The sequence below is a fragment of the Erpetoichthys calabaricus genome, chromosome 8, assembly GCF_900747795.2.
Source record: "Erpetoichthys calabaricus chromosome 8, fErpCal1.3, whole genome shotgun sequence".
Taxonomy (NCBI): domain Eukaryota; kingdom Metazoa; phylum Chordata; class Cladistia; order Polypteriformes; family Polypteridae; genus Erpetoichthys; species Erpetoichthys calabaricus.
In genome coordinates, this window is record NC_041401.2 from 10,917,841 (window position 1) to 11,062,019 (window position 144,179).

A 144,179-nucleotide genomic window follows, 5' to 3' on the forward strand; every position below is an offset into this window, starting at 1 on the left:
CTTGTTACCATTTCCACCTGTGTGTATTTATCAGGCACTATTGGGTTTAATTAAATACTTGGAAGGAAAGTGAAGAGAAAAAAAGTGAAAGACTGAGAATTACTTCTCCATATTAGCCTTCAAATCATTTGGATGATATCCTTAGAAAGGGGAGGACAATTCTAGGCTATGAGAATGACCATCCATCCATCCATAGGCAGATAGATAGATACTTTATTAATCCCAAGGAGAAATTCACATACTCCAGCAGCAGCATACTGATACAAAAAAACAATACTAAATTAAAGAGTAATAAAAATGCAGGTAAAAATAGACAATAACTTTGAATAATGTTAACGTTTATCCCCCTGGGTGGAATTGAAGAGTCGCACAGTTTGGAGGAGGAACGATCTCCTCAGTCTGTCAGTGGAGCAGGACGGTGACAGCAGTCTGTCGCTGAAGCTGCTCCTCTGTCTGGAGATGATCCTGTTCAGTGGATGCAGTGGATTCTCCATAATTGATAGGAGCCTGCTGAGCGCCCGTTGCTCTGCCACGGATGTCAAACTGTCCAGCTCCATGCCAACAATAGATCCTGCCTTCCTAACCAGTTTGTCCAGGCACGAGGCGTCTTTCTTCTTTATGCTGCCTCCCCAGCACACCACCGCGTAGAAGAGGGCGCTCGCCGCAACCGTCTGATAGAACATCTGCAGCATCTTATTGCAGATGTTGAAGGACGCCAGCCTTCTAAGGAAGTATAGTCGACTCTGTCCTCTCTTGCACAGAGAATCAGTATTGGCAGTCCAGTCCAATTTATCATCCAGCTGCACTCCCAGGTATTTATATGTCTGCGCCATCTCCACACATTCACCTCTGATGATCACGGGGTCCAGGAGGGGCCTGGGCCTCTTAAAATCCACCACCAGCTTCTTGGTTTTGCTGGTGTTCAAGTGTAGGTGGTTTGAGTCGCACCATTTAACAAAGTCATTGATTAGATCCCTATACTCCTCCTCCTGCCCACTCCTGATGCAGCCCACGATAGCAGTGTACATTGCTCTGTGATGATGCGGGTTCGCTCCATGCTCCCATCTTCCTTCTGGGAACCCTTGAACGCGACACCGTCGGTAATGTCATCGAATGCGGATTTTATATGTAAGCATATTTAAATATATACAGTATTTGGACAGAGACAACTTTTTTCTCATTTTGGTTCTGTACATTACCACAATGCATTTTAAATGAAACAACTCCGATGCAGTTGAAGTGCAGACTTTCAGCTTTAATTCAGTGGGGTGAACAAAACGATTGCATAAAAATGTGAGACAACTAAAGCATTTTTTTAACACAATCCCTTCATTTCAGGGGCTCAAAAGTAATTGGACAAATTAAATAACTGGAAATAAAATGTTAATTTCTAATACTTGGTCGAAAACCCTTTGCTGGTAATGACAGCCTGAAGTCTTGAACTCCTGGACATCACCAGATGTTGGGTTTCCTCCTTTTTAATGCTCTGCCAGGCCTTTACTGCAGCGGCTTTCAGTTGCTGTTTGTTTGTGGGCCTTTCTGTCTGAAGTTTAGTCTTCAACAAGTGAAATGCCTGCTCAGTTGGGTGGCCATTCAAGAATTTTCCACTTCTTTGCTTTAAGAAACTCCTGGGTTGCTTTGGCTGTATGTTTTGGGTCATTGTCCATCTGTATCATGAATCAATGTGACTGCTGTATTTAGCTGGATTTGAGCAGACAGTATGTCTCTGAACACCTCAGAATTCATTCGGCAGCTTCTGTCCTGTGTCACACCATCAATAAACACTAGTGTCCCAGTGCCACTGGCAGCCATGCACGCCCAAGCCATCACACTGCCTCCCTCCACCGTGTTTTAAAGATGATGTGCTATACTTTGGATAATGAGCTGTTCCACGCCTTCTCCATACTTTTTTCTTGCCATCATTCTGGTAGAGGTTGATCTTGGTTTCATCTGTCCAAAGAATGTTTTTCCAGAACTGTGCTGGCTTTTTTAGATGTTCTTTAGCAAAGTCCAATCTCGCCTTTCTATTCTTGAGGCTTATGAGTGGCTTGCATCTTGCAGTGCACCCTCTGTATTTACTTTTATGCAGTTTTCTCTTTATGGTAGACTTGGATATCGATACGCCGACCCCCTGGAGAGTGTTGTTCACTTGGTTGGCTGTTGTGAAGGGGTTTCTCTTCACCATGGAAATGATTCTGCGATCATCCACCACTGGTGTCTTCCGTGGACGTCCAGGGGCCTCATGTATAAACGGTGCGTACGCACAGAAATGTTGCATACGAACCTTTCCACGCTCAAATCGCGATGTATAAAACCTAAACTTGGCGTAAAGCCACGCACATTTCCACGGTAACTCATTCCTTGGCGTACGCAATTTATCCGCCCGGTTTTGCAGACTGGCGGCACCCAGTGTCAAAGCAGTGCTACTGTTCCTGTGTGGTTACCCTTTCTTAGATCCACATCCACGGCGGCGGCTTTATCAAATACACTGAAATTAACCGCATATCGTTCATAAATTTAATGCATCTGATTGTAATTAACCTGTAGATAGATAGATAGATAGATAGATAGATAGATAGATAGATAGAAGTAACAATATAATGGTCCACAGAATGGTCAAACTACTGTTCCTGTGTGCTCATCCTTTCTTTCTTAGCTCCACATTCCTGACGCGGCTTTAAAAATACACTGAAATTAACTGCATATTGTTTATTAGTGTAATGCATCTGATTGTAATTAACCTGCTGCAATATAATGGGCCAGGGAATAGCCATAGTATTCCAAATACCAGAACTGCTTTAGCGTTGTTACGCTCACTGCATCTTGTTCTTCTTTTTCCATATTACTCTCACTGCACCACTCGGAGTATTTATATCACTGTATCGGAGTGTGAATCACAGCAGCAGATGATCAGAAAGAGAATTATCGGTATACAGTTTCAAGTACACACTACCTCAACCACGGCAAAAAGCGTCAAAGCCTTTCCTGTACGGACCTCGCGTTTCAGAAACAGTTTCATCCCAAGAACTATAAACACACTCAATCACCTCACTGTAAACTTGCACTACAGTTATAATATTGCACAACCTGCGCTACTTTATAAAGCGCGTATGATGACAATATCATTTTTAAGATGAAATGCAGCAAAATATGTTGCTTATAGTATACAGATAAAACTTTAACTTCATTTAAATAATCTGTATTGCTAATAATTAAACATGTGAGGACACGGTGCCGCAGCGTATAGCTGGTTCAAGGATAGCTCCTGCCTTGCGCTGTATTCTTGCTGGTGCTGACGCGACACTGGAAGGATAGACGAATAGAATAAAGTAATTAAACATGTACCACGAAGATATTTCAATGTTCCTTAAAAGTTTTGGAGAATCGGCGTTCTAAGCTTACAAATGGCTTAACGTCTATTACAGAGCTGATTGTGTGGTGATTGGTGAAAGAAAAGTATGGACAGGAATTGGAGGTTAGTACGTTTGAAAGAGACAGTACTTCTGTAATAAATTATTTCATCGAAGGTCACACATGGTGCAGCAAGCCTCTTGCGTGAGATATGAACAATCACTGCGCCACCGTGTTCCCATGTTTAATAACATGCTTTCATTCCTATCATCATGAAAATGATATCACGTATACATCTCAGTATTTTAATTATTCAGAGAGCTGTAATATCTCGAATGTAATGCATTCTGTATCCTGTCGGAGAAAGAGAAAGAACGGAAGCACGTAGTGATTCACACACATAGAGCACATAGAAGATCAAATACAGAAAAAAGCATTTAACATGCTACTTGAGAAACTAGTAAAATAAACGATTTTAAGATGAAGTTTATGATGTTCTACTTTAATGGCAAAATAAACTACGTGATTAAAGTGGAAATTTCGAGATTAAAGTTGACATTTCATGCTTTTTTCCCCACTGTGTGCCTATGTTTTTTGTTTGTACCCTAATACGCTTTCATATGACACTCAGACGGTGGGCTACAACTCGCCTTTTCACAGCGACCTTGCTATGTGATTTCTTTTTTATTTCGGGCACTGTGCGACTTTGTGAATTTAATCTTTCGAGTTTTTCCGACACTCTGTCACTCGATCAACTTTCTTTTGTTGATTATACTACTGTTTAAACCAACAAATAGTACGTTTTTCCTTTGCCTCCACTTGGTATTCGCTGAAATTCTTATATTTTCCCCTGTGCTTTTCCCAGAAGGCTATTTATATTGATTTGCATATTCAAAGAGGCGTAATTCTGGGAGGAGTTGGGGCGGGACAGAAGGCGCGTGCACGTGCGTTACTTTTCACGCAAATCGGGATTTATGTAGTGGAAGAACGTGAAAGTATGCGTGCGCACAGATTCCTGCATCTGGATTTTTCTGTGCGTACGCACAATCCCGCTTTTGTGCTTATGCCATGTTATAGTGTGAGCTCTACGCACGGCGTTATACATGAGGCCCCAGGTCTTTTTGCGTTGCTGACTTCACCAGTGCTTGCTTTCTTTCTCAGGATGTACCAAACTGTAAATTTTGCCACTCGTAATATTGTAGCAATTTCTCAGATGGGTTTTTTCTGTTTTCGCAGCTTAAGGATGGCTTCTTTCACCTGCATGGAGAGCTCCTTTGACCGCATGTTGTCTGTTCCACATGCAAGCACCACACCTCAAATCAACTCCAGGCCTTTAATCTACTTAATTGATAATGACATAATGACGGACTTGCCCACAACTGCCCATGAAATAGCCTTTGAGTCAATTGTCGAATTACTTTTGAGCCCCTGAAATGAAGGGATTGTGTTCAAAAAATGCTTTTGTTGCCTCACATTTTTATGAAATCATTTTGTTCACCACACTGAATTAAAGCTGAAAGTCTGCACTTCAACTGCATCTGAGTTGTTTCATTTAAAATGCATTGTGGTAATGTACAGAACCAAAATTAGAAAAAAGTTGTCTCTGTCCAAATATTTATGGACCTAACTGTATATGTCTTGTTCAGGGTCGTCGGGTTTCAGCCCTCCTTACCTTGGCCGTGTCTCTCAGCACTGAACACCTTGTACTTCTGGGCACTCTAAGATGCAGTTCTGGAATATGACAGCACTGGAGGTTAATGGTTTCCTGGTAGCTTCACGTTTGATCCTTCTTAAATCTTTGGCAGTTAATTTGTGTCTTTTTTATCTCAACACGTTTCTTGTGACTCTTTTAGACTATTTGTAACAAAACGTTTGATGGTTCTGTGATCACACCACAATATCTTAGCAATTTCAAAAGTGCTGCATCCCTCTGAAAGACTTTTTACAATTTTTGACTTTTCAGAGTCAGGTAAATCTTGTTTTGGCCCATTTTGCCCAAGGAAAACAAGCTGCCTAATAATCATGCAAACCTTGATATAGGGCAGCGATTCTCAACCTTTTTCTTCTTGTGAACCCCTTCAAAAAACCGGAATAAATTGGCGAACCCCCCGTGTAGTCATTACGATATACTACAGGTTTATCCTTGTACGTTAGATGTTTTGTTTCAATGCGTCTATGAAGAAGTGATGGTTTTAAACTGCTGTTGGCCAGGACTTCATTACAAATTACACAAAGCGGTTTAGGTTCCGACTCATCCCTGGTAAAATAAAAACCCATTCGTAAATAGTCGCCGTTATATTTTCGTTTCTTCTCTTTTGTCTTACTATATTCACCAATTATTTCCTTACTCTCAGTCTGGAGAGGCGGAAGCTCACTACAACTTTCAGTATCGTCACCATGTGTTGGTACCAAATCAGGGACTGAAGTAGAAGAAGAAGCAATTGATTGCTCGTCCAGCTTTTTGTCAGACTTGATAAAACTACCCATTTTTAACCATCGATCCATAATAAAATTCCGGAGTAATAATTATTCACATTCATGTTTGACGTGCGTACGTTTAAGTAAAAAGTCTATCGTAATTTATTTACACACACTATGCACTACCAATTTATCTTACTAAAATCACTTGTGGTTCTTAAGCGCATCGTACAATTCAATTCGACTCTATACTCCCTTGTCTGATCGCGGCGTTTTTATATCAGCAGACGTTATTCTCGTTCTTTCAAGCGCATTCGGAGTTCTCGGTTCGCTGAATTGGAAGTTTCCGTATCATACGAGAATGTACATGCATCGCCAGCGGCACAGCGTCTCATCGCATTACAGATTGTTACCCTTTGCAACTCGACAATTTTACGGAAACTTCCGTCGCAGTTCGTAAGTGACTGAGGTAATATTCATGAATCTGACATTTAATTGATTTGTTGACCCATTATTAATAGTACTGTGAATATATTTGCCTACATTTAATATTTTGTTAAATATTTTACGTTTGGGATTTAAAATTCCGCCATTACAATATTTTTTTTCGCGAACACCTTTTATAAAGCATGAACCACCAGGTTGGGATTCACTGATATAGGATGTTGATCTCCTTAGGCCACATCCTCCCTCATTACACAAATACACATCACCTGATATGCTTAAAATCCAATAAGTATTCAAGTTTATACAGCTTGGAGTTGGAATATATGCATAAAATGATAATATGGTAAAAATAATCACTTGCCTAATAATTTTGCACACAGTGTAAAGCAGTGATGAGGAATGAAGAACATGGCTGCTCTGGAACTCACAAACGGAAGAGAAGCTCATCTGTCTGATGTCTTATGTACCACAACAGAATGGGATGGTTGGGTGGAGAGGGAGAGCAGAAATAGCTGGACTTGCTATACCCATTAACTTATCGTAAAGCACGGGCTTCGTCAGGCAGGATGCTATTGGCTGTCACAAAATAGGGGCGGGTCTGACTGTGCTTGAAGGTCAACAGACAGTCGTTAAATGTGACATACTCAAGGATTTACGGTCGATAACCTGACATAGTCCAGCAACGTCCGTCAGCTAATCTGACATACCCGATGAGAAGAAGTTGCCCAATGTGACACTGGCTTCTTTAACCAGCTGAATATTTATTTTTGTAGGTTTACTCTGAAAATATTTTGTCATAAACACTCAGAATGACCACTGATCAGTAGTTTTTAAACAGAATACAGAGAAGTAAAAGCAAGAACACTTATTTTTATTAAAAACAAACCACAACTTGAAACAATCTGAAACAGTATATATATTTTTTTATTACTCTGACATAACCAAATGTGACACGAAAAAAGAATACAATCTTCAACTGTCATCCAACACTAGGGATTTCAAATAAACGGGGTAAAAATGTTTTATAAAGAGCTAACCTTGTCTTTTATGGAAAGTCTGTCTTTCCCCTACTTGTTGACTCCAACAAATGTAAAGGAAAAAACAAATAATAAACTAAATGCAGCTAGTAGCAATGTCACAGAAAAGAAGTCACTGTCGGTAGTTATGCAGTCCAGTCATCACGTCCGCCAGTCATGCTGAGGGTCATGTCACATTACATTTCTGTAGAAACAAAAACATCACAACTGTCAAGAGGAAGTAGCAAATGCATGCACGCACTTGAACATCTTTCATACTGTTGAGAATACAGTTTTAAAGGCTACCTGCATGCCTGACAAGCAGAGCACCAGCAACATGACAGCAAGTCCTATACAGTAAGGTGGAAAAAAAAAAGGTAAACCTTTTGTCTTCCTGCACGGTGCTGTTTTTGTAAAACCGAACATACGTGTGTGTTGCTAAAACAAGCCACCATCCATCCCAGGTTACACATTTTGCACTGTGGTGACTGCTAGTGCTATGACGTCTCAATCACAAAGACTCAAGAAGAAGCTTCTTTTTTTCTAACAGTCATGGAAAAATGTGCTGGAACCCCTCCAGGAAAAAAGGAGAACCCACAACCGTCTCTGAAATAGCTTGAAACTGATAAAAGCCATTGTTAGTTCCGTATTTAACAAAAATCAGATTTGGCTTGTGGCGGACCTTGGCCGGGACTCCGAGAAGGACCAGGAGAGGGACTATACCTCCCCTGGACCATGAGAGGGCAGCCACAGGAACCAAGCATGGAAGCTCAATCCTATTGGGGCCTGTGGCCACCACAGGGGGGCGCCCGGAGGATTGTGGAGCCCTGGATGTCAGCACTTCCGCCACAACCGGAAGTGCTGCCAGAAGGAATTCCAAGGGCACCAGCCCACACACCAAGCACACACTAGGGATAATTTAGGATCGCCAATGCACCTAACCTGCATGTCTTTGGACTTTGGGAGGAAAGCGGAGCACTCGGAGGAAACCCACGCAGACACAGGGAGAACATGCAAACTCCACGCAGGGAGGACCCGGGAAGCAAAAGCTCTGGAATTGTATAAGGTAACTAATAAAGCGTTATTTGGAATATATACAGTTCATGTGTGTTCTGTGTCTACAACTATCTGCGTAAATGTACGATGACAGGAAATGTGAGGCAAGAAATGTTGACCACATAACTAAAACAGGAACTTTTATGTTATACTACTAATATCAAAATGTTGATGTGAAGGGTATAATGTAAGAGCCAATTTTAGAATGTTAAAACTTTGAGCTAAACTCATATGAGAATTTGCTTAATTTGAATAGAATATAATTTTCTTTCATACACATAGATAGATAAATCCCAAGGGGAAATTCACAAATCTTCTCCCCCTGTAAGTTAGTAAGATATCGAACTTTCTTGCTATAACTGAGATTCAGCGTGTTAATTGTGCCAGTTGTTGTTTAGAACAGGTCCCAGTAATCAGGGACTTAAAAGACCCATTTTCAGCTTAGAAATGGGATAAGCATACAGTTTTCTGACCATTTTGAAACGGTTCAGAAACGTTTGGAAGTGATTTAACTGAATAAACAGACTTAAAGAAATGTAACAAGATTTAAGCTTTGAACAGAACTTTTCTTAACAAGAACTTTTTTTTTTTTTGCTATTTTAATTATTTCTTTTCTGTGTGAACTGTTTTACTTTGAATTTTAACAAAAATTTTTAAAAATGAAGATATTTTGTCTGAGCAATCCTTTCAGCGCGTTTTGCTTTTGTTGAATCACATTTTTATGCTAGAGTTGCTTGCTGAACTTTGGTAATTTTAGAATCATCTTATGTGATTTGAAGATGGCGCCGCCTGGTGTGGCTGGCCGTCTGCTCGTCTCTCTAGTCTATGTTTTAACTTTGTTTTTATCCCAATGGCCACCGTCCTATGATCGTGAGTCTTTACTAAACATTTTCTGGCTTGCTTTCCTCTCAATTTTCATCTTCTGGTTGGATTTTTTGTGAACCTCCACCTTTGTTTTATTCATCTCCTGACTTCTTCACCTGGACGCCGGTGTTCACCTGTATCAGTGAGTTGAATGCCCCTCGGAGACGCAAACGCACCTGCCGCCGTCGTGGGAAAAGAGCCGGAATTGCTGTTAAACAATGCCAACTCAAGTCCCGGAGCTTTGATTCCCGATTCTTGCAAGTCGTCTATGACCCATTTTCTCCTGCTCAGGACTCCATCACTGGTTCATGGGCGCTGGACACCGGATTTAATTTCTCCATTTCAAGACAGCATTACTTTTCCTCAGCCTGCAATCGAGTAGCAAACACTGCTAATCTTCGCACGCTCACCCGTGCTCATCCTGCAACGAGCTCTTCTACCTCTATCAAGGCTGCTCTCTTGAATGTGAGATCAATGTCTAATAAAACTTTTATTCTGCAAGACTTTATTACCTCAAATAATCTGGATTTCTTCTTCATCACTGAGACTTGGATTTTAAATGGTGACTCTTCTTGTTTTACTGACATGACTCCACCTGGTTATTCATTTTTAAACTTTCCTCGCCTGACTCGTCGTTTGGGGAAATGGGGGGCATTGTTCTTGTGTCGGAGCCTTACAAGGGGTCCGTTTAGCAGCTTTGAACTTCAACTTTTCAAAGTGTGCAGCTCCCCTTCTCTGCTGTTTGCCGTGGTTTATAGACCTCCTGTAATTAATGAAACTTTCATCTCTGAATTCTCTGATCTCTTGGCTGATATCACCCTCTCTCATGATAAAGTTTTTATTGTTGGTGATTTCAACATTCACGTTTGTTGTCAATCGAAACCTTTGGTCAGTTACTTTTTATCACTATTGGACTCATTTGATTTTATCCAGCATATTAATATGCCACTCACTCTCTCGGTCACACCCTTGATCTCGTTCTTACTCGTGATATTTCAGTTAATAATATTGATTTATGTGATGTTTCTTTTACTGATCATTTTTCTATAATGATGGATCTGAATATTACTGTTGATGTCCCGACTAATAGCTGTCCCCCACGCTGCTCGCGCTTTTTAAATTCTTCTATTATATCTGACTTTAAAACCATTTTCTCTAGTCTTTATGTGCATGACCAAAATAATGGTATCGATGATTCTGTCGTAAAATTTAATTCTTCCTGTAAAACGATTTTAGACTCAATTGCTCCGCTCAAGATACGCAGTACAGTAATCCCTCCTCCATCGCGGGGGTTGCGTTCCAGAGCCACCCGCGAAATAGGAAAATCCGCGAAGTAGAAACCATATGTTTATATGGTTATTTTTAGAATGTCATGCTTGGGTCACAGATTTACACAGAAACACAGGAGGTTGTAGAGAGACAGGAACGTTATTCAAACACTGCAAACAAACATTTGTCTCTTTTTCAAAAGTTTAAACTGTGCTCCATGACAAGACAGAGATGACAGTTCTGTCTCACAATTAAAAGAATGCAAACATATCTTCCTTTTCAAAGGAGTGCAAAGCAAGCAGTCAAAAAAAAAATCAATAGGGCTTTTTGGCTTTTAAGTATGCGAAGCACCGCCGGTACAAAGCTGTCGAAGGCGGCAGCTCACACCCCCTCCGTCAGGATCAGAGAGAGAGAGAGAGAGAGAGCCACAGAAAAACAAACAGTCAAAAATCAATACGTGCCCTTTGAGCTTTTAAGTATGCGAAGCTCCGTGCAGCATATCCTTCAGGAAGCAGCTGCACACAGCCCCCCTGCTCACACCCCCCTACGTCAGCGCAAGAGAGAGAGAGAGAGAGAGAAAGTAAGTTGGGTAGCTTCTCAGCCATCTGCCAATAGCGTTCCTTGTATGAAATCAACTGGGCAAACCAACTGAGGAAGCATGTACCAGAAATTAAAAGACCCATTGTCCGCAGAAACCCGCGAAGCAGCGAAAAATCCGCGATATACATTTAAATATGCTTACATATAAAATCCACGATGGAGTGAAGCCGCGAAAGGCGAAGCGCGATATAGCGAGGGATCACTGTAATAAGGGTAGACCTGCTCCCTGGCTAAATGAAAATACACGATCACTGCGCCGTGCCTGTCGAACAGCTGAACGGCGTTGGAAAAAAGATGGCGTGATTGTCTCTAAACAGATTTTTAGGACTTCTCTTTTCAATTTCCAAGCTGAAGTTAAGATAACGAAACAAAAATTCTTTGCCGATTTAGTATCCCATCACTCAAAGAATCCTAGGGTCTTATTTAATTCAATTAATGTGGCCATTCACCCCCACTCTGCGATGGGATCAAATAGCATTGTTCATTCATGTGACCAGTTTCTAGCATTCTTTGTCAGCAAAATCGATACTACCCGCCATGGCATTGTTCAAACAGGCTATGAACTTCCTACTGTTAATCATGACATTGTCTTAGAATCCTTTGATCTAGTCTCACTTTCACAGCTAAAAAGCACTATTGACTCCCTTAAACCAGCCCCCAGTCCTCTGGATATTGTACCACCACGTCTCTTAGTGGAAGCCTTTGATGTGTTGGGCCCACCCTTACTAGCCATCATCAATGATTCTATTAGTTCGGGAGTTGTGCCCTTATTTTTTAAACATGCTGCAGTCTGTCCCAGTCTAAAAAAGGCAGAATTAGATCCTGGAGTTTTAGCCAATTTTCGTCCAATTTCCCAACTGCCATTTCTGGCTAAAATTCTAGAAAGAATTATTTATAATCAATTGGTTGATCACCTTACCTCCAATAATTTATGTGAGATCTACCAATCTGGCTTTAGGCGTTATCATAGTGTTGAAAAGGCACTCCTGAAAGTGTTCAACGACATCTCTCTTATTACTGACTCGGCAGTGATACGGCAGTCCTTGTCCTCCTTGACCTGTCCACTGCCTTTAACACTATTGACCATGAGATATTGCTGTTGCGGCTTGAACATCTTGTTGGACTTAAAGGAGCTGCTCTTAACTGGTTCAGGTCATATCTAACTGGTAGACACTTCTCAGTGACTTTTAATTCCTCTTCTTCATCTACTGCTCCTCTTAAATATCGTATTTTATTCTCCATATACCTTCAACCTATTGGGATGATTTTTAGGAAATTTAATATTTCTTTTCACTGCTATGCTGATGATACTCAGGTTTATATTCTTGTCTGCAACTCTACAACAAATCAACTCCACAACTGTCTGTCTGAACTAAGATCCTGGATGGCTAATAATTTTCTTGATCTGAATCAAAATAAAGCAGAGGTGCTTATAGTGGGTCCATCAGTTAAAGCCCAAATTGGTCTTGGACTTCTCGGCTCTTTCTCTGTCTTTTCCAAACCTCAAGTCCGAAATCTTGGTGTTACCTTTGATAGTAACCTCTCTTTTGAGAAACAAGTAAATTCTGTAGTCAAGAGTTGCTTTTTCCAACTTCGTCTATTAGGTAAGATAAAGCCTTTTTTATCTTCTAGGGATCTTGAGATAGCTACTCATGCGTTTATTTTTTCTCACCTCGATTACTGCAACTCGCTGTATTCTGGGATTAACAAATCCCTGATACACAGGTTACAGTTGGTCCAAAATGCTGCTGCTTGCTTTCTGGTGGAGGCAAGAAACTATGACTCTGTTTCTCCAATATTAGCTTCTTTACACTGGCTGCCTGTCAGTTTTCGAATTGATTTTAAAATTTTGCTGCTAGTTTTTAAATCTTTACATGGGCTTAACTCCTGCCTATTTATCTGAACTGTGTGTTTTTCATTAGCCATCTAGAGTGCTTATATCTTCTGGTCAGCTGTCTCTGGTTGTCCCTCGTACCAAGTGTAAAACCAAGGGGGACAGACAGGGCTTGTGCAGCTGCTGCGCCTCTCCTGTGGAACTCTTTACCTTATCATATAAAGGAGTCGTCTACAATTGAATTGTTCAAAACAAAATTAAAGACTCATTATTATTCACTTGCATTCCGTGATCTTCAGTAATACTGATGGTTTCCTCTTTGTGATTATATAACATTACTTCTATTTTTTATGTATATAACATTACTTCTATTTTTTATTTATTCTATTATTGTAAAGCACTTTGGCCACAGCATTACGATGTTATTTTAAATGTGCTATATAAATAAATTGACACTGACAAAAACGCAGCTACTTTTAATGTGTGAAGACTGAAGTCCAAATATCAAACAAATACTTTCACAAAGGGTACAAGTATAACAAAACAAGTGTGCTTTTATTCAGTGGGGGACAGGACACATTTGCAAAAATAAGACGCTGATGAGGACGTGCGAGGTAGTTTAAGGTGGCTCGAGATTACAACTTTTTTCGTAGGCTTCAGGGATTCTAGCATTAAAGGAATAGTCTATCAAAAAAATTTATTTTTTTTCTTCTGAAATCTGTTACTTAAGCTGTATTGTTTACAGTGACTGCAGAGAAAAAATTTTTAATCTCATGTTTTATCAGAGAAATGAGTTAAAGTTCTGGACATAATTACCTTTTTAATGGGGATCAACAAATGCAGAAAAATCAACAAAGAATCTGAAAACATCCATAAAAAAATTCTCAAGTAAAATTTTCTCAGGTTGCATTATCCATACATCAGGTATCCTGCCATCTGATCACAATGTCCTAAACATGATTATTTCCCTAAAATATTGTTCATCCACTTCTGGAAAATTCCTCCCATGAACAGCAGTGGAGAACGCTCAAACGAGAATGAGCATTTGAATTGAAGACTCGCCTCCCCCACTTTGCATATTGGATCGTTTCTTTACAGTGAGGACACCGCTTGACAGAAACACATTGGGGTGTTGTAAGCATATGACTGGTTGGCTGCCATAGGTGTACAGAGTCTTGTGAAATTCTGCCTTGTATCAGCCAATCAACTTGAATACAGCAGCACTATTTTGCTGTAAACCTGCTCAGTTCCCTGAAAATTGTTTGTGCGGCTGGCTTAGATAAACACTTTTTTTTTATCCCCCTAGCACCCATGATGCTTTGCAAAGCCAGCATGACATCACAGACCTGTAGCGGGCATGCTGGATGGGGATGTCACTACCTGATCCGTGCCACCTGCCCGATTTGCATAACGCGTGCACAGAACTTTCAAGCACGCACACTATTAAGTGTACTCCACGTCACACTTTATCCCACTGCCTGATCTGGTTCGCACATGTGTGATGTTGCTACCTGGATTGGTATTAGCATGATTTGTACCATGCACAAATTTACATTTACTTATTGCCTTTATCCAAAGTGACTTACAACATGTATGATACAATTGGTTACGTTCTCCAAATGGTGCACAGGCAGGTCAAGTGACTATCTCATGATCAGACAGTGTGAGTAGCGAGATTTGATTCCACAGACTCAGGGTTTGAAGTCCTAACCACTATGCCATACTGCCTAATTTGAAAGGTATATTGGCTGACCATAATGAGAACAGTACAAAAAGTACTTGGTTGTTCTTCACAGATTCATTATATGTTGTATCTTCGTAGACGGATTAAGCATGCTATTCTCCACGCTATGTAATGCAGATTAAGCAGGGACCAGGGCAACTACCCAAGTATATAACGCTCATCCCTTGCATCACAGTCTATGTGAGTGTTAGTTAGTCTCAGTGATAGGTGTGTTGGAGACGCAGAGAGAGATGAAGGACTTGCAGTATAATTTTATCTCAGGGAGACATGGTGGTGCAGTCACATTTTTGTTCACAATTATCGGTACAACATAGTTGCCAGATGCTTCCCTTGATCTCAGGGACCACTGAACCATTAGGATCCACTCAAAACTAGCTCCGTTAATCCTTCCACAATGACTTCAATGGTTGTTTCCAAGATTCCAGAACACTTCCTTCTTTTTTTGCCAAATTCAAGACAGGGATTTGCTGATCACTAGTCGCCACACTTCATTACCATGGCCAGTGACTACAACTAGCTGATCTCGAAACTTCTGTCTACTTTTTACTTCAGACGTGTGAATTATGTGACACGAGTAGTTTCACAAACGTTTGTTGATTAGTTATGTCAACCTGTTAGGTCAGGAATTTTGCGCTCTCCATTCTCCCTGAATACTTGAAGATTTAACTCGATGTCCGATAAAAGCATGACTGAGGATGGGCACATGGAAAGAGCATGTTAAATATCCGCATCAAAAACAAGTTGAAAAGGGGAAAATATGCAACTGTCCAGACACCTGATAGCACTTGGTCCAATCATCCTTAAATTTATGTGAGGACATGCACTGGTTGGTGCCTTGTTTAACTGTGTAAAAACTGTCAGTGACAGTTACGACAAAACAAAAATGTTAATAATGCAAAAGTAAGTAAAAATGAAAGGTGAAATTACCTTGGAATGCACAGATGCTATGGAAGCTGGGCTGGGCGATAATAAGATAATGATAACTATTGAAAGCTTTTAAATCTTCAACAACGATCATTTTTTTATTATTTTGAGTCTAGGGGTCTACATGGGACTTGACACCATGTTTGGAGATGTACCTTGAGCATGTGTTAGGTGAAAAATTACCTATGTTTAATAAATCCTGTACAAAATGAGTGTCAGTGCAATGCAGTCTCACAGCCTTATTATTTATGGATAATAATCTGCAATCTCCCCAAAAGGAAGATTTCATATATTGGAAGTCCAGTGACCCACTCTGAACCCACTCCTACAGTATAATACTTAATGCTATAATACTCGGAGGCTAGGGATCTGCACTGGCAATCGGAAGGTTGCCGGTTCGAATCCCGTAAATGCCAAAAGGGACTCTGCTCTGTTGGGCCCTTAACTCTTTTAGGGCGGATGTCGACTTCTGTCGACAGGAGGGGTTGAAGGCGAATGTCGACAAAAGTCGACATCCAAGGATAGAGGGCGACAATCAGCTGTTAATGGCGACAAATCTCACTGTCACGTCACAGGCATTCCCTCTGTGCTTGGAGGAATGCTAGACTCGTTGACTTGGCAACTAAACCTTGCGTGTGCATGAGTTGTGAAATGTAAACAATGGCAAGATGGCATCGACATGTGAAAAGGGAGCGAAGCGAGTGCAGAAAAGAAAACACTCGGCAGACGATGTTTTGTGCATTATCGCGGAGTCTGACTCTTGATTTTTCAGAATCGGATTTTATTGGCAGTGATCAGGAGATCGAGCAAGAGAGTGAGAAGCCGGCATCAGCTGATCAGACACCAGCCGATGCCGCGCCAGCGGATCAGCTGCCAGTTGAGTGCCTTCGCGCAGCCGATGCATCTACGGCAAGGTTAGCATGGGATAAATACACAGACATTGATCCGTTGAGAGCCGATCTGGCTACCGGACTTCACAAGATGGCATGGCTTGCTGTTGGACACGACAGATCACCAGCTGCTGTACTTCAGGCTGCTCTCTCCTGATGCTGATTTTTAGCTACTGTCAGACGAGACAAACAGGTAGGCAGAGAATTTTTTTGAATCGCGGGCTGCGTTTGCATCGCATTCTCGTTTTTCAAAGTGGAAACCCACAATGAAAGACGAGATGAAGCGCGCTGTGGCATTACAAATAGAGATGGGACAGAACTGGTGATATAACTTCAGGGAGCACTGGTCCAAACATGTTTTGTCCCCTGGTGGCTTTGGACAGGTTATGCAGCGTGGTGATAGGTACGTGCTGCTGCAAAGTTTTATTCACTTCTGTAATAAACAGAAGCAAATCCCATGGGGTGAGCCAGGCTATAATGCCACACACAAAGTTCATAAAGTTTCAGAAGATGAAAAGAGGTGACAATACGGTTTTCATGCAGGCAGAAAACTTGGTGGCAGTGGCATGGCACGATGGCAAATGGGTGACTTGTCTCTCTACAGTACACACTAACAATATATGTGAGAAAGTGCAGCAACAGACAATTGAAAAATAGGCACCAAAGCAACACGTATGGTAAGGAGTGCAATGTGGCAATGACTGAAATTGGCTGCTTTTTAGCGAGATCAGACTTTGCTGTGTAAAATGTATGTGATATGTATGTGAAATCATAGAGTATGCAGGCTCATACAACATGCAAGACAGTAACATTTGTCAAAAGTAAATATTTTTTGTTGATTTGATATGTTGAACAATTGCTTTGTGTTCTTTTTTAAAAAATGTTAGTTTTTGGAAAAATATTCAGCCCTGGGAGAAAAGAAACAAAAAAAAAAATTAGCCCTAAAAGAGTTAAGCAAGGCCCTTAACCTGCAATTGCTGAGCACTTTGAGTAGTGAGAAAAGCGCTATATAAACGCAAAGACTTATTATTATTATTATTAATGCTGTACAAGACAAAAACCTGCATGAGTACAGAAAATGCAAAAGCCCTGAAGCAATGCTAGCTTCCATGGTTGAGCAAGATCTTCTTCCCGAGGGAACGAAGAATGGAGGGTCATCCTGATCAAGGGTACAACATGCTGCAGTATTCTAACAGAGAAGCAGGCTTTAGTATCTGCCGAGTGGTTCAGGGTTATTTTTACAGTGCGGACTGAGCAGACCTGTGAAATCGTTTGTGCTTTTATTTGGTGATGAGTCATTGCAGCTGCTATTCTTTTATAGATGACTGATCCAAGACGTTATCTCCCTCACCATGTAGAAACAGGCAAACATCTTGATCTTTTGTTAACTAAGTTAAAGAAAAAATAAATAAATAAAGCAACTCTAGGATGAATTTTAAAAATAATAAAAATCCTATGGAAGGGTATTTGTGCCAAAATGAAATGTAATCCAAAGTGCCAACTACGTTGAAATGCAAAGCATATTCATTTTGGCACGGTTTTATCGTTTGGTTTTACCCAACCACATGTATGTTAGTTTTTCGTGATGACATGTAATGTGCGTGTCAGTTTATGGCCTTTTAATTCCATAAATTGTGTGTCATCATAACTAAAGGTAAACCAAACACATTACATTTCATTTAGCGGCTGCTCCGAGCGTATCGCATTACAATTCATGACCTGCATTTATCAGGTCAAAACTAGGGTGTTGTACCGTGTTAGCCATTATGAATGTAGAGAAAAGCCAAGCAAAATGACACCTTTTATTGGCTAATTAAAAAGACTACAATATGCAAGAAGAAGGGGCCTGAGCTGCCTCAAACGCTTGCATATTGTAATCTTCTTAGTTAGCCAATAAAAGGTGTCACTTTGCTTGGCTTTTCTCTCAGGTCAAAACCAAATGCAACCAAATGACCAATCAAGTGTCAAAAGGTGGGGTAAGAGGAGTGTTTACACTGAGCCCTAAATATGCCGAACGGGGAGTTGATAAAGCAGTGCCGTACTTGCCCTTTGGCACAAATAAAGTTCAATCTATCTATCTCTTCCTGGTCTCATTGAACAGGTGGAAGTTTGCAAAGTCAATAACGATTTTATTATCTGTAAAAGAAGCAGCAACTGGAGAAGAAATTCCTGCTGCAACAGTAATAGCCTTAGAAAGCATTCAAGATCTGCAGCATACAATTATGTAGATCGTCAATTGAGTGTTCACACTCCAATATTCTCTTAAATAAGGTGGGTAAATACCTGCAGATGGGGAGGACAGTACTGGCTATTGCTAAATTTCAGAGGACCGTCACAAGAACAATAGCACAATATGTGATACAAAGCAAATGTAGCACATTATTCCTGTCTCTGCATGAGTTTCCTCCAGGTGGTCCGGTTTCCTCCCACGGTAAAAAGACATGCAGGTTAAGTGAACTGGTAATGCTATTCGATGCTTCCACCTGATGTACTCATTAAGTTTTTTTATTTATCAATTGAATAATAATAATTCTTTACATTTATATAGCGCTTTTCTCACTACTCAAAGCGCTCTCCACACAGGGAGGACCCGGGGAGCGAACCCACAGTCTCCTTACTGCAAAGCAGCAGCACTACCACTGAGCCATGGCTGTGTTATTTGTCCTATGAGCCCGTATTCTTGTTTTTTATGTTTCTGCTGCTGTATGCATCCGAATTTCCCCGTGGGACTAATCAAGTGTATCTAATGTAATCTAAATTGGCCCTAGTGTGTGATCACCTTGTGATGGACTGGCTCCCTGTTCGGTAATTGTTCCCACCTTGTGCCCTATGCTCATTGAGGTGGGCTCCAGCAATCAACCCGTGACTCTGGTCTGGATTAAGCAGGTTAGAAAATGACATGACTACACACATTCTATAGACAAATTAAGAGCAAGACATAAAACATACTTTTCAAGGTTTCAGTTAATCAATCCACACTGACAAAGCTATGCTTGCAGCCAGAACACACAAAATGTTTAGAATGGAACGCCTCTTACCTCAACTGTTGATGCGCCTTTCCCACCTTTTGATGTCGATTGGTCATTTGATTACATTTAGTTTTGCTATGAGAAATGAGTGGTCTTGTGTTGAAGTGCAATACACTCCGAGCAGCTGCTAAGCAAATTGCAATACATTTACTTTGCATTTAGTTATGACATGCGATCAGTGGACATGAATTAAAATGCAATACATATTTGTATTAATTTTTAAAATAAGTAAATTGTATGCCATAGTGAACAGCAGTCGATCATTTAGCTGGTATGTTTTTTAATTATGACACGACATAAATGAACTACGTGTATTTGCATTGCATTGCAAGTTAGTGGGCTCTGGATTGCATTTAATTTTGGCACAAAAAATCTTCCATTAAAGCCAGCCAAGCAGTCAATCTGCAAAACAATAATTTATGGAAAAGAGTCAATCAAAAAATGAGGACATGTCTAACACAACAAGGGCAAATCTTTGCCTCAAAACTAATCCACAGATTAGTATAAAAGCTGGGTGTGAAAAATGTGCACTTTGTATTTGGTATTCTGAAAGTTTGCTATGCACGGAGCCAAGATTACTGCTTATGGAAGTTGAATGATTTTATGATTTCTTTAGTCCAGAACCTGTCCTCTAAAGAAATGCTGGGTGCTCTCTTGCTGTGCTTCATGATCACTGATCACATTTGGTCTCACAGGATTAATGGCATGGGTGGGCAAAGTCAGTCCTGGAGGGCTGCAGGTTTTTGCTCCAACCCAGTTGCTTAATTAGAAAACAATTCTTACCAATAATTTAATTTCATGGCTTGTTAGTGCTTTAACTCTGCCATATCAGGCCATTCTCATATCCTAGATGTTTTTCCCCAAATGATGTGAAGGCTAAAATGGATGAGTAATACTTAAATCTTTCACTTTTTTCTCTTCACTTTCCTTCCAGGTATTTAATTAAACCCAATAGTACATGATAAATACACAGGGGTGGAAATGGTAACAAGCTAAATACAGAAAAGCTGCTTTCTTTTGTCATTTGAATCTTATCTTATATATAATTTGCCAGTCTCCTCACTCACTCACTCACTCACGTCCGTCCGAAGCCGAATGCGCAGTCGTCTTCTGCGCACGTTGCCTTCTGCGCATGTCCGAAGCTGAATGCGCAATCGCCTTCTGCGCAGCTGCCCGAAAAACCTTACGAGACCGACATCGTGGCAGGCGGCGGATTTACGGCTGTGAAAATTCAAAGAGAAAGGCGACTTCGACCAACATCACGGCAGGGTCCGTCTGAAGCCGAATGCGCAGTCGCCTTCTGCGCATGTCCGAAGCCAAATGCGCAGTCGCCTTCTGCGCAGCTGCCCAAAAAACCTTACGAGACCGACATTGTGGCAGGCAGCGGATTTACGGCCACGAAAATTCAAAGAGTAAGGCGACTTCGACCATCATCGCGGCAAGCGGCGGATTTACGGCTGCAAAAATGCAAAGAGAAAGGCGACTTCGATTAAAGCTCTAGAGGCCTGAAAGGCGATTTCGACTACAGCTCCAGGCCTAATTACGCATTCACTCAATACACCCATATCAGGTGTGTGGTGCTTATACTTATTACTTACTATTCCACTCGTGCCTGTTTCATCTTACATTGTTGAAACAGGCTCTTTGTCTAGTTGTTAATAAAAAGCCATTAAAAACCAAGAGAACAGCTGTTTAAAACTAAAACAAGCAATTAGGGTCCAGAATCGTAACGAGTGAGACAACTAAAGTGAAGCACAAGTGTTACTTGAGCAATAAGTGTTTCTTATTAAGCAACTGAGTTGGAACAAAAACCTGCTGCCACTGCGGCCCTCCAGGAACAACTTTGCCCACCCCTGTCATATGGCAAAGCAGGCCTATACCTTCACATGCTTTAATAACGGAAAACAAATCCAGTGTTTATTCTTAAATAAATGTAACCTAAGAAAGCATACTTGTATTACAGAATTCAGCATTAATAAGCATGGTGCCTATTTTGTATCTTTTTTTTCCTGTTTGTTACTAACCCTCATCTGTTCTGTTTCTCTTCTCAGTACTCAAATGTGGCACTTGGTGCCACTGCCCACCTGTCAAGTTGTTTTGCCTGCTTAAAGAAAAGTCACCCCTGATGGAGGTTTGCAGGAATCATTGGGTAAAGGGGTCCTTTCATTGGATTGGCTGGCCCAGTGCTGACTCATCTGTGGAATGGCCAATAGGGGGAGGCAGCTTGATGGCCGAGGTCTCCAGGACTCTGAACAAATCCAAATCCTATTATGTCCTATCATCTACTGTTGAATTCTGCTCTGTACTTGTAATATTTCTATTGCACTATTGTATTTAGGATTACTTGTGTTCTGTTCTGTGTATTGTATTGACACCATTCCCAATGTTTCTACCATTTTTTTTCCCTATAAGGGTTTTTTTTGGGAGTTTTTTTCTTGTCTTCTTAGAGAGTTGAGGCTGGGGGGCTATCAAAAGGCAGGGCCTGTTAAAGCCCATTGCGGCATCCCTTGTGTGATTTTTGGGCTATACAAAAATAATTGAATTGTACCGTATTTTAAGCAGGGATTTTCAGATTTCCTCAAAATTGTTTAAATCCTGTAGCATTATTTTAACCTACATATGGGAATATCAAAAGATCAAATATTCCACAAGGGCTACCTGTACTGGGGACAGACCTCTAGTATAAATTATAGACAATGCTGAATAACTGCTTCATACCCTGGCCTCTCTTCCTTCCAACAGTTGAATTCTCCCTAATAATTCACTTTCTAACTTTATGCTCAACAGCTCTATGTTCGACAGGGGCTGATAAACACAGGTCCACAACAACTTACCTCTCCCATGGTTTTAGAAGTTGTGCAGAAACCCTGAACCCCATAAATGGAAGCACATGAAACCAAGAACTGCTGTTTACCCAAAAGCACAACTAAGCCCAAACATGCTTCCCTCACAGATTCCTACTACCCAGTTCAAGGTCCTGAAAGTCATTGACGTACTTCATCTGGTAGCCCCTCAGGCACCTGTAGACAGGGTTTCTACCTGCATCCCCCCCTACAGAATACATTCCTTTAATCTCAAATCAGCTTTTAGTATTCAGCAAAAACATACAGGATCTAGAGGCAAGACAACTGTCAATCAAATTCGACTTCTGCTGTGCTTGCGGAGCTCTGGAGGTCCACCCCAGCAAGCACACAGACCAGATTGTGGATTCTTTTTCGGCTCACCCTTCGGCAAAAGTGCCGAGTTACCCTCGTGTTTATGCTACTCAATGCAGTAATAGGTTTGAGGTGTGCAACTGTAATCTGGGAAGTTTATTTCAAAGTTATTACTAAGATGACAGGGTGAAACTGGCCAGGAAGACGTGAAAAACAACCCAGGCAGGCTATTTTAAAATGCTGACGTTTGCTTAATCAACATATGGCCAGAATGACCAAGGGTCACTGTCTGCACAAGCCATGAGTGACTAGAACAGGGGAAGGTGTTAGTTGGGCACAATCCAGCAATAACAGACAGCCCAGATGGCAGTTGTTTATACCTGGCAAGGTTCATAGTATGTAAATATGTAAGTGTTTAATATACTCGTTGAGATTTTACCCTGCGAACACCTGCACACCATAATTTTTATTAAAAAATAAACACTGTTGTATTTGAATGCATCTTTCAATTTTGTGCTCACCAATTTATGCATACATACATATTTTTGAATGTGACCTTCATTTTCTTGAACTTTTTATCATTATCTTAAGTAAAATTTTTACAGGTTTAAAAAAGGGTGACTCACAAAAGAACAACTGACAGTCAAAGACAGACAAGTCAATCTATTAAGCGACGTCAACCAAGGCCATTTATTAATATCAAGGGGTGGCATTTATGTGACTCAAGCGGACTGCACTCCTGACCACTGCACGCCCATCCTCATCCAAAAAGCCAAGGGGCAATGATGAGCGTGCCTGGGTTTGGCGGATGCCAGGATAATGTTACCTGCATGACTGCATTGTGCCAACCATGAAATTCGGTGAAGGAGAGATAATGGTGTTGGGTCTGTTTTTCAGGGTTTGGGCTTGGCTAGTGAAGGGCAATCTTAATGCTTCAGCATACCAAAACTTTTTGGACAACACTATAATTCCAACTTTACGGAAACAGTGTGGGAAAGACCCTTTTCTATTCCAACATGACTGTGCCAAGTGCACAATACAAGGTGTTTAAAGACATGGTTGGATGAGTTTGGTGTGGAACAACCTGACTGGCCTGCACAGAGCCCCGACCTCAACCCCACTGAACACCTTTGGGATGAACTGGAATGGAGATTGCGAGCCTGGAATTCTTGTCTAACAGCAGTGCGCTACAGAATGAATGTACACGAATTCCCACAGAAACACTCAGACATCCTGTGGAAAGCCTTCCAAGAACAGCGGAAGGTATTATTGCTGCAAAGGGGAGGACCAACTCCATATTAAAGTCTACGCATTGGAATGCAATGTCATGAAAGTCCCTGTTGGTGTAAAGGTCAGGCATCCCAATACTTTTGACCACATAGTGTATATTAGCATGTATAACTATATACACATAAACTGTATACAGTTTCTGTGCATGTATATCAGAACTCCTTTAAAATTAACACTATAATGGCTCATCTCAGGCCAATCAGTCCAACAATCTTTGTCAATCCTATTCATGTAGGTTTTCTAAGATAACTTCAAGTTGATATCTGAAGGTCCCTAAAGTCAAACTCTTTACCACACTACCTAGCAATTCCTTCCATGTACAGGGGGTCCTCGGGCTATGACACAGTTCCGCTCCTACAACAGTGGCGTAACCCGAATTTTGATGCAAGTCGAAAAACACCCTAGCCTAAGTCACTTACCTATCCTAACACATTCGCAAAATCATAATCTAGAACATAAAAACACAACTAAGCCACAAAAAAAGGAAAAGGACATAAATATACTGTACTGTACACTGTAGTAACAGAAAAAAATTACAAAAAATGTGTAAAAAAAAATTCCCTATGCCTTCTGATCTCTTTAAAATATCTAATTTCACTTCCATTGTGATGGCTTTCCTCTTCTTCGAAGCACTACCATTTGAAGACTCTGACTTTCGTTTAAGAGCCATGATAAGGGCCAAAAAGTCGCCAAACAAAGCAACACAAACAGAACACTTGTGCCGCGCGCAACCAAACTATTTCGCCAACTCCCTCACTCATACGCTGCGTTACTGCGGATTCTTCCGCTGCGCACAACCAAACTAGTTCGTCCACGTAGTCTATAAGTACGACGCTAACGCCATAAGCCGAAACACTCACGTCTCAATTTTTTTAAAAGTTTTTATGGGAGTGAGTGTTGTAATAGATAGATCTTTATTGTCATTGTCACTTTTACAAAGGAACAACAAAATTGTCGTATGTTGAGACGTTGTAACTCGAGAACCCTCTTTATAAGGTAGGAATTTATAAATAATCTATACATCACATTTATGAATGAACAAACCCCTTTCTTTTTGAAGCTAAAAAGAAATGTGTGCTTTTGGCCTCTTTTATATGTGTATTTATACAAGTTGTGCTATGTTAATATTTTTCAGATACAACTAAATTCCTCAAGTGTGGTAGTAAACAAAAAGGCAAGGCAAGCCAAAACCTCTACTTTTTAAATATTTATTTATGAAATTTAAAAATGTCTCTATATAATTCTATATGATTTTATTGAATCTTAGAGGTCATCATATGTACAAATTAACAACTTCCACAGCACAACTGAATCATTCCTTACATTTGTAGAATTTTCCTTTCCTGAAGATGATTGTTATCAATGAATTTCTTCCTTCTGCGAAATTTTTGTTTGAATACAAAAATAAAAAAAAATTGTGGTAATATGCTATAAATGTAAGAAATGTTGATGTAAAATAAAGTCCTTTAGAAAGTGAATGATAATGATTACAAAGTAAATAAAAAGGTTAAACACCAGCACTTGAATTGTGTACGACTTGGTGCGAGTTTTGTTTTTTTACTTTTCCACTCGATGTTTTGCCTACTTTTCCAAATGCACAAAATACTGTGAAAACCAAAGAGCTGGTCAAGTCACGTCACGTCACGTCCTTGTGGTACCTTAACGTTCTTCTCCAACTGAACAAGTGCTGTTCACTTACCGTGTCCCGGTTTCTGTAAATGTCCTAATATGTCCTCTGCCGTTTGTGGGACTCTTCTTTCTGGGGATCAGCCGGCATCACTTTTAGTCTTACTCCATTTACAACTTTACCATGTAAGGCTGCAATAGCATCGCTGGCACTCTTTCGATCTGAGTATTTAATGTAGCCCACATTTCGTCCAGGTACAACATATGCTTCAATAAGATTTCCAAATCGACTGGAAAAGGGAGCACAAACCAAGGTTTAATGTGTACAACATCAGAATGATACAATTAAAAAAAAAATGAAAGCACAGAAATTTGTAAGGTTAACAACCACACAATTCAATTGCTAATGATTTCTCTATCCGCAGATGAAAAAATCTAAAACAAAGTTATTAAAAGCTTGACACACCTGCGCTGCTAGAATTTTTTTTTTATTAATTTTTATTGTAATCATTCCATACAAATAGATCAATTTATAACCAAACAAATTAAAGACAAATCAGACCCCACCCCAGAGAAGGAGAGCTTAGCTAAAGGAGAATTGCTTAGGGCTTTTTAATAAGACAACAATAAGCAAAGGAAAGGGAGAAATAAATATATATGTAATTAAGAGATGGAGAAGGGAATTAAATGCGGTAATAGTTATTTCTCTTATTCTAAAATAATATTGATCAGATCCTGCCAGGTTTTGAAAAAATTTTGTACAGATCCTCTAACTGAGAATTTGATTTTTTCCAATTTCAAATAATATAAAACATCGGTTTCCCACTGACTTATCAGAGGAGAGTTAGGATTCTTCCAATTTAACAGAATAAGTCTGCGTGCCAAAAGTGTAGTAAATGCAATCACCATTTGCTTGTCCTTTTCCACTTCAAGTCCGTCTGGAAGAACCCCGAACACAGCTGTTAATGGGTTAGGAGGGATTGTGACCCCAAGGCTGTCTGAAAGGCACTTAAAAATTTTTGTCCAAAATGATGTTAATTTGGTGCAGACCCAGAACATGTGACCCAGTGAGGCAGGAGCTTGGTTGCAGCGTTCACAGGTTGGATCTTGCCCTGGAAACATTTTGGACAATCTAAAACAAAGTTATTAAAAGCTTGACACACCTGTGCTGCTAGAATTTCAGGATGGCAGTATAAAGAAGAGGTGTAGTCCTTGTTTTCATTAAACTTATGGTTTTATGTATTGAATTGTATTTCTTTCTAACCAATTCTGATCTCCTTGCTGTGCTGTCATATCTAGTTAGTAAAGAAGTAATAATGTTATATTAATGAAAATCTTGGTTACATTTGACAACGCAGAATGCACGGGGGTCTAGGTGTTCATCCATGCCTGCTGGGGTTTTTGATTTCCTCTCCTCCCTGACCATTTCACCATGGTGTGAAAAAAGTATTTTCAAATCAGACATTGATTCTGCCATTATAAATATTTGAGAATTGTTGATTCTATTGTAATTTGTCTATTTTTTTTGAGCTGTATTACAAATTACTATAGAAATAAACATTGATATGAAATAATGAACAGGTTGCATGTTCATATCATCTTTACACAAATTCTCCACCCAAAAGTATTTTTTTCTATTTTGTTGTTAATGACCAAGAAAAGTTTTTTTAAAAAAGTGTCCACTTAGAGCTCTTACATACAGTTGACGACATGGATAAATGAATAAGACTTGAGTTTATAGTAAAACAAAATCCCTAATTCAATATCCTGGTTTCTTCACATTTTCAATCACCCTTATTCAGGGTTAAAAATAATCTTTACCTGAAAATATCCTCCAGAATATCTATTGACAGAGGAACTGGATTGAAGACTACAAAAAGACGCTCCTTGACTCGGCTATCAGATGTCATTACTTTTCTAGGTGGCAAAACAGCATCCGTCTGAACGCGGGGAACATGAGAGCTGTTTCCGGATGAAAACCCCTTTTAAAAAAAAAAAAAAAAAATCAAAATTTCCAACAGCTGAACATTGAAAACGCAGCCCGGAAATGATTGTCAAAAGAATGACATTCAAACTTGGCTCCACTGGAGTGACGTGTATTAATGATCACAAAACAGACTTGTCAATCACACACACTAATTCAAGACTTACAAAACTGAACATAAACCAAAAATAATCTGGAAGTCTATTGAAAAGGATTTCAACAATATGTGGCTTACCATAAAGATAATAGTGAAAAATACAGATCAGTTTTTATACAAAGAACAGATGACTGACCTGTTAAATGAAAATGGCCTATAGAACTCAGGGTACGTACTGAATTGTTTTTGATTAATTGCTGACCAGATGGGCTGCTCCACACCATGGACATCATCTGAGCTGCTACAAGCTGTAATGCCATCATGCCAACTGGGCTGCAATGAAACATCATTTTATATTAGCCATTGTAATGGACATGGTTGATAATTCAAAAGCAAAAAAGATAACAAATCTCACCATTTAATCCATTACACATCTTTATATATAATACGCTACCATGGCTGTTCGTTTGTCTGCCCAGGATTTTAAATCACCTTTAGCTCGCAAACCGTTTGAACTATTGATCTGAAATTTGATACACATATACTATGTGACATCTACTATTCGCTTTCATGGTGATGAATGACCTCCAAGGTTATTCCTCTTTTTATTTTTATTTTATTTTATTGTACAATCAACTTTCGGCAGCGGGTAGCAGAGCGGCTGTATGACGCATGTGTACGGGCGCCGTTCTCATTCCCTTCAATCCTCGCCATCACTTCCCCTACCTCTTCATATCTTAAATCATTCTTGAAGCAGATTGAAGACTTTTTTAAGTGCCAGCTTAAGTGAAAAATTAAAGAAAACATACTATGTAATTGCAACACAAACACTGACTGAATCAGTTTTAACGCGAAAAGATGCCGACAAGAGATCTGGGGACCTGGGTTTGCTTCCCGGGTCCTCCCTGCGTGGAGTTTGCATGTTCTCCCTGTGTCTGCGTGGGTTTCCTCCGGGCACTCCGGTTTCCTCCCACAGTCCAAAGACATGCAGGTTAGGTGGATTGGTGATTCTAAATTGGCCCTAGTGTGTGCTTGGTGTGTGGGTGTATTTGTGTGTGTCCTGTGGTGGGTTGGCACCCTGCCCGGTATTGGTTCCTGCCTTGTGCCCTGTGTTGGCTGGGATTGGCTCCTGCAGACCCCCGTGACCCTGTGTTCGGATTCAGCGGGTTGGAAAATGGGTGGATGGAAGATGCCGACAAAAGAAGAGAAGAAGCGGGCCGCTAGTGTTGAGAAAAGAAGAGCTGTTCAGGAAGGAGCAAGCGCATCAACCTCTGAGCATAACGAATGCCAAACGTACAGAGAAAGAGTAAGAAAACTATAAGTCAACTGTATTCACTGCACGTTATTGTGCAGTGGGCCATTACTGGTTTATTTTATATTGCAATCCAAGCAGATATTCTATTCATAGCTTTGTACACTACAATAATATTGCCATTATCTCTATAAATAGAAAATTCTAAGGGTTGTTTATTTGTCACACAAAAACAAACCACTGGGCTGTGAGCTTTGATCTTGCTCTCAACCAGATACATGTAATGTGACCCATGATTTGGAAATGCAGGCTACCTTGGCCACAAAATGGGGCTTCAGGTCCTTCTCATAGCAATAAGCAGGATGGCCATGTGACAGGGCTAACAAGATAACAATGGCTGACCCATGATTTGGACATGTGGGCTACCCCGTCCACAAAATTGGGCTTAGGGTCCTCCTCATAAGCGCATAGCACGAGTGTCAGAAAAAGAGCTGCTTCAACATTGGATGGCAATGAAGACCACTGCAGCAACCTTGGTACCGTGTTTCATTCGAGGTACATGAACCATCGATCCTCAAGAGCTGAAGTGCTGAGAGTTACTAGTAAATAAACAAATCCTCACCACTAATTTGGTATGTTATCCTGACTTGCCTGTGCTAAGAATCGTAAAATGGTATTTAAACTATTCCAGTACAATCTCTGTGCTGTTAAAACGGATTACAACACTACTGTATATATTCGCGTGTTAGCCGGGTCTTAAAACCCGAAAAATCAATCATAAAAATCAGACCCCGACTTATACGCCCATTCAAAAATACGACACTTAATTTTATTTACTTTTTTTGTTACATCTTCTTGCCTCCTCCAATCTCGCACCAGTTTCTCAGACACAACGAATTTTGTTGCAGCAGCACAGTTACCAATTTCTTTAGCCACTTCAACGATGTTTAATTTAAAACCAGCTTCATATTTTCTTCTGATCGAACGCTCCACCGTAAATAAGGGATGCTCTTACGATAAAGGTGTATGAGGGTGTGAGATACAAAAAACACAAAACAGTACAAACGTCGCTTTGGAATAGTTTGGGTATTACCGTGTGGTCACGTAGGCACAATATATAGAAAACAAAAGGCCGTGTGCTCCGTGGTTTCTCTCTCAGGTGGGCGTTAGCATAACATAATCTCTTGGACCAACAGAGTGAGTTTTCTACATACGACCGACACTATAAAATACCGGAAATTATATGGTAAAATCAAGACGTGAGTATATGCGGTACTTAAAATACAGGATCCTAGGCAGGTGGTGCAGATGACAGCGCTGTAACTTCATGGATTCAACAGTATGGGTTTATACTCCATTAGCTGGTCAATGTTTGTATAACATTTACATATTTTTCTATTGATACACTGGCCTTTCTTATACATCCTAAACTTGTAAAGTTTAGAGTATTTGATAAATTGCATTCACAAGATTTACTTCTGAACGCTTTGAAATCACTTCAGCTATTTTTTGTTAGGCAAGTCCTGACTCACTGGTACGAGAAAAACCCTCCCCCTATATGACATAGTGTTCGACTTGTCCTGATGTCTAGTTAGGCGAGCATTGAGCTTTTTGGGGTTCTTCCCTATTTTTGACCCTCAACACCTGAAAAATCTTCATGTTTGGGACATTTTTTATGATAAAGAGTAAACCAATAGGTGTCTTCAGCAAAACTAATCAGGAGGATCTGAAGTTGTACCTGCCATATCACCCAAACCCCTAATGGAATACTAGGCGTCAAAGGTAAACCTTTTCCCAAAGCTTAAAAAAATGGGAATAGGCAATGTGTGTGGAATGTTGGTTTATGCTATTTAAGGATTCCTAATCATAAACATGATCATATTTCTGATATATGATTCTTTATTGGTTGTCCTAGCCCTCTAAGAGCCACTCCTAGAAGGTTAAAAATGACAAATTTCAAACATAAGCATATGGGGTGTCATTTTAGACTATTCCAGGGTTAGTGATTACAAATACGATGTTATTTGTGACCCTTTACTAGGGTGCTAGCTCTCTGTGAACCACTACAAAAGGGTGGAAATGACAATTTTTTTATTACAATCGAGAAAATTTAGACTTTAAACATTTGAAGCACATATTTTAATACAGGGCTATTCAAAATGAAAGAGCAGATTTCAAAAATTTATTTCAAACGAACTGTATAAGACAGAAACACATTCCACACATCACTGGAAAGAGGAAAGGTCAAAGTTTGGTCCGATGGTCCTTGAAGATGCATGCACTCAACATGAGCGCCATGTGTAGCGCGACAAACATCAAAACGATAGACCATTTCTTACCACACACGAGTCAACTGGTCCCTAGTTACTGAATTCACAGCTTCCTCAATTTGATGTCGCAAATCTTAAAGATTAGTGGGCATAGGTGGAACAAACACTTTTTCTTTCATGTACCCCCATAGATAACAGTTGCAGGGGGTAAAGGTCTGGAGACCTGGAAGGCCATAGATGATGAGCAAGATCTTGTTGTCCACCTCTTCCAATCCACCGTCCTGGAATGGTGTCGTTCAGGTAATGCTGGACCTCCAAGTGGAAATGAGGCGGGGCACCATCTTACATGAATATGAAGTCATTTGAATGTTCTTGAAGTTGAATTTTTAAACTTTGAACTTTCCTCTATCTGGTGATGTATGGAATGTGTTTCTGTCTTGTACAGTTTGTTTGAAATAAATTTTTGATATCTGCTCTTTCACTTTAAATAGCATTGTATTTCAAATATCTGACGCAACTATTCTTGATCATTATGTACTTCTACCTCTTAACGTAAATCATTACATTTCTTGTGAAAAGCCTGAATTAGAATGGATTATGGTTATACAGACTTTTCATAGTTGATCCCAGTATAATAGCAGCTATATGTGTGAGGGGGTCCTGTGATTAATGTTTTGTATAAAATGTTCCAAGGATAGGCTCTAACTGCTACTGTAAACTGGACTCAATAATCTTAGATAATTAAACCTATAAGAAATGTAACTGTGTCCTCCATAGTAATAAAAGTATTCTGTGCTTTTAATTCTTACCTAGATCTGTCTTCACCATCATCTACATATGAAACTGAAAGTCGGTTTCCTGGAGGATATTCAAACCCATCAAGTTTTTCTTTCGCATAAACAGCTGATCCCACATTATTGTATCGAATCATAGCTTGACCTACAAAAAGAATAAAATGTAACACTTCCATTAAGTTGGGTTAATTCATCTCAGAAACAAAAGGAACACATAAAAGTAAATACACCCCATAAAATATGTTTTTCTTGTTTTTTAACATATGTGGACATATCAAGATTTGATCTCCAGTTTAACACAATCTATAGATTCAGGTGATGTAATTGGGGGGAAAAAAGGAAAAAAAGTAGACTTTCTATCTGTGGTTAAAAATTAAGTCTTTAGTATTGGATGGTATTTTCCCCAGTCAAGTCTGTGTTTTCTCTAACTGTCTTGCAGTCTCTGAGATCGACTGGGAGAAAGTTGTTTGTCTGCTTCTCCATGTAGAATTCTTTCAGCAGTGTGATGCTTGAGGGGTGTTTTGCAAGCACAGTCACTTTCAGACCACCCCACAACATCTCAATGGTATTCAGATCCAGGCTTTGACATGGCCTTTCCAGAAGCCTCAAATAATTTATTTTCAGCCATTCTTTGGTGGATTTACAAGAACATTAAAACATTAGAACACTCTAGACGAGAACAGGCCATTCAGCCCAACAAAGCTCGCCAGTCCTATCCACTTATTTCTTCCAAAAAAACATCAAGCCAAGTTTTGAAAGTCCCTAAAGTCTTACTGTCCACCACACTACCTGATTGCTTATTCCAAGTGTCTATCCTTCCATGTAAAGAAAAACTTCCTAATGTTTGTGTGACATTTCCCCTTAAGTTTCCAACTGTGTCCCCATGTTCTTGATGAACTCATTTTAACATCACCGTCTCGATCCACTGGACTAATTCCCTTCATAATTTTAAACACTTCAATCATGTCACTTCTTAATCTTTTCTTGCTTAAACCGTAAAGGCTCAGCTCTTTTAATCTTTCCTCATAATTCAACCCCTGTAGCCCTGGAATCAGCCTAGTCGCTCTTCTCTGGACATTTTCTACCGCTGCTATGTCCTTTCTGTAGCCTGGAGACCAAAACTGCACACGGGACCCCAGATGAGGCCTCACCAGTGTGTTATAAAGGTTGAGCAAAACCTCCTGTGACTTGTACTCCACACATCAAGGCGCTATACAACCTGACATTCTGTTAGCCTTCTTAATGGCTTCTGAACACTGTTGGGAAGTCGATAGCTTAGAGTCCACTATGACTCCTAAATCCTTCTCATAAGGTGTACTCTTGATTTTCCGACCACCAATTGTGTATTCAGACTTAATAAAGTATGGCATATTTACTGTCATTTACATGTTGCAAGGGCCAGTGTCAGTTGAGCTTCAATATTCTGACAGATGGTCTCACATTATCCTGAAGAACCCCGCTAGTACAATGAAACATCCAAAATGGATTCTGTGAAGGTAAGCTGCATAAGTCCTTATGCTGCAAAGCAGCCCTAAATAACATTCCCACCATCATGCTTTAAAATTGGTATCACGTTCTTTTAGTCAAATGCTATCTTTGGTTTTCACCAAACAGGTTTTCTGGTACTATGGCCAAATTAACTCAATCTTTTCCTTGTGTAGTCTTTGCTTAGATGTTCATGGGAAAACTTTAGTCTTGCCTTACAAGACCCTCTCCTCCTATCAGTCTCCAAAGTCATCTCCTTCACTTATGCAACTAAGAATTTAATTTATTTTACTTGCCTGGCATTCATTGACTAAATATAGCCCTGATGACGCTTAAACGTTTAAACTGATAAGAAAATGCAATTTGCTAATGCCAGTCTGCACTTTCCTCATCTGATGCCACCTTATTCTCTCTGGCAAACACCTGCCCACAAAGTAACTCACCACATTACATATTTGCATTGTGGTTGGAGTACATCCAGGTTGGTGACTTGCCCAGGATCACATAGTGAGTCAAGGATTTTGAAGAAACTCGAACAACCAACCTTCTGATTATTAGTTCAGCTCCTTCACTACTAGATCACACTGTCTACATGTTTTCTTTTAAAAAGCAGATTAATGATTTATAACTTTCAGCAAAAACAAACTGATTTGAACTTAAACCAAGTACCTCTACTATGCTAAATAAAAATTAAGGAACATAAAGCATGTCTAGCACTTTAAAAATGGGTAACACGGCTTTGTAATTTTTTTATTTACTTAAAAGCTACTAACTGTTGGCATCATAACCCAAAATGAATCCACCTACATAAATTTACCCACTGTGACGATGCGGGTAAGCTCCATGCTCCCAACGCCTTCCGGGAGCTCTAAACCCAACACTGTCCGTAATGTCACCGAGATGAGCTGACATATGAGGACAATTCTCAAATGAAGCCAGGGGATATTTCCAAAAAGTGCATTAAGTGCTTTTATTAAAACCAACAAAACAGTGTCCAAACAAAAAGTGCAGTGCATCAGTTTCAATAAATAAATCCATAAAAACAAGCGTCCAGTGGGGATAAAAACCATCAATAAATAAATACATTAAAATCCGAGGTTAAAATGCAGTCTCTCTCATCCCAATCTCGGCACACCTCCTTCTATCTTTCTCCCCGGCACACCCATAACTCGCGTAGACCCAACAGCCACGAGCTCCTTCGGCCAACCTCCGTCTTGGCCTCCTTACGGAGGTCACTGCCAGACCGTCCGAGGTCGGCTCTCCTCCCTTCATCCTTTGCGCTCCTCAGATCCCTCGGGAGGACACCTGTCTTGCTCACCCCAGTCACTCGAACATTCAGTAGGGCGAACTAGCCCCTAGAGCACCACAACCTAACACTCCTTCGCGGGGCCCCAGCTCATTCTGTCTCCTCTTTCTAGGTGGCCAGATCCTCTTGCTTAGACTACCTTTCCCGTCCTTTAACCTCTTTTCTCTTTCTCCTCGATTTCTCTATCCATCTATATCCATCTATCCACCCTTTCCTGATGTCTACCCGTATATATAGCCCCGTCTCCCCGCGCCTCCGTGGCCGCAGCGCCTTAATCACACACCGCAGGAAGCCAATGAAGCAATTGAGAACAAATGCACCCACACGTACGTGCAGGTGAGACTCGCTCCAACTACCTCATTAACTCCCCGTGGTCGTGCAATCGCGCCCACGGAGAACGACACGGCTATATAGATTAAAACCTGGCCCTTTTTTTTTTTGAAGTCATGGACCTGCTATACCACACCCACGTCTTCCCACAAATGCCTACCTAGCTCCTTTATATTTGCTATGGCATTCCCTTTAAGATACATACCAGGAAACGGTCCTCCATAATGAATTAACTTCCAGCCACAATTGATACACCTCTCCTGTGTCTATCCTGTTGGATGTCCAGTAAAAACTGAGACTTTATAGCTACTACATAGAGTTAAGATGATGGTTAATTGCTGATTGGCAGGCCTCATCGTCAAGGTAAATAAAAATTGTTGATCTACTCCAAACATTAGCAGAAATTTCCTCAAAGCACCAAACTACACCCATCATGATTTTTTTGTTTTAATCTCACACACCTCACAAGAGAGCTGTCAAGCACTCATATGGTGTTTACACACTTGGTCCATTTGGTTTGTTCCGAATCAGGGGAAGACTTGTTACTTTCCAGTTAGTTCAGTTGCATTTCACTCTGCAATCTTTCAAACAAACTAAACATATCAAGAAACAGCCCATTTTCTGTGGCAGTATTTCAGAAGCATTATTTTCCGACGGAATAATTATCATGGAGGGTCGACAACAATTGTGTTTACTCACCCTTGTATTTTCTCTAATTATTTGGTTCACTTACCAAACATAGCTGTGTGTGCAAAACACTTATTATAAAAGTGGAAGACTACTTGAAAACAATGCTGTACTACACTTGGTATGAAAAGAACATGTTTGAAATAGGCGAGCGTGTAAAAGAAAGCCAGCTCTGCTGAGGGGTTGTGCTTCAGTTTGATGATGGTAGACATAGCAGACAACTTATATTAAAAAGTATGATGTTCTGTATTTGCAGATAGACAGGAAATTCACATACTCCAGCAACAGCATACTGATAAAAACAATACAGTGATCCTTCGCTATATCGCGCTTCGTCTTTCGCGGCTTCACTCCATCGCGGATTTTAAATGTAAGCATATGTGAATATATATCATGGATTTTTCACTGCTTCGCGGATGTTTGCGGTCTACAGTACGTGTGCTTCCTCAGTTGATTTGCCCATTTGAATTCAAACAAGGGACGCTAATGGCGGATGGCTGAGAAGCTACCCAATCAGAGCATGCGGTTAAGTTCCTGTGTGCTGCTGATTGGCTCAGCGACGGAGTGCTGCATTAACCAGGAAGTCTAATCTCACTCATTCAGCATTAACGTGCCCAAGCGCCAACAGAAGATGCAAATGATTGCAGAAAAGGTAAAAGTTTTGGATATGTTAAAGGAAGAAAACAGCTACATCGCTGCAGGACACCATTACAGCATAAATGAGTCCACGATTCTTTTTATTTAAAAAGGAGGAAAAGCATATAAGATCTATGGCCGCAGTGTCCTTTAACCAGGGCGCAAAACGAGTTGCAATTGGACGTGACAAGGCAGTAGTCTGGATGGAATCTGCTTTAGGGATTTGGATTGAAGAGTGATGGAAGAAGAACAACGGCGGTGCTAAACAGTCGCCTGAAGAGGCTCCTTTAGAAGAGCTGTAACGCTATCCTTTGTTGTGCAGTAAAATTAAACTCATCGTTATCGGACAAGTCGTCGTGTCATTGTTGGTGAGTAACCATAATTAATTATTTACGTACAGTACTTATTACATGTACATAGTTTAGTGTCACTGTACACACATTTTACTGTATACAATTTTTCTTGCATTGTGCATATTTATTGCTGGTGGCCTGTCTGTCGTAATGGCTGTAACATATGTGATATCGGAGACGCTCGATATCTTTAAAATAATATTTAGGTTTTACTGTATGTAAACTGTGTTTACATACATAATTTCAACAAATCTTACCTAATATCTAAGAGAATACAAAGGGTTTATGCTGTATAATTGTGTGTGACATGTTTATAATAGTGTGGGAGAGTTTATAAGGGCTTAAAATATATAAAAATAACCATATAAACATATGGTTTCTACTTCGCGGATTTTATTTCGTGGGTGGCTCTGGAACGCAACCCCCGTGATGGAGGAGGGATTACTGTATTAATTAAAGAGTGATAAAAATGAACGTAACCTCAACTTAGTTTATCTCAAATCACACATCTACCATCTTAACTCTTGATAATATTTCGTAATAATATTCATTTTGGATTGCTTGATTAACATTGATTACATATGTGTGCCTTGTCAGGATACCCCACCTCACTCACGTGCATCACTTTCTTAGTGTAAGACAACAGGGGTTTGCTTGACTGTCTCACAGGGCACTGTTGCTCGTTTCTCACCATCTCTGTATGCGCTTTGATTGACCCAATCCATCAAGTGAATTTACAGCTGTTGTCTGATCCTGTGCATGGGAGAAGCAGTGAGCCTGATCAGATGCTTGGCTTGCTCCAATTGATTGGTAATTGTGCGAATTATTTAATATGAATTGTGTTACATAATTATGTTACTATGTGTGTTTTTACTTGTACCACTTTATTGGTTTTAACAGATCATTGTTAACCCTTGACTCATTATGCTGTTAATCAGATTCCCTGAGACTGACAACAGACACTTAGCATAACTACCACAGCACGCACAATTTCACCTTTGATGCACAGTACTTCATGCAGTTAGATTGGTCCCATGTCCCACAAACCACTCCAGGGTTCACTTTGTCCTGCATCCAGATGACCTTTCCAAAGGGTATGGTTATTTCAGTCAGTAACCAGGGTGCGATTATTGTCTTCACATTTACCTAAATTTGATTTGTTTTTTTTGATTTGATAAACTTTATTAATCCCCAAGGGGAAACGGACCTTTTGCATGACCTTTGCAGGTGAACTGGACTTTCAAGGAAATATCACCAGAGTTCAAAAACAAGTGGTCCAAACAAACTAGTTGTAGAAACACCTACATACACAGCAGGAGGCAAGTGAATTAAAGACCCCCTATCTGTGTATGTGGTGTGTGGATACAGCAGTTAATTATTCCTAATCAACAAGCATTTCTTCTCTACCCCCAACACACAGATGATGATAACGTACATCGATATTTTGAAAGGACGATATGAAGTTTTAAGACATCACGTGGCCCTACTACTACGTTTGTATAAATATGATTGTTATTTCTGTATGTATTGTTCTCCAGTGCAATGAATTAAGTTACTAAACAGGGAAAAAAGAACAATATAAAATGTATGTAGATTACAAAGCTTACCTTTATAGTATCCGTAGGAATCCCTTTGCATTTCACAATAATCCATGCCAGGAATAATATCAAACAGAGAGAAAAGCTGTTCTTGAGTTACGCTGCCTCGTGACGAAACCAGTAAACATTTCGTAATTGTTTCATTGCTCTCTCTCCTCATGTCAGACATTCCAAAATTACTGGATTCACCTGTAATAAAATATTTTTAATCCAATGTTGTTTTCAGTTTAAAGCAGACACAAATGCAGTTTACTTTTAGGTTAATTAACACTGAATTTCAAATGAATTAATTCCTTTAATATGGCAAGTGACATCCTTTACATCTGCTATAACTCTGTGATGGCCAGTGTGGTGTGGTGTGCTGGGCTGGTAACATCACTTCAAGAGAGGCCCACCCAATCAACAAGTCGATTAAAAGGGTAGGCTCAGTTATAAGACACACTCTGGACCCCCTGGAAGCCGTAGCAACAGGCAGAATGAAAAACAAAACTGAGTGCCATTATGAACAATGCTGCACATCCTCTTTCTGACACACCAACACTGAGAACTTTCGGCCAATGAATTATTCAGCAAAAGTTTGTTTAAAAAAAAAAAAAAAAAAAAAAAACACAACTGGGGCTCCTCTACTCGAACGTCAATACACCAGGATAGCGAGCCTCACTGGGACTGCCAAGTGCCAAACGAAAAGAAGTTCTTTTTCATTTTCTTGCTTTCTAGTCATTCTGGTGTGTGTTCAGGCCATAGTGTATGTGTATATATTTATTTTTCTATGTATGTATGTAGGCGGCACGGTGGCGCAGTGGGTAGCGCTGCTGCCTCGCAGTTGAGAGACCTGGGGACATGGGTTCGCTTCCCGGGTCCTCCCTGCGTGGAGTTTGCATGTTCTCCCCGTGTCTGCGTGGGTTTCCACCGGGCGCTCCGGTTTCCTCCCACAGTCCAAAGACATGCAGGTTAGGTGGATTGGCAATTCTAAATTGGCCCTAGTGTGTGCTTGGTGTGTGAGTGTGTTTGTGTGTGTCCTGCGGTGGGTTGGCACCCTGCCCGGGATTGGTTCCTGCCTTGTGCCCTGTGTTGGCTGGGATTGGCTCCAGCAGACCCCCGTGACCCTGTGTTCGGATTCAGCGGGTTGGAAAATGGATGGATGGATGTATGTATGTATGTATTTATTTAACAGGCTGCTGTAAGAACCCAAATTTCATCCTAGGGACAAATAAGGTTCTATCTATCTGTCTATCTATCTATCAGTCACGTTATATCTAAATTATAAAGACATACAGACACTGACTAAATGTTTGCATTAGAGGCAAAACTAACAAAACTTACAATTACTGCTTACTTTTAGTTTGAATATTACAAACATGTGAACATTATGAGCTCCTGTTAGAGACAAAGTTTTTAGTTTCTACTACACTGACACATTTATAATTGTAAGATAAGACAAGATGAACACCATTTGCATTAATCTTGCTGTCTAAGATCATGATGGAGAAAGCTCCTGTAGGCAGGTAAAACAAAGAAAAGTGGGTTTCCACCATCTTTGTCTCCATGAGAGCTGAACATTCAGGTAGGTTAAGAGTTTTGCCTCTATGCCACTGGAAAGTTTGCGCAAAAAAATTAAACACACTAGAGAGCTTTCACCACTGCATCCATTTGTAAATTATGAAGGATTTCCTCTTCATTTCTTTGGTGTTTCTGCTACGAAGTAAACCTTTGTAAAGGGAGAGCTAAAAATTGATTTAATTTAGAGATAAAGTGGAAAATTTATTTGAAACAGAGTTAATATCGACTATATTGATAACAGGGTGATGCATACGTTCATTCAATTAGTAATTAAGTAATACATAAAAAAGGAAACAAAAAAATCAAAGATATAAATAATTAAGATGCACAAGATTTTCTCATTTAAACTCCATATTCCAATGGCCAGAAGGGATTATAGAGTTTCTGCTGGATAATGGATACACTTTTAGCTAAAAATTTGAACGCGAACGCCACTAGGCTTTGCACCCTCGGAACCAAGTTACCCAAATTATTCTCTAACATTTCAGTAATTATTTTCCACTCTGATGCTGACCTTTCTGATCATAAATAGGTCATTACGATAGCAACTGAGAAGAAAAATTCATAATTAATTGCACAATTATGGTATTTGCCATAATTCGAGACATTATCAAAAATTCATTTGAGGGCTCCTCTAGAAGGCCTCTTTCTCTTGTACGATTTGGCTCAAAAACTATTCAGCACATAATCTAATAACAGGCTTATGTTTCGAGTTTGGTGTTTTTCCTTCCAGCTGTTTCAGCTTTACACCATTGTCATGAAACTGAGACACACACACACACCCATCATCGAGATATCAGTGTTTTCGACATTGGGGGAACATTGAGATCCATTGAAAACCGTAGATCGAAATTTTTGACAAATCTAAAGCTGTCACTCCTCCCTCAAAGATGATAAATTATGGTAGGGGAAAGCGCAAAGAAATAAAAATGGTGAAGCTTAGCTTTTAAGTCTAAGACATATTACTTGTTTCTGATGTATTCTGCTTACATGCAGGGAAGCTCTAGTTTTTCACCGATTAAATCATCCATGTTCACATCAATGTGATAGGCTTCACTCTTTACTTCAAGTCTACTATATTTTCAATTTAAAACATCATTTTTAAACAAAAACAATATCTGTCCACAGTAGGGTTTTCACGTCATTAACGAAAGTATCCGCGCTCATACAAAAATAATCGAAAATGCATTACATGTAGCTGTTTGCCTTCTCCGGACATGCGCAGAAAAATTCTTGAAAGGATAGTAACAGTACAAGCCACGGGATTTATCAGAAAACTGTAGTGACCTGTAAATTATTTGCCTTTTGCATAAGTATGCTGCATTCAACCTGTGCAAAACACAATTTAGCTGCATTCAGGTAAGCAACACAACAAGCACAAAGGAAAGCAACTCTCCTGTATCTGCTATTTTGGAATACGGTTTTCATCTATGAAGGCAGTTCTGTGGAGTCTGAGTCGAAATAATTATTAGATACTGGAGTCCGAGTCAGTATAAATATACAGATTTCGACTGACTACACATAAATTGTAATATAATGTGTAAAAATTTGTAATTTCACATATACTGATTCAATTAAACTATTATTTTCCCCTACACTTTTAATAAAAATATAGATTCCTTTTTAATTTTGTGAGTTTAGTCTTATTTTTAATGTTACTCAGTGTTTGTAAACCACAACAACATTGCTACAACCTTTAAATTTGAACTTTAACAGGTTAGAGTTCTAAAAAGTAGCCTGATGGCAGTGATCAAGTGCCTTGTATCTTGTATGTTGTGTGCTTTCAACATAGTAAATATATCCTGGCTAGAGGTTCCCTGACAAGCCTTAAATGCCCGTATGTTTAAGCATATTCAGTGAGCTATTGTGACAGATAACCGCTATGGGTAACCACCAAATGAGCTATCTGAATTTTCTGTATTTTTACAGTGCTTTTGAACCATGCATCTGTTCCAGTCACTTAGAGTCCCTACCTGAAAGAATTGTCCTTGCTTTAGCTGCATGCAGTTAATACTAAACATTATTAGTCTGACAAATAACAATATCAAGCAACCATTTTTCGATTCTGGTTGCACCATTCGTGCTTAGCAGGAGTGATGTACAAGTACTGTACTATGAACTTATAGCATGGTGCAGTTCACAGAGGTTTAAGCTGCAGGTCATATAAATACACTTTTACATTTAAAGCAGTCGCATATGGTATTTTAACCTCCTGTCCCTAAATCTTATGGGTTAACAGACTTTTTAAACACGTTTAAAATGTAGATGTGTATTTTGGAGGTAGTACTATTGGAGTAGGTAGCATTATTGATTAGAACACTGAATTTTGCTTTCTCAAAATGTGCCTGAAAGGCTTAGTATGAATGCCTTGTAGGACACCTGCAGTTGGTGAGCACCATGAAATGTCGGAAAGGCTTCAGTTTTTATCAGCTTTGTTGAATATAACTGTGACTGGAAAGAACTGGAGAAAAGATCAGGTACCAATCACTAAAGTGCAGTTTTAGCTTTGTCCTCAGGAAAGAAAAAAGTTTTTCTAGGAGAAAAAAAGCAAGAAAAGCATCAGTCTTAAGAAAAATCAGGTGTGGATAAATAGTTGTATCTGTAGTTTTAGTGATGTATGACTATAGTATGAGGGTGTTTTACTGTGTTAGCCATTAATGGATGTAGTGAGAAGTCAAGCAAAATGACCCCTTTTGCTGGCTAACTAAAAAGACTACAATATGCAAGCTTTCAAGGTAACTCAGGCCCCTTCTTCAGGCAGGATGTAATATAGAAACTGACAGTGGGGCAAAAAAGTATTTAGTCAGCCACCAATTGTGCAAGTTCTCCCACTTAAAAAGATGAGCGAGGCCTGTAATTTTCATCATAGGTATACCTCAACTATGAGAGACAAAATGAGAAAAAAAAAAATCCAGAAAATCACATTGTCTGATTTTTGAAGAAAAAGGACATTTCATGCAGAGAATTAGGTAAATCACATTAGATGATTTGCAGTAAAATGATCCCTTTAGGCGATGTTCTAGTCAGCAGTGTGATGTATGACTAAGAATTTTGGTTTTCAGGAAAGAAAGATAGACAATATTTAAAGTGAAGGAGGATTTTCATCCTGGATAATTTTTTTAACTTGATATGACAGACTAACCCCGGAGGCTCTTGTATGCTGGTGAACTTGTTTGAGGACAAATGGAAAATAAATGAATAACAAGAATGTGAAATGGAGTGTTGGCATGGGAGTTAATGAAAGTGAATGCAGCAATAGATCAAAGTGCTTCTTGGCGTGATGGAAAAGCTGTATGTATATGTATATATATATATATATATATATATATATATATATATATATATATATATATATAGATATAGATAGTGGAACCTCGAGATACGAGTTTAATTCGTTCCAGCACTGAGCTAGAAAAGCGAATTTCTCGTATCTAGAACAAACTTACCCATTGAAAATAATGGAAATCCAGTTAATCCGTTCCGCACCCCAAAAATATTAACATAAAAATCAATTTTCCTAACAAATAACACTGATAAATAAAATATACTGTAGTCTACCTTTAATAAATAACAATGGTAAATAATATAACTGATTATTAAAAGAATCAAAACAAGTGTCCAAAGTGCAGTAGAGCATTCAATAAATCTTTAAATAAATAATCCTTAAAACAGTTGTGAAGTGGAGGTTTAAAATACACAAGAATAACAATCCTTTAACACAAGGTTAAAACGTCAACAGGAAGCAGTCTTTAAAAAACAGATGACAATCCCCGGTGCTTCTTCTCTGTTAGCGTCAGCGTCTCACCTGCTTCTCCCATGCGGGCTCTGCAACAGGCGAGACACTCTTAATGCAGCTGACCTTCTCTACACCGTCCTGCTTCAGCTGTTTGGCTCGCCTGTTCAGCTACACGCGAGCCTGCACTCGCTTGCTCTCCCGCACCGACTTTCTCCTGCTGCTGCTGCTTCCTGCCTGCCTGCCTCCTCATCCTGCAACCTCCATTCTCTCTCCTCTCTTTTCTTTTACTTCTTCTCCCCCTTAACCGGCTCGCGCTTCTCTATATATGCGGGGAGGACATGGCAGCTGCAGCCCATCAGCCACAGAAACAATCATGGATGTGGGCAGTTTCCCACCTGTGCACTTAGGTGAGAAACGCCCACACTGCAGATCGCACTACGGCTCGCTACAGCTACCACGCCCCCTCGCTAAGCCGCGAGCTATACCCACAGCCTGGCTCGTGGCTCGTTACGTGAGCCAATGCTCGTATTTAGATCTGAATTTTTCGCTCATACTTTCTCGTATCTTGAATTTCTAGTATACAGAGCTGTTCGTATCTCGAGGTTCCACTGTGTGTGTGTGTGTGTGTGTTTGTATATATATATATATATATATATATATATATATATATATATATATATATATATACACACACACACATAAATACATACATACATACATACATACATACATATACATACATATATACACACATACATATATACACACATACATACATATAGTGGCAAACGGCCGGGACCCATGCCTGGCCTGGAGGCCCCTTTGTCACTGGTTCCGGGGGTGCAGCCATGGGAGCCACGCTACATCCCTCGGGACCTTAGTTGGCAGCCCCAGTGGGTTGTTTCGGGGCCACTTTTGTGGAACACTGGAGCTCATCCTGGTTGGGCTCCGTGGCCTCCGCCGGGGGAGCTGCATGGCTTAACAAGCCTGTCAGGGCGGGAGCGCAGCCACACCCGGAAATGCAGCCGGAAGTAGTTCAATGAGCACCTGCAGCACTTCCGGATGGGCTATAAGAGGAGCCTGCAGCCACTGCTCAGGGCACCAGAATTGGGACGAGAAGGACGAAGCTGCCTGGAGGAGTAGTGGAGGAAGACAAAGAGTGCGATTTGGGGTGATTTTTCTTTGTGTGTTTTGGCGACTGTGTAGGGCCTGTGGGACACAGGGAAGACGTGCCCCATGGCTGAAGAAAAAATAAATAGTTTGTTTATTTTACCCGTGCCTCTGGTGTCAGTCTGTGTCAGGTCGGTGCCAATAAAGAGCCTTTGCCACTACAGTAATCCCTCGCTACTTCGCGGTTCACGGATTCACGACTTCGCGGATTTTACATGTAAATATATCTAAATATATAACGCAGATTTTTCGCTGCTTTGCGGGTTTCTGCGAACAATGGGTCTTTTTACTTCTGGTACTTGCTTCCTAAGTTGGTTTGCCCAGTTGATTTCATACAAGAGATGCTATTGGTGGATGGCTGAAAAGCTACCCAATCAGAACACGCACTTAAGTTCCTGTGTGCTGCTGATTGGCTCAGCGACGGAGTGCTGCATTAACCAGGAAGTCTTATCTCACTCATTCAGCATTAATGTGCTACTGCTTCAGGGGCCGTGTCCAAGCGCCAACAGAAGATGCAAATGATTGCAGAAAAGGTAAAAGTTTTGGATATGTTGAAGGAAGGGAACAGCTACATTGCTGCAGGACACCATCACAGCATCAATGAGTCCACGATTCTTTTTATTTAAAAAGGAGGAAAAGCATATAAGATCTACGGCCGCAGTGTCCTTTAACCAGGGCACAAAACGAGTTGCAAGTGGACGTGATAAGGCAGTAGTCTGGATGGAATCTGCTTTAGGAATCTTTGCAACAAGGTCGATGACGTCATGACCGCCTACAAGCTGCTACGTGTACTTCGCTATACAATAAGTGTAAACTTATCTACTGATTTCATATTGCTTTGCAGTTGTCCCTGTTATTAATAGAGTAAAGGGTGGGTTGTAAACAATACAGGGAGGGTTTAAAAACGTCCAAATACACGTTAAATAATTAAATAAATATGGTGTCCCTACTTCGCGGAAATTCAGTTATCGCGGTCGGCCTTGGAACCTATCTCCCGCGATAAGTGAGGGATTACTGTATATACAGTTAGGTCCATAAATATTTGGACAGAGACAACTTTTTTCTAATTTTGGTTCTGTACATTATCACAATGAATTTTAAATGAAACAACTCCGATGCAGTTGAAGTGCAGACTTTCAGCTTTAATTCAGTGGGGTGAACAAAACGATTGCATAAAAATGTGAGGTAACTAAAGCATTTTTTGAACACAATCCCTTCATTTCAGGGGCTCAAAAGTAATTAGACAACTGACTAAAGGCTATTTCATGGGCAGGTGTGGGCAAGTCCATCGTTATGTCATTATCAATTAAGCAGACAAAAGGCCTGGAGTTGATTTGAGGTATGGTGCTTGCATGTGGAAGATTTGGCTGTGAACAGACAACATGCGGTCAAAGGAGCTCTCCATGCAGGTGAAAAAACCCATCCGAGAAATTGCTACAATATTACGAGTGGCAAAATCTACAGTTTGGTACATCCTGAGAAAGAAAGCAAGCACCGGTGAACTCAGCAACGCAAAAAGACCTAGACGTCCACGGAAGACAACAGTGGTGGATGATCGCAGAATCATTTCCATACTGAAGGGAAACCCCTTCACAACAGCCAACCAAGTGAACAACACTCTCCAGGGGGTCGGCGTATCGATATCCAAGTCTACCATAAAGAGAAGACTGCATGAAAGTAAATACAGAGGGTGCACTGCAAGGTGCAAGCCACTCATAAGCCTCAAGAATAGAAACGCTAGATTGGACTTTGCTAAAGAACATCTAAAAAAGCCAGCACAGTTCTGGAAAAACATTCTTTGGACAGAAGAAACCAAGATCAACCTCTACCAGAATGATGGCAAGAAAAAAGTATGGAGAAGGCGTGGAACAGCTCATTATCCAAAGCAGACCACATCATCTGTAAAACACGGTGGAGGCAGTGTGATGGCTTGGGTGTGCATGGCTGCCAGTGGCTCTGGGACACTAGTGTTTATTGATGATGTGACACAGGACAGAAGCAGCTGAATGAATTCTGAGGTGTTTAGAGACATACTGTCTGCTCAAATCCAGCTAAATGCAGTCAAATTGATTGGGCAGCGTTTCATGATACAGATGGACAACGACCCAAAACATACAGCCAAAGCAACCCAGGAGTTTATTAAAGCAAAGAAGTGGAAAATTCTTGAATGGCCAAGTCAGTCACCTGATCTTAACCCAATTGAGCAGGTGTTTCACTTGTTGAAGACTAAACTTCAGACAGAAAGGCCCACAAACAGCAACTGAAAGCAAACTGCAGTAAAGGCCTGGCAGAGCATTAAAAAGGAGGAAACCCAACATCTGGTGATGTCCAGGAGTTCAAGACTTCAGGCTGTCATTGCCAGCAAAGGGTTTTCAACCAAGCATAAGAAATGAACCTTTAATTTCCAGTTATTTCATTTGTCCAATTACTTTTGAGCCCCTGAAATGAAGGGATTGTGTTAAAAAATGCTTTAGTTGCCTCACATTTTTATGCAATCGTTTTGTTCACCCCACTGAATTAAAGCTGAAAGTCTGCACTTCAACTGCATCGGAGTTGTTTAATTTAAAATTCATTGTGGTAATGTACAGAACCAAAATTAGAAAAAAGTTGTCTCTGTCCAAATATTTATGGACCGAACTCTGTGTGTATATTAAATATATATATATATATATATATATATATATATATATATATATATATATATACATACACACACACACACACAGTGCATCCAGAAAGTATTCACAGCACATCACTTTTTCCACATTTTATGTTACAGCCTTATTCCAAAATGGATTAAATTAATTTTTTTTCCTCATAATTCTACACACAACACCCCATAATGACAATGTGAAAAAAGTTTACTTGAGATTTTTGCAAATTTATTAAAAATAAAAAAACTGAGAAAGCACATGTACATAAGTATTCACAGCCTTTGCCATGAAGCTCAAAATTGAGCTCAGGTGCATCCTGTTTCCCCTGATCATCCTTGAGATGTTTCTGCAGCTTCATTGGAGTCCACCTGTGGTAAATTCAGTTGATTGGACCTGATTTGGAAAGGCACACACCAGTCTATATAAGGTCCCACAGTTGACAGTTCATGTCAGAGCACAAACCAAGCATGAAGTCAAAGGAATTGTCTGTAGACCTCTGAGACAGGATTGTCTCGAGGCACAAATCTAGGGAAGGTTACAAAAAAATTTCTGCTGCTTTGAAGGTCCCAATGAGCACAGTGGCCTCCATCATCCGTAAGTGGAAGAAGTTCGAAACCACCAGGACTCTTCCTAGAGCTGGCCGGCCATCTAAACTGAGCGATCGGTGGAGAAGGGCCTTAGTCAGGGAGGTGACAAAGAACCCGATGGTCACTCTGTCACAGCTCCAGAGGTCCTCTGTGGAGAAAGGAGAACCTTCCAGAAGGACAACCATCTCTGCAGCAATCTACCAATTAGGCCTGTATGGTACAGTGGCCAGACGGAAGCCACTCCTTAGTAAAAGGCAGATGGCAGCCCACCAGGAGTTTGCCAAAAGGCACCTGAAGGACTCTCAGACCATGAGAAAGAAAATTCTCTGGTCTGATGAGACAAAGATTGAACTCTTTGGTGTGAATGCCAGGTGTTATGTTTGGAGGAAACCAGGCACCGCTCATCACCAGCCCAATACCATCCCTACAGTGAAGCATGGTGGTGGCAGCATCATGCTGTGGGGATGTTTTTCAGCGGCAGGAACTGGGAGACTAGTCAGGATAAAGGGAAAGATGACTGCAGCAATGTACAGACACATCCTGGACGAAAACCTGCTCATCTTTCAGCAGGACAACGACCCTAAGCACACAGCTAAGATATCAAAAGAGTGGCTTCAGGACAACTCTGTGAATGTCCTTGAGTGGCCCAGCCAGAGCCCAGACTTGAATCCGATTGAACATCTCTGGAGAGATCTTAAAATGGCTGTGCACCGACGCTTCCCATCCAACCTGATGGAGCTTGAGAGGTGCTGCAAAGAGGAATGGGCGAAACTGGCCAAGGATAGGTGTGCCAAGCTTGTGGCACCATATTCAAAAAGACTTGAGGCTGAAATTGCTGCCAAAGGTGCATCGACAAAGTATTGAGCAAAGGCTGTGAATACTTATGTACATGTGATTTCTCAGTTTTTTTTATTTTTAATAAATTTGCAAAAATCTCAAGTAAACTTTTTTCACGTTGTCATTATGGGGTGTTGTGTGTAGAATTCTGAGGAAAAAAATGAATTTAATCCATTTTGGAATATGGCTGTAACATAAAATGTGGAAAAAGTGATGCGCTGCGAATACTTTCCGGATGCACTGTGTATATACACATATATACAAACATACACAGTGGATATAGAAAAGAATCCCCCCCCTTCGAAATATTCACTTTTTTTTTTTGCTTTACAGCCTTAAATGAAAACACACAAACCAATATTTTTTCTAGCTTTACTTACTCAATTCAATCTATAACATACAAGTCAAAGATATCACAGCTACAGTTCAGAAGAATTTTAAAAAATAAAAAAAACAAGAAATACCGAGATTAATAAACTCAATCAGGTGTCAGTGCCCACCATTTCCATAGTGGTTACTGTCTTCCTTCCACCGGTGATCAGTTGTAATCCGTGTGATTAGTGAAGCTGTTCCTGGCTCATTCATTCCCTTGCTTGGTAGTGCAACTGACAGCAAACAGCTGACTATGGTGGCAAGCCACTTTCAAAAGATCTCAGGTATAGAGTTATGGACAGACGTAAGGCAGGAGATGGAGACCAAAAAAAAATCTCAAAGGCTTTATCAATCCCAAGGAGCTCAGTAAAGTCAATCATAAATAAGTGGCAAGGGATTGGTGATTCTAAATTGGCCCTAGTGTGTGCTTGGTGTGTGGGTGTGTGTCCTGCGGTGGGTTGGCACCCTGCCCAGGGTTGTTTCCTGCCTTGTGCCCTGTGTTGGCTGGGATTGGCTCCAGCAGACCCCCGTGACCCTGTGTTCGGATTCAGCGGGTTGGAAAATGGATGGATGGATGGGTGTTTGGTACTACTAGGACCCTCCCTGGAGCCAGCCGGCCCTCCAAACTGGATGGAAGAGCAAGGAGGAAACTGGTAAGAGAGGGTACCAAGAGGCCAATGGCCACTTTGAAGGAGTTACAGGATTTTATGGCAGAGTGGTCATTGTGTGCATGTGACAACAATTTCACAAGCGCTCCACAATTGTAGTTTGTTCGGGAGGGTCACAAGGAAAAAGCCACTTCTCAAGAAAGGCCACATGAAGGCTCGTTTGAGCTTTGCCAGAATGCACCTTGAAGATTCTGCTGCCAAGTGGGAAAAAGGTCTTATGGTCAGATGAGACCAAAATCGAACTATTTGACCTCAATACCAAACGGTACACCAATGCAGCTCACCATCCACAACACACCATACCTACAGTAAAGCATGGAGGTAGCAGCATCCTGTTGTGGGGGTGTTTCTCTGCCGCAGGGCCTGGGGCTCTCGTTAGGGTAGAAGGAAAAAATGGATGGGGCAAAATCCCATCAAATTCTGGAGGAAAACCTGCTACCGTCTGCCAGAAAGTTGAAGATGGGCATAATGTTCATCTTTCAACATGACAACGACCCTAAACACACAGGAAAATTGACCACACAGTGGCTGAAGGAGAAAGAAGTGAATATCCTGGTGTGGCCAGTCAGAGCCCAGACCTAAATCCCATTGAAAATCTGTGGAAAGATTTGAAGATAGCAGACCACCAACACTCACCATCCAATTTGACTGAACTTGAACAGTTAAACTGTAAAGAAGAGTTGGGGGAAAATATTGAGGAGGCTCAACCTAGGTGTGCAAAGCTGAAAGAGAAGTATCCCAACAGACTCAAGGCAGTCATTAAAGCAAAAGGTGGGTCAACAAAACGACATTGACATTGGGGGTGATCCTTTATTAAAATCAGTATGTTTTGTTTTTGATTTTTTATCATTTTTCTGAACTGTAGCTGTGATATCTTTCACTTGGATGTTAGAGGTTGCATTGAGTAAGTAAAGCTGGGAAGAAATATTTTTTGTGTGTGTTTATATTTAAGGCTGTAAAGCAAAAAAAATGGGAATTACATACATACATACATACATACATACATACATACATACATACATACATACATACATACATACATACATACATACATACATACATACATACATACATACATACATACATACATACATACATACATACATACATACATACATACATACATACATACATACATACATACATACATACATACATACATACATACATACATACATACATACATACATGTGCAGTGCTTCTCGTAAACAGAGCAAATTCAGCATTAAGAGTGATGACTAATGCGGGTAGGAGAAACAGGGAACAGTAATTTGGACAGGAGCACCAAAAAGCACAGAACAATGTTAGATTGAAACATCACTTTTAAGAATGCCCAAGACGACAAAAATTGGAAGAGGGGAAATTTAGACAACACCTAACCTATATGTATGATAGCTGTAAACCAAATATGTTAATAATCAAAGCTAACAAATTAAACAAGGTCAGGGAGCTCAAAAGGGGCGAATGAGTCCACAAACCATTAAAAAAAAGAAATATAAAACATGCTTTAAATTAGATTACCATCTTTAAATAAACTGGTAAAGAATACACAAAGTTAACTCCACAACAGACTGCAAAAAGTAAATGACTGCTGTCTAGTAGGCGCCTTTGTAACTCAAGTGCTACCAACTGGTGTTCTCCTGGGTGTCTTTAAAACATGAAGCTTAGCAAATGAATATTTAATAGGACACACATGCTGTAGGCAATTTCATTATTAAACTGCTTTTCCTACATATTTAACAGACAACTGAAAACTCCATACAGAGAGAAAAATATGGTCATCTATCAAGAACACAATGGTGCCCAGGAGTACTTAATGGAGACTGTAAAAATTAAATCTCAAACTCACTGCTGACTGGGCCATATCAGCGATTTCTATTAAATGAATTTGATAGCTTTTATAAGTAAGATGTTTTTATAAATACACTGGAAAACATAATGTTGGAATTAATTAATCTAATTACAGTGCATCCAGAAAGTATTCACAGCGCATCACTTTTTCCACATTTTGTTATGTTACAGCCTTATTCCAAAATGGATTCAATTCATTTTTTTCCTCAGAATTCTACACACAACACCCCATAATGACAACGTGAAAAAAGTGAGATTTTTGCAGATTTATTAAAAATACAAAAATTGAGAAAGCACATGTACATAAGTATTCACAGCCTTTGCCATGAAGCTCAAAATTGAGCTCAGGTGCATCCTGTTTCCCCTGATCATCCTTGAGATGTTTCTGCAGCTTCACTGGAGTCCACCTGTGGTAAATTCAGTTGATTGGACATGATTTGGAAAGGCACACACCTGTCTACAGAAGGTCCCACAGTTGACAGTTCATGTCAGAGCACAAACCAAGCATGAAGTCAAAGGAATTGTCTGTAGACCTCCGAGACAGGATTGTCTCGAGGCACTTACCTGGGGAAGGTTACAGAAAAATTTCTGCTGCTTTGAAGGTCCCAATGAGCACAGTGGCCTCCATCATCCGTAAGTGGAAGAAGTTCGAAACCACCAGGACTCTTCCTAGAGCTGGCCGGCCATCTAAACTGAGCGATCAGGGGAGAAGGGCCTTAGTCAGGGAGGTGACCAAGAACCCGATGGTCACTCTGTCAGAGCTCCAGAGGTCCTCTGTGGAGAGAGGAGAACCTTCCAGAAGGTCAACCATCTCTGCAGCAATCCACCAATCAGGCCTGTATGGTAGAGTGGCCAGACGGAAGCCACTCCTTAATAAAAGGCACATGGCAGCCCGCCTGGAGTTTGCCAAAAGGCACCTGAAGGACTCTCAGACCATGAGAAAGAAAATTCTCTGGTCTGATGAAACAAAAATTGAACTCTTTGGTGTGAATGCCAGGAGTCACGTTTGGAGGAAACCAGGCACCGCTCATCACCAGGCCAATACCATCCCTACAGTGAAGCACGGTGGTGGCAGCATCATGCTGTGGGGATGTTTTTCAGCGGCAGGAACTGGGAGACTAGTCAGGATAAAGGGAAAGATGACTGTAGCAATGTATAGAGACATCCTGGATGAAAACCTGCTCCAGAGCGCTCTTGACCTTAGACTGGGGCGACGGTTCATCTTTCAGCAGGACAACGACCCTAAGCACACAGCCAAGATATCAAAGGAGTGGCTTCAGGACAACTCTGTGAATGTCCTTGAGTGGCCCAGCCAGAGCCCAGACTTGAATCCAACTGAACATCTCTGGAGAGATCTTAAAATGGCTGTGCACCGACGCTTCTCATCCAACCTGACGGAGCTTGAGAGGTGCTGCAAAGAGGAATGGGCGAAACTGGCCAAGGATAGGTGTGCCAAGCTTGTGGCATCGTATTCAAAAAGACTTGAGGCTGGAATTGCTGCCAAAGGTGCATCGACAAAGTATTGAGCAAAGGCTGTGAATACTTATGTACATGGGATTTCTCAGTTTTTTTATTTTTAATAAATTTGCAAAAACCTCGAGTAAACTTTTTTCATGTTGTCATTATAGGGTGTTGTGTATAGAATTCTGAGGAAAAAAACGAATATAATCCATTTTGGAATAAGGCTGTAACATAATAAAATGTGGAAAAAGTGATGCGCTGTGAATACTTTCCGGATGCACTGTATGTCAACAGGTTCCACTAACATAATTAATTTGTAAGAAACTCTCTCTTACAGATAAACTTAGGTTAGTTCAAGTTTGTGTTGTTGAGTAGCCACAAGGTGTTTTGATCTATTCAAACCTAAGGAATATGGTTATTTTTAAATAACTGAATGTGTTCATATTCAACAACTTAAACTGATCCATTAAAATGTGACACATGCATTCTATCAACACGAACAATAACACATATATAAGTTTTATTAAAATTGTGCAATGGGTCACATATTACTGTGTAAGCTGAGCACGATTCACACTCTCTAATCCCACTGTGTAATTCTATAATTACCTGTCATGTTGTATTGGAAAAGAAGAAAAAGATGCTTTTGTGATGAAGGGTGGGCTACACATTTGCCAGTATGTCACAAATAAGTATCATAAATCAGCTTCCACAAACACAGTAAAAATAGTCAAATTACTAAAAGTCTTTGACTTTGTTTCCAACTTTACAAAGGTGTGGGAGCTTCTCGCACCACAATACAAAAAAGAAGGCGGTTCGTTAAGCAAAATATCACTGTGATTCCTGGGTTGCCTGCTAACAGTATAAACCTCCTTAAATCCGGGTCATCAATAGTCTTGACCAAGGATGGCCCAGGGCGAGGGAGCAAACAAGCATGATTCTTGCTTATCAAAAAGAACAACAGTTTATTTAAATTATAGAGAATATAAAGTGTGTTCATAAATGTGCACACCATGTAATAAAATAAAAAATTCAATATCTTCTTCTTTCGGCTGCTCCCGTTAGGGGTTGCCACATCAGATCATCTTCTTCCATATCTTTGTCTTCTTCATCTTGTTCTGTCACCCCCATCACCTGCATGTCCTCTCTCACCACATCCATAAACCTTCTCTTAGGACTTCCTCCTCTTCTCTTACCTGGCAGCTCTATCCTTAGCATCCTTCTCCCAATATACTCAACATCTCTCCTCTGCACATGTCCAAACCAATGCAATCTCGCTTCTCTGACTTTGTCTTCCAACTTGAGCTGTCCCTCTAATGTCCTCATTTCTAATCCTGTCCATCCTCATCACACCCAATGCAAATCTTAGCATCTTTAACTCTGCCACCTCCAGCTCTGTCTCCTGCTTTCTGGTCAGTGCCACCGTCTCCAACCCATATAACATTGCTGGTCTCACTACCGTCCTGTAGACCTTCCCTAATGCATTATATATAAGTACATAATCCATAACATTGCTTCCTAAAACCAAATCCATATACCAGGGTATTTAAAAGACATATTCCAATAAATGTTAAACTCCAAATTGGAAAAGTAAAGTCACAAATGTTTCTTTCTTCTCTTTCTCGAACATTTCTTTCTTCTTTCTCCATCCTCATCAGAACCCATCAGAATCCACAGACGCATCATGCTGCAACTCTCCAATCCACCACCTATGTTGGTACCAAGCGCCCCAGAGCTACCACATCTTCAGTCGCCACAGCTCCCTGGGCACCATGCCCTTTCCCAGATGCTGCCATGTTGGAACAACATTCTTTGATCACCTCCTGCGACATCTCTCCTCCCCACCAGCTCCACATCACAGCTGACTATAGAAAAGTCATCTAAGATAAAGGAGCACTGGAGTCATGGGCTAGAAGGATCCCCTCACCTGACTGGCTGGCCCAGCACTGACCCAGCTGTAGAATGGCCAGTATGGGCCAGTTTTCTACAATCTGCCCATGGTTCTACAATTAGCTGATGGACAGATGATGTTGGTTCTACAATTAGCTGATGGACAGATGATGTTGGTTCTACAATTAGCTGATGGACAGATGATGTTGGTTCTACAATTAGCTGATGGACAGATGATGTTAGTTCTATAATTAGCTGATGGACAGATGATGTTGGTTCTACAATTAACTGATGGACAGATGATGTTGGTTTTCATTTATATTAATCACTTTCTACTATATTTTGGATGCACTTGAACAAATCTGTGTCCTCATATGTGACAGTTCTGTACTTAATGAGTCATATAATCTGTTCTTGCATTTTGCCTTGCTAGGTCGCAGTGCTCCATGCTTGCACATGGTGCAAGAATAAAGAATTTTGTACTGTCATATTGTATTTCTGAGGTGGCCATGACAGACTGGCCATTTAGCTCTGTGAAGAGAATTACTTGTGTTCTGTATTTACACCATTTTTTTGATACCCGCTGCATCCCAATCTTGCCTAGAAGAAGGTCCCCTCTTTGAATTGCCCTTTCCAAGATTTCTTTTTTTTCAACAAGGTATTTTATTGTTCTCTTAGAGAGTCATGGCTGGGGGGGCCGTTTAAGCTCTTTGAGGCATTTGTTGTGTAATTTTATGCAATACAAGAATTAAATTGCTGTTGCTGTCAGCTGCCAAGAGCATGTCTACCTCTTGAAGCTCCTCCAGCCCTCTGAGAAAAACAATTGTTCTTTCAGGTTTGTTTCTTTCCTTTTTATATTCCCTGATCTCCCTCCTCTACTTACCCCACTTCCTTTTTATTCTGAAAACCACGTTTAGCTGGTGCCTTCCGACTGCCACGCTGCATTAATCATTACTTACCGTTAGCACACACAGGTATGTGTGTGTCCAGCACTAATACATGCAAATTCACACCACCTTACTAGTCTCACAAAAATCACACCATATGCAAGTATGAGATAGCCATTTAAATTATACTTCATGCAACTGTGTATCGTGAAAATGGGAGAACCATGTTTGGAGTTTAAAAAAAATAAAGTATAATTTTGAGGAAGATTAATATAAAATTGGTAAATAATAATAACAGTCTCTAAGACAGATTATGACTCTGTTTAAAAGAGAATAATCTATTGGCTTTGTTTTAATGTCAATTAATTGTGTTAATATGACACTTGACATTTATGTCAGTTAAACTACAAACTGCCATGTAATACCAGCAAATATGACCACTAAGTACAAAAAATAACTTAAAATTACATATATAAAGATAACAACCCCTTTAGTCTATTTTTTTCAGTGTACCACTAAATCTAAAAAACAAAAAAAAATAAATCGGCTATCAGTCCATTTAATGAAATTACTTTTCCTATTATAGTGTTACAAGGAAGATGGAGATTACTAGAGAGCATGAGGCACAATGAGCCAAGTTCAAACCAGTTCAGGGTGTGGCACACTCACTCACTCACTCTACTTCTGTAGCTCTAAATCAGGGGTCTCCAACTCCAGTCCTGGAGAGCTAATAATAATATAATAATTCATTACATTTATATACTGTGGCTGCAGGTTTTCATTCTAACCCTTTTCTTAATTAGTGACCAGATTTAGCTGCTAATTAACTCTTTGCCTTAATTGTAACTGATGTACAACTTAAGACTAACATTAAGGCCCCTTAATTATTTCTTTTTTCCTTAATTAGCAACCAAACAATATTAAGACACAAAATGTACCAACAAATAAACAACAAAATACGTCCATCACACAATAACTGAAAATAAAGAATGGTGAAGGCCTCAGAAATGTTGATCTGCTCAGGTGCACAAAACATTTTGACAGCGCTCTTCAAAAAGAAAATCAACAGTTTTGAAAATGTCTGCCATAGCAGAATGAGCACCATGGAATTAAATAATGGGTTGAATTAGCAACGAGAATTGGCTTCAGATTAAGAAACTGAATGAGGTGAAGTTGGTAGGAGTTTGAGGCCGCAATTTAGTTGGTCATCTGTTGGCTCACTTCACATCAAATTTATGTTTAAGGGAAAAAAAAGATCAATTCAGTAGTCAGAGTCTTAAGAAAAGTCAATGAAAATAAAGGGAAATAGTTAATTAGCAGCAAAAACTGGCCACTAATTAAGAAAAGAGTTAGAGTGAAAACTTGCAGCCACAGTAGCTCTCCAGGACTGGAGTTGGAGACCACTGCTCTAAATGACTCCATATATAATATACATAATAAAATACAAAAAAATAATTTAGGAGAGAACATACCAAAAGAATAGGTATTCATTCCCACATCATGGCTGACGTGCTCTGTCCTGCTGTTACCAAAACCTTCATAGTCTGTGGATGACTGTGCTTTGTTTTTTGGCTCTGCAAGAATTGCTCTGAAATCTACATAAAAGAAGAAAATCACAATTAAGCTAAAACAGCAAACATGAACACACAGAAAAATATAAGGTGTTCCAAACTATACCCACTTTTATGAAGTACACATTGTCATTCCTGGTGGGGTGTTACAAAAGAGAAACAGAGTAAGTCTATTTCATGGCTTATACCTTGTAAAACATCTCCGATTTTTTTGTGCTGTGAATTCTGTAAGTACAGCATAGCAAACAATCTTAAAATGCTTTGGGCTTATTTGTATAATTTACATCAAGGCACTTTAAGTTTCTGACTTTGTGGTCCAAAATATAATTTGAAGGTTGGGCAAATCCCTGGGGAGGTGAAGCCTGCTACAACAGTTCTCTCTAAACTGGCAGCTCTTCGTTTCAGCCTCCAAGGTACACAGTCATAACAGCAGTGATAATAATACATTTTATTTATATGGCACATTTCCCATGTTCAAAGTGCTTCATAAATATTCAAAAAGGTAGACCCGGAATATGAGTACAGGAAAAAAGCAAATAAATAACACTGGATAGAAACCATTACCACAGATTTAAACATCAAATAAAGATAAATACAAGAAACAGAACATCTTTGGTTATAGGAAACAATAAAGCAGAATAATATGCAAAGTATTGATAATAAACAAACGACACTATTTATGATACTGCATACCACCATAAGCACTTAAACCGAGAGGGTGAAGTTAAATGTGTTCTTAAACAGATGAGTTGAAGTTGTCTTTTAACAGAATAAATTGTGTCAGCTTTGTGAATGGATTCTTTATTACATTTTTTGTGCAATTTTCTGTGTGAATCTATGAGGGTTGAGCACTGCTTTTGAGGGTACCTGGAGCCCTAAATTCTGAATCTCCTAGAGTTTTTTTTTTTTTTTTAAACTGCAAGCTTACTTTTGATGTCGTGAATTATTTAATACCTCATCAGGTATTTGATAAGGTGCCACATGAGAGGTTGGGCATCAAACTAAAAGAATTGGCAGTTCAGGGTGTGGTGTGTAGAATTGGCTCAGACACAGAAGAGGATGATGGTGCAAGGAACCTCATCAGAATCGGCTGAATTTAAGAGTGGATGACCAGCAGGGGTCATTGCAGGGGCCGCTGCTATTTTTAATATACAGTAAATGATTTAGATAGGAATACAGTAAAACCTTGGATTGTGAGTAACTTGGTCTGTGAGTGTTTTGCAAGATCAGCAAAAATTTTTAATAAATTTTAACCCTGATAAACGAGTGAGGTCTTGCAATACAAGTAGTACGTATACGCGTTGCCTGCCGAGCGTCACGTGATCACAGCTGAGCGGATGGTTCTTCTCTCTCTCGCTGCGGGATTGTGGGTAATCATCTCCCATGCTCGGCCTTAGTTGGCGTGCCTTACTCATATAGTCAACATCCGTACGAGCAGATACTGTTTACTATAGCATTGTGACCACGTGTGTGTGCGTAAAGCATTTTTTTATTTTGTGTGCGAGCCAACAGACAGCAGTGATTGTTAGTTAGAGTGAAAGTTGTTCTACACAATAACCTTCCTCCTCTTCCTCTTCTCTCACTCCTCTCTCTCTCGTCTCCCTCACACCAGCCACAATTATTTTCAAAAGTAAAATGTCCGGTAATTTGTTTTATGTATTTTACTTTACATTTTGTATTAATCATTTTTTTATGAATATTTTTGAGTTGTGGAACAGATCATCTGAGTTTCCATTATTTCGTATGGGGAAATTCGCTTTGATATACGAGTGCTTTGGATTACAAGCACTTTTCCGGAATGAATTATGCTCACAAACCAAGGCACCACTGTACAAGTAACAAGCTGGTTAAGTTGCAGATGACTAAGGCAGGTGGCTTGGCAGATAATCAAGAATCTTTTCAATCATTACAAACAGACTTAGACAGCATACAGGGCTTGGACAGACATATATTCATCCTTTTATTTTTTAATTTATTTTTACAGTTTTCAGTTCATCAAAAAAATCGTAACTGTGCATTCATATTTTTAAAAATAGTTCCACTGCATTATAATATTTTTTTCTATAACTGATGCATTTACTTTTTTTTTTTTTTACTCAGCAAATAATGAAATTTGGCCAGGTATGTCCAGACGTTTGAATGGAACGGTACACTAACAACTGTATGTGTGTTTCTTACCTCTACCACCTGCTACTGCCTTCAATGTAAGGTGATGCATTCACTGTGTCACATCATTGTCTTTTAATAGTATTCTGTCACAGCTACTGTCACTAGTCTGTGCGGGACATGCAAGTAAAGCTGTTGTTACATTACCCAACTCTAGTAGTGGGTTGTCAGATTTGCTGACTGCAATCACTGATCTCGGGCGGCACAGTGGTAGCACTGCTGCCTCACAGTAAGGAGACCTGGGTTTGCTTCCCGGCTCCTCCCTGCGTGGAGTTTGCATGTTCTCCCCGTGTCTGCTTGGGTTTCCTCCCACAGTCCAAAGACATGCAGATTAGGTGCACTGACGATTCTAAATTGTCCCTTGTGTGTGCCCTGCGGTGGGCTGGCGACCTGCCAGGGGTTTATTTCCTGCCTTGCACCCTGTGCTGGCTGGGATTGGCTCCAACAGATCCCCGTGACCCTGTAGTTAGGATATAGCGGGTTGGATAATGCATGGATGGAATCACTGATCTCATTGCTGCACCATTTCAAATTAAGCGACTGAAAACTGCTGCCCACGTCTACTTTATCAACCAAGCAATGATCCTCCAGCACCCTCTTTGTGACAGCCAATAACGTGTTGCCCAATGGAGCCGGCTCTATACAAAGTGTTAACAGCTGCAATGAGCTCAGCAGCAATCTTGGCTCTCTATTTTTTTTTCTTTTTCCATTTTGTCAGGGTAGGTAAAACAGGAGGCATCACACAGACAAGTCCCTCTTCTGTTTGGAAGGTCCAAAGCCCCTGTTTTGCCTGACAGAGCCGGCACTGAATAAAGCATTAACAAATTAGCAGCGATGGCGAGTTCAGCTGCAGTCTCTGTCCTTTTTTCTTTTCTACTCTGCTTTAGTATTACATGAGGAAGCAGCATTGTTAGGGGTCCATGGTGGTGCAGGATAGTTATATAAAAACTGTGTGGCTCAGACTCATTGGATGTGCGAAAAGCCATGTGGCCATGGGGTGTGCAGTGGGGAAATTGGCTGATTGCGCGTTTACTATGCAAATGCAATAAGCTCAGCAGGTTTCCTCACTGACACTACGCAGGTCATAAAGCACCAGCACCCAGGAGTCTGAGCAGGATAGCCGAGAGTACAAGATCACAAAAGAGATCAGATGATTGAGAATGAAAAGAAAAAGAGAAAACGAAAGACATTTGGTAGAAAGCAAATCAAGAACTAGAGTTTATGTAAACAAAAAGAAGGGTCAGGAGTGGGAGCCGGTACCGGTGGACAGGAGGCCCTGCGGTCAGTTAATGAGCGAGAGGTCTAGCGTTCTAGGGGTTGGTTGCTCCTGTTGAACATTAAAGGAGCAGGAGCGACCACTAGCTTTGCAGATTATCCTATGCATGCCAAGTGATGGTGGTGGGATGATGAAGCCAGGCTTTGGGCATCTAAAAGGGTTACCAGCTGGGACGAAAGCCGTCTGAAGGAGAACTTTGCTTGCTAGTGGGAGAGGCAAGGAAGAGGGATCCACTAAAGCTTGCAGGAAAATAGAGTAAAGTTACCCTATTTTAACTAGGTTTTTATTCTAGATTTTATCAATTATTAGGATCTCTTTATTTATTAATTTACTCCAATGAAGATAATTTGTTTTCATGGCTTCTTTATTAGAGTGTTTATTTATGGAAGGAGATTTGCAATGCACATTACTTATTGGACACTGCCAGTCTGAATAAATTGCACTATTTACTTTTGCACCAATCTAGCTTCTTTTGTGTCTTCAGTGCACTCGTTCATCCTCGGTTCATGGCTATCGATGTCCCAGGAAATGAATAATGCGAAGGCTCTGGGCACCAGGGGCATCACATGTGAAACATCAGAAAAACAAGCCTCTCTTCTGTTTGCAAGGTGCAAAACACACATTACTTATTCCTCCTTGCTACATTCTATAAATTGAACTTCCAGATGAGTATTCATTGGTTGTCCGCTCTCTTGCACACACAGCCCAATATAAGAGTGAGTTTGATTGGGTTTGATTTTATTGGAGCAAGACGCAAACTAGTTAGTTGCTCAGAGGTTGACGCACTTGCTGCTTCCTGAGCAGCTGTTCTTTTCTCCACCCTAGCGGCCCGCTTCTTCTCTTCTTTCGTTGGCATCTTTTTACATTAAAACTGATCAAGTCAATGTTTGTGTTACAACTACTTAGTACGTTTTCCTTAATTTTTCATTTAAGCTGGCACGTAAGTGGGCAGAGCACATTAAATGATTGGCTTCACTGAAGTACGCCACCAACTGCCTCTGACTCGCTAAGATCATCAAAATGAATGCTACGACTGAAAAGGTCATCTAATGTGGGGGGGAAATCATTGTCCCATCCATTTACCAATATACATACCCAGTTCAAGTTTATATGGAACCAGGAAATATCTTGTCAGCTCTGAACACTAGGTGAGAATAAACCCAGCATAAAAAAAGTTAACTACAAAATAAAATGCAATAAGTTTGTTTTTACTTTCTCGTAAACGAAGTATAAGGAATCTTTTTATATAATACACTACCATGGCTGTCTGTTCATCTGTCCAGGATTTTAAAATTACCTGCAGCTAGCAAACGGTTTGACCTATTCACCTGAAATTTGGTACACATATACGACGTGACGTCTACTATCCGCTTTTGGGGTGATGCTTGACCTCCAAGGTTATTCCTCATTTTATTTTATTGTAGAATCAATTCTCAACAGCGGCCAGCAAGGCGGCCATGCAATGCATGCATATGGGCGCCGTTCTCATTCCCTACCACCTTTGCCGTCACTTCCTCTACCTCTCCATATCTTAAATCATTCTTGAGACAGAGTGAAGACTTAAGTGCCAGCTTAAGTGAAAAATTAAGGGAAAACGTACTAAGTGATTGCAACACAAACACTGACTTAATCGGTTTTAACGTGAAAAGAAAAAAGAGAAGAAATGGGCCGCTAGGGTGGAAAAAAGAAGAGCTGCTCAGGAAGCTCAACCTCTGAGCAACCGAATGCTAAACGTGCAGAGAAAGAAGATGAAAACTAGGAATGCTCAAGTCAAGTGTATTCACTGCATGTTATTGTGCATTGCATCATTATTGGTGTATTATAATCGCACAAAAATTTGATGTCGAGATTTTGATGAATCTCGACGTTTTAGACCTCCCTGACTTTCTCGTATATGAACTGTAGGGAAAGTAGTATAGTCCTCCAAAAATTCCATTTCAAGATTTTGATGAATCTTGACATTTTAGACCTCCCTGACTCCAAAAATACCATTTTTGGAATTATGTCTGTGTGTCTGTGTGTGTATGTAAACACGATTACTTGAGTACGCTTTCACTTAGGTCAAACAAATGTTGCATACAAGTATTAGGTACAAAACGTAGATTTTTACAACTTTTAGGCTATTTCAGCTAACCGGAAGTGGTACTTTTTTATTCATGCAGCTGTAGAGATTGATTTATTCAACTTTTATAATAATTGTTCAATACACGGTATTTTTAATTTGATTTGTTGTTGATGGTTCTTTAATGTACATAACATAAAAATATAATCTTTGTCTTGTGGTTTACTCCTCAAAAATCCACACCCATATCTGAGAATACGTCTAGGGGAGACCACTCCCATTTTTATTTTTTTTTATTTTTATTTTTTTTTAAATACTTCAAGCTTATCAACAAAAGGCAAAACAAATCATTATGAATTCCTTACCTCTATCACAGTTTTCAATCGCTAATGCTGCCTGGGAAGGTTTCAGAAATCTTACATAACCTAAGCCCCTGCTCTCCCCTGTGCTTCTGTCCTTTAAAATAACACAGTATTCAATGTCACCGTACTCCTAAGGGGGACAGAAAAGAGAGAGATGGATTGGGGGGGAAAAAAAAAACTACATTTACAATGGAATACATTTTTCAGTAAGGAATCAGACGCATTATCATTCAACATCTGATATTGTATAGATATGACAAAATGCAAACTGTTTTACAGTAAAGAAATTTAGAGAAAAGCCAAGCAAAATGACACCTTTTATTGGCTAACTAAAAAGATTACAATATGCAAGCTTTTGAGGCAACTCAGGCCCCTTCTTCAGGCAAGATGTAATCAAAGAAGAAGGGGCCTGAGTTGCCTCGAAAGCTTGCATATTGTAATCTTTTTAGTTAGCCAATAAAAGGTGTCATTTTGCTTGGCTTTTCTCTACATTCATAATGGCTAACACGGTACAACACCCAAGTACTACAGTAAAGAAATGCAAAGCTAAACTATTATATTATTTCCTTTCAACTAGTGAGCACTGTGCATAATTACTTGAGCCACTCTTTTAAACTTGTTAACCAAGCGGACTCGCAAATCTGTATAAATGTGAATCAAACCCACCACACTGGTCCCACCTGAAAGCTGTCTCGTAGGTCTTCTTCTGTATAAGACTTGGGGATCATCACAAAGATTCGGGTCAGGTCCTCATCTTCTAAATCTCGATGGCTTCCTGAGCCTCTGGATTGTGCTATGAAGACCTAGTGTTATAAAAAAAAAAAAAAAAAAAAAAAAAAAAAAAAAAAAAAAGATCATAAAGTGGCACTGCTATCCTACTGAACAGTAAGCAGTTTTGAAAGCTGGAGCAGTTTGAAACTTTCTTGTGACTTCATCTTAGAGTTAGTTATCACTCACTTATTAATACGCGTCTCTGTAACAGCTAGTCATATTCACAAAGAGCGATAACAGAATGTAATCACATGTGTTAGAAGGACACTTAAAATTCACATTTGTTAAAGAGCAAGAAAACAGAGACCAATGAAACTTGCAGGGCTGAATGTGATGAAAAAATTAAATTAATTGATGAGCTACTTTCTGCGGTGGGTTGGCACCCTGCCCGGGATTGGTTCCTGCCTTGTGCCATGTGTTGGCTGGGATTGGCTCCAGCAGACCCTCGTGACCCTGTGTTCGGATTCAGCGGGTTGGAACATCAATGGATGGATGGATGAGCTACTGTTAGTTGTTGGTTTTGGTGCACAATTGTTGGCATAATTGTTGTTAAGTAGTTTAGCTACTAAAAAAAAAAAAAAAAAAAAAAAAAAAGTCAGGCACCTTAATGGATACCAAGTTAGTGTGACGCTTTACGTTCTTTTTTTTTTGTACCTTCACATCAGCATCAGACTGCAAATAATTTTTATTTTTAACATCTTTTTTCCCCATCAACTTACAACAAAGCGAAGCCAGATGTTGATTTCTCACACTGCCATCTGGTGGAATCCTCGAGAGTTACTTAAAGTACATGTGCAAGTATAGTCAGTATACTGCTTGTGTAGCAGCAGAGTCCTCAAGCTCACATGTCGCGTAGCATTAAGTATATCCCCAGCCTTAGGGGGCTTGTTTTCTCTTTCATAATTCAGCTGTGAGGTTGTTTTCAGGGTAACAGAAATCTGGAGTACACATATACTTACCTGTCTGTGAAGATTCTCAGTCATCCAGGTGAAATTATCTGGTAGTTGAGTCATGGCAACTGGACTTCCTTCTTGTTCGGTAGATATGATTCACTACTCATCCAAGCAGCTTCGTCAGCTGCTTGGATGAGCAGTGAAACGTATCTACCGAACAAGAAGGAAGTCCAGTTGTCATGACTCAACTACCAGACATATACTTACTGTATGCAAAAGATGTCCCTGAGCCACACCATAGGCAGCTCGTTTCCCCTTTCATTTATGAGTGCACATGGACCTACTGTATGCAAAATGTGTCACAGAGCCACACCTTAAGGGGCTTGTTTCCTCTTTCATTCATTTCTCTCACTGAAGCTAAGCTGATTGCATTTCTTACCTCTACGGTCACAACCATCATGTCACTTGTTCACTATGCTTTTTAAGGGGCAGAAAGAGTGAGCACGTTTAACCTTAACTGAATTAGATGATGTTAAAAGTGGTTTACCTTAGGGTTTGCTGCTATTTTTAAAAAAAAATATTTTAAAAATCAATATATAATCTGGAATCCCTGGAGGGGGTGCTAGAGGGCATACCTTCTGGGGACTCCCTTGTACTGCTGGGAGACTTCAATGCTCACGTGGGCAATGACAGTGAGACCTGGAAGGGCGTGATTGGGAGGAATGGCCCGCCCGATCTGAACCCGAGTGGTGTTTTGTTATTGGACTTCTGTGCTCATCACGGATTGTCCATAACAAACACCATGTTCAAGCATAGGGGTGTTCATATGTGCACTTGGCACCAGGACACCCTAGGCCTCAGTTCGATGATCAACTTTGTGGTCATGTCAAGGAATATAAAAAACAAATGGTTTAAGTCTGCAGATGACACCAAACTAGGTGCAAGCAGAATGTAGAATCAGCTATATCATTACAGAGGGACCTGGACAGAATACGGGCTTGTTTTGTCTTGGTAGAGTAATATGTTGCTCTACTTTCCCCTGTTGTATTATTAATAAGTATCCTTTGTCAAAATGCCTAATCTCACATACTTACCACTGTTTATAAGGTATTATAGTATATAACTTATCCCTACCTTCCCTTCTATATCTATAACCTCAGGCAATTAGGTGTAGTAAAAAGACAAGCAGGAGCAAAGTTACACATAAAATACTGTATTATTGATAATAATCATAAATAATAACAATATGCAAAGTACATTTGAATATTGGCAAACATACAACCTGATTAAATGGTGATGTGTAGTTTCAGGCGGCACACAGACTTGTTAGTTACTTAAAAATGTCTCTAGTTAAAGCAGCTGTGCGCAACCTGCGGCCGTACGGCCGCATGCGGCCGTGGGCAAGGACTTTGGCGGCCGTGGACGTGTATATTAAAGTGTACGTAATGGCGGCCGTGCAGGTGTAGGGTCTCTGGACTCCAGCGAGTAAGGGGTCTCAACGCCGCGGAATCTTTGTCGGCCGGGTCGGTATGGTGACGCCGAAAGCCGATTTGGACTCTGGGGTCTCTAGACTCCTGCAAGTGTAGAATCTCAAACACCGCAGAACCTTCCTTAGCCGGGTCGGTATGTTGACCAAAATGTTGCCCTTTATATATTCATCGAGGCCTAGGGACTCTCGAGCTTACTCCGCATTTCCTGGGAGAAATGGGGTGAGATGGTGCAGCGTGGATAAACAAATGGAAGTAGCATTCGATGTAGCACTGCCATCTCCTAATGGTCTCCAGCGAGTCCCCTGACTTTGCAAGTCTGTCTGCAAACATGCAAGAGCAAGGAAGCCATTAATGGCGATGTTTTCCAAACTTCCTGAAACAATTGCTGTAAAGGTTTTTTGTCCTATATGACGTTTCGTAGACATTTTTTTACATATGTAGACCAGTAAATTCAATATTGTCAGATATATCATACTCTGTTTTAATGTGTAATCTGTAAATTTTTACATAAATCATAAAACATTATTAAGTTTACTTGGACTTACTGGCGGCCGTTATTAAAGTAAAAAGTCTGTAGTGCGGCCGTCAATAGCGGAAAGGTTGCGCATGCCTGAGTTAAAGCATCATTCAGCTTTCTTCAGAATAGGCTGCATTGCCTGCCTCAATATGGCTGCCGAGTTGTGCTCTCCATTGTGTTGTCTTCTTCAGTTCATGATGTTATGGTCTTTATCAGTTTGGTAAGAGAGAGAGAATGTGGTTGAGCAAGCAGATTTATAGATTCTCGGTCCAACCCCTACAGCCAATTGGATATCATGGTACTTAAAAGCTTCTGATAGAAGACAATTCCAAACAGCCATACTTCAGACCAATGGGGGAATACAACATCTTAAAACCTGCCACCCCCAAGACCATATGTCTTTATGGCTTTCTTGCAGGGGTTGAAAGACTTTAGCAGTGAAACACTCACCAAACTGGTTTAAGGCAAATCCTCCCCCAACTCTGTCGTAAAATTCAAAGAGACCCATTCTTAAAGGGGGGGGGGGGGGGCGGCACTCACTACTGTAACACTAAATTACATTGTTTTACCTAAATTACAAATAAAGACATACAAAATATGTATCAACGTATATGCAAAATCTTACATCAGAACAGGGCTTGAGCAGATTTGTGGCATATAAATTGTAATGTATGTTAAATATTACACATAGGAAGCAGAAAGGTTAGACTTGAATACACAATTGGATGTCTGAAAATTGAAAGTGCCCATTATGAGAAGAGTCATAGCAGATTCATCACTATCTACATCAATTCTGTGTACAAGAGTAATTAAAATGACTAACAAACTTATTTATCACAATGTCTGGAGTACAAACCAAGGGAGGTTATGCTTAAGTTATAAAACACATTAGTGAGGCCTCGCCTGGGGCCTCATGTATAAACGGTGCGTACGCACAGAAATGTTGCGTACGAACCTTTCCACGCTCAAATCGCGATGTATAAAACCTAAACTTGGCGTAAAGCCACGCACATTTCCACGGTAACTCATACCTTGGCGTACGCAATTTCTCCGCTCGGTTTTGCAGACTGGCGGCACCCAGCGTCAAAGCAGTGCTACTGTTCCTATGTGGTTACCCTTTCTTAGATCCACATCCACGGCGGCGGCTTTATCAAATACACTGAAATTAACCGCATATCGTTCATAAATTTAATGCATCTGATTGTAATTAACCTGTAACAATATAATGGTCCACAGAATGGTCAAACTACTGTTCCTGTGTGCTCATCCTTTCTTTCTTAGCTCCACATTCCTGACGTGGCTTTGTAAATACACTGAAATTAACTGCATATTGTTTATTAGTGTAATGGATCTGATCGTAATTAACCTGCTGCAATATAATGGGCCAGGGAATAGCCATAGTATTCCAAATACCATAACTGCTTTAGCGTTGTTACGCTCACTGCATCTTGTTCTTCTTTTTGCTGCTCCTGTTAAGGGTTGCCACTGCGGATCATCTTTTTCCATATTACTCTCACTGCACCACTCGGAGTATTTATATCACTGTATCGGAGTGTGAATCACAGCAGCAGATGATCGGAAAGAGAATTATCGGTAAACAGTTTCAAGTACACACTCCCTCAACCACGGCAAAAAGCGTCAAAGCCATTCCTGTACGGACCTCGCGTTTCAGAAACAGTTTCATCCCAAGAACTATAAACGCACTCAATCAGTCCATCAAGTGGTCCTTGTAGAACTGTTTGTACTTATAAGTACAATCACCTCACTGTAAACTTACACTACAGTTATAATATTGCACAACCTGCGCTACTTTATAAAGCGCGTATGATGACAATATCATTTTTAAGATGAAATGCAGCAAAATATGTTACTTATAGTATAAAGATAAAACTTTAACTTCATTTAAATAATCTGTATTGTTAATAATTAAACATGTGAGGACACGGTGCCACAGCGTATAGCTAGTTCAAGGATAGCTCCTGCCTTGCGCTGTATTCTTGCTGGTGCTGACGCGACACTGGAAGGATAGACGAATAGAATAATTAAACATGTACTACGAAGATATTTCAATGTTCCTTAAAAGTTTTGAAGAATCGGCGTTCTAAGCTTACAAATGGCTTAACGTCTATTACAGAGCTGATTGTGTGGCGATTGGAGAAAGAAAAGTATGGACAGGAATTGGAGGTTAGTACGTTTAAAAGAGACAGTACTTCTGTAATAAATTATTTCATCGAAGGTCGCACATGGTGCAGCAAGCCTCTTGCGTGAGATATGAACAATCACTGCGCCACCGTGTTCCCATGTTTAATAACATGCTTTCATTCCTATCATCATGAAAATGATATCACGTATACATCTCAGTATTTTAATTATTCAGAGAGCTGTAATATCTCGAATGTAATGCATTCTGTGTCCTGTCGGAGAAAGAAAAAGAACGGAAGCACGTAGTGATTCACACACATAGAGCACATAGAAGATAAAACACAGAACAAAGCATTTAACATGCTACTTGAGAAACTAGTAAATTAAACGATTTTAAGATGAAGTTTATGATGTTCTACTTTAATGGCAAAATAAACTACGTGATTAAAGTGGAAATTTCGAGATTAAGGTTGACATTTCGTGCTTTTTTCCCCACTGTGTGCCTATGTTTTTTGTTTGTACCCTAATACGCTTTCATATGACACTCAGACGGTGGGCTACGACTTGCCTTTTCACGGCGACTTTGATATGTGATTTCTTTTTTATTTCGGGCACTGTGCGACTTTTGAATTTGATCTTTCGAGTTTTTCCAACACACTGTCACTCGATCAACTTTCTTTTGTTGATTATACCACTGTTTAAACCAACAAATAGTACGTTTTTCCTTTGCCTCCACTTGGTATTCGCTGAAATTCTTATATTTTCCCCTGTGCTTTTCCCATTGTCTTTTCACAGAAGGCTATTTATATTGATTTGCATATTCAAAGAGGCGTAATTCTGGGAGGAGTTGGGGCGGGACAGAAGGCGCGTGGACGTGCGTTACTTTTCACGCTGATCGGGATTTATGTAGTGGAAGAACGTGAAAGTATGCATGCGCACAGATTCCTGCATCTGGATTTTTCTGTGCGTACGCACAATCCCGCTTTTGTGCTTACGCCATGTTATAGTGCGAGTTCTACGCACGGCGTTATACATGAGGCCCCTGGAGTGCTGTGTACAGTTTTAGTCTGCATAGTACAACAAAGACATAGCAGCACTAGAGAAAGTCCAGAGAAGAGTGACTTGGCTAATTAGAAGACTAAGCACAATGAGCTATGAGGAGAGACAGAAGGTGTTAACGTTCTCAGTTTAAGCAAATGGGGATCAAGAAAGAACATGATGAAAGTGTTTAAAATTACAAAAAAAGAATTAGTACATTAGACACGAGCTGCCACTTTAGAATGCATTCTGTAACAAATGGGAACTACACAGATGTTAGGTTTTTCTTCACACAAAGTTCTATGGGCACATGGAATAAGTGAGCAAGTAGTGTGGTGGGAGCAGGACTTTAAGGACCTTCAAACCTTGACTTGATGCTGTTTTAGACAATTCAGATTAGATATTTTATTTGTCCCAAAGGGAAATAAAACTTTAGTGAAGCTCAACAATAATATAAATATTATAATGCTGCCATTAACATAAGATCTCTAACTTGAATAAGAGAGCTGCTGTTGTCAATAACAGACTTGTAGGTGGCATTAAGATGAGGTCAGAAGTGTCCAGTTGTACCACAGGTTTATATTTAAGGCAGTGGTTCTCAAACTGTGGGGCGGGCCCCCGTAGGGGGTGCGAAATAACAAAAAGGGGGGCGCGAAGATGTGAAAAAAAGAAAACTAATTGAAAATAGGAAAAATACATCTATTGAAACCAAAACAAATTAACTTAAACTACATTCTGATACTAGAAAAATAAATATAGAGTTAGATAAATGTCGATAAAAGTTAAGCAGGTATAATAAAATATGCATCTATGATACATCATTAATTAAAAAAAAAGAACAAATTGGTATTAGTGGGCTCCTTTCAAAAAAAACGTTAGGGGGGGCGCAAGTCCAGGTTATTGCGCCCATGAATGGACATGAAGTCAGCAGCACTCTAGAGTCAGAATGATTCATCATTAGAATCTTAATAGCAGGGTGACTCATTTCTGTTGCAGATAATAAATACTAACAAGTTAAATCATCCTTATCTCCCCGGACATTAACAAGAACAAATTCAGTCAACATTTAGGTGGATAGGATGGATGAGATTTTTGGGCTGAACGGTCTGATCTCCATTACTATTGTTCTAAATGCACAATTTCTCTTCATTATTTTTTAAGTTACATCACCTACATATTATAAAAATTCCTACTGAAAAATGATTTGTCACATTTTAGACTTGTTGACAGTACTTACTCATTGGGGTACGTGCTATATAAAGAAACAGCATTCCATAAAAATTAACAATTTTCATATTTTGTGTCTTAACATTAGAACAAAAAAATGGAAACATGGTTTGCTTTAAAATAAAGCAAGATCTGCCTCACAATTACTAAAGAATGTCAACACAAAGACTAATCGACCTATAGTATTAGGACAGCAGTTACTGACGAGAAGTTACTCATGACCCTGACCTCTCATGGAGAGGCTGGCCATGAACCTGGGGCCTCCGAGTCAGTAGCCAGCAGCTTATCCAGGTGAAATTGACCACCCAATTGAAAAAGTGGACCTCTGACTTCTAGTGCATCTGCACAGACATGGTTGGACAAATCAAAAGCCCAGACACTTGGGACTCAGTTTTTAGTTTTGGACAATCACTACAGACTCACTAAGACCAGCAGTCTACCAAATGTTTTGGATTGATACAATATTTTCCTAATCAAAACAATATAATAAAAATCAAAAAGAACCTAATCCTCATGTTCCTTCTTAACTTGGGTGTTGTTTATAAATGCAGCATTCATAGCGCACCACCCTCCAAAACGCACACACCCACTAGTAAGCGATATAGTGAAATTGTGCGGCAAGTCTATAATGCAAGAAAGAGGAACAACAGAGTTAAAGCAACTGGGACAGTGAGGGCAAGAATGCTAAAAGTTAACTGTATACCATTCATTCCATCAAGCCCACTTGTTTAGCTAATAGCTCAGCTGTTCTGATATCTCATACAGATTCTTTTCAAAGGTTGTCCTTACACTGGCTCCCGGTTAAGTTTAGGGCAGATTTCAAAATCCTCCTTTTTAACATATAAAGCATTAAAATGGCCAAAGTCCGGCTTACTTGTCTGAACTTATCATGACTTACAAACCAGAGCACACATTAAGATCTCGGTCTGCTTATGATTCCAAGGATTAATAAAATAACAGTGGGAGGTCGAGCTTTTAGTTGCAGGGCCCCTAAACTGTGGAGTGGTCTGCCTGCTACTATAAGAGATGCCCCTTCAGTCTCAGCTTTTAAATCCCAACTGAAGACTCACGACTTCAGTTTAGCACACCCTGACTAGAGCTGCTGATTAACTGTACAGACTGCATCTCTGTTGTTAGTCACTAGCACTAAAACATAAGTAACATGATAGTTAGAATTTGTTACTAACCCTCACCTGTTCTGTTTCTCTTCTCGGTACTCAAATGTGGCACTTGGTGCCCACGGCCCACCTGCCAAGTTGTTTTGCCTGCCTAAGGTAAAGTCATCCCTGATGGAGGATCGCAGGAATCATCGGGTAGAGGGGTCCTTTCATTGGATTGGCTGGCCCAGAGCTGTCTCAGCTGTGGAATGGCCAAATGGGGGAAGCAGCTTGATGGCTGAGGTCTCCAGGACTCTGAACAAATCCAAATCATATTATGTGATATCATCTACAGTTAAATTCTGCTCCGTATTTGTAAAATGTTTATTTTTATACTGTATTGAGGATTTGATTTGTTCTGTTTTGTGTATTGTATTGTATTGTATTGACCCCCTTCTTTTTGACACCCACTGCACGCCCAACCTACCTGGAAAGGGGTCTCTTTTTGAACTGCCTTTCCCAAGGTTTCTTCCATCATTTCCCTACAAGGGTTTTTTGGGAGTTTTTCCTCATGTTCTTAGAGAGTCAAGGTTGGGGGGCTGTCAAGAGACGGGGCCTGTTAAAGCCCATTGCGGCAGTTCTTGTGTGATTTTGGGCGATACAAAAATAAATTGTATTGTATTTTATTGTTTCTGCTTCAACCACATGCCGTGGTAGTTTGTTACAGAATCCCACAACTCTTTATGGAAAGAAGTGCTTCCTGGCTTTATTTTTCAATGCACGTATCATTAATTTTCACTGATGTCCTCAATTACGAGATTCACCCTGAAGCAGAAAGAATATCAATGGATCTATTTGATCAATGGCTTTGAGGATTTTAAATACCTGGATTAGGTCCCCAAGCAATCTGCTCTGCTCGACGCTAAAAGGTTTAACTCTCTAAATCTGTCACAATATGACACGTCCTAAAGTCCTGGAATGCACCTGGTGGCTTTCCTTTGCACAGCTTCGAGTGCTGCTATGTCTTTCGTATACCGTTGTACCAGAACTACACACAATACTCCAGATGCAATCTTACTTGTGCATTAAATAGTTGGAGCATACCGTCCCTTGACCTACATTCAAGTCTTTATGCTAGAACATAACATTTTATTTGTCTTTTTAATTGCTTCTGCACATTGCTTAGTCAATGCAAATGTGTCGACATAAACCCCCTAAATGCTTTTCAGAGGTTGCTTCCTGTAGCTCAGTGTCTCCCATCTTGTATTTATAATTGAGGTTCCTTTTGCCCACATGTAGCACTTTGCACTTTTTAATATTAAACTCCATTTTCTGAGTGTTCGCCCAGTTCTGAAGCTTCTCAAGGTCTTTTTGAATTCTTTCTCCTCAGTGTCTGCCATTCCTACAATTTTAGTGTCATCTGTGAATTTCACAAGTTTACTAACAATACCAGAATCAACGCCATTATTATAAGTCAGTTAAGGTAGTAATTGACTTATACTTTGTTACTAAGAGAGGAGAACACAAATTGTGCCACTACTGTTTCGATATCAGTTAAAAGGTGAAAGGAAACATAATTTCACGCAACATCTTACCAATAATAAATGGAAAATAACTTTTCAGATACTCTGCAAGAACTTTTTCAGCGGATTAAATATGGATGATATTCTGCAAAGTAGCAATGACTTCAGGGAGGAGACAGCATCACAGCTAAGTCAGAGAATGTACCGTGTAATATGCAGAGAGCATCCAAAAACCACAGACAACAGCGGCCCTTTTGTTTTAAGGCAAAATTAATTTTAGGGTGGAAAGATGAGATAGAACAGCAACATTAGACTGTTCATTATATTAGTCAGCCTGCAAGCTCTAACAAATGCTGATTTAGTGCCGAGTTGTTTCATGAAATGAACAACATGGCAACAAAAACTAACACCGATGCAGCAGGTACCGTATATACTCGCAGATAAGTCGGGACTTGATTTTATCGTATAATTTCTGGTATTTTATAATGTCAGCCGTATAAGTTGAATGCTGAAAAGACATTATGATATGCTAACGGCCACCTGAGAGAGTAACCATGGAGCACACGGCCTTTTTTTTTCTATGTCGGTGCGGCAATGTGCCGTATCAGCGTATGCTCCCTAACCTCCCTCTCTCTCTCTATTGTGCCTACGTGACCACATAGTAATACCCAAACTATTCCGAAGCAATGTTTGCACCGATTTGTGTTTTTTGTATCTCACAACCTCATACACCTTTATGGTAAGAGCATCCCTTATCTACGATGGAGCGTTCGGTCAGAAGAAAATATGAAGCTGGTTTTAAGTTAAACATTGTTCAAGTAGCGAAAGAAATTGGTAACTGCGCTGCTGCCAACAAAATTCGACGTGTCTGTGAAAATGATGTGAGATTGGAGGAGGCAATGTGTCAAATGTCGCATTTTTGAGCGGGCGTACAAGTCGGGGTCTGATTTTATGATCGATTTTTTCAGGTTTCAAGACCCGACTTATACGTGAGCATATGCAGTAACTGTTTTCAACTGAGAGGGCTTGCTAGAGCTGAGAAAGTGACCTGAAACAATCAGCATTTACCTGATCACATGACATGGTCTAAATGTTTCAACAATGCTCCTATCACAAATTTTCAAATGTTCAGCTGTAAGAAATAGCCATTAACCTTCCCAAATGAGAGGTGTACAATATGGGATCTGGAAAAGTTGCCCCCATGTTTCACCCGATACGAACAAGACCATGAATTTGTTCATTGGATACGCATGATTCTGGCATTGGCATTTATTCCTCCTGCTAATGTTATTCAACCTTTACTTGAAGATTTAGTTGAAGCTAATGACTTCCCCAGTGAAGCCATGGTGATTGCAAACTACTTTGAAGATACATATATTGGAAGACGTTAACGGAGAGGCCGGCAATTACCCATTTTTTTGCTATCGAATTGTGGAATTTTGACAAATGAACGCTGCATGATCAGCAACATACGAACAACGACGTGGGGGGGGGGGGGGGGGCACAGGGGATTTCAGGAAAACTTATGCTACTTTATTCCCCAAATATTTACCAATTCATTTATTCTTTAAAGAAACAGCAAGGGCTGCACAATTTCGAAATTACACAACTAATTGCCGGTAATTCAGGCAATCAAAGAAACAAGAAAGTATACTACGATTTCTGCTAGAATCAAAGGAACAGTCCCAAGATTTTCAAAATCATAATGTGATTGATTACCTTAGAGGCATTGCATACAACTGAGTTTTAAACATTAAATTCTTTATTTTATTTTAAATGTTAAATTAGTTTGTTCTGACTACGGAGATAACAGTGACTTTAACGTATACCTGGTTTAATTGGCCTGGAGAATAAATTGAAAATGGGACTGTAATTTTTATTGAAACTCTGATATGTTATTCAAAACATTATATGTTATTCAAAACATTATATGACACAATAATCATCTTAATGAACACTACTTAAATATATTCCATATGCTTTTTGTTAACCTTAAGATTCCAGGTGTATTGTATTTCACGTATTTGGTTAATTGTTTGGCAATTTTAACATGTGCATGTATTAAACCAAAATAAATCAGAAGATATAAAAAAATTAGGTGCATTTTTTACATTTCTGTAACCTACTCATTACCTACAGGGGGCAAATTGAGGAAGGCGAAATTTGAGGGGCTAAGTGTGGGAGGTGAATTGTTGAAGATGAAATGTGAGTGGCGACTTTTCCGTAAACCGTGCAGTATATTTCATTATCTGTGGAAGGCTGGCACCCTGCCCGGGGGTTTTTTCCTGCCTTGCACCCTGTGTTGGCTGGGAATGGCTCCAGCAGACCCCCCGTGACCCTGTAGTTAGAATATAGCAGGTTGGATAATGGATGGATGGATACTTCATTATTCTTGCCTTAGAAAGATCACGCAGGGAATCTGATAAAAAAAAAAAAAAAAAACAAGATGCTCACCATTAACCAATATTTACTCTGAGCTCCTAACAGAAAATAAAACCTCCCCGTGGGTCAGGAGATTCTGGAAACACTCCTTACTATTAGCCCAAACACTGTAAAGTGTGAAAATGCATTTTCAGGCCTAAATTTCTAACATGAGGACCCACTTAATGGCCCAAGCATGACAAATTTTAATGTAGCTCTATACACTGACCACTGGCTCTCATAAAGGACCTGCTGCACCTTAGAATAACCCTGAAGGTCAAATTAATGATGTTTATGACAGAGAAACTAATTGATTGGGTCTGAAAACAAAAATTTGAGAATACATATATATTAAAACGGCATTCAGTTTAATTCTGATCAAATATTTTTTACATATCATATTGGGAAAAGACCCTGCATCACATGACATAATACAGTAGAAGCCCGATTATCTGCGCCCCGATTTCCAAAGGTTCCGCAGTATCTGATAATACACTACTTTCTTATAATTCATTAAAGCTTTGCAGTGAATACTGTACTGAGCATGCACACACTATACTTTTAAGCTTGTCTGTACCAAATGAACGGTTGTGGAGCCGGTGACTGTGAGAATGTGGGCAGGACTCATTCACTCCTCTCTAACTGCACTCCTTGGCTATTGTCAGGGTGTCATTAGGACTAACCGTGTGCATGAGCTCTACTGTTTTGTTACCTTAAGATTTGTGTGTTTATACTTTTCAAAGTGCTGTGAGAAACTGCCGGTGGGAACTGCAACCCCGCGTTCTATGGACAGCATTAGGTGAATTGAGAGCTCCATCTATCAGTTGCATAGAGCCCACCTCGGACTACTGTGAGCAGTGCATTTCCCTGGTGACATCAGCTAAACTATTAGTATAGGAACCTAATCAAGGACTTTGTTAAATGGTGCAAATCAAACCACTTACACCTGAACACCAGCAAAACCAAGGAGCTGATGATGGATTTTAGGAGGACCAGGCCCCCTCATGGACCCCCGTGATCATCAGAGGTGACTGTGTGCAGAGGGTACAGACCTATAAATACCTGGGAGTGCAGCTGGATGATAAATGGACTGGACTGCCAATACTGATGCTCTGCGCAAGAGAGGACAGAGCCGACTATACTTCCTTAGAAGGCTGGTGTCCATCAACATCTGCAATAAGATGCTGCAGATGTTCTATCAGACGGTTGTGGCGAGCGCCCTCTTCTACACAGTGGTGTGCTCAGGAGGCAGCATAAAGAAGAAAGACACCTCACGCCTGGACAAACTGGTGAGGAAGGCAGGCTCTATTGTTGGCATGGAGCTGGACAGATTGACATCCGTGGCAGAGCGACGGGCGCTGAGCAGACTCCTGTCAATCATGGAGGATCCACTGTATCCACTGAACAGGATCATCTCCAGTCAGAGGAGCAGCTTCAGCGACAGACTGCTGTCACCATCCTGCTCCACTGACAGACAGAGGAGATCGTTCCTCCGCCCACACTATGCGACTCTTCAATTCCACCGTGGGGGTAAACGTTAACATTATACAAAGTTATTGTCTGTCTGTATACTTGCATTGTTATCACTCTTTAATTTAATATTGTTTCTTTATCAGTATGCTGCTGCTGGAGTATGGGAATTTCCCCCTTGGGATTAATAAAATATCTATCTATCTATCTTTCTATGATATAGTGCCTTTCACATTTATCTATCTATCTATCGCCTTTCACATCTATATCTAATCTCTCTCTTTCCCACCCTGTCAATTTCCACCTTCTCTTCACAGCATTGGCACTACAGGACCATCCATTTAAATTGAGTTCTCAGCTATCTGAGATAGCATCGGTCCACATTTCCTTGGATAATTGGGGTTGGATCGATGGATAGACACAAACAACTTTATTTGTTTGTGGGGGGGAAATTTTGCTTTTTACAGAAGCTCTTTAAATAAATACATACATGCATAAACAGGTAAATAAATAAATATACACATGCACTTTGGTGTGAACAAAGAAAAACAAAGAAAACTTCTGACTTGGCTGTCACAGTCCCAGTGAGGCACTATACAGCCATATTGCTGTTGATATAAAGCAGCCCCAGTCACATTTCCTGACACACTAATACCGAATAATTTGTTGGCTGAAAGCCCTCAGTGGTGATGTGTCAGAGAGAGGATGTGCAGCATACTTCATAATGACACTCAGGTCTGTTTTAACTCTCTCTTTTACCTGAGTGCGTCCAGTAACTGAGCCTGCTCTTTCAATCAGCTTATTGATTTGGTGACGTTACCAGTCCAGGACACCACACTGGTCCCCACAGAGTTGTAGACGATGTGAAGGATGTCACTTCCCAAATTAAAACAACTGTCTGCCTTTTTTTTCTTATTAATACATTTCCTCTGTCTTCCAAGACCAGTCCAACCTATCATTAATATGGACACCCAAGTACAGTAGAACCTCTGGTCACGAACGTTTCCGAACATGTACAAATCGGGTGGCGAACAAAAACACTGGCGGCCAGTTTCCCTATGCACGTTTGTACGCGCCAATGATTTCCCATTTTCTTTTGTTTGCGTATACAGGGTCTAACAAAGCAGCTGATGTTGCAAAAGGAGTTACAATGTTAACCAAGCAGAGGCCTCAAGTGCTGGAAGAGGTGGAAAAACTGTTGCTAGTGTGGTTGAACGAGAAGCAACTTGCAGGGGATAGCGTGAGGTGATAATATGCGAGAAAGCCAGGAAGATTCATGGCAATTTGCTGAAAAAAAATCCTTCTTCGAGTGGCGAAGGTGAGGAATTTAAAGCCAGTAGAGGATGGCTTGAAAAGTTTTGCAAGAGAAGTGGCATTTAATTTTTTTTGCCCTGTGCTTAAAACTTATAAAAAAGTGTTTACAGCGAGTGGTTCGTAAGGGTCAAGCGCGAACTCTTACAATGTTAGTGCTCTCTGTTGTTCAAGATTTTCTCAGTGTTATTCAATGTTTTTACATTTAGTTAACTATTACACTGTGCATTCTATGGTATAATTAACTATTTTTGTGCTGAAAAAATATATATTTAATAATACCATGTTTACTCGTGTACCATGCGCCCTCATGTAAGACGTGCACCCTAATTTTTACAAAGAAAATCGCGAAAAAAATTTGCCCCGTGTACGACGCGCGTTGTGATTGTATAGGAAGCGTTTAGGGCACGTTTTCCGCAAAATGCCCTTCTGTTTTTGTTGTATGACGAAAGAGCGAGCAAGAGGGAGAGAGAGCCCAAGCAGAAGTAGTAAACATTACAGAAAAAAAATTTCCTCGTGTATGACGCGCACCAATGTGCACGTGGTACATGCGTAAATAATAATATAATAATTCTTTGCATTTACATACAGTTCATACGGTCTGGAACGGATTAATTGTATTTACATACAATCATATGGGGAAATTACGTTCGGGTCGCGTCCAGGAGTTTTGGAACGAATTACAGTTGTGACCGGAGGGTACCACTGTACTTGTAGAGTGGAGCACCTCTACATCCACTCCTTGAATATTGACTGGACGTAGGGGCTCATGGTGTAATGAAAGTCGATCACCAGTTCCTTGGTTTTATAAAGTTAGATAGTTCTCAAAGTTCTCCCCCTTGACTCCTCTCCTTTGTCTCATCCCCTTTATCAACACACCCCATAAGTGCAGAACCGTCCGGGTATTTGTGCAAGTGATCCAACCTGCTGTTATATTTATCGTCAGAGGTGTACAGAGTGATGAGATCTGGTGACAGGCCTGTTCCTTGTGGTGCTCCAGTGTTGCTCACACAGTCCTTGAGCCTCACAAACTGACAGATGGTCCAATATCCAGGACAACACAGGCTCACCCACCTGTCTGTCTCTGAGTTGACCCCTTAACAGAGACGGCTGGATGGTATTTAAGGCACTACTGAAGACACTATTGAAGGTTTGACTGTACTTTAAAAAAACGTCATCTATTTACTGAAACATTCTCTTCCACAATGCTGGTTAAACTGGGACAGAAGATAGAGTCCTATGCTCTCATGTGCAGCACAACTTTACAAATAAGTGCTGCTGTAGAAAGTTGCAGGTAACCACCCCCCCGTATATAAAGCTGTTTTCATGCAAAGTGTTTCTGGACTACCAGGTTTGCAAAGCAAGCTAGCTACCACATCCAATTACAAATACAGGGTAGGATTCAAAAGTAATGAGCCTCATTTTGTTCTGACGCGAACGTACCTCACCGCGCGCCCCACTTGCCAGCGACGGCGACGGTGGGTGTTGGCTTCACAACGCAACGGGGCTCCTACCGCTCCGAAATCGGCCTTGACGGGAACCCCTGTGCAGTAGTGCGTTACACGGCGGAATGGAAAGTTCGTTAGAGCAACAGTAGGCGTTGAAGACGAAGACCATGCTCATTGCCTTCTTCGGAGTGAAGGTGATCATCCACTACGAGTTTGTCCCGCAAGGACAGACCGTGAATGCTGCTTACTACTTGGAAGTCCTGAAAAGGCTGAAAAGAAGCGTCGCGTGCAAGCGAAGGGACATCAAGGACAGCTGGAAGCTTCACCACGATAACGCGCCCAGCCACACCGCCTTCATCGTGAGCGCCTACCTGGCCAGGGTGAACGTTCCGGTGGTCCCCCAGCCTCCCTACAGTCCGGACGTATCGCCTTCTGACTTCTTCTTCTTGTTTCCGCGCTTAAAATCAGCACTGAAAGGAACACGCTTCGACTCGATCGAGGACATCCAAGCAAATGTCAAGGCAGCCCTTGCAGCCATCCCGGAACAGGCCTACGTGGACACCTTCGAGTTATGGAAAAGCCACCTACAAAAGTGTATTGATGCAGGAGGTGCCTATTTTGAAGACTAGTAATTAGTTGTACCGATTTGCTCAATAAATTTGTCTTTTTGAACAAAGGCTCATTACTTTTGAATCCCACCCTGTATGTCCACCCAAATAGGTTGTCTTATTATAAAGTGGAAGGCTCTCTCCTGGCCATGCTGGTCATCCATTCAGAAGAAATTTGACAAAGGAGAGGAGACCATTCAGTCCAAACTAATTTGTTTAGCTAATAGCTAAGCTGTTGCCCTATTTTAATATAGAACAATTCGGGACAAAGATTACTAAAGTTGTCCCATTCACCCATACAATCAAGTATTGACTCTTTTTACATTTACAAAGTTGTCTAACAACTCACAACGACCAATCAGTCTGTGATTTGTCTTTACCCACAGAGCCAAGGATCGACTATTTTAACAACAATCTATGGCACGGCAAGTGCATTTTTAGTGTTTAATTCAAAGAATTTAAAAGTGCGTGAATCCTTCAGTGAAACCAGAATGTCCATGTAGTTGAGACTGAAATAGAGACACCACAGAAACTCTGCACATATTAAAAAACTTTTCTTTTATCCATAAAGCGGCACACATTCAAGTCACGTTAAATTGTATTTATTTTCATTTTTATTAACAGATCATCCCAAGCTTAAAAATAAGATATTCACACTGTCAGAAAAATAATGAACCATGAAAAACTGTTAGCACGGTAATGGCTTGGATAGGCGTCAAATATCCAAAGAAAGTTCTTGGTGGAAATGCAGAATTCTCTTTCAGTAAATCTTTCACGAGATAGCACACCTAAATGCAACAATATTTTTTTTACCTCTTTTTAACAAGAAGTAGCTTTTTTTTTTTTTTTTTTTGGTACTCATGTGTTATAACACCGTCACAGGCAAGAAAAAAACTTCATTTATTACGTTCATTTATTTATTTACAAAACAACAATAATATGCAAAATTTGATTTTTAATTACTTTTGAAATATCACTTCTGTCGTGAAGTTTCTAATGTCATTACGTATAACATTGAAAGGGCTGAGTGCTGGGGTTATAACACGAGTACCTTATTTTTGGAGGCTGGTGTGCCAATCCTGCTGCCAACCTCCAAGACTTCCCTGTAATTTGGAGCACCTGGATGCAGGTTAACGTCATGCCCAGGACAGAGCAATTGAAAGGTTAAGGGCCTTGCTCAAGGGCCCAACGGAGAAGAGTCACTTCTGGCATTTAAGGGATTCATGAGGAACCCTAGCCTCAGAGCCACCACTCCGCCCTTAATATCTTCTTAAATAATATGCAACCGTGGCTGTCCGTTTGTCTGTCCTGGATTTTAAATCACCTGTAGCTCGCAAACCGTTTGACCTAATGACCTGAAATGTGGTACACATATACTATGTGACGTCTACTGTCCGATTTTGGGGTGATGATTGACCTCCAAGATCTACGAGTTTTTTCGTAGGCTCTAGTAATTGTTGTGTTAACTCTGCCACCTCCAGCTCTGTCTCCTGCTTTCTGGTCAGTGCCACCATCTCCAGCCCATATAACCAGGGCCGGATTTTCCTATAGGCTAACTAGGCTTCAGCCTAGGGCCTCAAGATCAAGAGGGGCCTACATTCAAATTGTTAGCAAAATTAAAATTTCACTATTCTAAAAATAGTGAACACTAAAACACTGAACCGAAAATAAGGAGAAATTCTACGCATATGACTAATAAACAAACATAAAAAATGTATTGGTTAATCACAGTAATGATGTATTTTATTATCTCTCATGTAATTTACAAACTTAAAAATGGAAGGTGAAGGGGCCTCTTTTCATATAAATCCGGCCCTGCATATAACATAGCTGGTCTCACTACCGTCCTGCCTAAAAATTTGTCCCTCTCGTTTTTGGGTACAAAACCATTATTTCCATAAAGTATAAAGCAAACCGGAGATGGTTAGTCTGGGGCGGGGGCTAATGAACTAATCTATCTGTATTTTTTAACATTCATTGTTTGTGCATTTCTTTTAGCATTGTGTTTTCTTTTTTTTTTTTTTTATATACCAGAAGTGTACTGTGCCTAGGGCTCCACGCACGAGGGCATCGAGCGGCACTGCCTGGTACCAGTGGCAAGGTAGTACGATAACTTGCCGAGTACGGGAAACTTCGTACCTCAGAGCTGCATCTCCCCCTTCTCCGACTTGAAGGAGGCCGGTTCGGTTGCTCCCCTCGGTTACTCCGGTTTAGCGCTCCACAGCCTGGTACTGTTAACCCTTAACGATAACGCGACACAAAAATAAAGCAGTAATATTGCTCAAACCATCCCCAAGTAGCACGGCGACAGAGCGCTCCACCCGTTACCTTTATCGGCTTCGTCCCTTCTGTCAAGCACTTGCCGTGCATCTCCTCCATGGCCAGACACGCCTGCGACGACTTGGCGAACTTGACAAACGCCACCCCTTTATATTCCTTCGTGTGTTTGTCTTTCACTGTCGAAATATTTTGTACTCCTTCGAACTGGGCGAAGGTCTGTCGGATCACCTCTTCGGCTGTGGACTTGCAGGTCACGACAAAAAGCCGACTGTTTGGAGGGTCGTCTGATCGAAAACTGTTCTCGTCCATACTGGGAATTATGAATTAAACGAAAGGAAAAGCGTACACAAATTAGCAGAGGCGGACGAAAGCGAGCAGCCTGTAATTATTTAAGAGGTGATGCACACATTCGCTGTCCAAATTGCCCCAACCTGATACTCGATGTTTAGCCAAAAACCACACTGACGAGGTAACAGAGCAACAAGCCAACAAATGAGGGACAACTTCGCTGTATCGCCAGAGAGAGAATGACAGCCGGCTGCGCCATCTGCTGGCCTGGAGCCTTTTGCAGTTTTTAAGCACCTAATTTTATTCGCATTTGAGAACTGTTGGAAGCTTTTTAACGGGATAGACATGAATGTTTCGGACATAATGAATAAAAATATTAGCAAATAAATAAAAGTGGTATTAAATGTTAGAATAAATAAACAACAACAACAACATTTATTTATATAGCACATTTTCATATAAAAAAGTAGCTCAAAGTGCTTTACATAATGAAGAAAATAAAATAAAAATAAAAGACAAAATAAGAAATTAAAATAAGACATTAGTTAACATAGAAAAAGAATAAGGTCCGATGGCCAGGGGGGACAGAAAAAAAAAAAAAAAAAACTCCAGACGGATGGAGAAAAAAATAAAATCTGTAGGGGTTCCAGGCCACGAGACCACCCAGTCCCCTCTGAAAGGTTAAAGGTGTGTAACTGAAAAGGAAAGAGCAGAAAACAAATAAAGAAGGGGAAGGAGAGAACAAAGCCAGGCAGTTGAAAGGAGAACATCTGAAAAGAGGTGAGAAATTGCTGCCATTATAGAAGATAGACATTGAAAAGTTAGTTGGGCTTTCAGGCCTGGAGAAAGGTGTGACCTTTCTGTGACCTGGCTGAGAAGGAGCTGAGTGTCTTCTGTTTTTCTTGGAAAGGTGTCTTTGAAGCCCTTCGAAAGAACACAAGCTGAGAGGTCAGTGTGGCTATGATCAAGAGATGTGAGGTGTTTTACAATAAGCTTTGTAAGCAAGGTCATATTAAGACCCCGACTGGCCCCTGGGTGACTTAGCTTCTTAGCAGGGAGATGATCAAACAACACATCTCAGCATTTCTCATTTTTGATGTCAGCATGACACGTGATTGCTTCACACGCAGAACCCCCAATCACTTTGACTTGTGGATGCTCCATCATTTCATCGAGAGTTTTGGTAAAATGTCCTCTTATCACCATAAGCTCCTGGGCACTTCTTCCATTACCTGGCCGGGTTAAGGCATCTCTTTCCAACCCAGTCAGCACACCGGTCTTTCCATGTCACCATTTACACCAGATACTCAGTTTGCCCAGACCAGCAACTCAAAGATGTTTCCAAACTTCTGTGTCACAATAAATGAGGCCACTGTGCTCCTGGGAACACTCAAAGTTGTATAAATAGGTTTATTGCATTGCCTTGATCACTTCAACATCAGAGTTTGATCGTTGAAGCCTACAGAGAGTTCTTTGAACTTTAATGGCTTGGTTTCTGCCTTGACATGCCATGTAAATTGTGGGACCTTCTATACACAGGGACACATGTGCCTTTCTATACGACCAGCTGTACTACTTGCCTAAGGTGGGTTAAAATCTAAATAATCAACGTGTAAATGATTGCAGTGCACCATGCAATGCCTATGTTTCTGTTATATGCCATTTGGTAGGGGTATGGGATTTGTAAAAGCAGTGTTAATGTTTGTGATGCACCATTTGTTGGAATGTAAAATTCAATGCATATGTCTCTGTTATATATCATTTGGTATAGGATTTGTAAAAGCAGTGTTAAAGTTTGTGATGCACCATCTGTTAGAATGAGAAATTAAATGCATTTCAGTACTAAAAATGTTTGTGATGCACCATCTGTTGGAATGCCAAATGCAGCACCTAGGTCTGTTATATGCCATTTGGTATAGGATTCTCAAAAGTAGTGTTAATAGTTGTGATGTGCCATCTGTTGAAAAGAAAAATACAGTGCACATGTCTCTGTAATATGCCATTTGATATGAGATTTGTAAAAGCAGTGTTAAAGTTTGTGATTCACCATCTGTTGGAATGACAAATTCAATGCAGATCTCTCTGTTATAGATCATTTGGTATAGGATTTGTAAAAGCAGTGTTAAAGTCTGTGATGCACCATCTGTTAGAATGAGAAATGAAATGCATTTCAGTACTAAAAATGTTTGTGATGCACATCTGTTGGAATGCCAAATGCAGCACCTAGGTCTGTTATATGCCATTTGGTATGGGATTCTCAAAAGTAATGTTAATATTTGCGATGTGCCATCTATTGGAAAGAAAAATGCAATGCATATGTCTCTGTTAAATGCCATTTGATATGGGATTTGTAAAAGCAGTGTTAATGTGTGTGATGCCTCATTTGTTGGAATGAAAAACGCAATGCATTTTATTACTAAAAATGTTTGTGATGTATAGTGGAAAATACACAAATAAATAAAATTACTATGAAATGTGATAATAAATCACTTCACACAGGAATTCTGGGTAACTTTTTCTTGCACTCGTAGTCGACATGCACAGTCACAACTTTGAGTATGCGCACGAGCCACGGGATTCCCATATCAAGCAAAGTGCGTCTGCAGAGAATTCACCTATCAAAAAACAGCACTTGCTAGAGCCCGCCCTCTTGGCTTTGACGAGAGAAAGTGACAGCTTTAAATTCAAGGCATATTTCATGTTGCAATTGGAGGAATATCATAGACAAAATTAAATACATATATAAGCAGCAAAAAAAGTCAGTAACATATTTATTTATGTACACTTTCATTTCATGCTCTTTTTCTTTATTTATAGTCCCATTTCCCAGAAGTTTTATTTATTTGCATGTTATTTTATGTAATTTATTTAATTAATTTTGTCTGAAACATTCCTCCATTGTGATGCACCATCTGTTGGAATGACACAGATATAGAAACTGGATGGACAGACAGACAGATGGACATTTATGCTTTTCTGAAGTTGGATGTTCAGTCAATTCAATTTGCCACAGGTGGACCATGGGCATCATAGTGGGTGAAGAAAGGGGTAATGACTACCTAGGGCCCCCTTGGGGGAGGGGGGGGGGGGGGTTAATTGGCCTTGAAGCCTGGAATGAAAAGGTTGTTTTTAAGAGGGAGGGGCCCACAGAGACTGCTTATTTATAGGGCCCAGAGTTCTGTGCTACACCCCTGGGTGGACCCCAATCAGGTTCTGCACCCATCTCAAGGAGAATTAAAACAAACAGGATGGCCCAGAACACAATGTGGAGTGCCACAGCAAAAGGTTCTGAATACTTCTAGGAATGAGAGATTTCGGTTTTTCATTTTTAACACATTTTGAAATCTTCAGAAAACATGTCTTCCATTTGTCATTATGGGTTTCTGAGTGTAGGTGTGGGAAACATCTTAAATTCCTCCACTGAAGGAAAACAGACAAGATCACAACAAAGATTTGGGATACCACCCTGGTAACCTCACTTAATTCAATGGAGAGACACAACACACATGAAAACATCTTTACAGACATAAATTCATAACAGAACTAATCTAAGGTGGTGGATCTTCCGGCTTTATGGAATCTAAATAAACAGGATTCTGAGAAATTAATTCCTGTATTTATTTCTAGTAGGATTGACTACTGCAATGCGGTGTTCACTGGATGTTCAAACTGTTTTTTATACAGCTTCCAGTTAATCCAAAATGCGGCTGCAAGAATTATTACAAGAACAAGAAAATGCGAACAGATAACTCCAGTTCTTAAATCCTTACACTGGCTCCCGGTTAAGTTTAGGGCAGATCTCAAAATCCCCCTTTTAACATAAAAAGCATTAAATGGCTGAGGTCCAGCTTACTTGTCTGAACTTATCATGACTTACAAACCTGAGCGCACATTAAGATCTCAAGATGCTGGTCTGCTTATGATTCCAAGGATTAATAAAATAACAGTGGGAGGTCGAGCTTTTAGTTACAGGGCCCCTAAACTGTGGAATGGTCTGCCTGCTACTATAAGAGATGCCTCTTCGGTCTCAGCTTTTAAATCTCAGTTTAGCACACCCTGACTAGAGCTGCTGATTAACTGTACAGACTGCATCTCTGTTGTTAGTCACTAGCACTAAAACATAAGTAACATGACAGTTAGAATTTGTTACTAACCCTCACCTATTCTGTTTTTCTTCTCGGTACTCAAATGTGGCACTTGGTGCCCACGGCCCACCTGCCAAGTTGTTCTGCCTGCCTAAGGTAAAGTCATCTCTGATGGAGGATCGCAGGAATCGTGGGGTAGGGGGGTCCTGTCATCGGATTGGCTGGCCCAGTGCTAACTCAGCTGTGGAATGGCCAAATGGGGGATGCAGCTTGATGGATGAGGTCTCTAAACAAATCTAAATCATATTATGGGATATCATCTACTGTTAAATTCTGGTCCGTACTTGTAAAATTTTTATTTTTATACTCTACTGAGGATTTGTTCTGTTCTGTGTATTGTGTTGTATTGACCCCCCTTCTTTTTTGACACCCACTGCACGCCCAACCTACCTGGAAAGGGGTCTCTCTTTGAACTGCCTTTCCTGAGGTTTCTTCCATTTTTTCCCTACAAGGGTTTTTTTTTTGGGAGTTTTTCCCTGTCTTCTTAGAGAGTCGAGGCTGGGGTGGCTGTCAAGAGGCAGGGCCTGTTAAAGCCCGTTGTGGCACTTCTTGTGTGACACAAAAATAAATTGTAGTGGTATTGTATTGTAAGAGGAGGGTCTAGGGCACAGGTGTCGAACTCCGGTCCTTGAGGGCCGCAGTAGCTGCAGGTTTTCATTCTAACTTTTCTTCTTCATTAGTGAGCCGTTTTTACTGCTAATTAACTTCTTTGGCTTTAGTTTTAATCAACTTGACTCAGGCCCCTTAATTGTCTCTTTTTCCTTAATTAGTAGCCAAACAAGCCACCATATGACCAGCTCACCTGTGCCCATCACACAATATCTGAAAATAAAGAAAGGTGAAGGTCTCGGTAAGGTTGATCTCTCAGGTCACCAAAACATTTTGAAAATGTTCTTAGAAAAACCAGAAAAAAATCGACAAATTTGGAAATATCTGCTGTGGCAGAATGAGAGCAGCAACAAGCCATTGAATTAAATAACGGGCTTAATTAAGAGCAAGAATCAGCTTCTCATTAAGAAACTGGAGTGAAATTGGTTGGAGCTTGAAATCCCAGTTTAGCTGGTCATCTGTTGGCTCGTTTCACGTCTCATTTCTGTTTGGCTGCCATTTAATGAAGAAACAAATCAATTCAGAGGACCGAATCCTTAAAAACGGGGCTATTGAAATGAAGGGAAAAGGAATTAATTAGCAGTGAAAACTACTCACTGATTAGGAAAAAGGGTTAGAATGAAAACCTGTAGCCACTGCGGCCCTCCAGGCCTGGAGTGAGACACCTCTGGTCTAGGGGGAAGTTTTTTGCTACCCGATTTGGACCAGAAACCTAATTTGAAAAACTCATGCACATAAATACGTCATTTCCATTACTCTGTTTTATGGTAGCTACCCGATTTGGACAATGCATGCGCCAGGTCATTTTTAAGTTAGTGTAAAATTGAAGTATTTTTGTAAATGAGGTAACGTTTAGAAATTGTTTTGTGGCAATAAAGTCGTTTGGTTTTGTGCGTAATTTAGTCTCTTCTCTCAGAAGATCATGAGAATGCAGCAACAGAACTGGCACTCATTTAATTTGTGCGTTGACTGTTCAGATTGTGTCTGCAATGATACGTTTGCTTTGTACATAGCAAGAACATTTGTTTAGTTCTAAATTCACTCTTTCAATAAACAACAAAGAAGTAAATAGTGATTACTTTAAAAAAAAAAAAACATTTGAATAAAGTAGTGCTGGCGCAGTGGTAGCGCTGCTGCCTCGCAGTTAGGAGACCTGGGTTCACTTCCTGGGTCCTCCCTGCGTGGAGTCTGCAAGTTCTCCCCGTGTCTGCGTGGGTTTCCTCCCACAGTCCAAAGATATGCAGGTTAGGTGGATTGGCGATTCTAAATTGGCCCTAGTGTGTGCTTGGTGTGTGTGTGTGTCCTGTGGTGGGTTGGCACCCTGCCCAGGATTGGTTCCTGCCTTGTGCCCTGTGTTGGCTGGGATTGGCTCCAGCAGACCCCCGTGACCCTGTGTTCGGATTCAGCGGGTTGGAAAATGGATGGATGGATGGATGAATGAAGTAGGCCAGCATTTTATACTTTTCGAAGCCGTAAAAACATGTCATAAAAGAATATCGTAAAGCGATAACGGAAATTATGTAACTTTGCTGCGCATGGGTTGTCCAAGTCGGGTCGTGACAGACGGAGACAGAAAGTGATGTCACTGCAGGTGAAGCCGTCAATCTTCTGGTCTGCACAGGGTAGGAAGAGAAGGGGACATTACTACACAGCACCATCCCCTGGAGCGGCGGGTCATCACCATTACCAGAGCCCTTAAGCTGACCCCTATGCGCATGTGCGTGACACCATTTAAAATTAAATGTACAACACATGTAGTGGAATGGCCGGGGCCATTGCCTGGATGGGATGCCCCTGTGATGGAAGGACTGGGGGAGAAGGCATATTCAGGGCAATACCTCCCCCAGAACACAAGAGGGCAACCCAAAGGGCTCACAGTGGGGCCACAGGTTTGGAGCCTGTGGCCTCCACCAGGGGGCGCCTGGACAATTTCAGAGCTCTGGGTTGCAGCACTTCTGTCACACCCAGAAGAGGATCTGGCAGCACCTGGAGCACTTCCGGGTGGTCCTATAAAAAGGGGCCGCCTCACTCCAGTCGAGGAGCCAGAGTCAGGAGGAGGAAGAAGAAGAAGCTTGCTGGGAGAGGAGTGGAGGCGGCAGACGTAGAAACAGAAAGGAAGAAAGGACTGTGTGCTGTAGTGGGGAGTGAAGGGAAAATAAAGGTGTGTGCTGGACTTGAACTTGTGTTTGGTAGGCTGGCTGGTACGCCCCCTTGGTGGTCCACACACAATAAAATGAGCAGAGAGTGGTGGGGGTCTCTCCACACTTTTTGTATTACTGAACAATATTAACAATATTATCACAGCAATGTGAATTATATGCAAAATTCTAAAAGATTTCATAGTTCATTAAATATTTGCTATGCTTTTCTATAACAAACATGCAGTACATAGTTAAATTCAAATACTGGATTATTAATTATTCTCAATCAGGAATATACCAATCTGGCATTTTCTTATATGGACTTTTACCCCGAAAGGACTGCACGTTGCAGGCCGCTGGACTCTCTCATTTTGCAGGCCTTCCAGCCTGATTAGCTCACCACTGAGACACAAGCAGACATGTTGGATGTTTTTAAGAAGAGGCTGGACTTGGGATTTTTTTCATTGTTGTTGTTCTTTATTTCACCTTATACAATTCCTTGTATTAGGAATTTGTTAGTTTTTGCACACCCCTTGGGGTCAGAGCGCAGGGTCAGCCATTGTACAGCACCCCTGGAGCAATTATAGGTTAAGGGTCTTGCTCAAGGGCCCAGCAGAGTAGGATCTCATTTGGCAGTGACGGGGATTCGAACCGGCAATCTTCAGGATACCAGTGCAGATCCTTAGCCTCAGAGCCACCACTCTCTTCCTCTTCCAATGCAGAGAAGAAATGATCGGGGACGTATCCTGTAATTTCATTTCCGGGGGATGAGAAAGTTCATGAATCATAATTCCATCAATGACCAATTAGCTGGACCTGTCATAAAATACACTGCTCCAAAAAATGAAAGGAACACTTAGAAAACCCATCAGATCTCAATAGGAACAAAAATCCCACTGGCTATCTCTACTTCTATAGACTGATATGTTGATGTGCTAGGAATGAAAGGATGGAAATGAAAATGATCAACCGACAGAGTGAGGGCTCTGAACTCAAAGACACCCCGAAAAGGGAAGAAATGATGAGGCAGGCAGGATCATCCATTTTGCCAAAATTTCATTGCAACAACTCCAAGTCATCCTCAGTAGTTTGTATCCCCTCCATGAATGCCTGACAATGTCCTAATGAGACGACGGATGGTGTCCTGGAGGATCTCCTCCCAGATTTGGACCAGGACATCACTGAGCTCCTAGACAGTCTGAGGTGTCGGATGGACTGAAGCATAATGTTCCACCCAGAGGTGTTCTACTGGAATGAGGTCAGACAAGTGAGTGTGGGGGCCAGTCAATGGGATCAATTCCTTTATCCTCTTGCCACATGAGGCCGGGCATTGTCGTGCGCCAGGAGGAACAAGCATCGGGTCTGACAATGGGTCCAAGAATTATATCCTGATACCTAATGGCAGTCAAGGTGCTGTTGTCTAGCCTGTAGAGGTCTGTATGTCCCTCCATGGATATGCCTCCCCAGACCATCACTGACCCACCACCAAACCGGTCATGCTGAACGATGTTACAGGCAGCATAACGTTCTCCACGGCTTCTCCAGACCCTATCACAAGTGCTCAGGGTGAACCTGCTCTCATCTGTGAAAAGCACAAGGTGGCAGTGGTAGACCTGCCAATTCTGGTATTCTATGGCAAATGCCAATCGAGCTCCACAGTGCCCACTAGAGGACATTGGACCCACAGGCCACCCTCATGAAGTCTGTTTCTGATTGTTTGGTCAGAGACATTCACACCAGTTGCCTGCCTGCCTGCTGGAGGTCATGCTGTAGGCTCTCCCAGTGCTCATCCTGTTCCTCTTTGACCAAAGGAGCAGATACCGGTGGGTCCTACTGATGGGTTAAGGACCTTCTACAACCCTGTCCAGCTCTCATAGAGGAACTGCCTATCTCCTGGAATCTCCTCCATGCCCTTGAGACTGTGCTGGGAGACACAGCAAACCTTCTATCAATGCCACGTATTGATGTGCCTGCCATCCTGGAGAAGCTGGACCTCTGTAGGGTCCATGCGACCAGTAGTGACACTGACTGTAGCCAAATGCAAAACGAGTGAAACAACAGATGAGGAGGGAAAAATGTCAGTGGTCTCCCTCCACCTGTTAAACCATTCATTCCTGTTTTGGGGGTGATCTCATTGTTGCCCCTCTAGTGCACCAAAGCAGCTGAAACTGATGAACAAGCCCCTCTGCTACTTCACTGACCAGTTCAATAGCCCACAAGTGTCACTGACTTGATTCTATACTCTCATTAAAAAGGGGTCCTTTCATTTTTTTGGGCAGTTTATATCCAAACCTGATACCCTAACCACCAATGGGCTGCACCTATGGAAGTGATGCTCTGAATTCCTCAGGAGTCAGCAGACTGTGACTTTGCCTGGGCAGTTGGTGAGCCTCAACGGGCTTAATGGCCTCCTCTCTGCTCATCAGTCCACACAAACAATATACAGTACAATGGAAAGCTGCACTGTACAGAGCCCAAGAGTAAATAGAAGTGAGGCCATTCCAGTCAGATGGCTCTACCAACCTCTATTGGCACATTATGGCTGGCTAGGGCTACCAACAAGTCATCTGTCCTCATCTTGTATTGTATTCACCCCCCTTCTTTTTGACACCTACTGCATGCCCAACCTACCTAGAAAGGGGTCTCTCTTTTTGAACTGCCCTTTCGTGAGGTTTCTTCCATTTTTTCCCTACAAGGGTTTTTCTGGGAGTTTTTCCTTGTCTTCTTAGAGAGTCAAGACTGGGGGGCTGCCAAGAGGCAGGACCCTGTTAAAGCCCATTGCGGCACGTCTTGTGTGATTTTGGGCGATACAAAAAAATAAACTGCATTGTATTGTATTCTATTAGATCTTGCTAGATATCTCCTCTGCCTTCAGCATGGTCACCCACTAGATCCTCTTTGCCACACTCTCTGACCTTGGCATCAATAGGATTGTCCTCAGGTAATCTGAGTCCTACCTCTTGGGAAGATCCTACCATGTGCCCTGGTGAGGAAAGATGTCAAGGGTGCATCAGGAAAGCATGGGGAGGTGCCTCAAGGATTGGTGCTGGGCCCTCTTTTCTTCTCTTTCTACACCTCCTTACCAGGCCCTGTCTTCCACTCCAATGGCTTTTCTTATCAGTGCTACGCTGATGATGTGCAGCTGTACCTGTCGTTCCTTCCAGAGTACCACATGGTAGGTATCAACCAGAATCTCTGCATGTCTCACTGATATCACTGCACAACAAAGTTTTTTGCTTCTTGAACACTGTTGGGTGTTTCTTATAGATGTTTGGGTGCTGATCACGAATATCACATCAAAATTTACCCATCATGTACCCTTTCAGAGTTTTGTCATGATTTTTTTCTTCTATTTGTATCCAAACATTTTTGCTCCCGTAAGTGACTTATGAACAACGGTTTGTGCAGCCTGGGCATCTCCAGCCATGGAATCAGGTCAGGTTGGAAGCTGCTCTGTGGAAGTTGACATCCTGGGCAGGTCTGAAGGAGCTTGATGCTGTCTCAGCATGCAGTAAAGGTGGCTGGCATACACCGATCCTGCTCATTTGGTTAATCTAGATAGTCAGTGTGTATGTAGAGTATCAGTATAGTAAAGTATAGTATCTGTAGCAATATAACAGTAAGTAAGCTTGATGCTATAGACATTTTGGTGTTGGGCGATATGTCTTGTCAATGTCGTAACAGCCGCGATACATTCTGCTCTATCTGTGGCGAATATACACTTGCGCCTCAGAGACGCTGGATGACTACTCTTGTGAAGAAAGCTTATCATCTGACAAAAACAAGAAGTCAATTGAATATTCTAATCTGCCTTCAGCAATGAGACCCGTGCCACATGACGACAGTCTTCCAATTCTGAAACCACCAGAGGACTGGACCTTAGATGAACCAGATGAAGAAACTGTAATGCAGGGTACTGACAGTGACATTGACCTAGATTTTGAACCGTGCTCATCAGGCGATCCACATCTGATAACACAGTCCAAATTGAACTATTTGGTCAGAGATTTGGGTCTGTCAAAAGCAAAAGCCAAGCTGCTGGGTTTGAGACTGCAGGAATGGTGTTTGCTGTCACCAGGTACGAACATTTCTGTGTTTCGAGGCCGACATCATGATATAACCAGATTTTGTGCACAAGTCGACAGTCTCTGTTTCTGTTGTGACATTGAAGGATTGTTCTCTGCCTTGGGTTGTGATCACAACCTGGAAAAGTGGCGTCTCCTCATTGATTCGTCAATGTTAAACCTGAAAGCTGTTCTGCTACACAATGGCAACGTTTATCCTTCAGTACCTGTTGGCTATGCAGCACACATGAAAGAAACGTATGAGAATATGGAACTGCTGCTGAAGCACGTCCAGTATAGCAGGTACAACTGGAATATCTGTGGAGATCTTAAAGTCGTTGCTCTGTTACTAGGACTGCAGCTCGGCTATACAAAGTACTGTTGTTTCATCTGTGAATGGGACAGCCATGCCAAAGAGTCGCACTATTCTCAACAGGACTGGCCATTCCATAAAAAGTCAGTTCCAGGACAGAAAAATGTGGCACATGAATCAGTTGTCGACCCAGCAAAGATATTTTTGCCTTCTCTTCACATAAAACTGGGACTCATGAAGAATTTCGTGAAAGCACTGAACAAGGAAGGTAAAGGTTTTCGTTATTTAAGACAGATGTTCCCAAGAATAACTGACGCCAAGATCAAAGAGGGCATTTTTGTTGGCCCCCAGATCAGACATGTTATGAGTGACAAGCGCTTTGAAGATCTGTTAGTTGGGCCAGAAAAAATTGCCTGGAAAGCCTTCAAAGACGTTGTTGACAATTTTCTGGGCAATTCCAGAGCCCCAAACTCCATTCAGCTGGTAGACAAACTTCTCAAAGCATACAAGACAATGAAGTGCAACATGGCACTCGAGATTCATTTCCTCCACTCACACTTGGACTTTTTCCCCGCAAATCTCGGTGCTGTCAGTGACGAACACGGTGAAAGGTTTCACCAGGACATTGCTACGATGGAGAAACGATACCAGGGTAACTGGAATCCATCAATGCTTGATGACTACTGTTGGACACTGCAACGTGAGGCACCAGACATTAAATACAAAAGAAAATCAGGAGCAAAACACTTTGAATTCTGTTGAATTTAATAGCTTATGCGAAACATATATGTGACTAAATACGTTATTGTCAGTAAACATATAAATGTCTGTTTCTCAGAGATGCAGTAAAACCAAAATAATATTTGTGCATACCCAGTAGGTATCTGTCACAATCAGCAAAAACTTTTCAGGAAGCAAGACTTTTCAAAAAAATTGTTGCGGAGTGCATTCCAAGTTAGACGAGGAAAGATGAAGAAACACCATCTCCAACCCAACTTCTCAACTTCTCCAAGCTCTTCTATTCTGCAAACCCATATCTGCTGAGCTTGGCTTGCTATTGCGAACACCCGCCAAGATGGTACGCAGCCTTGGGGTGGTGATCAATGACCAGCTGTTCTTCTAGGACTGTGGCTGTCTTGGTCTTTCAGATTCACTCTGTACAACATCAGCAAGATCAGAAGAAATCTGCAATACAACTCCTGGTCCAAGCTTTGGTCTTTTCACATCTGAACTACTGCAACTCTCTGCTGGTAGGAGCACAGGCACGTGTCACCAAGCTGCTGCAGATGATTCAAAATGCAGTGATATGTCTGACATTCAATGTCACTCCTCTCTTCAGATCACTACATTGGCTCCCTGTAGAAGCACACATTAAGTTCAAATCCTTGATGCTCGTTTACAGTATAGTCGATGGATCAGCACCTGTTTTTGGAGACACTCGTGAGGTCCTCTGCTCCTTCTGGACTACTCGGGTCTGCTGATGAATGGCATCCTCACCTTGGTGAGGTGGCATCACATCTCAGTCCAGACTCTTTTCAGGAATAGCTCCTAACTAGTGGAAAGAAACTTCCAACTCCTTCAATGTGTTTAAAAAATGTTTGAGGACTCTCTCTTGTTGGGTGAATTTCTGTCTAACTGATAGCTGTTAGGTTTTTGTAACCAAGAAAGTGTAACCCTGCTGGCATTTTGTTCTGCGCTCTTCACTAGTGACGATCACATTTGTCACCTTGTCCTGTAACACTGCTTATGGTTTACAAAGCCTTCAATAATCTGCTCCATCCTATATCTCAGAATTCCTTTCACCTTACACTCCCAGTTGTAACGTTAGATCTTCAAATGAGGGTCTGCTTAGAATTTCAAGAGCTAAACTTAAAAGAAGTGGCGAGGTGGGCGGTGTTCTGCTGTTATGCACTGTCACACACGTCAACCAAAGGGCTCGAATAATGACAATTCCACATCTGACCAGCGGGCGGCGGGGTGCACTAACTGTCTCTCTCGATCCCTTACAGACCATTCTCGGGAAATCTCACAGCGTTCCAGTGCCTCTGATGACGTCACTTCCAGTCCCGCCTCTGATGACGTCACTTCCTACACTGGCCTTTAAAGCCACCATTTTGTCTTTATTCATCATCATTGAAAGATACCTTTTATGCAGCCAGAACATAATATACGGATGGCTGCCCCAAACCTTTATAATGTCCTCTTGTCATTCTTGTGACAGCACCTAAAATCTGGAATAGCTTAGTGATAGAAATTCGCCAGGCTCATACAGTGGGGCACATTAAAAAACTGCTAAAACACATTATTGTAACATGGCTTTCTCATAGCGTCATTTTAGTGTAACCCTGATATTCTGTCATTGAATTATCATTTCTATCATGGCTTTGCAGTCTGTACTATCCCCTACTTTCTCTGCTGTTCTTTTTCTGGTGTTTTGTGGTGTTGATCTGCGCCACCACCACCTGATCAGGGCACCGTAATGTCCTACCGTTGATGGATTGAAGGCCAGAGGTCCACATGACCATCATCATCTAATTCTTTCACGTGGAGCCTGAAAACCCTGAGGACTGATTTGAGATCATTGATGTTAGATAGAATGCCTAGAAGGGGCTCGGTGGTCTTGTGGCCTTGGAACCCCTGCAGATTTTTTTTTTTTTTTTTTCTCCAGTCGTCTGGAGTTTTTTTTGTTTTTTCTGTCCTCCCTGGCCACCGGACCTTACTTTATTCTTTGTTAATTAGTATTGCCTAATTTTTATATTTTTTCATCTTGTAAAGCACTTTGAGTTGGTATGAAAACATGCTATAGAAATAAATGTTGTTGTTCTCAAACAATGCCCCAGACTGGTGTTTACTCGTTATGATGATCTTGCTTTGTAAGTCACTTTGGATAAAAGCATCTGTTTAGCAAATAAATGTAAATATAAATGTCAGTGATGTACAGTGCATCCGGAAAGTATTCACAGCACATCACTTTTTCCACATTTTGTTATGTTACAGCCTTATTCCAAAATGGATTAAATTCATTTTTTTCCTCAGAATTCTACACACAACACCCCATAATGACAACGTGAAAAAAGTTTACTTGAGGTTTTTGCAAATTTATTAAAAATTAAAAAATTGAGAAAGCACATGTACATAAGTATTCACAGCCTTTGCCATGAAGCTCGAAATTGAGCTCAGGTGCATCCTGTTTCCCCTGATCATCCTTGAGATGTTTCTGCAGCTTCATTGGAGTCCACCTGTGGTAAATTCAGTTGGTTAGACATGGTTTGGAAAGGCACACACCTGTCTATATAAGGTCCCACAGTTGACAGTTCATGTCAGAGCACAAACCAAGCATGAAGTCAAAGGAATTGTCTGTAGACCTCAGAGACAGGATTGTCTTGAGGCACAAATCTGGGGAAGGTTGCAGAAAAATTTCTGCTGCTTTGAAGGTCCCAATGAGCACAGTGGCCTCCATCATCCGTAAGTGGAAGAAGTTCGAAACCACCAGGACTCTTCCTAGAGCTGGCCGGCCATCTAAACTGAGCAATCGGGGGAGAAGGGCCTTAGTCAGGGAGGTGACCAAGAACCCGATGGTCACTCTGTCAGAGCTCCAGAGGTCCTCTGTGGAGAGAGGAGAAACTTCCAGAAGGACAACCATCTCTGCAGCAATCCACCAATCAGGCCTGTATGGTAGAGTGGCCAGACGGAAGCCACTCCTTAGTAAAAGGCACATGGCAGCCCGCCTGGAGTTTGCCAAAAGGCACCTGAAGGACTCTCAGACCATGAGAAAGAAAATTCTCTGGTCTGATGAGACAAAGATTGAACTCTTTGGAGTGAATGCCAGGTGTCACGTTTGGAGGAAACCAGGCAAAGCTCATCACCAGGCCAGTACCATCCCTACAGTGAAGCATGGTGGTGGCAGCATCATGCTGTGGGGATGTGTTTCAGCAGCAGGGACTGGGAGACTAGTCAGGATAAAGGGAAAGATGACTGCAGCAATGTACAGAGACATCCTGGATGAAAACCTGCTCCAGAGCGCTCTTGACCTCAGACTGGGGCGACGGTTCATCTTTCAGCAGGACAACGACCCTAAGCACATAGCCAAGATATCAAAGGAGTGGCTTCAGGACAACTCTGTGAATGTCCTTGAGTGGCCCAGCCAGAGCCCAGACTTGAATCTGATTGAACATCTCTGGAGAGATCTTAAAATGGCTGTGCACCGACGCTTCCCATCCAACCTGATGGAGCTTGAGAGGTGCTGCAAAGAGGAATGGGCGAAACTGGCCAAGGATAGGTGTGCCAAGCTTGTGGCATCATATTCAAAAAGACTTGAGGCTGGAATTGCTGCCAAAGGTGCATCGACAAAGTATTGAGCAAAGGCTGTGAATACTTATGGACATGGGATTTCTCAGTTTTTTTATTTTTAATAAATTTGCAAAAACCTCAAGTAAACTTTTTTCACGTTGTCATTATGGGGTGTTGTGTGCAGAATTCTGAGGAAAAAAATGAATTGAATCCATTTTGGAATAAGGCTGTAACGTAACAAAATGTGGAAAAAGTGATGCGCTGTGAATACTTTCCGGATGCACTGTATATATATATTATTTTTAACAATTATTTATTGAAACAAAAAGTGTAACTTCAATATATGAAATGTACAGATACAACAAAAAATTGTTAAAAATAACCTATACAAAGAAATGAATAAACTGCGGTGGGTTGGCACCCTGCCCGGGATTGGTTCCTGTCTTGTGCCCTGTGTTGGCTGGGATTGGCTCCAGCAGACCCCCGTGACCCTGTGTTCGGATTCAGCGGGTTGGATAATGGATGGATAGAAGAAATGAATAAATAGTAGAAAGAATTCAAAATATTCCATCCCTATTAACCCCGTGTAACCCCCCACACAGTTATCATATAAATACAGTATTTAATTTTTTCTAATCTCCTCCTCCTCATTTATGTACCAAAGCCCAGTCAGCCCAGATTTCCAGTGTTGGTCACAGAACATTACTTGTAAACAATTCCTCCTGCTACATTCAACTTCCATTTTATAATTTTTCAAAAGTGAGTTATAAGTTAAGTTTCAATTCTCCCTCCTCTACTGTATAGCACACTGTACCCCTTCCGCACACCACATATCCTCAAAAATGTCAGTTGCGTGCATTAGTTTATAAGAAGTACATACAAGTTTGATCCTTGAGTGAATGTTCAACTTAAACAGTAAAAGGATGTCCACAGGTCCTTTTCCAACACTGTTTATTTTTTCTTCTTCTTCTTCTTTCGGCTGCTTCCATTAGGGGACTCCACAGCGGATCATCTTCTTCCATATCTCACTGTCCTCGTCATCTTGCTCTGTCACACCCACCATCTACATGTCCTCTCTCACCACATCCATAAACCTTCTCTTAGGCCTTCCTCTTTTCCTCTTCCCTGGCTGCTCTATCCTTAGTACCCTTCTCTCATGATACCCAGCATCTGTCCTCTGCACATGTCCAGACCAACGCAATCTCGCCTCTCTGACTTTGTCTTCCAACCTTCCAACATGAGCTGACCCTCTAATGTCCTCATTTCTAATCCCATCCATTCTCGTCACACCCAATGCAAATCTTAACATCTTTCACTCTGATACACTTCTTTTTCTTCTTTCAGCTGCTCCCATTAGGAGTCTCCACAGCAGATCATCCTCTTCCATATCTTTCTGTCCTCGTCATCTTGTCCTGTTACACCCATCACCTGCATGTACTCTCTCACCACATCCATAAACCTTCTCTTAGGCCTTCCTCTTTTCCTCTTCCCTGGCTGCTCTATCCTTAGTACCCTTCTCTCATGATACCCAGCATCTCTCCTCTGCACGTGTCCAAACCAACGTCATCTCGCCTCTCTGACTTTGTCTTCCAACCTTCCAACTTGCGCTGACCCTCTAATGTCCTCATTTCTAAACTATTTATTTTTTCTACTTTTTAAAATTCTAATTCTGCTTCACCAAGCAAAAAATTCCACAACTGTGTCCTATGCCTGTTGTTCTTATTATATGTGACTCCATAAATAAACATCACGGTATTCAAATCCAGTACTTCTTGTGTGATTTTGGGCTATACACAAATAAATTGTATTGCATTGTATAAATTGTGGGCGGCACAGTGGCGCAGTGGGTAGCGCTGCTGCCTCGCAGTTAGGAGACCTGGGTTCACTTCCCGGGTCCTCCCTGCGTGGAGTTTGCATGTTTTCCCCGTGTCTGTGTGGGTTTCCTCCGAGTGCTCCGGTTTCCTCCCACAGTCCAAAGACATGCACGTTAGGTGGATTGGCGATTCTAAATTGGCCCTAGTGTGTGCTTGGTGTGTGGGTGTGTTTGTGTGTGTCCTGCGGTGGGTTGGCACCCTGCCTGGGATTGGTTCCTGCCTTGTGCCCTGTTTTGGCTGGGATTGGGTCCAGCAGACCCCCCGTGACCCTGTGTTCGGATTCAGCGGGTGGGAAAATGGATGGATGGATGTATAAATTGTATGATTAACCATATCAAAGGCTGCTGTTAGGTCTAAAAGAACAAGAATCGCAGGATCACCAGAGTCGGTACTGTGGTGTTATGTATTCGTGTGTGTGTACATATTTTATTGTTATTTTAGAGTAATGATGTATTTTATTTTTAAGCATTTTCTTCTATGTGTTTTATCATATGCTGTCTCTTTAAATGTACTGACACTCCATGTTCTTTGCAGGTGGTGCCCCAGGAGACAGGGCCACTCTAACGTCACTCTAATGCTATTTAAACCAGTGGAGAAGGCTCAGGAGTGGGAATCATTCATGAATGTGATTAGTGCTTCACTTTTTATTGTTGACTTTCTGGCTTTTACGTTCATTCACATATAATTTTGCGAAAGCTCATGTTTGTCTGGGGGGGGGTTTGTCTGCTTTCATCATGAAACAACTCTCCCCCATTGGACCAATTCTGTTGAGATGAGGCACATTTATTATTCAAAGAAATTGTGTCAAGACAATTCATTATTTTGTTTCAATATCTCGGGAAGAGATTGCGGTGTACAAAGCTTTAAAATTGCCCACTGAAAAGCACTGGCGAATTTGCATACTTGTCAGTATTAAAATTGAGAAGCATTTGGTGCGTAAAAATGAGAGCTGGCCTCAGTACGACAGCCTGGTGTAAGAAATGCAGGTCCAAACGACAGTAGACACGATCAGATGTCTGGCTACGGGAGGCGCTGCTATTAACTCCACAGTGGCACAACTTTGTTTGTAAACTCCCCTTTCCAATATCGAGATAAGGATTAACCTCAAATGCAACTTAATAAAATGAGCTCCTTCCCAGTCCATCTTGGCAGTGATCTCATCAGACCTGCCTCTACTGTAAAGAATCTTGGTGTCATTTTTGATTCCTCCCTCTCTTATTCTGCCCACATAAATCACATTAAGAAACTTTCTTAGTTTCACCTCCGTAACATATCCCGTGTTCGCTCCTTCCTCTCCTTCTCTAATGCTGAGAAACTTGTCCATGCTTTTATCACATCCCGCATCGATTATTGTAATTCCCTACTGGCAGGTGCCCCTTCTAATCTTATATCACAGCTCCAGCTTATTCAAAACTCAGCTGCAAGAGTCCTTACTCGAACCAGCAGCAGAGAGCACATCACACCCATCCTGCTCCGTCTTCACTGACTCCCTGTATCATACAGAATCGAATATAAAATCCTACTAATAACCTACAAAGCTTTAAATAACCTCGCGCCAAACTACATCAGTGATCTTCTCCATCACTATGTGCCTGCCCGCCCACTAAGGTCCTCTGATTCTGGCAATCTTGTTGTGCCCCTCACTAATCTACACTCCATGGGTGACAGGGCCTTCAGCTGTATAGCGCCCAGACTCTGGAATGACCTACTGAAATTAATCAGGTCAGCTGACTCCATGAATTCTTTTAAAAAACAACTCAAAACTCATCTGGTCTTTTAGCTCTACTTGACTTTATTACCTTCTCTCAGTTTACCTCGATGTCAAGATGCTAATGTAACCTGTGTGTGTGTGCGAGACCATCAATTATGTTGTCTTTTTTTTCAGAATTCAATGTCTTAATCTTCTTTATTTATTTATCTGGTTTGTACAATGCTATATACTGTATATGCTGCCGTTCTTTATTATATTCTGTAAGTGCCCTGAGCATGGGAAAGGCGTTATATAAATAATATGTATTATTATTATTATTATTATTAAACACAATCTGAACTCTGAAAGTACTTTAATTCCTGTTGCTGTGGTCTGTAAATAAAATTAAATACATACACTAAGTTACAACGTTACGTACAAGTACACATTTTAAATACTCTGCACGTGTAAGTTTAACAAACATTTGAACCTCTTTATATCAAATTATCTATAATAGACTTACTTTTCCGCAAGGACGCACAGCATTAATGGCTCAAGTGATAGGAGAAAAGGACAAACTATTCTCACAATGTGCAGCAAGTAAACAGAGGAACGAATGACATGCGAAGCCTGAACTTTGACCCGGAAATATGTAAGAAAAGTTCTACAAGTGTTTCTAATATTCTGCCATTAGAGGGCGCAATTCAACCTGACAAAGGACTTTCTGACAGTGCGACTTCACCTAGGAATGAGTTTCAATCTAACCTTGAGAGCGATTGCTTAAACTTGTATATTTTGTAGATTTTTCCCCTTTGACTTGTCTGTCCGTCGCTCAGATGCCCAGTGCAAGTGAGCACGGGCGCAAACAAAATAGCTGACACAGCAGCGCCCTCTGCTGGTGCTTTAGGTACTTTAACTAATAGGAGACCACAATAAAAGTCACTTCTCTGGAAAATAAATGGAAGGGGAAAGCAATTGTGTAAGCGTAAATAAGACTGAATTGATTGAACGATGTTAACTGTAGATTATTATTGTGAAGAACCAACAGCTAAACGTTGTTTGAACAAATCAATAAGACTGGAATGGCTCAGCTGCCCTACCTGATATAAACACAGGACCGGTTTAAAAATGGGCAATGGCGTCATTGGTGGGGGGGCTTCAGTGTCTTAAGCCTTTGATCTCTGGTGTTAACCCCCCTTGTGATATACATGACCAATCGCAGCAAGACTCTGACTCTGATCTTCTAGCTCATTGAGTACCATTCATAATCCTGCTATACAATAAATTAGCTCCTGTCCAGGTTCTTTCTTATTTAAATACTTTTAATGAATTTGAGGGTTTTAAGTAATATTAATAGCTAGATGGGGAACTTATTTCTGTGCCTTTTCTCCTTTCATAGGGTAATATTGATACCGATATTATGTTAGTACTGTGTCACACACGTGTGTTTAGGAGACAGCCAAAGGGCTTATATACAGGTAATTCCATGCCAGGCCAGGGGGTGGCGGAGTGTACTAATTTTCCCTCTCAATCTGTTGCAGACCATTCTAGGGAAATCCCGCCCGGCTCTGGGGCAGCCAATGACGGTCCTTCCGGTTCCGGGGTTGATGACGTCACTTCCTTAGCTGGCCTTTAAAAGCCGCCATACTGTCTGAAGAAGTCAGTTCTGTTTTGGACTCGGTGGTGTGAACATGTATGCCAATTTTGATCGCTTTTGCAGCCGTAATGGATTAAATGGGTGGCTGCCCCAAACCTTCTTGATGTCTTATGGCCATTCTTGTGACAGTGGCGTAGTCGGCAGGAGGAAGAAAGCCCTGAAGAGAACGGGACCGGACCTGAATCATGTCCAGGTGGGAGAGTACCTGGGCCAAGCTTTCGGGTGGGGAGTGCGTCTCGGGTTTCGGAAAGAACCGGTGCAGACTCCGTTCCCTTTGGCTATCTCGGGGGCACCCAAATTGAATAGGGAGAGTATCAAGGGGACACACAGACGTGGGCTGGTCTCTATGGGGGAAACGATGGGGACTTATTATGCTCTCTCGGAGGAGAGCGCTGTCCTTTCCACGGGGGCTAAGGCACCACAGGAACGTGGACTTTCCCCGGGCCAGCAGGGGAAGAAAATACAAACCTGGAGGTTTGACCCTGAACGGGCTACTGGAGAACAACTAGACGTTCTCTGGGAAGAGGTGGCAGGCTGGTTAAGGCCCGCTGATTGCTCCACCTATCAGATAGTGAAGAAAGTGGCATGTTTGCTATTTATAAATGGCCTGTCAGAGCATTTCACCCAGCCGGCCTGGGGAGAATTTTCAAATGTAAACGAGCTCATAGAGCTCATTGAAACAACCAGGGCAGTCTCACAATCTGAGAGGGCTGAACGGTCCTTAAGTGGACGCCGTAGAGATTACGTCCCTCTTAAACTGCCCTCTCGACATAAGCCGGAGTTTGCACCGGAGTCCCCGATCCCGCGGGCGCGATCCTCACTCGGGGGCAAGGCGGAATGTGATTGGAGAGAGGGGGTGGGATTGTGTGCACTTTCAAACCCCCTGGCTTTGGATCATAAGGGAGAGGTCATTGTAAACGGCCACAAGGTAGAGGCCCTATTTGACTCCGGCAGCAACCTTTCTATGGTTGATTGCCGTTATGTACTACCGCGACAATGATTAAAAACAAAGACCAGCATTACCTGTGTACACAGAGATGTCCGCGCCTATGAATCCGCCCGGTGTTTCATCTGCCACGGAGGAATACTCAAAAAACTTCTTGTTGCGGTACTTCCGAATCCTCCGTGTGCGGTGATTCTCGGGCGAGACTGGTCTGACAATAAAAGCGGTGCTGTACTGATCTCGCCTTTTGCGAAATTGGGCCTAGTAACAGATGGGAATCCACCGTCTCAGGTTGTCTCCACACCGTGTACACAGCCGGTGGAGAGAGATATGGGCGATCGAGAGGAGGATGGAGAGCTTCCTGGTACGTTGCAGACTTATACGTCATCAGTCCGCTCCTCACCAGAGCGGGAGGTTTCTCCGCCCCTTGAGGTCAGCCCAGACCCTCTCTCAGATCTGAGCTTTCAATTCAGACAAACACCGGCATCCTTTAAAAGGGAACAGTGGAATGATGATTCCCTTAAATTTGCTAAGAATGTAGTAGTCCTCGTCAACGGCCAACGCACTAGTCAGCCCATGCCACAAGGACCCCACTTTGTGTTAGAAAATGACTTATTATATCGGGTCAATGAACACGAGGGGGGGGTGCGGAAGTTGTTGCTGATTCCACGAGCTTTCCGGCGGCAAGTTTGTGAGTTAGCGCACGCCCATCTCCTAGGAGGCCACTTGGGCACCGAAAAAACTCTAGAGCGCATTAAGCTCCGTTTTTATTGGCCGGGAATTAACGAGGAGGTTCGCCGCTTCTGTGTTTCGTGCCCGGAATGTCAGCTGCGGCAAATTCCTAGGAGGGACCGTGCTCCTCTTGTTCCCCTTCCCTTAATTGATGTTCCCTTTGAAAGAATAGGGGTCGATATAGTAGGACCCCTGGAACCCTCAGCTCGAGGACATAAATATATACTAGTCCTCGTAGATTATGCGACCCGATATCCAGAAGCTGTTCCGTTGCGCTCAGCTAATTCTAAAGCAATCGCACGGGTACTGATGGAGGTCTTTGCGTGAGTTGGGGTCCCTAAAGAAGTCCTTACGGACCAAGGGACGCCGTTTACCTCGGAGACGTTCAAGGAAACGGCCAAATTACTCAAAATAAAGCACTTGAGAACCACGGTGTATCATCCTCAAACCGACGGTTTAGTAGAGAGATTTAATCAGACTCTCAAGCAGATGCTTCGCAAGGTGGTCAGCGGGGATGGGAGGAATTGGGATCAACTCCTCCCCCTCGTGCTCTTTGCCTATCGGGAAGTCCCTCAAGCCTCAACGGGCTTCTCCCCTTTTGAATTATTATATGGACGACAACCCCGGGGCATATTGGACATTTTAAAGGAAGGTTGGGAAGGAGAGGCTCTTCCCTCAACCAATATTTTGGAATATATCGCGCAGTTACGCAATAGATTTGAAAAAATTCGACCCATATTAAAAAGTCACATGCAAGAGGCGCAAGCAGCACAGGCCCGCTATTATGACCGGGGCACGACCCTCCGGGAGTTCCAGCCGGGGGATCGAGTCATGGTATTGGTTCCCACCTCCCACTCTAAACTACTTGCCCACTGGCAAGGGCCGTACGAAGTTAAGGAGCGAAAGGGACTTGTCGACTATTTGGTGAAACAACCCAATCGTCGACCGAGCGAGCGGATATATCATGTAAACCTACTGAAACCGTGGAAGGAAAGGGACCCTGATCCCACCTCCGGCCAGCCCCGCTCCTTCTTTGCTCAAAGTAACACCCTTAACTTCGGGTCTAATTTGAATAACAGACAGAAGCGAGAGCTGGAGACAGTTATCTCGTCCGTCCCGGAGGTGGTTGATGAAATCCCAGGAAGGACCTCTCTGGTTGCCCATGATATTGTGACTGAACCGGGGGTCGTAGTCCGAGAACGCCCGTATCATCTTCCTGAGGCAAAGAAAGCGGAAGTGGAACTGGAAATCAAGCGCATGCTGGATCTAGGAGTCATAGAGGAGAGTCATAGTCCCTGGTCCAGTCCAATTGTCTTGGTTCCTAAGCCTGACGGAAGTTGGAGGTTTTGCAATGACTTCCGTCGGCTTAATCAGGTCTCACAATTTGATGCTTATCCGATGCCTCGAGTGGACGACCTCCTTGAGAGGCTTGGACAGGCAGAATACCTGACCACACTTGACATGACCAAAGGGTACTGGCAGGTTCCTTTAACGGACTCCGCGAAGGGTAAAACCGCGTTTAGCACCTCTAGTGGGCACTGGCAGTATCGTGTCCTTCCATTCGGGTTACATGGGGCTCCTGCAACTTTCCAGCGTCTGGTGGATAAAGTGCTCCGTCCCCATAACACGTATAGTGCTGCCTACCTGGATGACGTTGTCATCTATTCTAGCACCTGGAAGGAACACCTACAGCATGTCGGAGCCGTATTGCGGACGCTGGGGGAAGCCGGTCTTCGCATCAACCCAAAGAAATGCTTCTTTGGATTGGAGGAAGCCAAGTATTTGGGCTACCTAGTGGGTCGTGGTACAGTGAAGCCACAGTGCTCCAAAATAGAAGCCATTTTGACATGGCCCCGTCCGCGAACCAAGCGGCAAGTCCAGGCATGTCTCGGATTGGCGGGGTACTACTGCCGGTTTGTACCACGTTTTTCGGAGAGAGCCGTGCCCTTGACTAATTTAACAAAGAAAAGGGCTCCTAACATTGTGGTATGGACTGAGATAACAGAGGCAGCCTTCAGTGACTTGAAAAGGGCCCTGACATCGGCACCCATTTTGAAGGTGCCTGACTTTTCGCGGCCTTTTATCCTCCAGACGGACGCTTCGGACACAGGCCTCGGGGCAGTGCTGAGCCAAAGTGTCGAGGGTGCCGAGCACCCCATCATGTTCCTAAGCCGGAAACTGTTGGATCGGGAGACCAGATATGCGGCAGTGGAGAGGGAGGCTCTTGCGATTAAGTGGGCGATCACACAGTTGAGGTACTACCTCTTGGGACGGGAGTTTACCCTAGTCACGGACCATGCCCCTTTACAGTGGATGGCCCTGCACAAGGAGTCTAACCCCCGAGTCACGAGGTGGTTCCTCGACAGGCAACATTATAAGTTTTCGCTCATTCATCGGAAGGGTTCTCTACACGCCAATGCCGATGCTCTCTCCCGTGTTCACGACCTCTCGGTAAAGGACGCCCGACCCAACGGGTCTGGGCTAAGGGGGGGGGCCCTGTCACACACGTGTGTTTAGGAGACAGCCAAAGGGCTTATATACAGGTGATTCCATGCCAGGCCAGGGGGTGGCGGAGTGTACTAATTTTCCCTCTCAATCTGTTGCAGACCATTCTAGGGAAATCCCGCCCGGCTCTGGGGCAGCCAATGATGGTCCTTCCGGTTCCGGGGTTGATGACGTCACTTCCTTAGCTGGCCTTTAAAAGCCGCCATACTGTCTGAAGAAGTCAGTTCTGTTTTGGACTCGGTGGTGTGAACATGTATGCCAATTTTGATCGCTTTTGCAGCCGTAATGGATTAAATGGGTGGCTGCCCCAAACCTTCTTGATGTCTCATGGTCATTCTTGTGACAACTGGTTATTTTGTATTAACAGTGTAGACGCCACATGGGCTGGATGGACATCTCGGCCAGGAGAGGGGTTGCTTCCTTGCCCGGATGGGAGACTCCTAATGCAAAGATAAGCCTCCCGGCCAGGGAGAAGAAATGGAGCAGACATGGAAGGAAGAGCTGGAAGGGATGGATGGACAGCCAATGGAAAGAGAAAAATATCGCTGGGGGTTTTATACTCCCCCAGCACACTAGATAGCAGCAGCCCCGGATATCGGTGCCCAGTGGAAAGGCAGCAGGGCATACAGGGAGATGTAGTCTGGCAGAGCAGCCCTGCTGGGGTCACTGGGTCCTGGAAGAGGGTGCTACTGGGAGACAAGCTCCCTGTTGTGATAGACTTCCAATGGCTCTGGTACCGAAAATACTCCCGGGTCCTTGCTAAAAAGGACCGCACTCCCGTGGCCAGGTGGGTTGGAGCTGGAAGGTGGAGAAGCAACACTTGACTGGAGGAGGGCAGTGCGGTAGTGAGGAAGAGAAAACCTGTGTTTTTGTGCTTTTGTAATTTGTAAAGGAGTGATGTGTAATAAACACACCTGTATTTGCACCCGGGACTCTGTGTGGGTTTGTGTTTGGAGGTTTGCGGCTTGCTAACGCCCCTGGTTCTATAACAATAGATGTTTGTCAATTGCTAATTATTGGATACCAGGCATCCCCCGCGGCTTCACCCACGTATTAGTGAAATAGGACAGTGAGGAGGGCACTGCCCGGCTCCCCACTCCTGACGTCACGATCCCCCTCCCTTCGTCCCGCAGACTCTCTTTGAAGATCTGAGGTTACGATTTGGAGTGTAAGGTGTCAGACATTCTGAGATATAGGATGGAGCAGATTATTGAAGGCTTTATAAACCATCAGCAGGATTTTAAAGTCAATTCTAAATGACACAGGTAACCAGTGTAGTGATGCTAAGACTGGGGTGATGTGCTCGGATTTTCTTTTCCTAGTTAAGATTCTAGCAGCTCCATTCTGCACTCGTTGTAATCGATTGATGTCTTTTTTTGGGTGGTCCTGAGAGGAGTGCGTTACAGTAATCTAGCCGACTGAAAAAAAAAGCGTGAACTAATTTTTCAGCATCTTGCAATGTTATAAGAGGTCTAACTTTTGTTATATTTCTAAAGTGAAAAAACGCAGTCCTAGTGATTTGATTAATATGTGATTTAAAATTCAGGTCACAGTCAACAATTACCCCTAAATTCTTTACCTCCGTCTTGACTTTTAATCCTAATGCATCAAGTTTATTTCTAATAACCTCATTATATCCATTATTGCCAATAACTAAAATTTCAGTTTTCTCTTTATTTAGTTTGAGAAAATTACTTCTCTTTTATTCAGAAACACAAGTGAGACATTGGGGATCAGTGAATCAAGAGAGTCGGGGTCATCAGGCGCTATTGATAAATACAGTTGTGTGTCATCAGCACAGCTGTGGTAGCTCACGTTATGCCCTGAGATAATCTGACCTAATGGAAGCATGTAAAGCATGTAAAGTAATTCTCACGTGAAAAGCAGACAGACAGACATTGGATTATATATATATATATATATATATATATATATATATATATATAGAGAGAGAGAGAGAGAGAGAGAGAGAGAGAGAGATGACTCTATTGGGTATACGTTCAAAAATGTTATGTTTGAGAAAAATGAACAACAATTACTCACAGACCCCCCAACACTAATGCACAGCAGTCGATGACATTGTCACATCACTTCACAGGCCTCTTTGTGCTCCGTCATAAAGCGATATTATAAGGTTCAGATCTAACGTCATACTAACACATGGAATTGCGTTCTGCTATCACTATTAGTTTTGAATGTGACGTATTGTTACAAAACTATTTAACAAACATAAATTAGATCAGGGGACGTCCCACATGCTGTGAGAGCCATAAACGGCTTTAGAGAGGCTGTTACAAAGGAGAAGGAAAAAGTGCAAGGCCGAGACCTGAAAAGCAAGAAAGGACACTTCATGGCGCATCAATAAAATCTAAAGCGACAACAAATGTTTGACAAATAAAGTCATATTGTCATACAACACAACATTAGATAAACAAATAAGGAAAAGAACAACAGCTTCTTCACACAATGACATATGGCTGATGTCGTCGTTAACATTTTATGACATCGCCTGAAGGGGAAACCTGGCAATATGTCATCACCTACATTTTTGGGCCTTAAACAGCAGACATTTACTGTTGATTGTTAATCTATTATTTAATATGAATCTGTCCCGCTGTGACCAGTAGGGGGGTGGGCACCTGGGGGTATGGACTACTCTGATCCTCCAAAGATTTACTTTCAATAGAGCAGAGTGGCTTTAAATAAAAGCACATCCACGAAGTTCAAGCAGACCTTATAAACTGTAGACGTGATTCCTGTAGTTGTCTCAAACAACATAAACAGTTCGATACTCCTGAACCCGTCGCAATCTTTAACAGAAAGAGAGATATGAAAGATTCTATGAAAAAACAGATGTGAAATGATGGCTAGAACAAAAAGGAACTTTATAAAGTAAGTGTAAGGATGGAAATCATTAGACATATAGACAGATATGAAAGGTGCTGCATAACAGACAGAGAGATTGATGTCAAAGGCATGATTGTGACCAGACTGTGACCAGCAGAGGGCATTGCAATACACCAAACCCTATACATTACCATCACAACACAACTCCTGGGTTCAAATAAAAGGTTAATACAAACAAATACCTTCCAAAAATCTTTGGACTCACAAACACAACACAATTCTCTTTTTCTTTCAATCTTTCTTCTCCTTCACTTCTCTCAAGCGAGCTTTGTCTGCCCTCCACACACGATTCCAACTCACCTTCATGAGGTTGAGCGGCTTATCTTATCGTGCTACTACTGCTAGGGCATAGTCCAATGGAAGCACTTCCAAGATGAGCAGAAGTTCCACAAAGTACGGATGATGGATCCCTGCAACACCCCCTGGCATCACCCACAGAACCCAGTAAGGATGCCCTATGCGACTACAGTTCCCAGCATGCTTTGCCAGGAAGGCTGCCACCAAGCGTGCCGGGGGAGCATGTGGCCCTGTAAGGTTGTCTCTCCCTGTCCTTCCACCGCACTGGCCTTACAGCCGGGTAATGTTCCCCAGACCAACCCACAGTGTACTCACTGCTGCACTGGCATCTTCTGCCTGTCTCCTGAACGAGGCAGAATGTTCTTTACCCTGCTTCTTATGCCTGGGAAAGGCAGGCCTCCCATCCAGGCAAGCAACCTTTCCCCATCCCAGCAGGGACATCTGCTCATGCATGCTGTCCTTCAAAAAATAGAAAGATGCAAAATATGCTATATAAAAGATAGATAGATAGATAGATAGATAGATAGATAGATAGATAGATAGATAGATAGATAGATAGATAGATAGATAGATAGATAGATAGATAGATATGAAAGGCACTATATAATAGATATGAAAGGCACTTTATAATACATAGATAGATAGATAGATAGATAGATAGATAGATAGATAGATAGATATGAAAGGCACTATATAATACATACTGTAGATAGATATGAAAGGCAATATATAATAGATGTATAGATAGATGTGAAAGGCACTATATAATAGATAGATAGATAGATAGATAGATAGATAGATATGAAAGGCACTATATAATACATGGGCGGCACGGTGGCGCAGTGGGTAGCGCTGCTGCCTCGCAGTTGGGAGACCTGGGGACCTGGGTTCGCTTCCCGGGTCCTCCCTGCGTGGAGTTTGCATGTTCTCCCCGTATCTGCGTGGGTTTCCTCCGGGCGCTCCGGTTTCCTCCCACAGTCCAAAGACATGCTGGTTAGGTGGATTGGCAATTCTAAATTGGCCCTAGTGTGTGCTTGGTGTGTGGGTGTATTTGTGTGTGTCCTGCGGTGGGTTGGCCCCCTGCCCGGGATTGGTTCCTGCCTTGTGCCCTGTGTTGGCTGGGATTGGCTCCAGCAGACCCCCGTGACCCTGTGTTCGGATTCAGTGGGTTGGAAAATGGATGGATGGACTATATAATACATATTGTAGATAGATATGAAAGGCAATATATAATAGATTGATAGATATGAAAGGCACTATATAATAGATAGATAGATATGAAAGGCGATAGATAGATAGATAGATAGATAGATAGATAGATAGATAGATAGATATGAAAGGCACTATATAATACATACTGTAGATAGATATGAAAGGCAATATACAATAGATGTATAGATAGATGTGAAAGGCACTATATAATATATAGATAGATAGATAGATAGATAGATAGATAGATAGATAGATAGATAGATAGATATGAATGGCACTATATAATAGATAGATAGATATGAAAGGCGATAGATAGATAGATAGATAGATAGATAGATATGAAAGGCACTATATAATACATACTGTAGATAGATATGAAAGGCAATATACAATAGATGTATAGATAGATGTGAAAGGCACTATATAATATATAGATAGATAGATAGATAGATAGATAGATAGATAGATAGATAGATAGATAGATAGATAGATAGATAGATAGATATGAAAGGCACTATATAATAGATAGAGATAGATAGATAGAGTGAAGGAACACATGTATGGAAGGTACCATTCCCTTAACTGGTTGGGATCCCAATATGACTGAACAATGCAAGGAGGCACAGTCTGAGATATAAATGCCTCCCCAAACAAGTAGAAGGCAGCATCCCTGGGCTTCAGGACCCGTTACGATAACTGCACGGCATCATGGGATTTGTAGTGCCATGAGGCAACCCTTCTGGGGTCAATGGCTGCCACCAGAGTATGCTGCAGGGAGTTACCCTTCCTGGTTTAGGGAACCTCCGATTGACCAGGAAGTACTTCCATTGGGCTATGCCCTGGCACCAGAAGTACTCCCAGGTCCAAGATAATAGGAGGGAGAAGAGTCTGGAGAGGAGTTTAAAGTAGAAGACAGAACAGACATGAATCCGTGTCAATTGTGTTATTGTTTGCTTGTAAAAAGGTATTTGGAAGAATAAATAACCTTTTATTTGAACCTGTCACTGTGTTTGTGTCAGTTGTGTCTGGGGTTATAGGCTCAGTGGCGTCTCCTAGATACAGATTCTTCCTTTTACAATTACGGCTCTACTACTAGAGAATGATATAATACTTTATTTTATATATTTGTATGCCCATTAGTGGTATAGTAAAGGCTGCAATCATTAACATACCTCTTCCTAGGGAGCATGCCCCCCAGACTGGATACACCATGAGACTACAGTTCCCAACATGCCTTGTGGGTGTCCTTACAGGTAGTGTAGCTGGGATGCTGGTTCCTCTATCACAGTGGCCTTCCCTGTCTGGTATTGCTCCTCGATCTGACCCTGCCATGATGCTGGTATGCCCATCTCCAAACTGGCATCGTCTGTCATCTTCCTGGCTAGGGTAGGGATCGCCCTGTCTTTCCTCCTCAGTTTCCAATGGGCTGGCCCCCCGTCCAGGTAAGGAACCTTGCCCCATCCCAGCCAGTGCGTTGTCCTTTACACAATGCAGCATTTTTACTTTGTTGTAAACAACTTAAAAAATCACATTTTTCAAATGAGCTCCACAATTAACAATCCATTTTTCTAACTGAATTTGCATGTAAATAGTTTAAAATACTTTGTTTTCCATTTAACCGTTCGATTCACCAGGAAAAAAGAAAAAGCCAAAATACATTCATTATGCATACCTTATATGGGTGATAGGATCAATCTGGACTGTTCACTGAATAATTCAGCAAATCTGAAATGTTTAAACCTACGGACTCACATCGTGCAGAATGTCTGCTGCTTGTTTTGATATTTTCTGGTGTTCTTGCAGTTCTCAGTGGTCTAACAAACATGTCTTTCACACTGCTGATAGACTGATATTTAACAAACTACTTTGAAACAGGGTGACATGAAATAATTTTTCCTCACCAAGGCATGTTAAACATCTTCTTTGAACATCATTTGCAGATTTATATTCAATGTTGAGGATGCCCTGGAGAGGCGAAGATCTGCTCTAGAGAGGAGAGGAATAAAGGTCAGTAGGACCACCAAGACAGAATACATGTGTGTGAATGAGAGGGAGGTCAGTGGAATGGTGAGGATGAAGGGAGTAGAGTTGGCGAAGGTGGATGAGTTTAAATACTTGGGATCAATAGTACAGAGTAATGGGGATTGTGGAAGAGAAGCGAAGAGGAGAGTGCAGGCAGGATGGAGTGGATGGAGATGATTGTCAGGAGTGATTTGTGACAGACGGGTATCAGCAAGAGTGAAAGGGAAGGTCTACAGGACGGTAGTGAGACCAGCTATGTTATATGGGTTGGAGACGGTGGCACAGGGGACAGAGCTAGAGGTGGCAGAGGTGGTTAAAGATGCTAAGATTTGCATTGGGTGTGACGAGGATGGACAGGATTAGAAATGAGGACATTAGAGGGTCAGCTCAAGTTGGAAGACAAAGTCAGAGAGGCGAGATTGCGTTGGTTTGGACATGTGCAGAGGAAAGATGTGGAGTATATTGGGAGAAGGATGTTAAGGACAGAGCTGCCAGGTAAGAGGAGAAGAGGAAGGTCTAACAGAAGGTTCATGGATGTGGTGAGAGAGGACATGCAGGTGATGGGTGTGACAGAGCAAGATGGAGAGGACAGGAAGAGATGGAAGAAGATGATCCGCTGTGGAGACCTCAAATGGGAGCAGCCTAAAGATAAAGAAAGCCGTGGCCATATTAGGTGAACACGTAATGAGGAACCAACTAGGTGTCCAGGACCACTGTAAGTGCCCAGGAGGACAGATGGGCATCTCAGCCAGGATGGAGGAGCATTTCCTGCCTGACCAGTATATCTACCTGGGTACATATAGTGCTGAAACATCATGTAGTAAAAAACACTGCCATGGAGATTTATACACCATCACTCTATTGACTCACCCCTCACAAAACCCCGAAATATTGCCACGTCTGTTTTTGTCATTTTGACATTTCAAACGGGTGCTGCAGACAGGGTTACCATTTCTATGAAGTTAAAAAAAGAGGACATCTTATGAAAAGCTTGCCTTTATTTCCATACATCTCTATATTGTATATAGTAAACGCTGACACACTATGACATGTTTACAATGGCTTATGGGTAGTTCGAACAGTGCAGTGCTCTGCCGTTAGTTGAGCTGAAGCCAAGGGTAAATAAACATGGATGCCCCAATGAGGGATGGCACCACTGCTGAACAATGCACGACGGTGAGATTTCATTGGGCAGAAGGAGTAAAACCTTCTGAAATTTAGCAAGGGATGTTCACTCAGCAGGACTCAGGTCAGGTCAGGTTGGGAGCATGCACTGGTACAGTGCATTGCCGTACCCACCACACAACAAAAAAGCTTGGGATACTGGTTGGCAACCACCCAGGCAAACATGCGTTCCGGGACCAACTCCTGCATATGGCCATCTATCTGCCGCAACCAGGTGTTACATGGGCGTCCATTTAGCCTGGTCCAGCCGCTCACGTCCTCAACAATGAGGATCTTACGAGCTGGATAACCCTCGGGGAATTGCACCACATGGCCATAGTGCCGTAACTGACGCTCCCTCACTATGCAGGTCATGTGCCTCACTCGGGACTCCGTGAGCAACACAAAGTCAACCCAGTGGTACCCAAGGATTCTCTGAAGAGACACAGTAACAAAGGAGTCCAGTCTTCATCTCAGGTCACTGGATAGTGTCCATGCCTCACAACCATATAGCAAGACAGGAAGCACCAGGACTCTAAAGACTTGGACCTTCGTCCTTTTGCAGAGATAGCGGGAGCACCACACACCTGTTTCCAGCGACCTCATGATCCCAAATTACTCTCCCAATCTGTCTACTGACTTCATAGGAAGAGTCACCAGAGATATAAATGTCACTGCTGAGATAAGTAAACCTCTCGATGAGCTCGACACTCTCTCCATAGACAGACACACTGCTGATGGCCGTGCCCAAGAGCTCATTAAAGAGCCTGGATGTTGGTTTTTATCAGGACACTCACAAGCTCAAACATTCAGACTCCTCACTCAGTCTTTCGAGGGCCCCGATCAGAGCCTCCATTGACTCCATGAAGTTCACAGCATCGTCGGCAAAATCAACATCAGTGAATCTTTACCAACAGATGCCCCACAGCATCTGGACCCTACAACCCAACCCAATACCCAGTCCATGTAAGCTCTGAAAAGAGTAAGAGCAAAAACACACCCCTGATGAACCCCAGAATCAACTGGGAAAAGTTTATGACTGGGTAGGAAGGTTTAAAGGGGGAAGAACAAGTGTAACTGATGAAGCTCGATCTGGTCGACTATCAACATGGCGCACACAAACCCACATCGACACGGCGAATACCTTCATCAGAGAAGACCGGTGGATAACGTTGTCTGCATGTTGCTTCACATTTGAATATCAGCTATGGATCTTCACAGGCCATCGTGTATGATGACTTGGGGTACCGTAAAGTTTGTGCGAGATGGGTACCCAAACAGCTCACTGATCTGCACAAGCCAACACCCTTCAGTGAATTTCAGTGGGTTTCACTCCCTCTACCCAAAGAAATCTCACTACGGTGTGTTGTTCAGAAATGGTGCCATCCCATGGCAGACACAATACAACACATTCGCAATGGCTGATGGTTAGTTCATTGATATATAAATTAAAGCCAAGATCAGATGAACATGGATGCTCCACTGCGGGATTGTGCAGGTTAGTAATCTTATTGGGTACCCACCTTGACACAAACCCCATGTCTATTTGACCTTGGCTTGGTGCCTTGTGTGTTCGAACTACACACAAGTCATTGCGAACGTCTCATATTGCATCGGTTTCTGTCCACTGTGGTTACCGTGTCATTTTTAAATTGTCTTTTATTTTTTAAAGTACCCTCTATCACACGTGTGTTTAAAGGCTCTGGTGATAGTCATTCTCTGCCATTCTGGAAGATGACACTCTATGGTAACGTCTCCCTCTGCTGACCGGAAGATTGACAGTTTTCCAGAGCTGACATCACTTCCCATGTCCGTCCACTTGGGCCCGCCCATTTCTGTCAGAAACGGTCTTAACTGGAAGAACTGCCATCCTTGCTAGTCATATTGAGCTTCCTGTCTGAAACAACACAACGTTAATGCTTGACCCTGATTTTATTTCCCTTCTTTTCAGATATCATTTATATGGAGTGTGGCGGAGACCTAGCCGGGACGCCTCTTCTGTATATGGTCCGGGGGAACAGGCATGGACTGAACAGTACCTCCCCCGGGACACTAGATGGCAGCCCCCACTGCCACACCCAGAAGTGCAGCCGGAAATGGGTCATCAAACACGTGGAGCACTTCCGGGTGGGCTATAAAAGGAGCCAGCAGCCACCACGCTGAGAGCCAGAGTCGGGAGGAGAGGGACTAAGCTTACCGGAGAGGAGTCGTGAAGACAGAGGGTGAAGAAAGGAAAGTATTGTGTGCAGTGTTGTGCTTTGGACTGTGTTGTGCCTGTGGGAATGAGGAAGGCGTTGCCCACAGGCCGAAGAAACAATAAAAGCACTTTATTTTATAAGTGTGCCTCCCGTGTCTGTCTGTGTCGGGTTAAGTGCTGGTATAGCGCCATCTACAGTCACAGGTTGTTTGTCTACGGGTGCCCCAAAACTTCTCACTGACTTTGCTTTGTTATTACACCTCGTATTAAGATGTCTTTGAGCAGCTGATACTTCCATCGATTTATTCAATCGGTTTATGCAGGCCTAGGACCAACAAAAACAACACCATTTATTTCTATAGCATGTCAGTCAGTCAGTCCATCATTTTACAACCCGCTATATCCCAACACAGGGTTACGGGGGTCCGCTGGAGCCAATCCCAGCCAGCACTGGGCACAAGGAAGGAACAAATCCCGCCAACCCACCGCATTGCACACACACACCCACACCAAAGGATCACCAATGCACCTAACCTGCATGTCTGTGGACTGTGGGAGGAAACCCACGCAGAAACGGGGAGAACATGCAAACTCCACGCAGAGAGGACCTGGGACGTGAACCCAGGTCTCCTTACTGCGAGGCAGCAGCGCTATCACTGCGCCAGCGTGCCGCCCTTCTATAGCATGTTTTCATACAAATGATTTTGCTCAAAGTGCTTCACAAGATGAAAAAAGAAAAAATATAAAAATTAGGCAATACTAATTAACAAAGAATAAAGTAAGGTCTGATGGCCAGGGTGGACAGACAAAACACTCCAGACGGCTAGAGAAAAAAACAAAATCTGCAGGGGTTCTGAGGCCACAAGACCACCCGGTCCCCCACTAGGCATTCTACCTGACATCAGTGATCTCAATAAGTCCTCATGGCTTTCAGGCTTCACGTGGAAGAATTAGATGATGATGGTCATGTGGACATCTGGCCTTCAATCCACCAATGGAAGGACTGCATGGTGCCCTGATCAGGTGGTGGTGGCACAGATCAGCACCACAGAAAACCGGAAAAAGAACAGAAGAGAAAGTAGGAGTTAGTATGGATTACGGAACCACAAAAATAAATGATTATTAAATGCATATACAGAATATCAGGGTTACACTAAAATGAAGCGCTGAGAAAGCCGTGAGGTTCTTTCCTGTCTTGGCAGCCTCTGTTGCACGGCAGATACAAACGCTGGCCCGGGACACGAATCCATTAGCGGACAGGCTGATAACATTCATCCATTTATCCACATGTCGATCTATCCGTTTCCTGAATCTACTAATCTGAGTGAGGGTTACGTAGCAAGGAGTCTCTCTGGGCAGCATGAAGTGCAAGGTGGATACCAGCCCTGAATAGGCTGCTGTTCGTAAGAGAGCAATCTGATAACCTTCACTTTCCAAAAATACAAGTGGAAAAAAAAAATTGTCACAGACCTGGACGTCTAGCCTGTGACAGCAGGTGGCGCTATACCCGCGCTCATGTGGAACGTCTTCCCTGTTCCCATGAGCACACAACACAGTCCCCAAAGCACCAAATCACCACAATTCTTACTCCTCTTCTCTTTATCTCCACCACTCCTCTCTAACAAGCTTCGTCCACTACCACCCGACTCTGGCTCCCAAGATAGTGTCTGCCGGACCCTTACAGTCATATAAAAAAGTTTGGGAACCCCTCTTAATTCTTTGGATTTTTGTTTCTCATTGGCTGAGCTTTCAAAGTAGCAACTTCCTTTTAACAGATTTTAATTTTGGCATGGAGCTGGACAGTTTGACATCTGTGGCAGAGCGACGGGCGCTCAGCAGGCTCCTATCAATTATGGAAAATCCACTGCTTCCACTAAACAGGATCATCTCCAGACAGAGGAGCAGCTTCAGCGACAGACTGCTGTCACCGTCCTGCTCCACTGACAGACTGAGGAGATCGTTCCTCCCCCAAACTATGCGACTCTTCAATTCCACCCTTGGGGGGGGGGGGGTAAACATTAACGTTATATAAAGTTATTGTCTGTTTTTACCTACATTATTATCAATCTTTAATTTAATATTGTTTTTTGTATCAGTAAGGTGCTGCTGGAGTATGGGAATTTCCCCTTGGGATTAATAAAGTATCTATCTATCTATCTATCTATCTATCTATCTATCTATCTATCTATCTATCTATCTATCTATCTATCTATCTATCTATCTATCTATCTATCTATCTATCTATCTATCTATCTATCTATTATATAGTGTCTATCTATCTATCTAGATGACATGCCTTATGGACACAGTAGGATTTCAGCAGTGACATTAAGTTTATTGGATTAACAGAAAATATGCAATATGCATCATAACAAAATTAGACAGGTGCATAAATGTGGGCACCCCAACAGAGATATGACATCAATACTTAGTTGAGCCTCCTTTTGTAAATCTAACAGCCTCTAGACGCTGTCCTCCTATAGCCTCTGATGAGTGTCTGGATTCTGGATGGAGGTATTTCTGACCATTCTTCATACAAAATCTCTCCACTTCAGTTCAATTTGATGGACAGCCTGCTTCAAATCATCCCATAGATTTTCGATGATATTCAAGTCAGGGGACTGTGATGGCCATTCCAGAACATTGTACTTCTCCCTCTGCATGAATGCCTTTGTAGGTTTCCAACTGTGTTTTGGTTTATTGTCTTGTTGGAAAATCCAACCCCTGCGTAACTTCAACTTTGTGACTGATGCTTGAACATTATCCTGAAGAATTTGTTGATATTAAGTTGAATTCATCAGACCCTCGACTTTAACAAGGGCCCCAGTCCCTGAACTAGCCACACAGCCCCACAGCATGATGGAACCTCCACCAAATTTGACAGTAGGTAGCAGGTGTTTTTCTTGGAATGCGGTGTTCTTCTTGTGCCATGCAAAGCACTTTTTGTTCTGACCAAATAACTTAATTTTTGTCTCATCAGTCCAAAGCACTTTGTTCCAAAATGAATCTGGCTTGTCTAAGTGAGCATTGGCATACAACAAGCGACTCTGTTTGTGGCGTGAGTGCAGAAAGGGCTTCTTTCTCATCACCCTGCCATACAGATGTTCTTTGTGCAAATTGCGCCGAGTTGTAGAACGATGTACAGATACACCATCTGCAGCAAGATGTTCTTGCAGGTCTTTGGAGGTGATCTGTGGTTGTCTGTCACCATTCTCACAATCCTGTTCATATGACGCTCCTGTATTTTTCATGGCCTGCCAGACCTGCTGGGTTTAACAGCAACTGTGCCTGTGGCCTTCCATTTCCTGATTCCATTCTTTACAGTTACGGAAACTGACAGTTTAAACCTCTGAGATGGCTTTTTGTAGCCTTCCCCTAAACCAGGAGACTGAACAATCTTTGTTTTCAGATCTTTGGAGAGTTGCTTTGAGGATCCCATGCTGTCTTTCTTCAGAGACGAGTCAAAGGGAAGGAAGCACAACTTGTAATTGACCACCTTAAATACCTTTAGATCTCATGATTGGACACACCTGTCTATGAAGTTCAAGGCGTAACGAGCTCATCAACCAATTTGGTGTTGTAAGTAATCAGCATTGAGCAGTGACAGGCATTCAAATCAGCACAATGACAAGGGGACCCACATTTGTGCACAGCCAGTTTTTCACATTTGATTTAATTTCATAAAACTAAATATTTCTTCACTAAAAATCCTTGTTTGTAAAACACCGCAGTACTCAGATGTTCCTAGGAAATGAAAGACGTACCACTGTTATCTTTTTTTGTTGAAAGTAAATTATTATGCAGGCTGAGAGGGGTTCCCAAACTTTTTCATATGACTGTATATAGGTGGTCATCTGGAAGCATCCCAGGTGCTCGTTGATCTTCTTCCGGCAGCACTTCCAGGTGTGGCAGAAGAACCACCTAAACGGACTCAGTAATAGTTGCAGCACATCCTGGCGGTGCCCCCGGATTCCAACAGGGCTGTAACAAACTCCAGTTCCCATGAAGCCCTGCGGGAGTCTGAGGTACTACCGCATCCCTCCAGGGGGACTGCCATCTAGTGTTCCAGGGGACGTGATGCTCTGTCCACACTTGCTCCCCAGGTCCTTCTAAGGTAGAGGTGTCCCAGCCAGGCAAAGGACCCGGCCATTCATGACAATACGTATGTGGCAGGTCAGAAGATCTTGCTCATATTAAGTATCAAGAGTGATTTCAGGTGCCGGTGTACAACACAAAACACATCTGGCCCACCACACCAGCAGCTCCCACAACAGTGAAGCAGGCAGGTTTGGTTCAAAAGGAGAGGATGAGCAGGTGTTTAAAACAAACACAGCTGAATGCGGCTTTTGAGTGCCACAATATCCTCACAGACGTTTTCCTTTCATTAGGAAACAAAAGCAGGCGAGGACTGTGTGACAGGCAGCATGGGACCTGCAGGAAGGACATATGTCACCTAATTGCTTTCATAAATAATTTACCTTGTGCCATTTGTCATGAAGAAGTGCTGGCAGAGGAGCTGGACACAAATTCACTAGGTGGCAGGTTCAACTCCCACCTTTGCCTAAGCCTATAACCCTCAGCTGGTCGCCCATGACTTACAAAGTGAAGTGGAGCCACAGAGGCAAAAGCTGACTTGTGGATTTAGAAACATCAGAACATTAAAGCATCACAACAATCTAGATGAGAACAGGCCATTCAGTCCAACAATGCTCGCCAGTCCAATCCACTTATTTCTTCCAAAATAATATCAAGTCGAGTTTTGAAAGTCCCTAAAATCTGCCGCCCTACTTGGTCACTTATTCCATGTTTCTGTGGTTCTCTGTGTGAAGAAAAACTTCCTAATATTTTTGCAAATTTACCTTTAACAACTTTCCAACTGTGTCCCCGTGTTCTTGATGAACTCATTTTAAAGTCACCATCTCGATCCACTGGACTAATTCCCTGCATCATTTTAAACACTTCATTTTGTCTCCTCTTAGTCTAATTTTGCTTAAAATGTAAAGGCTCAGCTCTTTTAATCTTTCCCCATAACTCATCCCCTGTAGTCCTGAAATCGCTGTAGTTGCTCTTCACCGCACCTTTTCTTGTGCTGTTATGTCCTTTTTGTAGCCTGGAGACCAAAACTGCACCCAGAATTCCAGATGAGGCCTCACCAGTGTATTATAAAGCTTGAGCAGAACCTCCTGTGACTTGTACTCCACACATCAAGGCGCTATATAACCTGACATTCTGTTAGCCTTCTTAATGGCTTCTGAACACTGTCTGGTAGTTAATAGTTTTTGAGTCCACTATGACTCCTAAACCCTTTTCACGAGGTGGTCTTTCGATTTTCAGACCTCCCATTGTGTATTCAAACCTCACATTTTTACTTCCTATGCGTAATTCTTTACATTTACTGACATAAATTTCATCTGACACAAATCTGCTCAAGCCTGTATGCTGTCCAAGTCCTTCTGTAATGATATAATGGATTCCAGATTACCTGTCAACCCACCTATCTTGATATCATCTGCAAACTTAACCAGCTTGTTGTAATATTCCTATCTAAATTATTTATATCTATCAAAAAAGCAGCAGCCCCAGCACTGCCCCGTGCTGGTCACCACCCTTAACATCGGCAAGTTCTGATGAGGTTCCTCACACCATCACGCTCTGCCTTCCTGTGTCTGAGCCAATTCTGCACCCATCTACACACCACGCCCTGAGTTTAATGCCCACCCTCTGATGTGGCACCTTATCAAATGCTTTCTGAAAATCAATATAAATAATATCATGCACTCCACTCTGATCATATCCTTTTGTTGCTTCCTCATAGAATTCCAGTATGTTGATATAACATGACCTTCCTCATCTGACCCCATGCTGACTGTTCCTAATAATTCCCGTTCTTGCCATGTGTTGCTCAATCTTCTCCTTAATAATTCCTTCCATTAATCTTCCTGTGATGCATGTTAAGCTTACTGTCCTATAGTAGCTTGGATCTGATCAGTCTCCCTTTTTATAATAATGGAATAATATTTACCATTTTCCAGTCCTTGGGAAGTTCCCCAGTGTGCAGTGACTTCCTAAAAATATGTGTCAAGCGTTTATGTCTGTACTCGCTAACCTCCTTAAGCACTCTGTGGTAAATATTATCTGTTCTTGATGATTTATTTGATTTGAGCCATTTTAATCTCAGCAACTCTTCTCCCTCTACAATTTCTAAATCCCTCAGTACCTCCTTAGTAGTCCCTTTTACCACTGGGAGGTTATCCACTTCCTAACATGTGACGAGCTCAGAACAATACGAGTTTAGAGCATCCACTACTGTATTTCACTTTCAGATGTGTGAGACTCCTTGAGTGTCCAGTAGCTTGAACTCAGGGCTTCCCATGAAACTTGAAAAACAAGCGCACATACCCGTAGTATCCATCCATTTTCCAACCCGCTGAATCCAAACACAGGGGTCTGCTGGAGCCAATCCCAGCCAACACAGTGCAGGAACCAATCCAGGGCAGGGTGCCAACCCACCGCAGGACACACACGCTAGGGCCAATTTAGAATCGCCAATCCACCTAACCTGCATGTCTTTGGACTGTGGGAGGAAACCCACGCAGACACAGGGAGAACATGCAAACTCCACGCAGGGAGGACCCGGAAAGTGAACCCAGGTCCTCAGGTCTCCCAACTGCGAGGCAGCAGCGCTACCCACTGCGCCACCCACCCGTAGTATCCATTGTAATAATAAATCACGTAGAAAACTGCAAAAAGAGTTGGGGAATTGCCCCGTGTATTATCCATTGAAAAAGCAGCAAAATTGGGTCTATATTTAATGAAAAAAACAAAACATTTGACAGAATACAGAGGTGGAATGATCATTTTATATACAAAATGGCTGCAGGAAATGAGCGGTGAGGAAATGATGATGAAACCGGACGTGACATCATCTTGAGGGGCCAGAAGTGACTTTATCACAGATATACTGGAAGTGACGTCATCATAGATGGACCGGAAAAGTGGCATCATCCTGAAGAGTCGAAAGTGACGTAATTATAGATGGAGTTGTCTGGAGGGAGCCATTTTCAGAGACCGGAAGTGTTGTCGGTGAGTGTGTGTATGCACTGTTTATCTTCTTTTGTTCTGTAGAGACAGTACCCCAAATCGACCCATTATCTTGTTTTTATATTACTCACCTCAGGGCTTGTCGATTGCCTCCTAAGCGCACGTGTGTGACACCATTCATTTTTATACGTGTGTTTTGACAGTCTTGAGGTTTTAATACGTGCAAAATTTATTTCTCCACTTATTTTTCACTCATAGGCTGTGAATACTTATGGACATGGGATTTCTCAGTTTTTTTATTTTTAATAAATTTGCAAAAATCTCAAGTAAACTTTTTTCACGTTGTCATTATGGGGTGTTGTGTGTAGAATTCTGAGGAAAAAAATGAATTTAATCCATTTTGGAATAAGGCTGTAACATAAAAAAATGTGGAAAAAGTGATGCGCTGTGAATACTTTCTGGATGCACTGTAGATATAGGATTATCATATTCTTCAGAAATTTGCAATTTTTACTAATCTCTGTTTTTCTCTGCTTTCTCTTCCAGTTCTTCTGTGGCGGCATTTTGTGGAACCACCAACTGACTGAGGCACTGGGCAGCCACCTGTGATGCTTGAATGGAGGCCCCAGCTGTCCACAAGACCCATCCATTATCTAACCCGCTATATCCCAACTACAGGGTCACGGGGGTCCGCTGGAGCCAATCCCAGCCAACCCAGGGCGCAAGGCCGGAAAACAAACCCCGGGCAGGGCGCCAGCCCACCGCAGTGTCCACGAGAACCTCTGCATCAAATCCTCAGGAACGAAGCACATGATTTAAGTACATTTCTGTTCGGCAGAATGTCCAGTGGGGGCTGGGTGGTCTTTTGCCCCCCCCTCCCCTATAACACCTGCAGCTTTATTTATTTTTCTCTCCAGCTTAACTGGAGCTTTTTTAGTCCTCCTGGTTATCTGACCTTAGCACCAGACTCATCTTATGATATGACATAAGGACACTACTCTTCTACTAATTATTTATGTATGTTTGCTAAGATCATATGTACTTTTAATTTTTTTTCTTTTAGTTATCCATTATTATTCTTACCTAATCTTGGTTGTTTTTCCTTGTTACATTCTCTGACATTTTGTAAAGCACTTTGAGCTACTTTCTCAGTATGAATACAGAAGGGAAAATAAGTACTTAATGCCTCAATGTTTTTCTCAGTAAATACATTTCTAATGGGACTACTGACATGAAATTTACACCAGATGTTGGTTAAAAACCAAGTAATCCACACATACAAAGAAATCAAAACAAATAAGTCCATAAATTAAGTTGTGTGTACTGGGAATAAGTATTGAACACATGAAGAAAAGGAGGAGTAAGAAGGCCTGGAAAGCCAAGAAACAGCTGACATCTGTCAGTATTAAGAAAGCAATCCCTTCATTCCCAAGGTGTCACACAAGAAACATCTCATGATGGGTAAAAGCAAAGAGCTCTCTCAAGACCTTCACAATCTTACTGATGGCAGTGGTGACAGACGTATTTCTAAACTTCTGAATGTTCCAGGGAGCACCGTTGGGGTCATAATCTGCAAGTGGAAAGAACATCATTTCACCATAAACCGGCTACGACCAGATGCTCCTCGCAAGATTTCTGACAAAAGAATAATCAGAAGAGTTGTCCAAGAGCCAAGGACCACTCGCTGAGAGCTTCAGAAAGAACTGGAATTAACAGGTCAACAAAGAAAACAAGAAGTAATGCACTCCACCGCCATGGCCTCTACGCACGCTCACCACACAAGACTCCACTGCTGAAGAAAAAGCACGTTGAAGCTCGTTTAGACTTTGCAGCACAACATTTGGACAAGCCATTGAAATACTGGGAGAATAGAGTCTGGTCAGATTAGAGCAAAATGGAACTCTTTGGATGTCATTGCACACACCGTGTTTGGAGGAGAAATGGCACTGCACATCACCCCAAAAACACCACAGCAACAGTGTATAATTGAAGGAAGGATGAATGGAGAAATGTACTTGGACATTCTTGATAACAATCTGCTGCCATCTTACCAGGACTATGGCTCCCAATGGTGCTCACTGGAACATTCAGAAGTTTAGAAATATGTCTGTCACCAATACCATCAGTATGTATTACAACAATAAGGTTGTGAAAGTCTTGAGAGAACTCTTTGCTTTTACCCATCATGAGATACTTCTTGTGTGACATCTATGGAAAATAAGAAATTATTTTATTCTTGTATTAGCATAAATAAATATAGAAAGACGTATAAGCATTAACCTTAAGTGCAAATATTACTGCTAAATGAATGGTTAAATAAAGGCACATGCCATATTTCTTTTTTAATTAAAGCTTAGCTCTAGCCACTAATAAATTTTGTTAGCTCGAGGACCAAGGAAGAAGGAATGATAAGATAAGACAGCTCAAGAGTGGAAGAGGGGGAACATCTGCAAGCTCAAGACCGACCAAAAATGAGCGAGGCAGAAAAATAAAGATGAACAATAGTCAGTAAAAATACCGGTGGCCAGCTGCAGAAGGGAGTCAGAATGAGCAGCAAATAAACTGTTTCGAGCGAGGTCAGAATGATAAGAAATGATTATATAAACTGCGATTTTTGGACTGTTCAGGGCTTAGCTCGATTTGGCCTAATTGGGTTGAGTCCGCGTTATTGTTTTATTCCAATAAAGCTTAAAATACTCTGTTTGCCTATCCTCTGACTCCTGGAGCCTTCATTTCAGGTGCATCGTTTGCTCCGATAATTTTGCTTCGACACATCTTGGTAATGAGAAACCTTTTTGTAGGCCATCAGTTAGGACTAAACCAGCTGATATTAACCTGAACTGATGGGTGGTAGGATTGCTTTCTCAGTACTGACAGATGCCAGCCGGTTTCTTGGCTTTCCATCCCTTTTTGCACCTCCATTTCTTCATGTGTTCAATACTTTTTCCCCTGTGTCATTCCACTTTATTACACATTAGCCACGTAAGCACGTGCTGTAAAAAGCCAGGGGTCCTAGAAACTATTGAAATCGTCAGAAAAACTGAAACGTAGAGATGTCAGGTAATTGAAAGGAACTACTCTGAGCATCTCTCTCCTAGGAGGTTTCATTTTGCTGATGTGCATGCATCCCTTGTGCATTAGCGGCTAAGCGACTTTGTCTTTCTTTGGAGGTTTCATTTTGCCGACGTGCTCGCCTCACTTGTGTATTAGCGGCGGGAGGAAAAGCAAAAGGGATACTGGCTTCTGATGTGCTTGCCTCGCTTCTGTATTAGTGGCTAAGTGAGTGACTCTTTCTTCAGAGGTTTTATTTTGCCTCCGTGCTGGCCTCGCTTGTGTATCCTCGGAGGTGGAGCCCTTACCCCGACTCCACCTCTCACTTCCGGGCCGCACAGACAGACACACACACTTCAACGCATAGACGTTTATATAGAAGATAATCAGAAGCAGAATCAACTTAAGATAACTTAATTTATGGATCTATTTGTTTTGATTTGAAATGATCCGGGAGGGGCTCAGAGTAGAGCCGCTGCTCCTTCGCATCGAGAGGAGTCAGATGAGGTGGCTCGGGCATCTGATCAGGATGCCTCCTGGACGCCTCCCTGGTGAGGTGTTCCGGGCACGTCCAACCGGGAGGAGGCCCCGGGGAAGACCCAGAACACGCTGGAGGGACTATGTCTCCCGGCTGGCATGGGAACGCCTCGGAATTCTCTCGAAAGAGCTAGAAGAAGTGGCCGGGGAGAGGGAAGTCTGGGTATCTCTGCTCAAGCTGCTGAACCCGCGACCCGACTTCGGATAAGCGGAAGAGGACGGATGGATGGATGATTTCTTTGTATGTGTGGATCAGAGTGTCGAACTTGTTGAGAGGTTTACTTACTTTGGCTGCGACATTCATGACTCTGGAGACTCTTTCTATGAAGTCAGTAGACGGATTGGGAGAGCACGGGGGATTCATGAGGTCACTGCAAAGGGGTGTGTGGCACTCCTGATATCTCTGCAAAAGAATGAAGGTCTAAGTCAGGGGTGCCCAATACGTCGATCGCGATCGATCGGTAGATCGGAAAGGTAGATAGATAGATAGATAGATAGATAGATAGATAGATAGATAGATAGATAGATAGATAGATAGATACTTTATTAATCCCAGGGGGAAATTCACATACTCCAGCAGCAAAAAATATTAAATTAAAGAGTAATAAAAAATGCAGGTAAAAAACAGACAATAACTTGAATAATGTTCAACATTTACTCCCTCTGGTGGAATTGAAGAGTCGCATAGTTTGGGGGAGGAATGATCTTCTCAGTCTGTCAGTGGAGCAGGACAGTGACAGCAGTCTGTCGCTGAAACTGCTCCTCTGTCTGGAGATGACACTGTTTAATGGATGTAGTGGATTCTCCATAATTGATAAGAGCCTGCTGAGTGCCCCTTGCTCTGCTACGGATGTCAAACCGTCCAGCTCTATGCCAACAATAGAGCCTGCCTTCCTCACCAGTTTGTCCAGGCGTGAGGCATCCTTCTTCTTAATGCTGCCTCCCCAGCACACCACTGCGTAGAAGAGGGCACTCGCCACAACCATCTGATAGAACATCTGCAGCATCTTACTGATAGCATCTTACAGTAGTGCAGGTAGATTGCGTTGCATTCAAAAAAAACTTTTTTTTAAAATGTTAGTCTATCATATATCCTCCCTATGGCATTTGCCACTTGATTGACATACAGGGCGGCCAGTCTGAGATCTCTTTTCTTCTAACACACTGGTCATCCCACACGCATGATCAAAAGCGCGAGCTACTGCAAAACTCCAGCTATCTAAGTGATCTAGTTAGCCTTACAATTTATATCGACTAAAGAAGGGATTTAAAAAAACATTGTTTGTGGTATGGGCTGGATGTGGAATTGGAAGAGGATTTTTTTTTCTCACAATGTCACAATCGAAGTGCGTTTGTCTGATCTGTCAATCTATCATTGCTATTCCAAAGAAGGAAAATGTGGAAAGGCACTTTCGAACTGTTCATAAAAACTACAAACCTGACTTCCTTCTGAAAAGCAATTTGAGAAAGAGAAAGAGAAAGGAGAGGGAACTAAAATCGCAGTTAATCAGACAGCCGTCATTTTTCACTCGGCTGAATTCAAAAGCAAAGGCAGACACACTAAAGCTAAAGGAGGCGCAAATGTTGCCATTTGTGGCGTAATTTTGCAATTCGTAGGAACATTTTAAACTTGTAGCAGTGTATCAGCAGCAAAAAAATATAGGAATAAATTTTATTAGGGTTTCAAAAAAACGTTAGGGGGGCGCGATTAAAACTGTTATGAAAACTCGGGCCGCAAATACTTAAAGGTTGAGAAACGCTGCATTTAGGGAAGATGTTGAGGGGGATTCACCCGCATCAAAAACTGCAACACTGTTTCACCTAAAACTCCTCTACAGTGGAGGATGAGATTTCGACACTACAGGATGACATTCAGCTGAAGTATGGGGCTCATGGACAGTTTTGGAACTTACTCACAGTGAGTCAGCCTTTTCCCACATGAAGATTATTAAATCCAAATACTGTAGTGACCATAACTGTATTGAATTGTTATTGTGCCATAAGGGTTATTCAGTTATGCAAGGTGCAACAACATATATTTTATGTATAAAGCATACTCTATATATATTGTGGGGAACAGCCCGGACACAGACAGGTAGACAAGATGGTTTCACCACACACACGTTTATTATACATTATGTACAAGGTTCAAGTGCACAAACCCAGTACCGCAGCACCAATCACCCCTTAAGTCCTTGGCCACCCAACACAATGCCTTCCCACTCCTCTCCACCAAGCTTCGTCCTCTTCCACCTGACTCTTGCCATTGACTGGAGGGAGCCGGCCCCCCTTTAAATACACCCCGGATGGACTCCAGGTGCTTCCCGCCACTCTTCCGTCGACATTCCCCTGTGTAGCGGAAGTGCCGGCTGGGCAACCGGAAGGACTCCAGGTGTCCCTGCTCCTCTTCCCTCCAGCACTTCTGGGTGTGGTGGAAGTACTGAGGTCCAGGGCTCCCAAGGCATCGGGGCGCCCCCTGGCGGTGACCACGGGCCCCTACAGGGTTGAGCTTCCAAGCTCTGTACCCGTGGCCCCCAAAGCAACCAGGGTGGTCGCCCCCTCGTGTTCTGGAGGAGGCACAAGCCCTCCTCTGGTCCTCCTGGGCATCCCGGCTGGGCATGAACCCCCGCCGGGTGCCACAATATATATAAATATAGTATTTTTAATGTAGGTAGATCATTTCGACCTGGTCATTTTAACAGTAGCTCGCAAGCCGAAAAAGTGTGGGCACCCCTGGTCTAAGTCTTTAGAGTCCTGGTGCTTCCCATCTTGCTATGTGGTTGCGAGACATGGATGCTATCCAATGACCTGAGATGAAGACTGGACTCCTTCGGTACTGTATCTCTTTGGAGAATCCTTGGATACCGTAGATTTGACTTTGTGTTGCTCATGGAGTCCCGAATGAGGCACATTACCTGCATTGTGAGGGAGCATCAGTTATGGCACTATGGCCATGTTGTGCGATTCCACAAGGGTGATCCAGCTCATTGTCGGGGACCTGAGTGGCTGGACCAGGCCAAGGGGTCGCCCACATAACACCTGGCTGCGGCAGATAGAGTGTCATTTCTGGAGGGTGGGACTGGACCACCTGTCTGCATGGAGGGTTGCCAACTGGGATCGCGAGCTGTTTCGTCGTGTGGTGGGTGAGGCAATGCACTGTATTGGAACATGCTCCCTAACTTGACTGTCTTTGCACGAGTGAATTACTTAGGTTGTTACCGACATCTGCTGAAAATTTTATATCAATAGCCCGATTAGAAATATATTTACTGACAAACACGTTGATGTTTGTCAATGTTTATTTTTCCCACCGTATGTGCTATTGAAATAAATGTTTGCAATAAATTAAAGTAAAACCTGATTCACTGTTAGAACTATTATCTGGTGTGGAGACTGGCTCGGACACAGACAGGCAGACATGCTCATGTCACCCAACACACGTTTATTTACAATATTTACAATATCCAGGTGCCCACAAACCCCAAAGTCCTGGCCACACAACAATGCCTTCTCTCTCTTCAGGCCGCCTCCTTGCCTTCCTCCCGACATCATCTTACTTCCTCTTGACTCTTGTCAATGACTGGAGGGAGGCGGCCCCTTTTATACACACCCAGATGTGCTCCAGGTGCTCTCCGGCAATCTTCCACCGGCACTCCCCAGTGTGGCGGAAGTGCCGGCTGTGTACCCGGAAGCACTCCGGGTGTTCCCTCTTTTCTTCCCCCCAGCACTTCCGGGTGTGGCAGAAGCGCTGGGGTCCAGGGTCCCCAAGGCATCGGGGCGCCCCCTGGCGGTGGCCACGGGCCCCTACAGGGTAGAGCTTCCAAGCTCTGTACCCGTGGCCCACAATACAACCAGGGCGGACGCCCCCTCGCGGTCTGAAGGAGGAATGAGCCCTCCTCCTGTCTTCCTGGGCGTTAGGCTTCTGGGTTAAAGCCATATTAAGAAACACCCAATAATAATACAGTACTGTATTACTGTATGACATTGTGGTCAGCAACACAGGAGCACCGCAGGAGACTGCACTTTCTCCGGTCCTGTTCAGCCTATATACCAGCGAAAGGAAACCTTTTTCGAGTTGCGGCGCACTAAGATCCAAAAATTTTCTTTCACGGCACACCTGAGGGACTGCCCATAAATAAAGTCATGACGACACAATCTATGGACAATCGCCAATAAAAACAGTTAATTTTACAAGTTTGAAAGACATTTTATTAATAAAGGAATCAAAGGATAAATCTTAAATTTAATTAATGTGAACGTTGAGATTGTTTTTCAACACATGAGATTGATGCGAGGATCAATTTTCGAAAGACAGACACGCATTTCCTTGTCGATCATTTGAAGTCTCTCGCGTTTCCTAGACTTCATTTCCGTAAGTGTTGAAAAACCTTGCTCACAGAGATAAGAGCTTCCAAAACTTCAAAAACACTAGCAATTTTAAATATTTTACAAAAGTTTTCGCTGCACCCCTAGAAAATTCCACAAGGCACCGGTTGCCCGACAGTGCTATATACGTTGGACTTCCAATACAACTTGGAGTCCTGCCACATGCAAAAGTTCGCTGACGACACTGCTATCGTGGGCTGCATCAGGAGTGGGCAGCAGGAGGAGTACAGGAACCTAATCAAGGACTTTATTAAATGGTGCAACTCAAACCACCTACAACTGAACACCAGCAAAACCAAGGAGCTGGTGGTGGATTTTAGGAGGCCCAGGCCCCTCATGGACCCCGTGATCATCAGAGGTGACTGTGTGCAGAGGGTGCAGACCTATAAATACCTGGGAGTGCAGCTGGATGATAAACTGGACTGGACTGCCAATACTGATGCTCTGTGTAAGAAAGGACAGAGCCAACTATACTTCCTTAGAAGTAAGAATAAGATGTTGCAGATGTTCTGACAGTTGTGGCGAGTGCCCTCTTCTACGCGGTGGTGTGTTGGGGAGGCAGCATTAAGAGGAAAGACGCCTCATGTCTGGACAAACTGGTGAGGAAGGCAAGCTCTATTGTTGGCATGGAGCTGGACAGTTTAACATCTGTGGCAGAGCGAAGGGCGCTCAGCAGGCTCCTATCAATTATGGAGAATCCACTGCATCCACTTAATAGTATCATCTCCAGACAGAGGAGCAGCTTCAGCGACAGACTGCTGTCACCGTCCTGCTCCACTGACAGATTGAGGAGATCGTTTCTCCCCCAAACTATGCGACTCTTTAATTCCACCTGGGGGGGGGGGGGTAAACGTTAACATTCAACATTATACATAGTTATTGTCTGTTTTTCACCTGCATTATTATCATTCTTTAATTTAATATTATTTATTGTATCAGTATGCTGCTGCTGAAGAATGTGAATTTCCCTTTGGGGTTAATAAAGTATCTATCTATCTATCTAAAGTATCTATCTACTGTATCACACCAAAACCCCCACACTCCTGGGGTGAACATACAAACAACTGGTCATAAACTTGAAAACTAATTCTTGAGTATATGATATGAAAACCCAAATCTGAAGCCGAGCTTCATTCAAAATGCTTGCCTCCGTCAGTAGGTTACGTACACAGTGCAAGTTGCAAAGTTAGATTTACGGCTTGCTGTAATTTTCAATTTCACTTTCCATCGTTTTCAATTTTGCAAGTATATTCAGGGTTTATTTCAGTACTTAAACTTTTAGTTCCCCACTTTTCTTGAGGTAGCCTTCTGTTTCCATACACTAGTCCTGTGTCAGTTTCAATATTACTGAATACCTAAACTTTTCAAAACTTTGTAGCAGAACAAGATTACAGATCAACACGTTACATTCAAATCTGACTGAAGCTACAACTTTTACAAGAACTGCTACTGGGTAAAATTATATTTATACCCAAGATTCACATTATTCCCACTAACTTTGTGCTCGAGTTCAAAATAATTTCCTCTAAAACTGTGTTTTGCAATGACCATCAACGGAACCCAAGGTCAGCCGTTAGGATAAGCAGGAATTGACCTAAGACAGGGAGGCTTTACTCCAGGCCCATTGTATGTGGCATGTTCATGAGCTCCAGTTAACTACTGTAATTATATTAGCCCCTTGTGTTATATAAATAAATGTAGTACAGAAAAGTACTCAATTAATTACACGGAACTTCTAATACGACCGATTAACCAACAGCGCTCTAACTGGGGCCCAGTGACTTAGGAAACTTCCCGGTTGAAGCCGGGTAACAGAACTAATTTATATACATACAACAATAGGATTAAATTACGCATTGCCAAAAAACTGCACATTATAAATTAAAAGGATGCACTTCCGGTATACAATAAAATCACTTTTTACGAGGATAAACGGTTACTGAGAGCAGTTAAACAACTAATTAGTAAACTAACCTCGATTAACTTAATCTCGAACAAATTCACGGTACCCGAAACCCGTCCTTTAGAAAGGGGAACAAATAAAACATTCGAAATACAGTATCACTTGAAAAGCAAAGCTGCGAGAAGGCACCGGTCATTCCACTTTGCTGGGTGTAGTCCGGTGTCTTCTCTTACCGGTCACCGAACACACGTAGGCGAAATTATTACCATTTTCTACCCTATGACGTCATTTAAAACACGCCAGTCCTCGTCGTGGGGTGGGGCAAATAGTGAGTTTTTACCTTATATGTATGTGTTAACGTCACGTCTGGAGGAGCCCTGTTAGGCGGTCCCAGTGACTTCTTCTCTGTTGATTGGTTTCCTGCCGGTGACGCATTTTTATCGGCGCCCTGGAGCTGTGTGGACCTTCTTCAAGCGCTTATTCAGAAATTCACTTTGCCGGTTGTGGACGGGTGTTGTAAGGAGTGGGTACATTGCGGCGTCCTTTCGTTAATTTGCTAGTGAATTGTATTAGGTAAGTATAATCTTAATGTTTAAATGGTTGGGTTTGGTATTGTTAATTTAAGTCTCCTTACTATATTTAGCGTTTGTCGGTTGGCAACACGCTTTAAGAGCAAGTCTTGAATCGTCCTTGTGTGGCGTTTGATCTGAAGGCCCTAGGGCCGACATGATCGACACACTCAGTTGAAGTGCTGTGGTTTTACAATATAACGATTTTAATTTTATTAAGACATATTTATATTTGTATTAGAAAAAATACATAAATAATGTTTAGACATTTTTGTGCACGAGTTTCTTTAAATTAGCGGTGGTGTATTTAAGCGAGAATTAGTATAAAATTCTTTTAAACTATGCGAGCCAGTTGAATGACTGGTGACCGCCAAAAGCAGTAGGCACCTCTTCTGTGTAATAAATTTGAGCAAAACCCACGACCGTGTTTCTGTCATTTTATATGTGCGGTTAACTACCGATAAGACTGAAATCTGGAATTAATCGGTGCAGAATTTACTTAAATGTGGATGTAAAGGGCACATCGTGTCGACTAATTCTCGTTAAATTTACCGGGGTGAATAATCCTCAGGATTCGTGGATGGGATATATGAGATTAACGTGGTAATATGGAGCAAAAGTGGAAACGCTCATAACCTTCTAAATGTTTATATATATATATATATATATATATATTCCAAAGCATTTTTTCCACAACTGATGTGTTTTTCGTATACAACGTGACGTGTTTTACGGACCGGCATTTCATCTGCCGTTCATCGGACAGTTTCAGAGAGGCATTTCATTTCATAACACGTGAAGATTTGGTGTCCTTCCAGAAACTCCTGCTTTTCACCTTTCGACCTCCAAGCTGCTGTTGGCTTTAACGTGGCAATTCAAGCCATGCCCTTTGTCATTTTAATTAGGTGCTTTGCTTTGGTATGTCATAAACGCAGAATGGGCCTGTTTAACTTGACTGGGTGTTTGTACAATTTTTTTGGATTCCAATTTAAAAGGTGTGAATGAAACCTTTTTTTTTCGTTTTTATAATGGTTTGGAATGTCTTTTAATTTTTTGCTCTCTAAATGACCTTGAGATGGAAGGGTACATTAATTGTCCCAAGAGGATATTTGGCTTTTACAAAAGCTTAAGAAAATATTAGAAACTGCAACCACCCCCCTCCAAATACAACGAATTTAAAAAAAATAAGAAAACGTCAGACTTGGTTAATGAATGATGAGAGCAGCCCCAGTTAGGCCTATTGCCATATATATGTACACTACCAGTCAAAGGTCTGGGTACACCCAGAAATGTTCATGGTTTTGATTGAAATTGATATCTTTTCTCTTGATACCATTACATTGATGTAAAAAATACAGCCAAGACATTACTAGATAGAATTCTTTATTGTCATTATGCATACACATAACAAAATATTTTGTTGGTAGGACTCAGCTTCAAGGCAGAATACTTAAATACACTATCCATCCATTATCCAACCCTCTAACTCCTAACTACAGGGTCATGGGGGTCTGCTGGAGCCAATCCCAGCCAACACAGGGTGCAAGGCAGCAAACAAACCCCAGGCAGGGCACCAGCCCACTACAGGGCACACACACACACACCAAGCACAATTTAGTAGCGCCAATGCACCTAACCTGCATGTCTTTGGACTGTGGGAGGAAACCCACGCAGACACGGGGAGAACATGCAAACTCCACGAGGGGAGGACCCAGGAAGCGAACCTGGGTCTCCTAACTGCGAGGCAGCAGCACTACCCACTGCGCCACCGTGCCGCCACAATACACTGTAAATAATAAAATAAATATAATAAGTATAAAAGACAGCAGCAATAAAGCATCAAGTCCAGACTTTTCCGAGACCAGTGATCTGTGTGCGTGGGTCTGCAGGGGAGGAATACAAGTGTGTGTGTGTTTGATTACGAGGGAAAGTGCGTGTGCATGTCTACAGGGGGGCAGGTTAGGGGTAGATGTATGTATGTGTGTGTGTGTATCAGTAGGGGCAGATGGACTTAACAGCTCTGGGTGAAAAAGCTGGCTTTCAGTCTGCTGGTGCGTGTTTTTATGTTTCTGTATCGCTTTCCCAAAGGCAGTGGTACAAACAGTCCATTTCCTGGATGGGTGAGATCCGCAGCTATACATTTGGCCCTCTTCTGCACCCTTACAGCATATACAGAGTCCAGGTCTAGGAGATGACTTACCATGTTCCCCTGTGCTGTTCTCACCACCCGTGCCAAGTCCTGTGCCGTGCAGCTGTCGTACCACACTGTCATACTGTGACAGAGTATGCTTTCTATAGCAGATCTGTAGAAGTCTGTGAGCAGCCGAGATGAGAATCCAGCACGTCTCATCTTCCTGACGAAGAAGAGTCTTTGTTGGGCCTTCTTTACCAGGTGAGATGTGTTCAAAGACCAGGTCAGATCCGATGTGATGTGGATACCCAAGAACTTGATATTGTCCACACATATTACAGCCTCCTCATGTATGAATATAGGGGCATGTTCTGTTTTTCTGGACCCCCTATAGTCCACAATGACGTCTTTGGTCTTGCTAGTGTTTAAGATGAGGTTGTTGGCTGAGCACCATAGTGCTAGGTGTTGTATCTCCTCTCTGTAGTGAGTGTCATCATTGCCTGATATGAGACCCACCACGGTGGTATCATCCGCAAACTTCACAACCATATTTGTGGCATGGTTGGCAGAGCAATCGTGCGTAAATAACGTGAAGAGTGCTGGGCTGAGCACACAACCCTGTGCCGTGCCTGTGTATATAATGGCTATTACTGCTTGAAATGTCTGATTTTAAATTTTATTAGTTGCATACCTGCAAAGCCTCATTCCTTCAGTTTCTTAATGGTCAATTCAATTAGCTTATCCTTAGACATGTTTAATAAACCTTTGCAATTGCATTAGCACCACTGAAACCTGTCATTCTGTTTACTTGGGTTGCAAGGTGCAAAGTTCAGCTGTGGGTTCAGAAATTGCCAAAATGAAACAGCTTTCTCAAGAAATATGTCAGTGTATTGTGTTTTTGCAGAGTGAAGGTAATTAAATGCAAGATCTTCCCAAGAAACTGGAGAGTTCTTACAAAGGTGCCTATGGATCTAACAGGGATAGAAAGAGAAGGGACAGGCCCAGGTGGACAACTGCAAGAGAAGGATAGGACATCTGAGGGTGTAGTGTGAGAAACAAACACTTTACAGGTCCTCAGTTGGTTTCTTCGCTAAATACACACCATCTGCAACAGAGAAAAGGTGACTCTAGGATGCTGACTATAATGCACTTTTCCAGTTATCTTCTTTCCAATGTTTGCAATCTTTTGCCAAACTTTTTTAATTTGCCGGTTAAGCATGTGGCTTTTTCTTTTAAACTCTGCTTCTAAGCGCAGCATCCCAGAATTGTCTTTTCTCTGTTACAGACAACACTGGTATTTGGTGTATATTTAGTGAAGAAGTCAACTGAGGACCTGTAAGGCGTTTGTTTCTCACACTACACACTCAGATGTACTTTTCCTCTTTTGTAGTTGTCCTCATCGGCCTTGCCCTTCTTTTTCTATCCCGATTAGATTCCCTTTGCTGTTTTTTCTCAAGATAATAATAGACACCTTTGTGTAAAATCTTCAGATTCTTGTCAATCTGTTGCATGGAATTACTTTTATTCTGCAAAAGAAAGTAAACAACAGAATAACCTGCTTCTCAAGAACGTTGTTTCATTTAGGCCGTTTTTGGTGGCAGAATTGATCTTTAGGAATGCCAGTACCTTGCAACTCAAGTGAATGGAAAAACAGGTTTTAGCAGTGCTAATGCTATTTAAGTTAGTATTTATATATGAGTAATTAAGGATACACAAAGTTGGCCAGTAGGACATTGAAGGAACATCTGATGAAAATGGGGCTTTGCAGTCATATGTGAATAATAAATTAATAAGTCCTTTCACACAGTAGTAGCCATTGTAGACGCTAGTAATTTCTTAGCTTGTATCTCAATTTAAAAAAAAAAAAAATATGTTATCAATTTTTATCAACAACATGAATTTTGGCAGCATGGTGGCGCAGTGGTAGCGCTGCTGCCTCACAGTAAGGAGACCTGGGTTTGCTTCCCGGGTCCTCCCTGCGTGGAGTTTGCATGTTCTCCCCGTGTCTGCATGGGTTTCCTCCCACAGTCCAAACACATGCAGGTTAGGTGCATTGGCGTTCCTAACTTGTCCTTAGTGTGTGCTTGGTGTGTGGGTGTCCTGCGGTAGGCTGGTGCCCTGCCCGGGATTTGTTCCTGCCTTGCGCCTGGCATTGGCTCCAGCAGACCCCTGTAACCCTGTGTTAGGATATAGCAGGTTGGAAAATGACTGACTTGACTGAATTTTGCTTTATTAAGTTTGACTTGATTTTATGGAATGTTATCTACTTGTTCCTCCCCCCCTTTTTATTGATTGTAATTACATTTCTGGGTGAGTCCAGACTTTTGACTAGTTGTGTTCAAAGCAGCCCCAGTGGCGTTTTTTGACACACTTTCTGTAAAATTAATTTGTTGGTTGAATGTCCTCAATGCTGGTGGGTCATAGAGAGGATATGCAGCATTATTCATAATGTATGTCAGCTTTCGTCTTCATCCTGTCCTCCACTACCACCTCCAGTGTAGCCAGTGTGTGTCCCGTAACTGTGCCTGCTCTTTTATTCCACTTATTGTTCCAGTCGGCCTCCATCGAAGTGATGGTACCAGCCCAGCACACCACTTTTTTGTAGAACATGTAAAGGTTGTCACTAACCCCACTTAAAGGAGCACTGTTTACTAAGAAAGACGAGTCTGTTCAGAGGTGCTACCTAGTTCAATGATGCTGCATGAAAATGTCGTCATTCATTTTAGATCAATAAAATTAAAACAGTAATGTGGAATGGTGTATACTACCGACTGTGTGTTTTTTTTTTGCCGTGTTATTATTTTAGACCAGGTTCAACAAAATGTTGCAGAGATCTTAGCCATCCAAAGAAAATTACTTTGTACCTGCAGAGATGTCTCTCATCATGATAACATTGTATAATACAATTAACACACACATAGTCATTGATACAGTAAAAAGCTATAAGATCCTTTTGATGTTTTTGGAGATCCCCCCAGCTTTAGGGTCATCTGAATTATTTAATGGAAGAGTCAAGAGAACCACTTGGACCAAGCTGTTGGAGTGCTTTCATATTCGACAGCCCATTTGAATCAGCCACATTAAAATTGGTAACAATTCTTTTCATAGCCCAAGCAGACATTGTGAGACTGATGGGTCTTCTCTAAGCAGAATTCTAAGTTTGAGGTGAAGTGTTAGTTTCAGATAAGGAAGAATAAAGTTTTTTAAGTTCCTCAAGACAGTTGGTACTGTTTGGTAACCATGAAACAGATTGACGTCTTATCCAAATGTCACATTTTCAGCTGTCCTTAAAATGATTTTAGTTCAGCGTTCAAATGTCATGAGTCACAGGCTTGTAAATGCTGCAAGGTTGGTCCCGGAGGGATGTTGTACCTGCAGATTTTTCTTCCAACCCTGTTCATGAGAACTCAAATTATTGCTGTCGAAGCGCTGCTTACTCTGGCAACATTTTAATTCTTCGTTTTAGTTGTCTTTCTTTTTAAGATTCTCCACCCTTAATTGCTCATTTTAGTCTTAAAGAGCTTCATTAAGTGTTTTAATGGCTCCTTGTTAGCAATAAGCTGCAAAAAAACAAAGGAACCGGCAGATCTATGTTTACACCCGCGTATATTCATCTGGCTTTGTAAAATATTTAAAAGGAAGCTGAAGAGGGGGACACAGAATTACTAATCTGCTTCAGGCTACAAAATATTTGGATAATATCCTTTGGGGGCTGAGGGTCTGTGATAAAAGACAACTATGAAAACCGTAACTAGCCATAGAATTAAGTATAATCTGTTACTGGCAAAAATTTGTTTCTAATTAAGCAGTCATTTTGAAACCATAACCTGCAAGACACCAATGACCCCTTAGACTCCCACTACAAAGTATTGGAAAATATACACAAGCAGTAGATAAAATATAATGGTTGTGCCATTTTTAATTGTTCATAGACTTCATGTCAAGTGTGTTCATTTCAAGTACTGTAAGTAAAGTACTACGGCCACATTACCCCTCAAGGTCTCTTGAGTACATCAGCTTCCTGTGTAACATCAAGCCATCTTAAACTCTGCTCAGCCCTTTGCGTCAGCACTCCACAATACTTGTCGGTGCTGTTTATGCCATATAAACCTCACGGCTCCACTGTCCTGTTTTATGTCTTTTTTTTTCTTCATGTTTGATTCTTTGATTTTTGTTTTATGTTGTTCATGTGCGTCATTTTTTTTGTTTATTTTTATAAGCTGCCTGTGTTATGTTCCATGTGTTTTGCGAGTAGTTTCCCCAAGATTCAGGGCCACCTACCAATCACTGCCAGGAACTGCCATCTGCTCTGTAAATCCAGAGGGTCTCCCACAATTCCTGGTGGTTCATTTCACATTTGCTTGAGGGTTTGGTAAGTGTTGACTAGTTTAGTTCTGTGCTTCCTGCGATTCATTGGATTTTTGACTAATTGGGACTCCAAGTCCATGATATCCAATGACCCCTGTGGCAGGCGGCCAGGATGCCTCTCCGGCATATGAGCAAGGATGGGAGATCCAATACCTCCCCCTGGACGCTAGGTGGCAGCCTCCCTGGTTTGCAGCAGTGCCTCGGACTCCTGCAGGGCTTCATGGGGGTTGGAGTTTGGTGTAGCCCTGTTGGGTTCCGCAGGTGCTGCAGAGGTAGCCGCTGGGCCCTTCTGGGCAGTTATTTCGCCACACCCGGAAGTGTAGCCGGGTGTCGCCAATGAAGCACCTGGAGCACTTCCGGGTGCCTGATAAAAGTAGCCAGCAACCACCACTCAGGCGCCGGAGTCGGGAGGAGGAGGACGAAGATGCCTGGGAGGAGTGGTGGAGGAAGACAGTGTGATTTGGGGTGATTTACTTTGTGTGTTTGTGCTTGAGACTGTGTTGGGCCTGTGGGACACGGGGAAGACGTGCCCCACGGCTGAAGAAAAATAAAAGTCCTTTTTCTTTGATTTTTACACATGCCTCCGTTGTCAATCTGTGTCGGGTTGACGCCTATATAGCGCCTTTGCCACACCCCCTACAACAAACGCTTGCAGTATTTGGATTTGTGAGTTTCAAGTCAAAATTGGAGAAGGTTTCTCATTGCTTTGAGAGTCATGTGTTCTCTGTGGAAGTTTTAACCATACAGTATGGTTAATAGGATGGCTTTTTTGTTCTAATCTCTACCCATAATGTGTTAGTTCTGTAATTGTAACTTTAGAACATGACATTTTATGAGAGCAAACCATTCAGACTATGAAGCTCATTTAGCAAGCTTGGTGTTCTGATTGTGTTGAATTTGTTCAGCACTTTGTAATGGTGTTGGCTGTTAACTTTTTTTTTTATGTATAAAATTCAGTACAGTAATCCCTCCTCCATCGCGGGGGTTGCGTTCCAGAGCCACCCGCGAAATAAGAAAATCCGCGAAGTAGAAACCATATAAATATATGGTTATATTTATATTGTCATGCTTGGGTCACAGATTTGCGCAGAAACACAGGAGGTTGTAGAGAGACAGGAATGTTATTCAAACACTGCAAACAAACATTTGTCTCTTTTTCAAAAGTTTAAACTGTGCTCCATGACAAGACAGAGATGACAGTTCCGTCTCACAATTAAAAGAATGCAAACATATTTTCCTCTTCAAAGGAGTGCGCGTCAGGAGCAGAGTCTGTCAGAAAGACAGAAGAAAGCAAACAAATCAATAGGGCTGTTTGGCTTTTAAGTATGCGAAGCACCGCGGCACAAAGCTGTTGAAGGCGGCAGCTCACACCCCCTCCGTCAGGAGCAGAGAGAGAGAGAGAGACAGAGTTTGTTTTTCAAGCAAAAATCAATACATGCCCTTCGAGCTTTTAAGTATGCAAAGCACCGTGCAGCATGTCGTTTCAGGAAGC

The 144,179-nt window shown here is 41.8% G+C and overlaps 2 protein-coding genes across 3 annotated transcripts in view; one reads left to right on the forward strand and one right to left on the reverse strand.

Annotated features, from left to right (window-relative positions):
• Window positions 1-7,066: 7,066 nt before the first annotated feature.
• On the reverse strand, window positions 7,067-84,156 carry rbm45 (RNA binding motif protein 45). 2 transcript variants are annotated; one of them, XR_003716889.2, is made up of 11 exons: window positions 83,700-84,156; window positions 64,096-64,218; window positions 63,419-63,545; window positions 57,451-57,573; window positions 38,315-38,494; window positions 31,926-32,055; window positions 27,831-27,927; window positions 27,335-27,495; window positions 25,587-25,803; window positions 13,672-13,715; window positions 7,067-7,437 (listed from the first exon to the last, which is right to left on the reverse strand). XR_003716889.2 is itself a non-coding variant. In XM_028806231.2 (10 exons), exons 1-9 carry the CDS (start codon window positions 83,958-83,960, stop codon window positions 25,611-25,613), a joined length of 1,395 nt encoding a protein of 464 aa, XP_028662064.1. In that variant the 5' UTR covers window positions 83,961-84,155; the 3' UTR covers window positions 7,067-7,437; window positions 25,587-25,610. The 2 variants fall into 2 exon arrangements, 1 of the variants encoding a protein (XP_028662064.1); XM_028806231.2 differs by lacking the exon at window positions 13,672-13,715 and having other exon boundaries at window positions 83,700-84,155.
• Window positions 84,157-136,038: 51,882 nt separating this feature from the next.
• The window catches only part of LOC114655328 (cytochrome c), a 9,991-nt gene continuing 1,850 nt past the window's right edge, over window positions 136,039-144,179 (forward strand). Inside the window, exon 1 of the mRNA XM_028806232.2 lies at window positions 136,039-136,192. The gene's annotated coding sequence lies outside the window, so the exon portion shown is untranslated. The remainder of the gene's footprint in view (window positions 136,193-144,179) is intronic.

Bases quoted from the DNA above. Each gene is read 5' to 3' on its own strand.
- rbm45 (XM_028806231.2), bottom strand. From the start codon at position 83,960: ATGGACGAGAACAGTTTTCGATCAGACGACCCTCCAAACAGTCGGCTT. The intron at 63,546-64,095 runs GTGGGACCAGTG...TGTCCCCCTTAG, and splicing joins ACCTACGAGACAGCTTTCAG to GAGTACGGTGACATTGAATA. The intron at 27,496-27,830 runs GTACGTACCCTG...TTTTTTTAAAAG, and splicing joins AATTAATCAAAAACAATTCA to GGGTTTTCATCCGGAAACAG.